The 144,179-nt window shown below is 43.5% G+C and overlaps 2 protein-coding genes across 2 annotated transcripts in view; one reads left to right on the top strand and one right to left on the bottom strand.

The window, feature by feature from the left end:
• LOC147431855 (uncharacterized) overlaps window positions 1–56,916 on the top strand; it is a 62,870-nt gene extending 5,954 nt beyond the window's left edge. Inside the window, exons 2-11 of the mRNA XM_086494327.1 lie at window positions 52,908–52,992; window positions 53,229–53,269; window positions 53,335–53,370; window positions 53,456–53,473; window positions 53,676–53,700; window positions 53,776–53,821; window positions 55,781–55,788; window positions 55,873–56,006; window positions 56,095–56,209; window positions 56,302–56,916. Coding sequence (XP_086350453.1) covers window positions 52,908–52,992; window positions 53,229–53,269; window positions 53,335–53,370; window positions 53,456–53,473; window positions 53,676–53,700; window positions 53,776–53,821; window positions 55,781–55,788; window positions 55,873–56,006; window positions 56,095–56,209; window positions 56,302–56,390 — 597 coding nt within the window. The 3' untranslated portion in view covers window positions 56,391–56,916. The remainder of the gene's footprint in view (window positions 1–52,907; window positions 52,993–53,228; window positions 53,270–53,334; window positions 53,371–53,455; window positions 53,474–53,675; window positions 53,701–53,775; window positions 53,822–55,780; window positions 55,789–55,872; window positions 56,007–56,094; window positions 56,210–56,301) is intronic.
• A 6,941-nt stretch (window positions 56,917–63,857) lies between these two features.
• On the bottom strand, window positions 63,858–120,345 carry LOC147431854 (putative methylesterase 11, chloroplastic). Its single transcript, XM_086494326.1, has 5 exons — window positions 119,825–120,345; window positions 65,154–65,387; window positions 64,904–65,047; window positions 64,688–64,822; window positions 63,858–64,501 (listed from the first exon to the last, which is right to left on the bottom strand). Exons 1-5 carry the CDS (start codon window positions 120,134–120,136, stop codon window positions 64,211–64,213), a joined length of 1,116 nt encoding a protein of 371 aa, XP_086350452.1. The 5' UTR covers window positions 120,137–120,345; the 3' UTR covers window positions 63,858–64,210.
• Window positions 120,346–144,179: the final 23,834 nt, after the last annotated feature.

The raw sequence follows: 144,179 nt of genomic DNA, 5'->3' as shown, positions 1-144,179 counted from the left end.
AAGCCTCACATTGATTCATACTCGCTTGGATTAGATGCAGACGCAAATCTCTTCTCGGAGTTACCCAACAGCTTCTCGGACAATACAGGCATCTTCTTTCGACGCTTCAGTGGTTGACCAGGAAGAACCACTCCAACAAAAGCCTTCGAAACTCAAATTTTCTCACCCAAAGCACGGTTTCTCAGAGACAACTACACGCAAAGTACCTTCGTGCGAGCAACAAAAGTCTCAGCATGAATATTCTTGGAAATGTCACAGTACTAAGCAACCAACTTCTTATTCGAATCATAAGCAACAAAAGCAACAATATGAAGCAAAGGATCACCAACGATATCAAGATGGGCTTACTTAGTGGCACACATATCCGACACTAGTCGAGTACTCGGTCGTGAATGCTGCGACGCTGGACAAGTTCCCTCTCGCGAGCCATGCCCTACATTTAAGTCTTTCTTGTCTGATGGTGGTAAAGTTGAAGATTTATTGATCCTTTCCTTGTGCAAGAGGATCCTTCAGAGGTCTAAGAGGCAACAACTCCCTCGACCTCCCCCTTGTCAATTGGAAGCCTTAATACCCGCTGAGAAAGCTGAAGATTCAGAAGATTCTAGTTTTTGTGTGACAACGGACAAGCACATAACCCCTTCTTTGGCCGTGATCCAGGCAGAAATGGTAGCCTCATCACCGCCCTTGCAGAATACAGTCTTTGTTTCTGAACAGATACCAAATGCAGTGGTGAATGATAATTCTTCAAACTTGAAGACTTCAGTCCTTGCCTTCAACGGTGCAAAGGATAAAGTAGATACAGACTCTTGCAGCACGACTTCAGTCGCTTCAAATGAATCCTTGGACACGAATTGTTCTAGTGATAAACCTTTACAAATGGATATACCTCCAAACACTACTCTGTCTCAGTCTACGACATCCCTTCAGGAGGATTTTACTGTTCCAGATAAACCAATGGAATACCTTATAGATTTTTAACCAGTGGTCATCACTCAAGAGAAAAATCAACTCAGTTTACCAATAGTACTTGAAGCAGATAAAGATTCAATCTTTTCTTGGACAAGCTCGAAGTTACAAATAACTTTGACAAAGGCACTTATCAAGTTGCAGATATGATCAGTTTTCAGTTTGGCAAAATAGTCATGGTCAATAACAGTGCCATGACATGGGACTTAACAGAAAGAGCTTTGGATGCAGAAGCACTACAACAATACATTTTCTTCTCTCAGAGTTTTCTTCAACTACCCTGGGTTTTATTTAAAGAGGGAGGGAATGTCACGATTGTGACTATGTTGCAATATTACATCTACTCCTAGTTGCAGAAACGCGAAGTGCCTTGCCAAGGAGGGTCCCTACGCTTGGATGGTCACGACCCTTTGCTCGAGACGTGCCTCTTCGTCAAAAGCTACACTCCTTCGACAACTGGTCACACCCCTTCGCTCTACGGGTGCGACTCTTCGCCCAATGGTTGCAGCTCTTCGCCGAAAGGATGTGTCTTTACGTCTAAAGTCACGTCTCTTCACCAGGAGACGTGTCTTTTCATTTGTGTCTCTTCGTCTCCTATATAAGAAGCCTATTGTACTCAGTTTTTGACAAGTCATCAATCAATCAAACACAGAGTCTTCTGAGTCTTTCTTTGAGTTCAGTTCAGTTTCTTAAGTCTTAATCATGAGTTTAAGTACTTAATAAAGGATTATTACATAGAATACTCACACAAGGTTCAGTTCAGTCAAGTCAGTCTAGAATAGGAAGTGATCTGGTACTTTTGTGAGTCTGTTCGCAGACCGTGCATGTCCAGACACTTAGTATAGATGCATATCCTCTGGTTGCACACAACATGATCATAAGCATTCCCATCAGAATCCTTCACGGGAATTTTTCAGTGCGTTTAGCCTATTTTTCCTATTTTGACATTTTTCACCTATTAATTTAAGCGACTTTTGTTGGAAAGTAGGTAGTATAAATTGAGTAAGTTTGTATATAAGCAAACCTAGGCTAGCACTAATTGGCAGAAGAGGCAGCAGGAGTACCATTGCTCAACAGGCAACTTCTCAGCAAGATCCCCTTGGTGGCGTTTTCCCTCCAAGCAAGAACCACACCTGCACCTTGTAACAAACTGCGGACGTGTCGAAACCCTAATTCTGTTGAAACCCTAATTTTTCTCAAAACCCTAATTCTATTGAAACCCTAACCCTAAAATCAAAAACCCTAATTTTGTCCGAAACCCTAACCCTAAAATCAAAAACTCTAACCCTAACCCTACCTTGATTTGTTCACGTGGCGAGCTGACACGTGGCCTGCTGTACGGACACCAACGCTATTTACGAAAAGCTGGCAGGTTTTGGCATTGCTTTTTGGACCAGGAGCTTTTGAGTTTGTAAGGCTTTTCACTGTAATTGCTTTTTAGGCCAAGGGCCTTCAATATGAGATTAGGGCTCATTCTCTGGCATGCTTCCTGGGAAAGGTGCAGAGTCTGGAGTACCGGCTTGTACTATGTTGATGCAATATAAAGAAATACCGAAAGGGACGCCAAGGATTGGGCCCAATACTCTCTGGGGTGGAATTCCGCCACTTCGTGTCGCGTGTTGTCTCTCTCTCTCTCTCTCTCTCTCTCTCACAGTTCAGTTGTTATTTGAAGTGCTTAAAGTTGTTCAGTTTGTTCTTTTCTATTGGCACGTGGTGCCCGTCTTCTGACAGTGGTATCAGAGCATCAGGCGTGTGCTTTTCTGAAAGCATACCGGTCCTACAAAAGAGCAAACAGAGCTATTGGAATTTTATTTGAGGTATTAGCCAACCCGGACTTATTAGCCACTCCCACCCTTACTTCATCGCGCATCGGGCGCGCTCTTGTCTTCACTTCTCATGTCTTACAGGGTATAAGCCATAAAGATCACTTACAAGAGAAGGATCCAAGATTTGTTTTGAGGCAATGCTTTTCTCAGAGGCATTGCCATGCAGATTTTGACAGCTACCAAGCAGCATACTCCAAGTACTTGGCAAGCTTTCAAGAATATTTTTGCGCGAAGTTGTATGGTTTTTGACATATTCCTTCGGAGTGCAACTTTTGGCAGAGTGGGTTATGCTTGCCATGGAAACCCTAGCAGATTATATCTTGAAATTTCTGGATATCTCTCAGTAGATGTCTCTTCTCGAGTTGATAACCTTGGAGGTTAGGTGTGATTGCTACCTCTTGGGACTACCATCGCCGCCAAAGAAACACTGTCTGTCGAAGAGTTGATGGACCATGCTGTGCTCGGCTACGACCTTATGGAATGAACCTAACCCTAATTTTGGTGCAGGCTTAAGGATGGAAAGTCAGTCGACTTTTCGAGCTCGACTAATGTTGAGATTGCTTTTTAAGTTTGAAATCTGTTTGAGAACTTGTTTGGTGATCCTGTTTGGAATTTGTTTGAAATGGATGCTATTTGTTTTGAACCTATTTTGGTGCCGATTTGAATTGTTTGAGTTTGGTTTGATACTGGTTTCAATGATTGGTGATTTTACTCCTCGGTGGAGAAGTGAGAAATACTGTTTTGGTATTGTTTGAACCTCAGAACGACGCAGTCCAATGCCTGGGGAGCGTTTCGTTGAATGTTTGAAAACCTCCGAACGACGCAGGCCGATGCCTGGGGAGCGTTTCGTTGTATGTTTGAAAACCTCCGAACGACGCAGGCCAATGCTTGGGGAGCGTTTGGTTGTATGCTTGTAAAATAATTGTTGTGACTCCCGGCCCGGACTTGCGGGAGGAGTATTAAGAAGTCTGAGCAGTGGTTACTCTCAACACCTCCAAACGACGCAAGCTGTGGTCTGGGGGCGTTTGGTTGTAAAAGGCCTCTATATCTCCTGGCCCGGACCTTTTTAGGTTATGCGGGAGGAGTGATGAGGGAGTCGTTGAATATCTCCCGGCCTGGACCTTGTTAGGTTATGCGGGAGGAGTGTTTATTGGCGGCTTTATGTTTCCATGTCTTGTAACATGCATATGTGAGCATTTGTGTTGCATTGTAATGTGCCAATTACTGAATATTCCTAATTGGATGAGATTGCCTCGGTATGTAATTTTAGTGCATCAAGACACCCATGGAAGATCAGTATGGTCTGGGTGTGATGGCTAATTTTACTACGCCGAAATATCAAGAGTTCCGATCTGGACGAAAGGAGAAGCTAACTCCTTGATCAAAACAACCGAAAGGAGAAGCTAACTCCTTGATCAAAAGAGTAGAAAGGAGAAGCTAACTCCTTAATTAAAAGAGCAAACTGATTGTCCCTCGGAATGTCCCTCAGAATGACCCTCAGAAATTTTTGAGCTAACTCAAGTTGTTTTGCAGATATGCTGTAATCATTGACGATTACTCTCTTTCAAGAAGGGAGATGTAACAAACTAATTCTGTTGAAACCCTAACCCTAAAAAATAAAAAACCCTAATTTTGCTCGAAATCCTAACACTAAAATCAAAAACCCTAATTTTGCCCGAAACCCTAACCCTAAAATCATAAACTCTAACCCTAACCCTACCTTGATTTGCTACGTGGCGAGCTGACACGTGGCCTGTTGTACGGACACCAACGCGATTTACGAAAAGCTGGCAGCTTTTGGCATTGCCTTTTGGACCAGGAGCTTTTGAGTTTTGAAGGCGTTTCATTGTAATTGCTTTTTAGGCCAAGGGCCTTTAAATATGAGGTTAGGGCTCATTCTCTGGCATGCTTCCTGGAGAAGGTGCAGAGTCTGGAGTACCGCCTTGTACTATGTTGATGCAATATAAAGAAATACCGAAAGGGGCGTTAAGGATTGGGCCCAATACTCTCTGGGGTGGAATTCCGCCACTTCGTGTCGCGTGTTGTCTCTCTCTCTCTCTCTCTCTCTCTCTCAGTTCAGTTGTTATTTGAAGTGCTTAAAGTTGTTCAGTCTGTTCTTTTCTATTGGCACGTGGTGTCCGTCTTGTGACACACCTAGCGTTTTTCATCAGCATAGCTTCCTCGCTACGACACCGGAGACGACGTAAAATCCTCCTCCGAAGGCCCCACTCTCGTCAGCGAGAGTGGTCTACTTGTTGATTGCACAAAGTGGTAAAATGACGATGCAATGGACTGATGCAACCTGGGACTATGCCGTTGACCAGGACGGTGACGACGACGACGACTTTAGGGCTGAAATCTGTAGTCTTCTAACTGCTGAACTTCGGGGCTATTTCGGTGGCTGAAAATCTCTGTTTTGGCTGCGTTTTCTAGGGCTGAAAATGGGGGATATTTGCAACCAACTAGGGCTGAATCTGCTGTTGTCCAATAGGGCTGAAAACGCTGACCATCTGATGCATTCACGGCTGAAAACCAAAAACGCTGCCTGCCTGCTAGCGTTAGTGAAAACGCTGAGGTCCTGGGGGTGATGGCGATCAAGGGATGGCTGAAAATGCCAGAATTGTGGAAGTGTTGAAGGTATGCAAAAACGCCAGGGCTTAGTGGGAAACCCAAAACGCTAGGGCTAGGTATTTGGTGCGGTCAAGTATTGCTAGAAACGCCAAACAATGGTGGGGGTTGGCAATGGCAAAACTGAAAACGCTAGGCTTGGGGAGGGAGGTCGCCAAGACTCGTGGGTGCTGAGGGTACTGCGGGTTCTTGCTGAGAAGATGCCTGTTGAGCATGTGCATGTGCTCCTGCTGCCTCTTCTGCCAGAAAGTGCTAACTTGGGTTGCTTATATATTTTCTTAGCAAAATTGCCCTACCTACTTTTGTTGGAAAGTCACTTGAAAATTATAAGTGAAAAATACCAAAAATAGGGAAAATAGGCTAAATGCATTGGAAAATTTTCCTATTTGATTCTAATGGATTCTGATCGGAATACCGATGATCATGCTGTGTGCAACCTGAGGATATGCATCTATACTAAGTGACTGGGCATGCACGGTCTACAAATAGACTCACAAAAGTGCCAGATCACTTCTAATCTAGACTGACTGGATTGATTGAACCCTGGTCATGCTGTAGCTTGTCCACGGACACAGGGTTGGATGTGTCACGTGACATCCCCTCCTTTTCAAAGTGAGGTACTGGTACCGAACTGTATGGCGTCGAGGGAGACCGCCAATAGTATCCGGAATCCTGGAAGGGACTCTTCGCCGGCCCACTCTGATGTGTGGGTCGTGCGGTACTTGAACTTCATAAAGGTCTGCAACGCTTGCTTCTTTGGGCCGCGCCGAAAGCGACACAAAGTCTTTTGTGGCTCCTTCAATGCTTCAACTTCGTTGAGAGTCGTGCTTCTTTCTTCTTCAAGATTCTCCATGGCTGAAAATTCCTGAAACCATTTCCAACACAAAACCATGAACATACCCATTCCATGTAAAGTGAAGGAAAAAAATCTTGTCTTCTCTAAAGACTATGTATGCAATGTAGATGAACATAGAGACGGAGTGACAACCCGTTCATCAAACACATGCAAACAATGAGATCGAATCTTTCTCTTATGATCTAGAGCAATCAACTGTTGCAATTCACAACGGAAATGCCCATGCTTGGTGCTCATACTGTCATGTGCTTGTTCGGAAACTGTGTCATGCCAAGGAAGAGACATGGAATGTGACTTCCTTACATACATACTTTTTAGATTTTCATGAACAATCCGCATACATTTGTACTCATCCATGAGAGAAACGTGCTCAACATACAATATGTCATGCCTAGGAAAAGGGATCACATAGCGATGTTGACGAAAATACAGGAAACGATCACGAATGAAACATTCGAACAATGCGTGCGTATCAATCCTGCGAACACATAATACTTCCCGTGAGGGTTCTTGAGACCTAGGCTCGAGAGCCAAGATCGCTTCTTCCTAAATGATCGAATCGTCCTGTGGGGGTTCTTTGGACCTCGACTCGAGAGCCAAGATCGATTCTTCGTGATTGATCGAATCTACAACGAGGTTAGCTTCGCTAGAAAAAGCATCAACTAACACATCATCCTTGTAAACAATCACATCTTCTTCATGCAAATCATCATGCTTATCTTTGTCAATCAAATCATCATGCTTATCATAATCATTCAAATCATCATGCTGCTCACAATCATGCAAATCCTGTGTGTCATGCTTTGGAGAAAAAGAGACTGTTAGAGTCTCCTTTTGCTGAATCCTTTCAATCTTCTCCTGCATATTATGAATGAGAGATGGAGAATGAGCAATGTCCTCTCCATGAATGACAATAGGAGAATCACTATCGGCATTGAGAGTTACAGTGTTAGCCAAAAAATTTATGAGAGCGTCATTATCACGAAACCATCGAATGCCCAAAATCATATTACATCCTGAGAGAGGAGAAACAACAAATCTTCTAGTGAAGGCAGTTTGTTGATTTGCAAACAACACATCAAGGCACTCCTCCGTGATGAGAGCGTCCATACCGGGACGAAAGCCAGAGACCTTGATAGGAGATCTCGGACTAACTTCGAGGCGGGCTCTCTCAACAAGAGAGGGACTGATCACATCATGCATACTACCTGGGTCAAACAATATGACAAAACGCTGCCCCGACGTACGACCATAACATTTAATGAGAGAATCATCAATGGGAGGGTCAGGAGAAACGTGGGGCACACTCGTGTTATCATTCATTGCATTGACAGAATAAGTGGGTTCTGTGGATTCTTTAGATTCATTCGATTCAAGCTTAGGACATGTTCGTTTTATGCGACCCTTAATGTGACAATGAAAACATCGACCTTCCTTAGAATAAGTGCTTTGCTCTTCCGACGTGATGTATCCTCCTACAATTCCTTGTGCTACCTTTTCATATGGAGTAAGCTTAGGTTTAGCAAGTGTGTTAGCCTTACCCTTATATTCATTGGAAGAATTCTTTTCTGAGAGGCTGTTGGAAGATTGGTTAGAAGAGTTACCATTCTTACCATTCTTACCGTTCTGAGAAGTCTGCGAGGTACTTGTGGAAGTTTTGTTCTCCTTAGGCTTTCCCTTGGTGTGCTTCATCTCCTGTGCGAGAGCAATCGCTACCGCCTTGTTGAGATCGATTGGATCGAGAACCTCGACATCGTACTTGGTATACTCGTCCAATCCAAAGAGAAAAGACTCTTTGCGCTCATCATCCGATTTGCGTAATTGAGTGCCTAGCTGCAAAAAACGATTAGAAAAAGAAATGACTGGCATACCATTTTTCTTAAGAGAGCGCCAATCGTCCTTCAATCGTGCAAGGTACTGAGGTGGCATAAACCGCGCCTTGAGCTTGTCTTGGAAATCAGCCCAATTGAAGGAAAGGGGCGTGAATCGTCGGCTTCCTCTAGGTGCGCGGCTAGCTGTGTCTCTTGCCATGCATGGTACCAATTGATGGCATCACCGGCAAGGTACATAGCTGCCGTCAAAACTTTGCTATTTCCTGTCTTCTTAGTTGTCGCAAAATAAGCTTTAAATTGATGCAATCAAGAATGAATAACCGTAGCATCCATCTTATCGTCATACTTACTGAAGGTCAACTTCTCTGTGACTGGATGGTTGGAATCCGCATCGTGGCTTGCGCCACTTGATGAACTCCCACGATCCTTGGGTGGTTTGGTCTTCGAGGCAAGTACCTGTCGAACCAATTCTTGAGTTCGTAGTTCTCTTTGAGTCTCTCGCTCGATCTCCAAGGCCGTGATTCGTGCTGCCTCTTCTGCCTTTCTTTGTTGTTTTCTTTCTTTGCGTGCGTCGCGCTCGCGTTCTAAAGCAAGGCGATTTGCTTCTTGTTTGTCTATCATGGCCATCATCTGCTTGACCATTGCCTCCATCGGGTTGGGTACACTTGGTGGCGTAGATGGCGAAGGGAGAGGGTCGAAAAAGTCAACTGGTGGGGAAAATTCTTCGTCGCCTCTCTCATGCTCATCACCTGTGTCACCAGCGTGTGACTACTATCTATCCTTTTTGTTGATTTCTTTCTTATTATCTATTTACTTTCACTTTTTGGAAACACCCCTCGGGAAATCTAACTGCCCTGCATTGCATAGCTAGTGTGGAACTGTCCAGAGGGAGTCCAGGCTTGAGGGCAAGAGAGCACTAAGGTTGGACAAAGACTATGGTTAGCCAAAGTGGGGTCATTGACTAGCCAAAGTGGAATCCTTTGCTACAGAGGCTTCATTTTAGTTCTGGATGTGGCCGCAGTGTACAAAGAGGGTCGGATGACCTAGACAGATACAATGGCAGCATCTCCTAAAATTTAGGGAACTGCTATTTTGGGACCTGAAAATGTGTTGACGTCATTACCTCCGGAATGACAAGGGGAACATTTTCTTACTCTGCCGTGAAGTCAACTGGGCAACCGGTTGAGATATTTTTAGACGGCAACCCCGAAATGGGAAAATGCTTATAAATGTGCCAAGTGGCACCTTCTGGTGCACTTGCCTCATGCAACAAGAGTTGGCGCTGAATTTAGGAGGGGGAGAGCCTCATTTTCAGTTTTGTCACAGGTTAAGAGCTATGGAGTGCTTGCTTTCCCTCTTATGCACAGTGCGGTGCCAGGAGTGATGCCCTACACGCTACGCACTACCCTCTCTCTCCCCTTTGGCAGTATGTTATGCCCCTCTAGTGGGCTCTTCATTTGACCAATGTACAGTTGTGTGGGTTCATGCGTGATTGCCGAGGCAAGAGCCTCTTGCACAGGTACTGGATTAGCTAGCGGCTAATCCCCCCGCAACTTGCTACGGATGCGATCGGCACGCGAAACGGAGCCCAAAACAGTAAATTACAGCCTGCTGTGTATTTTTGCAGGTTTAGGGTTTTGGCCCTAAACGGACCCTAATACCCCCAAGATGTTCGGGGACGTAAGGGGACCGTTGTACAGGTGATCTGGCACATTTTCGGGGCTGAAAACAGAGAATTCAGCGTGCTGCAGATTCTCGCCAGGTTTTGCAAAGTGCCCATATGCGCCGGGAAAGTCAGTCAATGTGTGGGAATACTGACTGTGAAGGGTTCTAGTACAGTTATGCTGCCGAAATCGGGTTGGAACAGTGGAAATTCAGCCGAGTTTGTGCGGGGCAGCTTGTAGGGATCCACAACGTTTATTCCCTCTTTTGAACAATAAAGAAATACCGGAAGGGGCGCCTAAGTTAGGGGCCAATCTGGTGTCGGTCTAATCATACAGGTGCAATCTAGGAGCATGCATCCCTTTCCCCTTTGTTGTGTCCTGAAAGTACAGGTAAAATAGACGACTAATAATGGGTGAAAGCTAAATCAAGGTTTAAAGTAAAGTCTACCGCCCTTTTTGGATTGAACAGGCCGGTTTCATGGTTCCATCGACGGGATTAAATCACTTTTTCCCATAGAAGTGAGCCTTGGTCAGATTGGGCTTGAAGACACAGGGGATCATAGACCAGACACTGGAAATAGCAATTATGGCTGACAGACCAGATGATGTGACTGAAGAGGTTTCCTCTTCACAGGGTCAACAGACACATGAAGTGGGTGAGTCCTCAAGACCACCACAGACGGATGATGATATATTCAGGACCCAGTTGACTACTGCTGTGGCTATGTTCACACAAGTAATGCAGAATCTTAGGTTTTTAGCCTTTTTGCAACCTCCTGTTCCGTCTCAGCAAGTTGGGTCACTGGATCATATTCAAAAGCATGTTAAGGCTCGAGCACAGGTGATTCATACTGCACAGTCAATGGAAACACCTGTACACTTGACGGAGAACATGCAGTCTCCACAACCTGTGCCTAAGGTGCAAGAACAGGTGGCTGAGATGCCAGTATTTCAAGCTGTACCAGTTCAGCCCGCCACTTTTCAGTAGCCTATAGCTGGTTCTAATGGACAGGGAAGCAACCTACAGGCTATGCAACAGGTCTTCCCACCACCTTCAGTACACCCTGGCTATTTTGGAGGTGGATCGGTATTCCAGAGCATGGCTGGTCATGCACCTGGAAATCAGTTTTACACGCCAGGAACAGTGTTCGGGGGTGCTCAAACGATGATGCCTAACCCCATGTATGGTGTCACGGGTATGCTACCAGGGTTTCAGAGCACTCAGGGCCAATTTGGGATGCCATAGGCAAATTTTGGTATGGCTGGAATTACAAATCAGCAGCTAGATATGGCATTTCCATGTCAAGTTAATAGCGGCCAGGGAACACAAATGAACCCTAACAGTGTTCCCATGTTTCAGTCACTTCCATATGACAATTTAACGCCGTTGGAGAGGCCAACTCCGTACAAAGAAGGTGGCAAAGGTGTGTCTTTCACGACCTTTACAGGGTTTGATGATAGGAAGAAGGCTCTCTCATTCCTCCAGCAGTTTGACAAGGCCTATGCAGGGGGAAACTTTACAGAGGCTTCAAAGGTCCGCAAGGCAGCCACTTTCTTGACAGGGAATGCGGGACAATGGTGGACAACTTTATTGCTTCAAGGGCAAGCTCCGTCCACATGGATTTACTTCAAGCAGATTTTTGCAGCAGCATGGTTATCTGATGATTTTGAAGCAGATGTCATGACAGAATGGCACCAGCCTAATGCTGCCACTTGCAAGAATCTGGATGACTACAATCGGAAGTTTTGGAAAGCTCTACTTCCAGTAACTTCCTATAGGTTTGTGCCATTGACAGAACAGATTGAAAAATACTGTTGTGGCCTACCTAAAGGATTGAGAAAGTACTGTACGAAGACCAAAGTCACTACTTTGACGCAGCTCATCGAGGTAGCAAACACTGACAATGGTTTGCTCAAGGGAGAAGATTGTGAATTTAACACTGGCGTCAAGGCAGGATCAGGCAAGAAAAATTCAGCGAAGAAGTATGTTTCCAAGGAGGTTCCTAAAGTGACTCAGGAGCTAGCCAACGCATGGAAAGGCAAAGCTTCGGCTGAATCAGAAAAGGGACTAGCAAAGAAATGGAAAAGACGTTTTCCTCGCAAGTCAGAAGAGCAAAAGAAGGTCCTGAGGACAGAGAACAAATGCTTTATATGTGAGCAGCCTGGCCACATTGCTTACAACTGTCCTATAAAGAAAAGGCCAGCTGATTCTGAAGACAAGGAGGACAGGAAAGGAAAGAAGCCCATGGCTGGTCTAGTGCCAGATATGGTGGGCGACAAGCCAAATTCAGATGTAAGTGAGCTTTGCAGAGCATGGGGAAAGGTCAGGGATCAAACAGTGCTTATCTTCTTTGATCCAGGTGCAAAAGCCAACTTCATTTTCCCAGAATTGGCTTCAAAGTTGGGAATTAGGCCTGAAGAGATGGGGTATACAGCAGAGGCAGGTTTGGTATGTCCTGGCCATACAGAGGCTGTGACGCCCATCATTGGAAAGTTGCGTCTACATATCCAGTCCTATGTAGATGATGAAGAATTTTACATCATGCCATTGGATGGATGTGATGTGTTGTTAGGTATTCCTTGGTTGTTTCGTGTACAGGGAATCATGGATGCCTACAACAAAAAGATCACTGTACAGAGCAGGGGAAAGACTCACATTCTGGATGTAAAGCTTAAAGGGGAGTCTATTCCTAGTGTATCAGCTTCTGCTATTACTTTTGTAATGAAAAAGCATCTTTCTGCGTACTTGGTTTTTGCACGTGAAGTGTCAGATTGTGATGAATCAAATTTATCTGTGCTAGATAAAGAAAGGTCAATGTTTTTACAACAGTATAGTGACTGCTTTCCTGATTCATTATCGTCTCAATTACCGCCAGAGAGACCCGAGGACCATGTGATAGATTTGGTGCCAGGCAGTAGCCCACCAAATAAGCCTCCGTACAGGGTTAGTGCGGCTCAGCAGAAAGAGATAATGGGCCAAGTACAGGAGCTGTTAGAAAAGGGGCTGATTCAGCCCAGTTCATCTCCATTCTGCTCTCCAGTGTTGTTGGTGCAGAAAAAGGATGGCTTATGGCGTATGTGCATCGACTACCGTGCACTGAACAAGAATACCATCAAGAATAGGTTCCCTATACCTAGAATTGATGATATTATGGACAAATTAGAAGGAGCAGCTATGTTTAGCAGGATAGATCTAAAGAGTGGGTACCATCAGATCCGCATTAGATCAGAGGATGTGCACAAGACTGCTTTTAGAACAACGTTTGGCCTTTACGAATTTTTAGTGATGCCCTTTGGTCTTACAAATGGTCCTGCTACGTTCAATAGGATGATGGACAAAATTTTCCGTCCACACCAACAGTTTGTTGGTACATTCTTTGATGACATGATAGTCTACTCAAAGAATGAAGAGGAGCATAGGCATCACTTGGCCATTGCGTTCAAAGAGTTACGCAGTCATAGGTTGCTCATCAATGCAAAGAAAAGTGAGTTTTTTATGGAAGAGATCCACTTTTTGGGACACATTGTCTCAAAGGATGGTGTCAGAATGGATCCTGCAAAAGTTGAAGCGATCAAGTCATGGCCAGATTTGAAGACGGTGCATGATGTCCGAAGTTTCTTGGGACTATGCTCCTATTACAGAAGGTTTATCCGAAATTTCGCTGAGATTGCTTCACCTTTACATGCTCTTCAAAAGAAGGCAGTCACCTTTAGATGGACACAGAAAGAGATTTCAGCTTTTAATCTCTTAAAGGAAAAGATGACTTTAGATCCAGTCATTGTATTGCCAGATCTTAGGAAGTCATTTGTGGTCGAGTGCGACGCCTGTGGTAGTAGCATTGGTGCAGTGCTAATGCAAGATGGCAGGGTAGTAGCCTATGAGAGCAGAATTTTGCAAGGGCTAGAGATGACCATGCAGGTCTATGAGAAAGAGTTACTGGCTGTGATTCATGCGCTCTTAAGTTGGAAACACTACCTGCTAGGTGCAGATTTCGTTGTCCAAACGGATCATCAGACCTTGCGATACTTCTTGACACAGACAAAGTTATCTGAGAAGCATATGCGATGGGCAAATATCTTGTCCATGTTCCATTTTCAGATTGTGCATGTGGAAGGCAAGAAGAACGTTGTGGCTGATGCCTTGTCAAGGAAGCCACAAATTTCAGCTGTGTCAATTCCTTATCATCATGAACTTGATGATATGAGAGAACAGTATGCAAATGATGAAGATTTTGCAAGGGTCTTCGAGCAGCTAATGGATGGACAACGTCATGAATACTATCTTCTTAAAGACAGGTTCATGATGATGCATGGCAGATTGTGTGTCACAAAGCCATTGCGACGCAAAGTTATGGAAGAGAGTCATGTCCCACCGTATGCAGGGCATCGTGGCATCGATGCTACAGTTAAAGCGGTTGAGACATTCTTCTATTGACCTACATTGAGAAGAGATGTGGATGCCTTTGTGCGAGAATGCCTAATATGCCAAAAGGTCAAGTTTGACAGGCAAAAGGCACCAGGGTTATTGCAACCACTACCTATTCCAGATAAACCATGGGAAAGTATTGCTATGGATTTTATCTTTGATCTTCCGAGAACGCAGAAACGATGGTATTTTGACAGACTCATTTTATTCCTGTCAGGAAGAAGATAAAGCCAGATCAAATGGCACGCTTGTTTATGAGCAATATTTTCAAGTATCATGGCATACCACAGTCGATTGTTAGCGACCGTGATCCACGCATGACAAGTTTGTTTTGGAGAGGCTTGTTTAAGAATATGGGCACAACGCTCAAATTCTCTTCGTCATTTCATCCTCAAATAGATGGGCAGTCAGAAGAGGCAAATTCTACTGTCCTAGATCTGCTGAAGTGTTATGTGTCAGAGCATAAAGGAAAGTGGGAGCAGTATTTGCCATTGGTGGAGTATGCATACAATAATACAGTGCATTCATCAACTGGCAAGGCACCTTTTGAGATAGTTGAAGGTGGCAAGAAAGTTCCTCCCATACTGCATACAAAGGACAAGATATTTGAAGCAGATAAGTATGTTCAGGACATGGATGAAATGTACAAGAAGGTCAAAGTGGCCTTAGAAAGGACTCAAGCAAAGCAAAAGAAAGCAGCTGATCGTCACCGTTGTGAAGTGGTATATTCACTTGGTGATTGGGTGCTTTTACGCTTTGAAAAGGCAAGGTTAAAGAAGATGAAGGGCAAGGAAAGACTGTTTCCAAAGCTCAGCATGCGTTACTATGGGCCTTTTCAAGTGTGCAACATAATCAGTGATGTTGCATATAGGCTGAAATTGCCTGACAGTTGGAAGATTCACAATGCGTTTTATGTGAGTCTTCTCAGACGCTATGTGGGTGATGTGCCAGAAGATATGCCAGCTGAAGATCAGCCGGAAGTCGAGGAACTTGACGAGATCTTGGTCCCGGAGCAGATTTTGGCACACAAAGAAAGGAAAGTGAAAGGCAAGGTTGGTATGCGTTACTTGGTAAAGTTCAGAAACTATCCACCAATGGATGCTAAGTGGATGGAAGAAGGTGAACTTGCAGAGTCACCAACTGTGTTATCACTTTACCTTGAAGCCTTCGATTTGCAACCTACCTTGACCCCTTGAGTTTCAAAGCTACATGGATTGTCAGTGTGACAATGGCTTCTGAAACAAATGATGTACATGGTATTTAAAGTGAGCTCAAATGAAATACCTGTTACATGAATGTTAGAGCTGTACAGATTGTCAGTTTGGCAATTGCTCTTATGGAATGTCCAAAAGTTTGGTTAGTGCTATAGAAGTGAGTATTTCTTGTCAGTTTGTCAAGGATACAATGATTGCTTCTATTAAAGAGTACATGGGTAACCGCATTCTTAAATTGTCGGTTTGGGTATGCTCGAAAGTGTTACGGGATCCAACGTGTACTATAAGATAGTGGCAAAATGTGCAGCTACCATTTTGTCATTGGAAAGTTAGTGACTCAAAGCAATGGCAGAGTGCGCAGCTACCACTATGTCATTGGGATAGGGTTCACACGCAGGCAATACATGAGTCGACGAGGTGTTGAATACATCAGGGTTGACAATGAGCATGTATGTGTCGTATATGTGTCGACAGGTGTTGAATACATCAGTGTTGACTATGAGCATGTACGACATAGATGCAAACGAGGACGTTTGAGATTTCAAGAGGGGGGTATGTCACCAGCGTGTGACTACTATCTATCCTTTTTGTTGATTTCTTTCTTATTATCTATTTACTTTCACTTTTTGGAAACACCCCTCGGGAAATCTAACTGCCCTGCATTGCATAGCTAGTGTGGAACTGTCCAGAGGGAGTCCAAGCCTGAGGGCAAGAGAGCACTAAGGTTGGACAAAGACTATGGTTAGCCAAAGTGGGGTCATTGACTAGCCAAAGTGGAATCCTTTGCTATAGAGGCTTCATTTTAGTTCTGGATGTGGCCGCAGTGTACAAAGAGGGTCGGATGACCTAGACAGATACAATGGCAGCATCTCCTAAAATTTAGGGAACTGCTATTTTGGGACCTGAAAATGTGTTGACGTCATTACCTCCGGAATGAGAAGGGGAACATTTTCTTACTCTGTCGTGAAGTCAACTGGGCAACCGGTTGGGATATTTTTAGACGGCAACCCCGAAATGGGAAAATGCTTATAAATGTGCCAAGTGGCACCTTCTGGTGCACTTGCCTCATGCAACAAGAGTTGGCGCTGAATTTAGGAGGGGGAGAGCCTCATTTTCAGTTTTGTCACAGGTTAAGAGCTATGGAGTGCTTGCTTTCCCTCTTATGCACAGTGCGGTGCCAGGAGTGATGCCCTACACGCTACGCACTGCCCTCTCTCTCCCCTTTGGCAGTATGTTATGCCCCTCTAGTGGGCTCTTCATTTGACCAATGTACAGTTGTGTGGGTTCATGCACGATTGCCGAGGCAAGAGCCTCTTGCATAGGTACTGGATTAGCTAGCGGCTAATCCCCCCGCAGGTACAAGTGAATTCGGAGAGGTTTCACGCCAGAAATCTCTTCCAATTCAAAGGGCAAGTAGCCCTACAGGTGCGGGAGCTCGAGGACTTGCTACGGATGCGACCGGCACGCGAAACGGAGCCCAAAACAGTAAATTACAGCCTGCTGTGTATTTTTGCAAGTTTAGGGTTTTGGCCCTAAACGGACCCTAATACCCCCAGGAGGTTCGGGGACGCAAGGGGACCGCTGTACAGGTGATCTGGCGCATTTTCGGGGCTGAAAACAGAGAATTCAATGTGCTGCAGATTCTCGCCAGGTTTTGCAAAGTGCCCGTATGCGTCGGGAAAGTCAGTCAATGTGTGGGAATACTGACTGTGAAGGGTTCTAGTACAGTTATGCTGCCGAAATCGGGTTGGAATAGTGGAAATTCAGCCGAGTTTGTGCGGGGCAGCTTGTAGGGATCCACAACGTTTATTCCCTCTTTTGAACAATAAAGAAATACCGGAAGGGGCGCCTAAGTTAGGGGCCAATCTGGTGTCGGTCTAATCATACAGGTGCAATCTAGGAGCCTGTATCCCTTTCCCCTTTGTTGTGTCCTGAAAGTACAGGTAAAATAGACGACTAATAATGGATGAAAGCTAAATCAAGGTTTAAAGTAAAGTCTACCGCCCTTTTTGGATTGAACAGGCCGGTTTCAACCTGTATGCGAAGTATCCATTCCGCTTCGGGTGACGACCATGCACTATGATCTTTGGTCCTTAAGTTTACGAGGGACTTGGGTTCTTGAGGGTCTTGAGGCTCTTGAGGTTTTCTGTCGCTTGCAAATCGCGTTTGAGAGGGATCTTCTCTTCACCCGAGTTCTACTCTTCTCCGCGGGTGCACCCCTTGGCGGCCTTGCGCTCACACCAAGGTTGCTTTTTCCCACCTCACGTCTATTGGCCGGCCGCTAAGTGCACGGTCCGCTCTCAATGAGTGAAAAGAGACACAACGAGAGGCCCTTCTTTCTTGGGATTCATGTCACTCTTCAACAAAACACGATTAGGAATCGACACGCCCAAGCGAACTTGGGTTCGTGCGACCTCAACAAGCAAAAAAAATTATTGTGGTTCTTTCCTTGATTGATACAGAACACTGCCAAAGCTCTGATACCAATGTTAGGTGCAGTGGTGTCACGTGACACATCCCAACCCAATGTGTCCATGGACAAGCTACACCACAGCAGGGTTCAGTCAGTCCAGATTAGCAGTGATCTGGCACTTTTGTGAGTCTATTCGTAGACCGTGCATGCCCAGTCACTTAGCATAGATGCATATCCTCCGGTTGTACACAACATGATCATCAGTATTCCCTTCAGAATCCAACAGATTCAGTCAGGGGAATTTTCCAGTGCATTTAGCCTATGTTCCTATTTTTGGTTATTTTCACTTATTATTTTTAAGTGACTTTCCAACAAAAGTAGGTAGGGCAATTTTGCTAAGTTAATATATAAGCAAACCTAAGTTAGCACTTTCTAGCAGAAGAGGCAGCAGGAGCTTTCCGCTCAACAGGCAACTTCTCAGCAGAACCTCTCAAGGACCCCTAGCGTTTTCTGTCCCAGCAGCATCCACTCACTTCCCTTGGCGTTTTCCGCATTGCAGACCATCGCCATCACACTCAGCACCCTAGCGTTAGCAGATTGTCGCCATCGCCAGCAGATCCATCAGATTGGATAGCCTTTTCACCATTCAACCCCATCAGCGTTTTTGGTCTCTGTCCCAGATTAGCATTGGCGTTTTTGCTCTATTGCTGCGATTTCAGCAGATCATCCTCGCATGCATCAGATACACCAGCGTTTTTGATTGCAGATGCTGATTCAGCCAGCGTTTTGACTTTCAGCCCTTAATCGCCGCAGGAACACATAGTTTTCAGCCTATGACACAGTAGCAGATCAGCCCCAAGATGGTTGTAGATGTTCCCCCATTTTCAGCCATAAAAACGCAGCCAAAACAGTCATTTTCAGCCACCGAAACAGTCCCGAAATTCAGCGATTAGAAGATCTTAGATTTCAGCCATCAAGTCGTTGTCGTCATCACCGTCGTGGTCATCGGCATAGTCCCATTGCATCAGTCCATTGCATACGCATTGTACACCTTTGTGCAATCAAGTAGACTACTCTCGCCGACAAGTGGGGCCTTCAGAGGAGGGTTTTACAACCTCTCGGTGTTGTATCTCTTCTCTCTCCTTCTCTTAGTCTCATTTACTTGCACGCACAATATCCACTCACTTTGTTCGTGATCATAGCATTCTCTATAAGACGGAAAGCTCTCTCTTTCCCTAAGAACTAAAAGGAACCTTGAGCAATAAAGATCACTAATCTTGACAAAAACAACATTCATTCCGCTGCACCTTACATTGGTATCAGAGCTTTGGAAGTGTTCTGCATTACTCAAGGAAAGAACCACAATAATTTTTTTTTCTTGTTGCGGTCGCACGAACCCAAGTTCGCTTGGGCGTGGCGATTCCTAATCGTGTTTTGTTGAAGAGTGACAGGAATCCCAAGAAAGAAGGGCTTGTTTAGCCTCCCCTTGTGTCTCTTTTCACTCATTGAGAGGGGACCGTGCACTTAGCGGCCGGCCAATCGAGGTGAGGTGGGAAAAAGCAACCTTGGTGTGAGCGCAAGGCCGCCAAGGGGTGCGCCCGCAGAAAAGGGTAGAACTCGGGTGAAGAGAAGATCCTTCTGCAACGCGGTTTGCAAGCGAAAGAAAACCTCAAGAACCTTAAGAACCCCAAGAACCCAAGTTCCTCGTGAACTTCAGAACCCAAGACCCTCAAGAAGTCCAGTTCCTCGTGAACTTAAGAACCCAGACCACAAGAACCCACAAGCACCCATGACTTCAGAATTATCATCACTCGAAGCGGAATGGATACTTCGCTTGGAAGTGATGAGCATGAGAGAGACGAAGAAGAATTTTCCCTACCATAAGGTTTTTCTGACCCTTCCCCATCTACGACACTGATTGCATTAACTCCAATGGAGGAGTTGGAGTTGTTGTTTATGGAACAGAATTTACAACGCAAAGCAAGAAATGCAGCAAGAATGGCAGCCATAGCGCGTGAGCGTGAGCAAGCACGCTTGGAAGCCAAAGAATGACAAGCCAAATTGGATCGTGAATTCAAAGAAAGAAAAGCAGAAATGGAACGCAGACACGCAGAGAACCAAGCATGACAAGCAGAATTTTATCGCGAGAACAAAGCACGACTGCAAGAGATGTTGCGACTCTTTTCTTAAGTTCAGGCACCGATGCCAGAGATTCGGGAAAAGGAGACTCTCTCAGTCTCTTCTTCTCCAAAGCATGAAACACAGGATTTGCATGATTGTATGAAGCATGATAAATTGAAGGATAATGATTTGCATGATGATTTGAATGCCAATGATAAGCATGATGATTTGGATGCCAATGATTTGCATGATGATTTGGATGAAAAAGACGAGCATGATGAATTGCATGAAGATGATGTGATTGTTCACAAGGATGATGTGTTAGTGGATGTTTTTTTTAGCGAAGCTAACCTCGTTGTAGATTCGATCAATCACGAAGATCTGATCTTGGCTTTCGAGTCGAGGTCCAAAGAACCCCCACAGGACGATTCGATCATTCAGGACGAATCGATCTTGGCTCTCGAGCCTTGGTCCAAAGAGCCCTCACAGGAAGTATTGTGTGTTCGCATGATTGATACACACGTATTATTCGAGTGTTTCATTCGTGAAGGTTTCCTGTATTTTAGTCAACATCGTTATGTGATCCCTTTTCCTAGGCATGACATATTGTATGTTGAGCACGTTTCTATCATGGATGAGCACGAATGTATGCGGATTGTTCATGAAAAGCTGAAAAGTTTGTATGTAAGGAAGTCACATTCCACGTCTCTTCCTTGACATGACACAGTTTCCGAAAGAGCACATGATAGTATGAGCACCAAGCATGGGTATTTCCATTGTGATTTGCCACAGTTGATTGATTTCGATCAAACAGAAAAGATTCGATCGCATTGTTTGCATGTGTTTGATGAACGGGTTGTCACTCCGTCTCTATGTTCATCTACATTGCATACACAGCCTTTAGAGAAGACAAGATTTTTTTCCTTCACTTTACATGGAATGGGTATGTTCATGGTTTTGTGTTGGAGATGGTTTCAGGAATTTTCAGCCATGGAGATTCTTGAAGACGAAAGAAGCACGACTCTAGACGAAGTTGAAACATCAAAGGAGCCAGAGAAAACTTTGAGTCGCTTTCGGCGCGGCCCAAAGAAGCAAGCGTTGCAGACCTTTATGAAGTTCAAGTACCGCACGACCCACATATCAGAGTGGGCCAGCGAAGAGTCCCTTCCAGGATTCCGGATGCTGTTGGCGATCTCCCTCGACGCCATACAGTTCGGTACCAGTACCTTACTTTGAAAAGGAGGGGATGTCACGTGACACATCCCAACCCTATGTGTCCACGGACAAGCTACACCACAACAGGGTTCAGTCAGTCCAGTCAGTCTAGATTAGCAGTGATCTGGCACTTTTGTGAGTCTATTCGTAGATTGTGCATGCCCAGTCACTTAGCATAGATGCATATCCTCCAGTTGCACACAACATGATCATCAGTATTCCCTTCAGAATCCAACAGATTCAGTCAGGGGAATTTTCCAGTGCATTTAGCCTATGTTCCTATTTTTGGTTATTTTCACTTATTATTTTTAAGCGACTTTCCAACAAAAGTAGGTAGGGCAATTTTGTTAAGTTAATATAAAAGCAAACCCAAGTTAGCACTTTCTAGCAAAAGAGGCAGCAGGAGCTTCTCGCTCAACAGGCAACTTCTCAGCAGTACCCCTCAAGGACCCCTAGCGTTTTCTGTCCTAGCAGCATCCACTCACTTCCTCATTGCAGACCATCGCCATCGCACTCAACACCCTAGCGTTAGCAGATTGTCGCCATCGCCAGCAGATCCATCAGAGTGGATAGCGTTTTCACCATTCAGCCCCATCAGCGTTTTTGGTCCCTGTCCCAGATTAGCATTGGCGTTTTTGCTCTGCTGCTGCGATTTCAGCAGATCATCCTCGCATGCATCAGATACACCAGCGTTTTTGATTGCAGATGCTGATTCAGCCAGCGTTTTGACTTTCATCCCTTAACCGCCGCAAGAACACACAGTTTTCAGCCTATGACACAGTAGCAGATCAGCCCCAAGATGGTTGCAGATGTTCCCCCATTTTCAGCCATAAAAACGCAGCCAAAACAGTCATTTTCAGCCACCGAAACAGTCCCGAAATTCAGCGATTAGAAGATCTTAGATTTCAGCCATCAAGTCGTTGTCGTCATCACCGTCGTGGTCATCGGCATAGTCCCATTGCATCAGTCCATTGCATACACATTGTACACCTTTGTGCAATCAAGTAGACCACTCTCGCCGACGAGTGGGGCCTTCGGAGGAGGGTTTTACAACCTCTCGGTGTCGTATCTCCTCTCTCTTCTTCTCTTAGTCTCATTCACTTGCACGCACAATATCCACTCAGTTTGTTCGTGATCATAGGATTCTCTATAAGACGGAAAACTCTCTCTTTCCCTAAGAACTAAAAGGAACCTTGAGCAATAAAGATCACTTGTCACGAGGACGTGGCAGTTATTAACCATGTCACAGAGATGTGGCAACTGCTAACCTTGGTTGTTGGTTTCTTTCCAATGGGGTTTATTTTATTTGTTTTGAGACCCTCTTTTTGAAGTAGCAAACGGTCGGACATTGTATGGCCAATGTGAACGGTAGATTCACCCGCAGACGGGAAGTGGTCGGCACTGGAATTCGTATGGTAAGAGGATGTCTAGGCTCAGAGCAAGATCATATAGGTCCCCCCGTCGCACTTAGCAAGTTGGTGGATACTAGGAAGTGAACTCAATTAAGGCGTAAAGTCAAGGTGGGACTATCAACAGAAAGTATCCGACAGTTGGGCCACATTGCACTTTTGGATGCGGTCCCAATGAGGATAGATGGTCAGAAGACCAGTGGGAGCCCAACGGAGCATCTCCTAAAATTTAGGGAACTGCTATTTTGGGCCGTGAAATGTGTTCGCGTCATTACCTCCGGTATGACTGGGGGAACACTTTATAACTCTGCCGCGAAGTCAACTGACGCGTCGGTTGGGATATTTTTAAGCGGCGAACCCGAAACGGGAAAATGCTTGAAAATGCACCAAGTGTCACATTTTGGTGAACTTTCCTCTTGCAGAAAAATGGGCGCTGATTTTTATGCTGGGAGAGGCCTCATTTCAGCTTTTGTCAGAGGTTAAGAGCTATGGAGTGCTTTCTTTCCCTCTCATGTACAGTGTGGTGCTAGGAGTGATGCCCTGCACACTACACACTGCTCTCTCTCTCCCCTACGTGCAGTTATGTGATGCCCCACAAGAGGGCTACTCATTTGACTGATGTACAGTTGTGTGGGTTCATGCTTTTGTGCTGAGGCAAGAGCCTCCTTGAGCAGGAACAGGGGTAGCTAACTGCTGCTCCAAAGCATGCACTGGTGAGGGTCATAACCTCACCGTACAGGTGCAAAATCAGCGCTGTGTATGCGCTGTAAATTCACTGTTTTTCAGCCGTACGGACGCCAGGATCATTGGGAATCGTGTCCCTCTGGCAAAGGACAGTTAGGGGACTGTTTGGGGCTGAAAACAGGGCAAAACCAGAAAATACAGCGTGCTGAATTTACTGTTTTTGGACAGGAATCAGAGGGTATACGACAGTGCAAGCGAGTTCCAGCAGGGGAATTGGTTTCGCGCAAGTTTTGGGGCTGTTATGCTACCGAAATTTGGCCAAATCAAATGGTATCTAGGTGGATACACGTGAAGGATTCCCAGGACCTTACCTTGTAATTTACCCTCCTAAAGAATAAAGAAATACCGAAAGGGGCGCCAATTTTGGGGCCTACAGGTTGTCGGCGTCTGCTCGGAGCATTCTAGCTTTCGACCTGTGTGTGTATTCAAGTGTTAACTCCCGTCGCAGGTTCTCTTTGCAAAGTGCTCTGTGTGTGTGTATAAAGTATAGAATTTCGGGTGAAAGCCAACGCCTACCGCCCTACGGGCCGGTTTCATGGTTCCATTGCCGGGATATCAATCACTTTTTCTTCAAAGAGTGAGTCTGGATTGTTTAGGGTAAAGACACACAGTGCAAGAACACGGGGATTACACTATGGCAGACAAGGGGAAGGGAATTATGGAAGAGGGTTCCTCTCGAAAGGACAGGCAGGAGATTCCTATGGTTTTTGAGATTGGCGAGAGCTCACGGCCACGTCAATCTGTACCTCCTGTCAACGTGAATGTCCCTCCAGTAGTACAGGGCTTTATGACAGGGCAACTTGAGGATGATGCGTTTAAGACTCAGTTAGTTGCCGCGGTGAATGTCTTTTCGCAGCTGGTGCAGAATCCGAGGTTTATGGAATTCTTGCAAGCGCCACCAGTGCAACATCAAGATAGGCAAACCTACGCCGCGTACGGAGCTTGTTGAAGCTCAAGCCCAGGTACTTCATGAGGCGCAAGAGGAAAGGGAACACTTGCATGTTGCGGAGTCGGGGGCTCCAAAGCAGGTTCCTCCCGTGCTTGAACAGGTGGCTAGAACGCCTATTCCACAGGTTATGCCAGTTCAGCCCGCCACCTTTCAGAGCCAGCACGCTGTCTTGAATGGACAGGGAGCTGGATACTAGGCTATGCATTCAGTTTTTCCACCATCCTGGGTATTTCGGGGGTGGATCAATGTTCCAAAGTATGGCTGGTTATGCGTCTGGAAGTCAGCCGTACATGCCAGGAACAGTGTTCTGGGGTATGCAAGGCATCATGCCAAACCCCATGTATGGTACTATCGGCATGCAGCAAGGTTTCCACGGCAACCAGGTCCAGTTTGGGGTGCCACAGGGTCATTTTGGCATGGCTGGTTTTTCTGGACAGCAGCCAGATATCGCACCTCTGACGCAAAATGTGAATGGCCAACACGTGCCGATCATGCCTAGTACAGTGCCCATGTTGCAGACCATCCCGTATGACAACTTGGGGGCACTAGAGAAGCCGAAGGCTTACAAAGAAGATGGTGCAGCGGTAAAGTTCAGTACCTTCAGTGGTTTCGAGGACAAGAGCAAGGCACTTACTTTCCTCCAGCAGTTTGATACAGCTTATGCGGGAGGGAATTTTACAGAGGCCTCGAAGGTCAGGAAAGCTGCCACTTTCTTAAAGGACAATGCGCTTACATGGTGGACGACATTGTTAATGCAAGGACAGGCACCCGCCACTTGGGTTTACTTCAAGCAAATGTTTGCATCTGCTTGGCTATCAAATGAATTTGAAGCCGATGTCTGACAGATTGGCACCAGCTTACGGCAGCTTCGTGCAAGAGCTTGCTGGAGTACAATAGGAGGTTTTGTAAAGCGTTACTCTCAGTGACCTCCTACAGATTTGTGCCACTGACAGAGCAGATAGAGAAGTATTGTTGTGGGCTGCCTAATGGGCTTCGCGATTACTGTACAAAGAACAGAGTGGCTACCCTTACTCAGCTTATGGAAGTTGCGAACACTGGTCTTGCCTTGTTGAAAGGAGAGGACAGTGGATTTCCGAGCAGTGACAAAGGAGGGCAGCAAAAGAAAAATTCAGCGAAGAAGCCCTTTGTGAAAACGGCTCCTGATGCGTCACAGGGGTCAGAACAGGCCACCAAAGACAAGGATTCAGCTGGGACTTCTGGAGCGCAGGCAAAGAAACAGAAAAGGAAGCCTTTTGTGCGCAAGTCGCTCGAGGAAAAGAAGGTCCTAATGGCTGAGAACAAATGCTTTATATGCGAGCAGCCTGGTCATATTTCTATAAATTGTCCACAAAGGAAAAGGCCAGCTGACTCAGAGGATAAAGAAGACCAGAAAGGCAAGAAGCCTAAACCCACGGCAGGTTTAGTGCCAGACATGGTGGGTGACAGGCCCAGCACAGATGCCAATGAGTTATGCAGGGCATGGGGTAAAGTTAGGGATCAGACGGCACTCATCTTCTTTGATCCAGTTGCCAAAGCCAACTTTATCTCACCAGAGTTAGCTATGAAGCTGGGCATCAGAGCTGAAGAGATGGGGTACACCGCAGAGGCAGGGTTGGCATGTCCTGGCTACTCAGAGTGTGTTACTCCCATCATTGGAAAACTGCGTCTGCATATTCAGTCGTATGTGGACACTGAAGAGTTTTACATCATGCCGCTGGAAGGTTGTGACGCCTTGTTGGGGATCCCGTGGATGTTCCGAGTGCATGGAGTCTTGGATGCCTACAACAAAAAGATCACTGTACAGCATAGGGGCAAAACTCACATCTTGGATGTTAAGCTTAAAGGAGAGTCAGTCCCTATTGTATCTGCTTCTGCTATCACTTCTGTAATAAAGAATCATCTTTCTGTGTACTTGATTTTTGCACGTGATGTCTCAGACAGTGATCAGTCAAATTTATCTGTGTTAGATAAAGAAAGGTCAGCATTTTTGCAAAAGTTTAGTGACTGTTTTTCTGATTCATTACCGTCGCAATTGCCGCCAGAGAGACCTGAGGACCATCGGATAGATTTGGTGCCAGGGTGTAGCCCACCAAATAGACCTCCCTACAGGGTTAGTGCGGCGCAGCAGAAAGAGATTATGGGCCAGGTTGAGGAGTTATTAGAGAAGGGGCTGATTCAGCCTAGTTCTTCACCCTTTTGCTCCCCAGTGCTCCTAGTGCAGAAGAAGGATGGCTCATGGCGCATGTGTATTGATTACCGTGCGTTGAATAAGAATACCATCAAGAATAGGTTTCCTATTCCTCGCATTGATGATATTCTCGATCGTTTAGAGGGTGCTGCAATTTTCAGCAGGATAGACCTGAAGAGTGGGTACCATCAGATTCATATAAGCCCAGAGGATGTGCACAAGACTGCGTTTAGAACGACATTTGGTCTTTATGAGTTTCTAGTGATGCCGTTTGGGCTAACAAATGCTCCTGCCACGTTCAACAGAATGATGGACCGGATTTTCCGCTCGCATCAACAGTTTGTTGGAACATTCTTCGATGACTTGATTGTGTATTCGAAGAATGAAGAGGAGCATAGGCGTCACTTGACCATTGTGTTCGAAGAGCTGCGCAGTCACAGGTTACTTGTCAATCCTAAGAAAAGTGAATTCTTCCTTGAAGAGATCCACTTTCTGGGCCACATAATCTCAAAGGATGGTGTTAGAATGGATCCCGCAAAGGTCGAAGCTATCAAGACATGGCCAGACTTGAAGACTGTGCACGATGTCAGGAGCTTCTTGGGATTGTGTTCCTACTATAGAAGGTTTATCAGAAATTTTGCAGAGATAGCATCGCCTCTTCACGCATTGCAAAAGAAAGAGGTCACTTTCAGATGGACCCAAAAAGAGATTTCAGCTTTTAGTCTCTTAAAGGAAAAGTTGACTTCAGATCCAGTTATTGTTTTGCCAGATCTCAGGAAGTCATTTGTGGTCCAGTGTGACGCGTGTGGCAGTAGCATCGGAGCAGTGCTAATGCAAGATGGACGGGTAGTAGCCTATGAAAGCCGAATTTTGCAAGGGCCAGAGAGGACTATGCAAGTCTATGAGAAAGAGCTCTTGGCCGTGATTCATGCGCTTTCTAGCTGGAAGCACTACCTCTTAGGTGCTGATTTTGTTGTCCAAACTGATCATCAGACCTTGCGATACTTCTTGACACAGTCAAAGTTATCCGAAAAGCATATGCGATGGGCAAACATTCTTTCCATGTTTCACTTCCAGATTATGCATGTGGAAGGCAAGAAGAATGTTGTGGCTGATGCGTTATCAAGAAAGCCACAAATTTCAGCTGTGTCAATTCCTTATCATCATGAGTTAGATGACATGAAGGAACAGTATACTGCTGATGAAGATTTTGCAAGGGTCTTTGAACAGTTACAAGAGGGGCAACATCACGAGCACTACCTCCTCAGAGATGGTTTTATGAGGATGCATGGCAGACTTTGTGTCACTAGGCCACTGCGACATAAGGTCATGGAAGAGAGTCATGTCCCACCGTATGCAGGGCATCGTGGCATTGATGCGACAGTTAAAGCGGTAGAGACGTTCTTCTATTGGCCTACCTTGAGGAGAGATGTGGATGCCTTTGTGCGAGCATGCATAGTTTGCCAAAAGGTCAAATTTGACAGGCAAAAGGCACCAGGGTTGTTACAACCACTGCCGATTCCGGATAAGCCATGGGAAAGCATTGCTATGGACTTTATCTTTGATCTTCCAAGGACGCCAACAGGGAATGATGGTATATGGACCATTATCTGCAGATTCAGCAAGCAAGCCCATTTTATCCCTGTCAGAAAGAAGATAAAATCTGATCAGATGGCATGCTTGTTCATGTACAATGTGTTTAAGTACCATGGTATGCCACAATCGATTATCAGTGATCGTGATCCTCGTATGACCAGTTTGTTCTGGAGAGGATTGTTTGAGAACATGGGTACTACGCTCAAGTTCTCGTCTTCGTTTCATCCACAAACTGATGGACAGTCAGAAGAGGCTAATTCTACTGTCTTAGATCTGCTGAAATGCTATGTGTCAGATAATAAGGGCAAGTGGGAACAGTATTTGCCTATGCTTGAGTATGCGTACAATAATACGGTGCATTCGTCTACTGGCAAAGCACCTTTTGAGATTGTTGAAGGCGGCAAAAAGGTTCCTCCCATTTTGCACACAAAGGACAAGATCTTTGAGGCAGATCGATATGTTGAGAACATGGATGAGATGTATAAGAAGATTAAAGTTGCCTTGGAGAAGACTCGGGCAAAACAGAAAAAGGCTGCTGATCGTCACCGTCGTGAATTGTTGTTATCACCTGGTGATTGGGTTCTGCTAAGGTTCGAAAAGGCAAGGTTAAAGAAGATGAAGGGCAAGGAACTGCTGTTTCCTAAGCTCAGCATGCGTTACTATGGGCCTTTTCAAGTGCTTGACAAGATCAGCGATGTGGCTTACAGGCTGAAACTGCCTGATGCGTGGAAGATTCATAATGCGTTTCACGTGAGTCTTCTAAGACCCTTCGTGGGTGATGTGCCAGAAGATATGCCAGTTGAGGATCAGCCAGAAGTTGAGGAACTTGATGAGATCCTGGTACCTGAGCAAGTTTTGGCACATAAGGATAGAAAAGTTAAAGGACAAGTTGCAAGACGCTATTTGGTGAAGTTCAAGAACTATCCGCCTATGGATGCAAAGTGGATGGAAGAGCATGAACTGTCAGAGTCACCAAATGTATTGCAGCTTTACCTTGAAGCCTTTGGGTTACAACCTACTTATGCCCCAACCCAACGTGTGCAAAGGAGGGGTAATGATAGAGCTAGTACATCAAATGTACATATGAATTCAGTGCCATAGATGGAAATGGCAAAAGTATGAAGGCCTCATTAAGTCATTTGTATCTATGTATGTTACGACCTTTCTTGCGGATACATGCGATGATAAAAGAGTGTTAATAGCACAAGATCATCAGTGGCGTGTATTTATGGTATGCAATCGAGGACGTTTGCAATTTCAAGAGGGGGGTATGTCACGAGGACGTGGCAGTTATTAACCATGTCACAGAGATGTGGCAACTGCTAACCTTGGTTGTTGGTTTCTTTCCAATGGGGTTTATTTTATTTGTTTTGAGACCTCTTTTTGAAGTAGCAAAGGGTCGGACATTGTATGGCCAATGTGAACGGTAGATTCACCCGCAGACGGGAAGTGGTCGGCATTGGAATTCGTATGGTAAAAGGATGTCTAGGCTCAGAGCAAGATCATATAGGTCCCCCCGTCGCACTTAGCAAGTTGGTGGATACTAGGAAGTGAACTCAATTAAGGCGTAAAGTCAAGGTGGGACAACCAACAGAAAGTATCCGACAGTTGGGCCACATTGCACTTTTGGATGCGGTCCCAATGAGGATAGATGGTCAGAAGACCAGTGGGAGCCCAACGGAAACATCTCCTAAAATTTAGGGAACTGCTATTTTGGGCCGTGAAATGTGTTCGCGTCATTACCTCCGGTATGACTAGGGGAACACTTTATAACTCTGCCGCGAAGTCAACTGACGCGTCGGTTGGGATATTTTTAAGCGGCGAACCCGAAACGGGAAAATGCTTGAAAATGCGCCAAGTGTCACATTTTGGTGAACTTTCCTCTTGCAGAAAAATGGGCGCTGATTTTTATGCTGGGAGAGGCCTCATTTCAGCTTTTGTCAGAGGTTAAGAGCTATGGAGTGCTTTCTTTCCCTCTCATGTACAGTGTGGTGCTAGGAGTGATGCCCTGCACACTACACACTGCTCTCTCTCTCCCCTACGTGCAGTTATGTGATGCCCCACAAGAGGGCTACTCATTTGACTGATGTACAGTTGTGTGGGTTCATACTTTTGTGCTGAGGCAAGAGCCTCCTTGAGCAGGAACAGGGGTAGCTAACTGCTGCTCCAAAGCAGGCACTGGTGAGGGTCATAACCTCACCGTACAGGTGCAAAATCAGCGCTGTGTATGCGCTGTAAATTCACTGTTTTTCAGCCGTACGGACGCCAGGATCATTGGGAATCGTGCCCCACTGGCAAAGGACAGTTAGGGGACTGTTTGGGGCTGAAAACAGGGCAAAATCCAATAAATACAGCGTGCTGAATTTACTGTTTTTGGACAGGAATCAGAGGGTATACGACAGTGCAAGCGAGTTCCAGCAGGGGAATTGGTTTCGCGCAAGTTTTGGGGCTGTTATGTTGCCGAAATTTGGCCAAATCAAATGGTATCTAGGTGGATACACGTGAAGGATTCCCAGGACCTTACCTTGTAACTTACCCTCCTAAAGAATAAAGAAATACCGAAAGGGGCGCCAATTTTGGGGCCTACAGGTTGTCGGCGTCTGCTCGGAGCATTCTAGCTTCCGACCCGTGTGTGTATTCAAGTGTTAACTCCCGTCGCAGGTTCTCTTTGCAAAGTGCTCTGTGTGTGTGTATAAAGTATAGAATTTCGGGTGAAAGCCAACGCCTACCGCCCTACGGGCCGGTTTCAATCACTAATCTTGACAAAAACAACATTCATTCCGCTGCACCTTACATTGGTATCAGAGCTTTGGAAGTGTTCTGCATTACTCAAGGAAAGAACCACAATAATTTTTTTTTCTTGTTGCGGTCGCACGAACCCAAGTTCGCTTGGGCGTGGCGATTCCTAATCATGTTTTGTTGAAGAGTGACAGGAATCCCAAGAAAGAAGGGCTTGTTTAGCCTCCCCTTGTGTCTCTTTTCACTCATTGAGAGGGGACCGTGCACTTAGCGGCCGGCCAATCGAGGTGAGGTAGGAAAAAGCAACCTTGGTGTGAGCGCAAGGCCGCCAAGGGGTGCGCCCGCAGAAAAGGGTAGAACTCGGGTGAAGAGAAGATCCTTCTGCAACGCGGTTTGCAAGCGAAAGAAAACCTCAAGAACCCAAGACCCCCAAGAACCCAAGTTCCTCGTGAACTTCAGAACCCAAGACCCTCAAGAAGTCCAGTTCCTCGTGAACTTAAGAACCCAGACCACAAGAACCCACAAGCACCCATGACTTCAGAATTATCATCACTCGAAGCGGAATGGATACTTCGCTTGGAAGTGATGAGCATGAGAGAGACGAAGAAGAATTTTCCCTACCATAAGGTTTTTCTGACCCTTCCCCATCTACGACACTGATTGCATTAACTCCAATGGAGGAGTTGGAGTTGTTGTTTATGGAACAGAATTTACAACGCAAAGCAAGAAATGCAGCAAGAATGGCAGCCATAGCGCGTGAGCGTGAGCAAGCACGCTTGGAAGCCAAAGAATGACAAGCCAAATTGGATCGTGAATTCAAAGAAAGAAAAGCAGAAATGGAACGCAGACACGCAGAGAACCAAGCATGACAAGCAGAATTTTATCGCGAGAACAAAGCACGACTGCAAGAGATGTTGCGACTCTTTTCTTAAGTTCAGGCACCGATGCCAGAGATTCGGGAAAAGGAGACTCTCTCAGTCTCTTCTTCTCCAAAGCATGAAACACAGGATTTGCATGATTGTATGAAGCATGATAAATTGAAGGATAATGATTTGCATGATGATTTGAATGCCAATGATAAGCATGATGATTTGGATGCCAATGATTTGCATGATGATTTGGATGAAAAAGACGAGCATGATGAATTGCATGAAGATGATGTGATTGTTCACAAGGATGATGTGTTAGTGGATGTTTTTTTTAGCGAAGCTAACCTCGTTGTAGATTCGATCAATCACGAAGATCTGATCTTGGCTTTCGAGTCGAGGTCCAAAGAACCCCCACAGGACGATTCGATCATTCAGGACGAATCGATCTTGGCTCTCGAGCCTTGGTCCAAAGAGCCCTCACAGGAAGTATTGTGTGTTCGCATGATTGATACACACGTATTATTCGAGTGTTTCATTCGTGAAGGTTTCCTGTATTTTAGTCAACATCGTTATGTGATCCCTTTTCCTAGGCATGACATATTGTATGTTGAGCACGTTTCTATCATGGATGAGCACGAATGTATGCGGATTGTTCATGAAAAGCTGAAAAGTTTGTATGTAAGGAAGTCACATTCCACGTCTCTTCCTTGACATGACACAGTTTCCGAAAGAGCACATGATAGTATGAGCACCAAGCATGGGTATTTCCATTGTGATTTGCCACAGTTGATTGATTTCGATCAAACAGAAAAGATTCGATCGCATTGTTTGCATGTGTTTGATGAACGGGTTGTCACTCCGTCTCTATGTTCATCTACATTGCATACACAGCCTTTAGAGAAGACAAGATTTTTTTCCTTCACTTTACATGGAATGGGTATGTTCATGGTTTTGTGTTGGAGATGGTTTCAGGAATTTTCAGCCATGGAGATTCTTGAAGACGAAAGAAGCACGACTCTAGACGAAGTTGAAACATCAAAGGAGCCAGAGAAAACTTTGAGTCGCTTTCGGCGCGGCCCAAAGAAGCAAGCGTTGCAGACCTTTATGAAGTTCAAGTACCGCACGACCCACATATCAGAGTGGGCCAGCGAAGAGTCCCTTCCAGGATTCCGGATGCTGTTGGCGATCTCCCTCGACGCCATACAGTTCGGTACCAGTACCTTACTTTGAAAAGGAGGGGATGTCACGTGACACATCCCAACCCTATGTGTCCACGGACAAGCTACACCACAACAGGGTTCAGTCAGTCCAGTCAGTCTAGATTAGCAGTGATCTGGCACTTTTGTGAGTCTATTCGTAGACTGTGCATGCCCAGTCACTTAGCATAGATGCATATCCTCCAGTTGCACACAACATGATCATCAGTATTCCCTTCAGAATCCAACAGATTCAGTCAGGGGAATTTTCCAGTGCATTTAGCCTATGTTCCTATTTTTGGTTATTTTCACTTATTATTTTTAAGCGACTTTCCAACAAAAGTAGGTAGGGCAATTTTGTTAAGTTAATATAAAAGCAAACCCAAGTTAGCACTTTCTAGCAAAAGAGGCAGCAGGAGCTTCTCGCTCAACAGGCAACTTCTCAGCAGTACCCCTCAAGGACCCCTAGCGTTTTCTGTCCTAGCAGCATCCACTCACTTCCTCATTGCAGACCATCGCCATCACACTCAACACCCTAGCGTTAGCAGATTGTCGCCATCGCCAGCAGATCCATCAGAGTGGATAGCGTTTTCACCATTCAGCCCCATCAGCGTTTTTGGTCCCTGTCCCAGATTAGCATTGGCGTTTTTGCTCTGCTGCTGCGATTTCAGCAGATCATCCTCGCATGCATCAGATACACCAGCGTTTTTGATTGCAGATGCTGATTCAGCCAGCGTTTTGACTTTCATCCCTTAACCGCCGCAAGAACACACAGTTTTCAGCCTATGACACAGTAGCAGATCAGCCCCAAGATGGTTGCAGATGTTCCCCCATTTTCAGCCATAAAAACGCAGCCAAAACAGTCATTTTCAGCCACCGAAACAGTCCCGAAATTCAGCGATTAGAAGATCTTAGATTTCAGCCATCAAGTCGTTGTCGTCATCACCGTCGTGGTCATCGGCATAGTCCCATTGCATCAGTCCATTGCATACACATTGTACACCTTTGTGCAATCAAGTAGACCACTCTCGCCGACGAGTGGGGCCTTCGGAGGAGGGTTTTACAACCTCTCGGTGTCGTATCTCCTCTCTCTTCTTCTCTTAGTCTCATTCACTTGCACGCACAATATCCACTCAGTTTGTTCGTGATCATAGGATTCTCTATAAGACGGAAAACTCTCTCTTTCCCTAAGAACTAAAAGGAACCTTGAGCAATAAAGATCACTTGTCACGAGGACGTGGCAGTTATTAACCATGTCACAGAGATGTGGCAACTGCTAACCTTGGTTGTTGGTTTCTTTCCAATGGGGTTTATTTTATTTGTTTTGAGACCCTCTTTTTGAAGTAGCAAACGGTCGGACATTGTATGGCCAATGTGAACGGTAGATTCACCCGCAGACGGGAAGTGGTCGGCACTGGAATTCGTATGGTAAGAGGATGTCTAGGCTCAGAGCAAGATCATATAGGTCCCCCCGTCGCACTTAGCAAGTTGGTGGATACTAGGAAGTGAACTCAATTAAGGCGTAAAGTCAAGGTGGGACTACCAACAGAAAGTATCCGACAGTTGGGCCACATTGCACTTTTGGATGCGGTCCCAATGAGGATAGATGGTCAGAAGACCAGTGGGAGCCCAACGGAAACATCTCCTAAAATTTAGGGAACTGCTATTTTGGGCCGTGAAATGTGTTCGCGTCATTACCTCCGGTATGACTGGGGGAACACTTTATAACTCTGCCGCGAAGTCAACTGACGCGTCGGTTGGGATATTTTTAAGCGGCGAACCCGAAACGGGAAAATGCTTGAAAATGCGCCAAGTGTCACATTTTGGTGAACTTTCCTCTTGCAGAAAAATGGGCGCTGATTTTTATGCTGGGAGAGGCCTCATTTCAGCTTTTGTCAGAGGTTAAGAGCTATGGAGTGCTTTCTTTCCCTCTCATGTACAGTGTGGTGCTAGGAGTGATGCCCTGCACACTACACACTGCTCTCTCTCTCCCCTACGTGCAGTTATGTGATGCCCCACAAGAGGGCTACTCATTTGACTGATGTACAGTTGTGTGGGTTCATACTTTTGTGCTGAGGCAAGAGCCTCCTTGAGCAGGAACAGGGGTAGCTAACTGCTGCTCCAAAGCATGCACTGGTGAGGGTCATAACCTCACCGTACAGGTGCAAAATCAGCGCTGTGTATGCGCTGTAAATTCACTGTTTTTCAGCCGTACGGACGCCAAGATCATTGGGAATCGTGTCCCACTGGCAAAGGACAGTTAGGGGACTGTTTGGGGCTGAAAACAGGGCAAAAACCAGAAAATACAGCGTGCTGAATTTACTGTTTTTGGACAGGAATCAGAGGGTATACGACAGTGCAAGCGAGTTCCAGCAGGGGAATTGGTTTCGCGCAAGTTTTGGGGCTGTTATGCTACCGAAATTTGGCCAAATCAAATGGTATCTAGGTGGATACACGTGAAGGATTCCCAGGACCTTACCTTGTAATTTACCCTCCTAAAGAATAAAGAAATACCGAAAGGGGCGCCAATTTTGGGGCCTACAGGTTGTCGGCGTCTGCTCGGAGCATTCTAGCTTCCGACCCGTGTGTGTATTCAAGTGTTAACTCCCGTCGCAGGTTCTCTTTGCAAAGTGCTCTGTGTGTGTGTATAAAGTATAGAATTTCGGGTGAAAGCCAACGCCTACCGCCCTACGGGCCGGTTTCATGGTTCCATTGCCGGGATATCAATCACTTTTTCTTCAAAGAGTGAGTCTGGATTGTTTAGGGTAAAGACACACAGTGCAAGAACACGGGGATTACACTATGGCAGACAAGGGGAAGGGAATTATGGAAGAGGGTTCCTCTCGAAAGGACAGGCAGGAGATTCCTATGGTTTTTGAGATTGGCGAGAGCTCACGGCCACGTCAATCTGTACCTCCTGTCAACGTGAATGTCCCTCCAGTAGTACAGGGCTTTATGACAGGGCAACTTGAGGATGATGCGTTTAAGACTCAGTTAGTTGCCGCGGTGAATGTCTTTTCGCAGCTGGTGTAGAATCCGAGGTTTATGGAATTCTTGCAAGCGCCACCAGTGCAACATCAAGATAGGCAAACCTACGCCGCGTACGGAGCTTGTTGAAGCTCAAGCCCAGGTACTTCATGAGGCGCAAGAGGAAAGGGAACACTTGCATGTTGCGGAGTCGGGGGCTCCAAAGCAGGTTCCTCCCGTGCTTGAACAGGTGGCTAGAACGCCTATTCCACAGGTTATGCCAGTTCAGCCCGCCACCTTTCAGAGCCAGCACGCTGTCTTGAATGGACAGGGAGCTGGATACTAGGCTATGCATTCAGTTTTTCCACCATCCTGGGTATTTCGGGGGTGGATCAGTGTTCCAAAGTATGGCTGGTTATGCGTCTGGAAGTCAGCCGTACATGCCAGGAACAGTGTTCTGGGGTATGCAAGGCATCATGCCAAACCCATGTATGGTACTATCGGCATGCAGCAAGGTTTCCACGGCAACCAGGTCCAGTTTGGGGTGCCACAGGGTCATTTTGGCATGGCTGGTTTTTCTGGACAGCAGCCAGATATCGCACCTCTGACGCAAAATGTGAATGGCCAACACGTGCCGATCATGCCTAGTACAGTGCCCATGTTGCAGACCATCCCGTATGACAACTTGGGGGCACTAGAGAAGCCGAAGGCTTACAAAGAAGATGGTGCAGCGGTAAAGTTCAGTACCTTCAGTGGTTTCGAGGACAAGAGCAAGGCACTTACTTTCCTCCAGCAGTTTGATACAGCTTATGCGGGAGGGAATTTTACAGAGGCCTCGAAGGTCAGGAAAGCTGCCACTTTCTTAAAGGACAATGCGCTTACATGGTGGACGACATTGTTAATGCAAGGACAGGCACCCGCCACTTGGGTTTACTTCAAGCAAATGTTTGCATCTGCTTGGCTATCAAATGAATTTGAAGCCGATGTCTGACAGATTGGCACCAGCTTACGGCAGCTTCGTGCAAGAGCTTGCTGAGTACAATAGGAGGTTTTGTAAAGCGTTACTCTCAGTGACCTCCTACAGATTTGTGCCACTGACAGAGCAGATAGAGAAGTATTGTTGTGGGCTGCCTAATGGGCTTCGCGATTACTGTACAAAGAACAGAGTGGCTACCCTTACTCAGCTTATGGAAGTTGCGAACACTGGTCTTGCCTTGTTGAAAGGAGAGGACAGTGGATTTCCGAGCAGTGACAAAGGAGGGCAGCAAAAGAAAAATTCAGCGAAGAAGCCCTTTGTGAAAACGGCTCCTGATGCGTCACAGGGGTCAGAACAGGCCACCAAAGACAAGGATTCAGCTGGGACTTCTGGAGCGCAGGCAAAGAAACAGAAAAGGAAGCCTTTTGTGCGCAAGTCGCTCGAGGAAAAGAAGGTCCTAATGGCTGAGAACAAATGCTTTATATGCGAGCAGCCTGGTCATATTTCTATAAATTGTCCACAAAGGAAAAGGCCAGCTGACTCAGAGGATAAAGAAGACCAGAAAGGCAAGAAGCCTAAACCCACGGCAGGTTTAGTGCCAGACATGGTGGGTGACAGGCCCAGCACAGATGCCAATGAGTTATGCAGGGCATGGGGTAAAGTTAGGGATCAGACGGCACTCATCTTCTTTGATCCAGTTGCCAAAGCCAACTTTATCTCACCAGAGTTAGCTATGAAGCTGGGCATCAGAGCTGAAGAGATGGGGTACACCGCAGAGGCAGGGTTGGCATGTCCTGGCTACTCAGAGTGTGTTACTCCCATCATTGGAAAACTGCGTCTGCATATTCAGTCGTATGTGGACACTGAAGAGTTTTACATCATGCCGCTGGAAGGTTGTGACGCCTTGTTGGGGATCCCGTGGATGTTCCGAGTGCATGGAGTCTTGGATGCCTACAACAAAAAGATCACTGTACAGCATAGGGGCAAAACTCACATCTTGGATGTTAAGCTTAAAGGAGAGTCAGTCCTATTGTATCTGCTTCTGCTATCACTTCTGTAATAAAGAATCATCTTTCTGTGTACTTGATTTTTGCACGTGATGTCTCAGACAGTGATCAGTCAAATTTATCTGTGTTAGATAAAGAAAGGTCAGCATTTTTGCAAAAGTTTAGTGACTGTTTTTCTGATTCATTACCGTCGCAATTGCCGCCAGAGAGACCTGAGGACCATCGGATAGATTTGGTGCCAGGGTGTAGCCCACCAAATAGACCTCCCTACAGGGTTAGTGCGGCGCAGCAGAAAGAGATTATGGGCCAGGTTGAGGAGTTATTAGAGAAGGGGCTGATTCAGCCTAGTTCTTCACCCTTTTGCTCCCCAGTGCTCCTAGTGCAGAAGAAGGATGGCTCATGGCGCATGTGTATTGATTACCGTGCGTTGAATAAGAATACCATCAAGAATAGGTTTCCTATTCCTCGCATTGATGATATTCTCGATCGTTTAGAGGGTGCTGCAATTTTCAGCAGGATAGACCTGAAGAGTGGGTACCATCAGATTCATATAAGCCCAGAGGATGTGCACAAGACTGCGTTTAGAACGACATTTGGTCTTTATGAGTTTCTAGTGATGCCGTTTGGGCTAACAAATGCTCCTGCCACGTTCAACAGAATGATGGACCGGATTTTCCGCTCGCATCAACAGTTTGTTGGAACATTCTTCGATGACTTGATTGTGTATTCGAAGAATGAAGAGGAGCATAGGCGTCACTTGACCATTGTGTTCGAAGAGCTGCGCAGTCACAGGTTACTTGTCAATCCTAAGAAAAGTGAATTCTTCCTTGAAGAGATCCACTTTCTGGGCCACATAATCTCAAAGGATGGTGTTAGAATGGATCCCGCAAAGGTCGAAGCTATCAAGACATGGCCAGACTTGAAGACTGTGCACGATGTCAGGAGCTTCTTGGGATTGTGTTCCTACTATAGAAGGTTTATCAGAAATTTTGCAGAGATAGCATCGCCTCTTCACGCATTGCAAAAGAAAGAGGTCACTTTCAGATGGACCCAAAAAGAGATTTCAGCTTTTAGTCTCTTAAAGGAAAAGTTGACTTCAGATCCAGTTATTGTTTTGCCAGATCTCAGGAAGTCATTTGTGGTCCAGTGTGACGCGTGTGGCAGTAGCATCGGAGCAGTGCTAATGCAAGATGGACGGGTAGTAGCCTATGAAAGCCGAATTTTGCAAGGGCCAGAGAGGACTATGCAAGTCTATGAGAAAGAGCTCTTGGCCGTGATTCATGCGCTTTCTAGCTGGAAGCACTACCTCTTAGGTGCTGATTTTGTTGTCCAAACTGATCATCAGACCTTGCGATACTTCTTGACACAGTCAAAGTTATCCGAAAAGCATATGCGATGGGCAAACATTCTTTCCATGTTTCACTTCCAGATTATGCATGTGGAAGGCAAGAAGAATGTTGTGGCTGATGCGTTATCAAGAAAGCCACAAATTTCAGCTGTGTCAATTCCTTATCATCATGAGTTAGATGACATGAAGGAACAGTATACTGCTGATGAAGATTTTGCAAGGGTCTTTGAACAGTTACAAGAGGGGCAACATCACGAGCACTACCTCCTCAGAGATGGTTTTATGAGGATGCATGGCAGACTTTGTGTCACTAGGCCACTGCGACATAAGGTCATGGAAGAGAGTCATGTCCCACCGTATGCAGGGCATCGTGGCATTGATGCGACAGTTAAAGCGGTAGAGACGTTCTTCTATTGGCCTACCTTGAGGAGAGATGTGGATGCCTTTGTGCGAGCATGCATAGTTTGCCAAAAGGTCAAATTTGACAGGCAAAAGGCACCAGGGTTGTTACAACCACTGCCGATTCCGGATAAGCCATGGGAAAGCATTGCTATGGACTTTATCTTTGATCTTCCAAGGACGCCAACAGGGAATGATGGTATATGGACCATTATCTGCAGATTCAGCAAGCAAGCCCATTTTATCCCTGTCAGAAAGAAGATAAAATCTGATCAGATGGCATGCTTGTTCATGTACAATGTGTTTAAGTACCATGGTATGCCACAATCGATTATCAGTGATCGTGATCCTCGTATGACCAGTTTGTTCTGGAGAGGATTGTTTGAGAACATGGGTACTACGCTCAAGTTCTCGTCTTCGTTTCATCCACAAACTGATGGACAGTCAGAAGAGGCTAATTCTACTGTCTTAGATCTGCTGAAATGCTATGTGTCAGATAATAAGGGCAAGTGGGAACAGTATTTGCCTATGCTTGAGTATGCGTACAATAATACGGTGCATTCGTCTACTGGCAAAGCACCTTTTGAGATTGTTGAAGGCGGCAAAAAGGTTCCTCCCATTTTGCACACAAAGGACAAGATCTTTGAGGCAGATCGATATGTTGAGAACATGGATGAGATGTATAAGAAGATTAAAGTTGCCTTGGAGAAGACTCGGGCAAAACAGAAAAAGGCTGCTGATCGTCACCGTCGTGAATTGTTGTTATCACTGGTGATTGGGTTCTGCTAAGGTTCGAAAAGGCAAGGTTAAAGAAGATGAAGGGCAAGGAACTGCTGTTTCCTAAGCTCAGCATGCGTTACTATGGGCCTTTTCAAGTGCTTGACAAGATCAGCGATGTGGCTTACAGGCTGAAACTGCCTGATGCGTGGAAGATTCATAATGCGTTTCACGTGAGTCTTCTAAGACCCTTCGTGGGTGATGTGCCAGAAGATATGCCAGTTGAGGATCAGCCAGAAGTTGAGGAACTTGATGAGATCCTGGTACCTGAGCAAGTTTTGGCACATAAGGATAGAAAAGTTAAAGGACAAGTTGCAAGACGCTATTTGGTGAAGTTCAAGAACTATCCGCCTATGGATGCAAAGTGGATGGAAGAGCATGAACTGTCAGAGTCACCAAATGTATTGCAGCTTTACCTTGAAGCCTTTGGGTTACAACCTACTTATGCCCCAACCCAACGTGTGCAAAGGAGGGGTAATGATAGAGCTAGTACATCAAATGTACATATGAATTCAGTGCCATAGATGGAAATGGCAAAAGTATGAAGGCCTCATTAAGTCATTTGTATCTATGTATGTTACGACCTTTCTTGCGGATACATGCGATGATAAAGAGTGTTAATAGCACAAGATCATCAGTGGCGTGTATTTATGGTATGCAATCGAGGACGTTTGCAATTTCAAGAGGGGGGTATGTCACGAGGACGTGGCAGTTATTAACCATGTCACAGAGATGTGGCAACTGCTAACCTTGGTTGTTGGTTTCTTTCCAATGGGGTTTATTTTATTTGTTTTGAGACCTCTTTTTGAAGTAGCAAAGGGTCGGACATTGTATGGCCAATGTGAACGGTAGATTCACCCGCAGACGGGAAGTGGTCGGCATTGGAATTCGTATGGTAAAAGGATGTCTAGGCTCAGAGCAAGATCATATAGGTCCCCCGTCGCACTTAGCAAGTTGGTGGATACTAGGAAGTGAACTCAATTAAGGCGTAAAGTCAAGGTGGGACTACCAACAGAAAGTATCCGACAGTTGGGCCACATTGCACTTTTGGATGCGGTCCCAATGAGGATAGATGGTCAGAAGACCAGTGGGAGCCCAACGGAAACATCTCCTAAAATTTAGGGAACTGCTATTTTGGGCCGTGAAATGTGTTCGCGTCATTACCTCCGGTATGACTAGGGGAACACTTTATAACTCTGCCGCGAAGTCAACTGACGCGTCGGTTGGGATATTTTTAAGCGGCGAACCCGAAACGGGAAAATGCTTGAAAATGCGCCAAGTGTCACATTTTGGTGAACTTTCCTCTTGCAGAAAAATGGGCGCTGATTTTTATGCTGGGAGAGGCCTCATTTCAGCTTTTGTCAGAGGTTAAGAGCTATGGAGTGCTTTCTTTCCCTCTCATGTACAGTGTGGTGCTAGGAGTGATGCCCTGCACACTACACACTGCTCTCTCTCTCCCCTACGTGCAGTTATGTGATGCCCCACAAGAGGGCTACTCATTTGACTGATGTACAGTTGTGTGGGTTCATACTTTTGTGCTGAGGCAAGAGCCTCCTTGAGCAGGAACAGGGGTAGCTAACTGCTGCTCCAAAGCAGGCACTGGTGAGGGTCATAACCTCACCGTACAGGTGCAAAATCAGCGCTGTGTATGCGCTGTAAATTCACTGTTTTTCAGCCGTACGGACGCCAGGATCATTGGGAATCGTGCCCCACTGGCAAAGGACAGTTAGGGGACTGTTTGGGGCTGAAAACAGGGCAAAATCCAATAAATACAGCGTGCTGAATTTACTGTTTTTGGACAGGAATCAGAGGGTATACGACAGTGCAAGCGAGTTCCAGCAGGGGAATTGGTTTCGCTCAAGTTTTGGGGCTGTTATGTTGCCGAAATTTGGCCAAATCAAATGGTATCTAGGTGGATACACGTGAAGGATTCCCAGGACCTTACCTTGTAACTTACCCTCCTAAAGAATAAAGAAATACCGAAAGGGGCGCCAATTTTGGGGCCTACAGGTTGTCGGCGTCTGCTCGGAGCATTCTAGCTTCCGACCCGTGTGTGTATTCAAGTGTTAACTCCCGTCGCAGGTTCTCTTTGCAAAGTGCTCTGTGTGTGTGTATAAAGTATAGAATTTCGGGTGAAAGCCAACGCCTACCGCCCTACGGGCCGGTTTCAATCACTAATCTTGACAAAAACAACATTCATTCCGTTGCACCAATGTAATCATCATGCAAATCATTGGCATCCAAATCATCATGCTTATCATTGGCATTCAAATCATCATGCAAATCATTATCCTTCAATTTATCATGCTTCATACAATCATGCAAATCCTGTGTTTCATGCTTTGGAGAAGAAGAGACTGAGAGAGTCTCCTTTTCCCGAATCTCTGGCATCGGTGCCTGAACTTAAGAAAAGAGTCGCAACATCTCTTGCAGTCGTGCTTTGTTCTCGCGATAAAATTCTGCTTGTCATGCTTGGTTCTCTGCGTGTCTGCGTTCCATTTCTGCTTTTCTTTCTTTGAATTCACGATCCAATTTGGCTTGTCATTCTTTGGCTTCCAAGCGTGCTTGCTCACGCTCACGCGCTATGGCTGCCATTCTTGCTGCATTTCTTGCTTTGCGTTGTAAATTCTGTTCCATAAACAACAACTCCAACTCCTCCATTGGAGTTAATGCAATCAGTGTCGTAGATGGGGAAGGGTCAGAAAAACCTTATGGTAGGGAAAATTCTTCTTCGTCTCTCTCATGCTCATCACTTCCAAGCGAAGTATCCATTCCGCTTCGAGTGATGATAATTCTGAAGTCATGGGTGCTTGTGGGTTCTTGTGGTCTGGGTTCTTAAGTTCACGAGGAACTGGACTTCTTGAGGGTCTTGGGTTCTGAAGTTCACGAGGAACTTGGGTTCTTGGGGGTCTTGGGTTCTTGAGGTTCTTAAGGTTCTTGAGGTTTTCTTTCGCTTGCAAACCGCGTTGCAGAAGGATCTTCTCTTCACCCGAGTTCTACCCTTTTCTGCGGGCGCACCCCTTGGCGGCCTTGCGCTCACACCAAGGTTGCTTTTTCCCACCTCACCTCGATTGGCCGGCCGCTAAGTGCACGGTCCCCTCTCAATGAGTGAAAAGAGACACAAGGGGAGGCTAAACAAGCCCTTCTTTCTTGGGATTCCTGTCACTCTTCAACAAAACACGATTAGGAATCGCCACGCCCAAGCGAACTTGGGTTCGTGCGACCGCAACAAGAAAAAAAAATTATTGTGGTTCTTTCCTTGAGTAATGCAGAACACTTCCAAAGCTCTGATGTATATAACACTTTTTTGTCTCAGTTCTTTACTTCTAGTAATTGTTTGTCCTTCTATATTTTGGTAGCAAAGAGAAATAAAATAGAGTCAAGCATACAATCACCAATATTAAAATTAAAACTTTTAATTGTTTGGAAGTCATGAAATTGTGGGAACTCTATTTTAGTTTCTTGTATTGTTATATTTGTGCAACTAGAAGTCGATATAGTTTGATATAGGATTAAGAGTTCAAAATGTCCAGTATATGCAGCTCGATCATCATACAGTATATGTAAAGTTTCATTAGACTTAGATGAGTAAGTAATATTTTTTCTTTTACTTTAGACCATAATATGATACTTTTCTTAAATAAATGAGCAAATCAATAAATGCAGAAGTGATCTCCCAATAAACCTCCAGTCAAAGCTGGTAGTCGATTTAAAGAGTGGACATTGTGTAAAGACAATAAATATCGAGCGCTAAAAAAGTCTTTAAACATGTAAGAGCCTTATATTCATGATTGTGTAAATAATAAATGAAGTTGTCGATGGTAATCTTATGAAACATACTAGAAGAAGTGGTTTTGTGCAATAAATAACTAACGGCGTTAAACAAACAATCACCATGTACATATATATAACTAGACATTGTAATCCTATTTCAAGATATGTGTAGTTTGTGCTTGACAAGTTGTTAGGAATATTTTATTTTGGTTTATAAGCTACAGGAGGTCCCTACTGTTTTTAATAAGTATGTGTACAATGTGTACATATAAAACGGGTGTATACTAGAAGGAAGAACTAAGTTCATCTACAATTACAGCTTTCTAGGGAATTAGAATATTCAAAATTGTTTATATCAAGAGAATTGTCATTTTGCAACAAAAGCATTCAGAGTTTATATGATCGTGGAAGTAAGTACCTGAGTTTATATTTTCAGTGAGTGTGCGATAAACTCCTGCAGACGGGGACATTAAAAAAATGAGAAAAGTGAAAAGAAGCAAGTACATTTTTGTTGAATTTATTAATAATGATATGTACTTGTGACGATTCACCAATTTTAGCTTTCTTAAAAGAGCCTCCTTCATAATCAACAATGGCCTTGGATACGTGCGGTAATTACTTTTTTGTAGAGACGAGCATGATGAATTGCATGAAGATGATGTGATTGTTCACAAGGATGATGTGTTAGTGGATGTTTTTTTTAGCGAAGCTAACCTCGTTGTAGATTCGATCAATCACGAAGATCTGATCTTGGCTTTCGAGTCGAGGTCCAAAGAACCCCCACAGGACGATTCGATCATTCAGGACGAATCGATCTTGGCTCTCGAGCCTTGGTCCAAAGAGCCCTCACAGGAAGTATTGTGTGTTCGCATGATTGATACACACGTATTATTCGAGTGTTTCATTCGTGAAGGTTTCCTGTATTTTAGTCAACATCGTTATGTGATCCCTTTTCCTAGGCATGACATATTGTATGTTGAGCACGTTTCTATCATGGATGAGCACGAATGTATGCGGATTGTTCATGAAAAGCTGAAAAGTTTGTATGTAAGGAAGTCACATTCCACGTCTCTTCCTTGACATGACACAGTTTCCGAAAGAGCACATGATAGTATGAGCACCAAGCATGGGTATTTCCATTGTGATTTGCCACAGTTGATGATTTCGATCAAACAGAAAAGATTCGATCGCATTGTTTGCATGTGTTTGATGAACGGTTGTCACTCCGTCTCTATGTTCATCTACATTGCATACACAGCCTTTAGAGAAGACAATATTTTTTTCCTTCACTTTTCATGGAATGGGTATGTTCATGGTTTTGTGTTGGAGATGGTTTCAGGAATTTTCAGCCATGGAGATTCTTGAAGACGAAAGAAGCACGACTCTAGACGAAGTTGAAACATCAAAGGAGCCAGAGAAAACTTTGAGTCGCTTTCGGCGCGGCCCAAAGAAGCAAGCGTTGCAGACTTTATGAAGTTCAAGTACCGCACGACCCACATATCAGAGTGGGCCAGCGAAGAGTCCCTTCCAGGATTCCAGATGCTGTTGGCGATCTCCCTCGACGCCATACAGTTCGGTACCAGTACCTTACTTTGAAAAGGAGGGGATGTCACGTGACACATCCCAACCCTATGTGTCCACGGACAAGCTACACCACAACAGGGTTCAGTCAGTCCAGTCAGTCTAGATTAGCAGTGATCTGGCACTTTTGTGAGTCTATTCGTAGATTGTGCATGCCCAGTCACTTAGCATAGATGCATATCCTCCAGTTGCACACAACATGATCATCAGTATTCCCTTCAGAATCCAACAGATTCAGTCAGGGGAATTTTCCAGTGCATTTAGCCTATGTTCCTATTTTTGGTTATTTTCACTTATTATTTTTAAGCGACTTTCAACAAAAGTAGGTAGGGCAATTTTGTTAAGTTAATATAAAAGCAACCCAAGTTAGCACTTTCTAGCAAAAGAGGCAGCAGGAGCTTCTCGCTCAACAGGCAACTTCTCAGCAATACCCCTCAAGGACCCCTAGCGTTTTCTGTCCCAGCAGCATCCACTCACTTCCTCATTGCAGACCATCGCCATCACATCAACACCCTAGCGTTAGCAGATTGTCGCCATCGCCAGCAGATCCATCAGAGTGGATAGCGTTTTCACCATTCAGCCCCACCAGCGTTTTTGGTCCCTGTCCCAGATTAGCATTGGCGTTTTTGCTCTGCTGCTGCGATTTCAGCAGATCATCCTCGCATGCATCAGATACACCAGCGTTTTTGATTGCAGATGCTGATTCAGCCAGCGTTTTGACTTTCATCCCTTAACCGCCGCAAGAACACACAGTTTTCAGCCTATGACACAGTAGCAGATCAGCCCCAAGATGGTTGCAGATGTTCCCCCATTTTCAGCCATAAAAACGCAGCCAAAACAGTCATTTTCAGCCACGGAAACAGTCCCGAAATTCAGCGATTAGAAGATCTTAGATTTCAGCGATCAAGTCGTTGTCGTCATCACCGTCGTCGTCATCGGCATAGTCCCATTGCATCAGTCCATTGCATACACATTGTACACCTTTGTGCAATCAAGTAGACCACTCTTGCCGACGAGTGGGGCCTTCGGAGGAGGGTTGTACAACCTCTCGGTGTCGTATCTCCTCTCTCTTCTTCTCTCAGTCTCATTCACTTGCACGCACAATATCCACTCAGTTTGTTCGTGATCATAGCATTCTCTATAAGACGGAAAACTCTCTCTTTCCCTAAGAACTAAAAGGAACCTTGAGCAATAAAGATCACTAATCTTGAGAAAAACAACATTCATTCCGTTGCATCTTACAAGCGGAATGATTGTTTGGGCTTTGCTCAAGATGAGTGCTCGGAACTGTGCTCAAGGTTCCTTTTGTTCTTATGGAAGGGAGAGCCTTCCGTTCTTAATGGAAAGTGCTATGATCACAAACAAAGTGAATGGACACTGTGCGTGCAAGTGTATGAGACTGAGAGATAGATAGAGAAGAGAATAATACGACACCAGAGATGTTGTAAAACCCTCCTCCGAAGGCCCCACTCTCGTCGGCGAGAGTGGTCTACTTGTTGATTGCACAAAGTGGTACAATGACGATGCAATGGACTGATGCAACCTGGGACTATGCCGGTGACGACGACGGTGATGACGACGACAACTTTAGGGCTGAAATGTGTAGTCTTCTAACTGCTGAATTTCGGGGCTGTTTCGGTGGCTGAAAATCTCTGTTTTGGCTGCGTTTTCTAGGGCTGAAAATGGGGGATATCTGCAACCAACTAGGGCTGAATCTGTTGTTGTTCAAAAGGGCTGAAAACGCTGACCATCTGATGCATTCACGGCTGAAAACCAAAAATGCTGCCTGCCTACTAGCGTTAGTGAAAACGCTGAGGTTCTAGCGGTGATGGTGATCAAGGGATGGCTGAAAACGCCAGAACTGTGGAAGTGTTGAAGGTATGCAAAAACGCCAGGGCTTAGTGGAAAACCCAAATCTTGTGCTTGTAAAAGGATTCTCCCTAATAAAGGATTCTCTTTAAGGGGGAAAACAAGCCAATCTTCTGGTCCCAAGTACTGTGTCGAACTTCTCCCTCAACTCTGTTTAGTTGAAAGATTGTTTATTTTCATCTTGTTGATTATTCGTATGCGGTCCCGTTTGTGATAGGCTTCCTAGTCTTTCACTTTGTCCCAAGCTCGACAAAGTTCTATACTTTCATCTATCAGGCTTGGGTCGGTTCTCATGCAATCCGGTACCATTCTTGCTTTCATCTTGCCTTTTCTGCCACATTCCTCTGCTGCTCTAGAACTCTCTGGCCTATCTTTAGTGTGTCCTTGTTGTGCCTTTTTGGGGCACTCTACGGAGATATTATGCCCTTGTTTCCCGCAACCAAAACACTTCCCCTCTTTTAGATAGTTAGCCCTTTCTCTAAGAGTCTATCGGGGTCGTGTATCTTTCTTTTCTTGGGGATTCTTTTTCTTTCTATTTTCATTGTTCGAATCTGTCTGGTCCTCTGAGTCAAGATTTCATCAGTGGGGTAAGTCAAATTCTCCTCACTGGAGTCGAAAGAGCTAGAAGACCTGTCAGAAGAAGAACTGGGTAGTCCTTCAAAACACACACGCTTCTTCTACTTTCTTGTAGATGCAAATGAAGATTGCCACTGAGTATGCACTTCAGTCATGGACCGCTGAGTCAAAAATTTTGCAAACTGGGAATCTTTAGCAAACTGAAGCATCTGCTTTGTGCACTCGTCAACCTGTTGTCGACGTTGAATCTCCAAAAGTTCATATTGTGTAGGCCGAGGTGGTCCGTACTCATCTTTGTTAAGTCGTTTGAATTTTCTGCGTTGCCTCCTCTTGCCTCAGCGGTTGAAGAAGAGGTTGATTGGTTCTTTTTGGAACCCATAAGTGTCCCGAGAAAAGGGATCTGGTTTCCCTGCAGAAGAGAAATCTGTCGTGCTCTGTTACCACTTTAACAAACTTGGACAACCCAAGTCAAGATTTTGTCGCAATACAGCAGAGATTCACTTCAAAATACTTCACAAATTTTAAGAGAGTCAATACGGCTGGCGTAGTTCCGTGCCAAGAGATATTAGGCCCCAAAGACTGGCACCCCTTTCGGTATTTCTTTTTTATTAATCTTTGAGCAAAAGTACAACTGCCCGCCGGTGCTCGCTCTCAAACACTGCGTCCAAAGATGCTCTGAGAAGTGAGCCCCTTGGGTCACTTATAAAGGTTACAAGGGATGCTAAAAGCAGAGCCCCGAAAGCATTGAGCTCAAAAGCAACTTCTCTCAAAAGCTGCCAGCCAAAAACAATCAGCGCTGTTTGCGGAAATCCGTACAACCAGCCAGCGTAAAACGCAGAAAACTCGTACAATGCCATGTCAGCCAGTCAGTGCATTTTCTGGCAGTCCGTACAACAGCCACGTCAGCATGCTCTTCGCTTGATTTTTAATTCCTAGGTGTCCTTAGGTCCCTCGACAAAGGTCTATAAGTTGGAACAACTTCTTAAAGTATTGGATCATGCCACATCATCAGTTTGTGATAGGTTGAAATTGCCCATTACTTAAGAAGATTCATAATGCATTTTATGTGAGTCTTCTAAGACCTTTTGTGGGTGATGTGCCAGAAGATATGCCATAGGAAGATCAGCCAGAAGTTGATGAACTTGATGAGATCTTAGTACGTGAGCAGATTTTGGCACATAAAGAAAGAAAAGTTAAGGGACAAGTTGCAAGACGTTATTTGGTGAAGTTCAAGAACTATCCACCTACGGATGCAAAGTGGATGAAAGAACATGAACTGTCAGAGTCACCAAATGTGTTGCAGCTTCGATCTCATGAAGTCAGTTGTATCTATGTGTTATGAACTTTCTTGCAGGTACATGCGATGATAAAAGCGTGCTAACAACACACGATCATCAATGGCATGTATATATGGCATGCAATCGAGGACGTTTGCGAATTCAAGAGGGGGTATGTCATGAGGATGTGGCAACTACTAACCGGTTTCTTTCCAATGATTTTTATTTAATTTTTGGGACCCTCTTTTTGAAGTCACAAATGGCCGGACATTGCATGGTCAGTGTGAAACGGCTGACGGTCGAGAGTTTCATCCACAACTGGGAAGGGTAGGTCGCCACAAGATGGTTGGGCCGTTAGGCATTGGAATCCGAGCAGCAAAAGGGTGTCTACGCTTGGTTCAAAACTTCAAAGTCATTAGGCCCCCTCACTACACTTATAAGTCGGTGGGTACTAGGAATTAACTCAAAAGAGGCTAAGTGGACACATGGCAGCTCTACAGTGTGTGTGTATGTGAGTAGTTGGTGCAGGTGATGAAGCTTTAATGGAAAGCTTGCTTTCTCCCTTGCACTATGTAGCACGATGATTCTTCTCTCGTGCATCTCTCTCCCCTTTTGAATATAGAAACGTGATGCCCTGCTCTAGGGCTTTTCATCTGTATGTACAGTTGTGTGGGTTCATGCACGATTGCCGAGGCAAGAGCCTCAGGTGAATTCGGAGAGATTTCAGGCGAGATATCTCGTTCGATTCAAAGGGCAAGTAGCCCTACAGGTGTAGGAGCTCAAGGACTTGCTACGGATGCGACCGGCTCGTGAAACGGAGCCCAAAACAGGGAAATACAGCCTACTGTGTATTTTTGCAGGTTTAGGGTTTCGACCCTAAATGGTCCCTAATACCCCCAGGAGGTCCTGGGGACGCGAGGGGACCGTTGATCAAGTGATCTGGCGCATTTTCAGGGCAAAAAACAGAGAATTCAGCGTGCTGCAGATTCTCGCCAGGTTTTGCAAAGTGTGCGTATGCATTGGGAAAGTCACTTTTTGCGTGGGGATATTGTTTGTGAAGCGTCCTAGTATTGTTAAGCTGCCGAAATTGGGCCAGAACAGGTCATTTTCAGCCCAGATTATGCTAGGAAGCTTGGAAATCACAAGTTTATTCCCTCTTTGAATACAAAAAAGAATACCAAAAGGGGCGCCAATCTTTGGGGCCAATAGGTGTTGGCGTTTGCTTGGTAGCGCTCTAGCTTCCATTCAAGAATTGATGGGTCATGCGAAACGGGGTTTTGCCATACATTCAGGCAATCTGACTTAACCCCACCGATGAGATCTTGACTCAGAGAACCCAACAGACTTCTAATAATGAAAGTAGAAAGAAAAAGAGTTCCCAAGAAAAGAAAGACAAGGATTCACGACCACGGCTCACTCTTCGAGAGAGGGCCAACTACGTCAAAGAGGGGAAGTGTTTTGGATGCGGGGAACATGGGCATGTCTCCGTGAAGTGCCCTAAAAAGGCGCATCAAGAACATAATGAAGACAGGCTAGAGAGTTCGAGAGCAGCCGAGGAACGTGGAAGAAAAGGCAAGATGAAAGCAGGATTGGTTCCAGATTGCATGGGTACTGAGTCAAGCACGATTTATGAAAGTACAAAACTTTGCCGAACTTGGGGCAAAGTAAAAGATCAAGAAGCCCTGATTTTCTATGATGGAGGAGCCAAGGCCAACTTCATTTCACAGAATTGTCGCGCGGCTCGAGATTACACCGACCGGATGGGACGATTGGTTCCAGATTGCATGGGTACTGAGTCAAGCACGATTTATGAAAGTACAAAACTTTGCCGAACTTGGGGCAAAGTAAAAGATCAAGAAGCCCTGATTTTCTATGATGGAGGAGCCAAGGCCAACTTCATTTCACCAGAATTGTCGGCGCGGCTCGAGATTACACCCGACCGGATGGGACCACAAACAGAGGAAGTTCTAGCGGCACCCGGACGGGATGTGGGCCATTACACTTGACATTGGCAAAACTTCGGTTGCATTGTCAGGGGTATTTGGGGCACGATGACTTCTAATAATGCCCTTGGAAGGTTGTGATGTCCTCCTGAGAGTCCCTTGGTACCGTAAGAAGAACGCCGTGGTCGATTATCGAGCGAAGCAAGAGACATTGACTAATGAAAAGGGCCGAAAAATTGTACTTGATGTGAATGTTGCTTATAGGCTGAAATTGCTTGACACATGAAAGATTCATTATGCGTTTCACGTGAGTCTTCTAAGATCTTTCGTGGGTGATGTGCCAGAAGATGTGCCACAGGAGGATCAACCAGAAGATGTTCGCCAGGTTTTGCTAGGTGTCCATATGCGTTGGGAAAGTCACTTTTTGTGTGGGGATATTGTCTGTGAAGCGTCCTAGTACGGTTATGTTGTCGAAATCGGGCCAGAACAGGTCATTTTCAGCCTAGATTATGTGGGGCAGCTTGTAGGAAATCACAGGTTTTATTCCCTCTTTGAATACAATAAAGAAATACCGAAAGGGGCGCCAGTCTTTGAGGCCAATGGGTGTCGGCGTCTGCTTGGTAGCGCTCTAGCTTCCAAGCTGTGTGTGTTTGAAGTATTAATTCCCGTTACTGGTTTTTATTTGCAAAGTTTCTCTGTGTCCTAAAGTCTAAAGTAAAGTTTCGGGTGAAAGCCTACGTCTACCGCCCTACGGGCCGGTTTCAGTCCCCTATTGTTTTTAGGTCGTGGTTGTCTTGCGTGAGTCAAATGGAGTCCTTATACAAGGATCCCCTTGCCCCCCTTGTATCATACGTTGCAGCACAATTGATATGCCAGCGTGTTTGGGATACGCACCTATTCCTAGGTCTTGAAGGATTAGATCCTCAGTCCAATGCATTTTTTATGTGCGTGCTGCAAACAAACTATTGATATGGCAAAAACGTGATGATGTGACACATCTTTGTGAGGTGGCAAATTTTCAAGGTCCCCTATTCTTTTTAGGTCGTGGTTGTCTTGCGTGAGTCGAACGGAGAGGGGGAGTCCTTATACAAGGATCCCCTTGCCCCCCTTGTATCATACATTTCAACACAGTTGACATGCCAGCGTTTTTGGGCCATCACCTTCCATTGCAAGAGAATTTATTTACAAGAAAACTTGTCTTTTTTAAGAGAAGCCTATGTTGATCAGAGCAAGCAAAGGGTCCAGTTGTTACCTTCATTTATACAAGCACGCATGGTTCAAAACCATTTGTGTTGATATGTTTTGCAAGTGTTGGCACTGGGCCTGGTTGTTATTCTTGTCACACTCCTAGAACTTAGTAAGCTAATCCTAAGGACGTAAAATAACATGATTACCAAGTGGGATATGTAAAATGTGTATGAGCAAGTTTCTTCTTTTTGATTATCACGTAAATTTCTTTTTGGTGCTTGCTCACATGTTTCCTAGTATCTCCAAGTGATTTTCATGATTTAATCATTGCCCGCAACAGTGTGATTGGTTTTTTTAAAAATGTTATGTAACAGGCAGCTGCAAATCGAGCGAAAGGAAATCGGGTGGATATATCGAAGGCAGAGCTAGCTCAGAAAAGTGTTTATTGTCGATTATCAGGTGGAACATGCAATTTGAATCCCTTTGAAGCCTGGAAGTCTTCGTATTACTTGATTTTATCTAGTCCTTTGATGCTGCGAACATGACATTGGATTTTGAGTTCAATTCCCTAAATCTGCCAATTGATAGCAGCTAATGTTGACAGCATTTCAGTCCGTTTCCAATCACAAATTGCTTGTGGCACAGCACAATTTTCAAGGTTTAAACAGCTTGCTAATTCTTTAAAATTGGAACAGGTAGAGATATGGATGTGATGGAAATGACTGCTTATGGGGATGTGCATCATGAGCCGGGAGGGTGCAACATACAGTGACTTATATTATGCTGCCCACTCTTGTGCAGTGTTACAAGGTCATCAGTGTTAGTGACATATTCAAGGTCAGATGTTTATTCAGGCCGTGAGCATTCTCCAACCAGCCAGCTTCAATGGAGCTTCCCTTCAAAAGTTTGTTGATTCTTGCAGGATTTTTCAATTCAGAATGTGTAACTTAATCTGTAATTTATTGAGATCTCATTGAGACATATTCAAGGTCTGATGTTTATTCAGGCCGTGAGCATTCTCCAACCAGCGAGCTTCAATGGAGCTTCACTTCAAAAGTTTATTGATTCTTGCAGGATGTTTCAGTTCAAAACGTGTGTAATTCATTGAGATTTCAAACTTTTGGACAAATTTGGAACGCAAGGCTCTGAAAGGTGCCAAATTATCAGGTTTGAAAAACTTGATGAATATTTGATTATGTCCTTGGTTACTTCGTTAGCGTAGCAGCCGCTTTTGATTTCTAGGCCTCTCAAGCATCCACGTGGCGGCTCCCTTTCTCACTAAAATAGAGTCTACGCGAGAAAGGCTACGCTTTTCAGAGCAATATATAGCGTGGGGTGTTTGGTAGCAGACTAGAGCAAAATGTTGGCGCTCTCTCTCTCTCTCTCTCAAGCTTGAAGCGAGGACGCAAAGAGTGTTGATTGTAGGATACGCCCAACATGGCTGGGGTGAGGATTAACAATGAGATTTTTGGTCAAGGGCTGTTGGTGAAGGATGTCGTACTTGGCAGCGCTTTGGTCAATATGTATGCAACATGTGGTGCTCTCACGAAAGCAAAGTTCTCGCTGGGCATTCTCTCCGGGAACGTCATCATCTCAAACGTGTTGATTGTAGGATATGCCCAGCATGGTTGTGGAAAGGAATTTTACCCTGATGTGAAGGAAAGGTCTTTCTCCATATGCAATCACCTATGCTTGCACCTTGAAGGTTTGTGGCCTTATGGAAGACTTTCACATGGGTAAGAGAATTCACTAGTCATGGGTTGTTGGTCTAAGTTGTCATACTTGACGGTGCTTTGATCGATATGTATGCCAAATGTGGTGTCCTCCGTCTCTTGCAAAGATGTCGTACTTGGCAGCGCTTTGGTCAATATGTATGCAAAATGTGGTGTCCTCCATCTCTTGCAGCGTGTTAGAAAGGAAAGTTCTCACTGGGCATTCTCTCCAGGAACGTCATCATCTCAAATGCATTGATTGCAGGATATGCCCAACATGGTTGTGGCAAGGAATTTTACCCAGATGTGAAGGGAAGGTCTTTCTCCATATAGAGTCACCTATGCTTGCACCTTGAAGGTTTGTGGCCTTATGGAAGACTTTCACATGGGTAAGAGAATTCACTACTCAGGGACTGTTGGACTAAGTTGTCATACTTGACGGTGCTTTGATCAATATGTATGCCAAATGTGGTGTCCTCCATCTCTTGCAGCGTGTTAGAGTGTAGGAGATGCCCAACATGGCTGATGCAAGGAAGCTCCAGGCTGTTTAAACCGGATGCATATGCCCAACATCGTTGTGCCAAGGTAGCTCTAGGCTGTTTCAACCGGATGCAAACGAAAGGCTTTTCTCCAAATGCATTCACCTATGCTTGCTTCTCACGGCCAATGGCCTCATGCGAGCTGTTGACATGGGTGAGAGAATTAACGAGAAGATAGCTGGTTCGGCGCTGTTGGTGAAGAATGTCATGCTTAGCAGTGCTTTGGTCAAACGTGTTGGTTGCTAGATATGTTCAATATGCCTGTCGCAACAAAGGTCTTGACTGTTTTAACGAAACGTCTTTCTTGAATTGCATTCACCTATGCTTGCACCTTGATGGCATGTGGCCTTATGGAGACTTTCACATGGGTATGAGAATTCACGATGAGATTTCTAGTCAGGGGCTGTTACAATACGATGCCATGAAGTGGAGATGCGCAGTGCATTGATTGCAAGATACGCCCAACATGGCTGTGACGAGGAAGCTCTGGGTTGGTTTACAGGCAGGCTTGACAGAGCGTTGATTGCAGGATACGACCAGCATGGCTGTGGCGAGAAAGTTGTGGACTGATTCAAAGGAAGGCCTCTCTCCAAACACTTCTGCTTGGCAATTCTTTCGCTGATATATATGCTAAATGTGGTGCCCTTACCAAAACATAAAATGTTTGTATGTTGAAGTGTGTGGATTATAGGATATGCTCAACATGGATGTGGCAAGGTGGCTCTGGGATTCGTTTTTCAGATGCAAAGTGAGGGATTCTCTCCAGAAAAAGGCTCTTGGACTGCTCTTATAGCACAACTTTGTTGTTTTGGAAAGCTCTGGGCTGCTTTATCTAAATGCTGATTGAGGGGTTCTCACCAAACGAATCTCCTAGAGTGCTCTTATTGGAGGATATGCCAAGCAAGGGCTAGCGGAGGAAGTTGTTTTTGTTTGATGCAACACAAAGGGCACCTTCTCAACCACAATCACTTTTCTTAGTGTGGTTAATGCATGTAGTGGCTCAGGTTTGCAGCATCGTTGATCCACGTGTCTCTGCATTTCAAACGGCACCTCTTTATTTTTAATGAGCGTCACTTTTTTTATCACAGCTTGTCACTTTCAGATTTATATAGCAAATCTCCACAGCTTTTTCACTTTAGCCATCTCTTGCACGCAATCTACTCCAGCATCTCCATTAGCAATCTACTCCAGCATCTCCATCAATGGTTACTTGGTGCAACAGGTTGGTAGTCTCTCTCTCTCTCTCTCTCTCTCTCTCTCTCTCCACTTCAGTTTCACGATTGGCATATCATGATGCTTTGTTTCTATAGACATGGGTGAGTGAGGAGATTGCTAGTCAAGGACTGTTGAAGAAAGATCTCGTTTTTGGCAGTGCTTTGCCGGATATGTATGCCAAAGGTGATGCCCTTACAGAAGTGGACGAGAGTGAGTATATATTATGTTTACATTGATTGTGAAGCTACATATTCTCCCTAGATGCAATTACCTATGCTTACACTTTAATCACCTACTTACAGTGATGATATCCTCTTGTAGGAGTAGAGACAACATGAGAGGTCAAAGGCAAGTAATGTGTATCGACGAGGGATATCAAAATGTCCGGTGAGTAAGCTCCGCCACATTTTTTCAGTTGAACACTAGAACGCAACGAACAAATACACTAAAATTTGCATGCTGTCGTAGGAATGGCACGTTCCCTCGTATTATATAAAATTGGGGAGGATTGTGCAAACTCCTTCGTGCAAAGAAATTTGCATGTTTTCTTTTTTTTATAACATAAAAATGGGCCAATACATAATAAAAGTTAATATGTTTAAATATTATTAAAAATGTTAAAACTTCAAAAATGTTGACCACTTTATGGTTTTTTGCGAGGTCCGTATTGTATACACGACATTATCATTGCTATGTACCAGAGATAGCACATTGACAATAAGTGCAAGCGCTCTCTCTCTCTCTCCAATTCCTATAATCTTGTTCTCTCTCTCTCTCCTTTACTCTCCTCTAAGCAATAAATATGTCAGACAAAACTAGAAGTATTAATCTATTTCGTACTGTTATCTTTGTAAGTGCTCCTATGTACTAAACATTACAATGCAGCTAACGAAGCACTCTAGTTTTCTTGAAGGCTAGCCACCATGTTACGTTTTTAGATGACGTTTGGTTATGTCTCCAAATTGTTCTGATGAAAAACCTGCGATTTTGACATGTCCCTTTTGTCATTGTTAATTGGGCCTACCTTAAGCAATATTGTTGTCATATAGCTCTTCTACTCGTTTAGTTTAGTGTGAAAAATATTTGAAGCAGATAATAAGTAGGTGATACATGCTTGGAACATAGTTTCAATGAGAGGATCAATAAGGAGGTGACACATGCTTGAAGCATAGTTTCAATGAGAGGATCCATCTGGATGCTAACCTTTGTGCTACGTTCATTAGTAGATCATGTGTGCATCATAATTTAGCTGTGAATTGAAGTATTGTTGAGAAAAGTGTGCATACTATTGCGAAATCGTTGAGTGTATACTGGTATTTGAACTAAATTGCTCTTCATAGCTCCTACAATGTTTTCATATGCGATAATGGAGTTGCAGATTCTCTTGAAAATGAAAACCATTTGTGCTTTTGCCTTGGAGCCCTTGTTTGAAGGATGAAATGCCTCTAATGGATGGTCATTGTGTTTGAAAGTTAATGTACTCATAAAATCTTTGCTCAAGAGAAAATGAGGATTGATAGGAAGATAATTAACTTCAGTCAGATTGAAATTGGTTTTTTCAGCTTGTAGGTGGTTGTGAGTTGAATGTGCTGCTGGTTGAAACTTTAGGAGCTAACGAACCCTAAAGAGCTTGCAATTCTCTATTTTGGATCGTTTTGAGTGAAGCAAATAGTATTATGGGTGTGTAAGGAGCTCTTACATGCAATGGGACACTTTCCCCTTGATTTGGACAAGTTTTTGTGCGAGAAAACTCTCATATTTCGCAATCTATCCACGATGGAGGATTAGCAATTAGCTAATCTGGTTCCTATTCAGAAGGCTCTTGCCTTGGCAAATGCGCATAGAACCCCCAAGATTGGACATGGTCATTTGAGGAGTCCAACTAGTGAGGCATGCGAGCGGAATCATCATGCTACATGAGAAGGGAGAAGGCAAGCTTTCCATTAAAAGGTATAAACTTAAAAATCCACTAACAAAAGTGAAAATCAGCCTCTATTCATATTTCGATGCCTCCAAGTTGGGATAGAGCTTATGGAGTGTGCTGACGAGCAGGTTGCTCTCTTGTGATTCAGTTTCCTAACCCCTCCCAACTTATAAGATGACACGGACTTCAGACAGTGCGTAAATTCCTTTTAGGCACGTACATGCTTTCATACTCATCAAAATTCATTGCTAACTTATCCGCTCAGCCATCGATTGATTGACCTTGATTCTTGATGTGGGAAACCCGTTTGGCTGCAACTGTTTCACACTGGCCGTGCAATGTTGACTTACACCTTTTCCAGAGTTTTGTGAAAAACAAGTAAAATAAAATAAAATAAAATAATATATTACATATTTAGAAAAGGCAACAAGAAAAACTGCAAGCGACGTTGCTTGCATACCAATAATACATGCTGATATCTCTTGATATCACGTATACTCTATGATGGGAATCAAAGATATACATACTTCCGAAAATGTAGTGTTGGATGATTAACAATCCGACCAACGTGGTACCACACAACTTTTGCACCCATTTGTATGAAAAGAGTAGATAACAATTGCTTAACTACTCCTTTGAGCATAATGAACCATGCTCTTACATTGCTCCAAAGAGCTACATCAAGTCATTATGGGTTCAATTTGAAAGGCTTCAAGGTATAGTTGCAATAAGTGAGATGAATCAAGCAATTCAAATTCTTCCATCCATTTGGTCGCGTCTTGCAACCTTTCCTCTAACCTTCCTTTCCTTATGTTCCAAGATTTGTTAAGGAACAAGAATCTCATCCAATTCTTTCACTTCCAGTTGTTCCTCATCAAGCATATTTCTGGCACATCACCAACAAAGGGCCTTCGAAGGCTGCCATGAATCCATATCTTGAACATACTAGTTTGCCTCAAATATCGTCTTTAGTTTACAAAATGGGTGGGACTTTCTTTCCTCCTTTCACTATCTGAAATGATGCCTTGTATGTTCATATACGCACAATGTTATTGTAAGCATACTCAACCAATGGTAGATAGTGTTTCCAAGTTGCCTTGTGCTCTGACACATAGCAGTTGAGTAAACCTAAGACACTAGAATTTTCCTTTTCTAATTGTCCATCAGTTTGTGGATGAAACAAAGATGAGAGCTTTAGCATTCTGCCCATGTTCTCTGACAATGCCTTTCATAAAAGACCCGTCAAACGTGGATTCGGTCACTAACAATTGATTACAATTGATTGAGGCATCCCGTGATACTTAAAAGAAATTGCTCATAAATATCTCAACCATATGTTTTTGGTTTGTCTGCTTGTTGATAGGAATGAAATGCACCTGCTTACTAAACCTACAAATGATAGTCCGAATCTCATCATTACATGTTTGTAATTTTGGAAGATAAAGGTAAAGTCTATGTACTTCCTCATGGCCTATCAAGAATCAACAATGGTAGTTGCAACAATGTTGGTTGCTTTTGCCTTTCATGTTTGACTTTCTCGCATACTCGGTATGATCTTACAAATGTGTCAACATCTTGGTGTAAGACTGGCAGTAAAAGAATGCCTCAACCACTTTCACTATTGCATGAATTCCACAATGCCCAGCATATGGTGAAGCATGACTTTCTGTTAAAACCTTTGGCCATAACTGTTTAATATCGCATAACTTTCCGTGCATCATGAGAAAGTTTCTCTTAAGCGTATAGCATTCATGATGCTTCCCATCAACAAGTTGATCATAAATTCTTGCAAAATATGAATCTTTAGCATATTGTGTCTTCATTTCATGTAGTTTACAATGGCACAGAATTGACATTAATGAAATTTGGGGCTTTTGCGACAACGCATCAGCCACCATGTTCTTTTTTCCTTCCACATACATAATCTGAAAATAGGATATTGACAAGTTGTTTGCCCATCACATCTATTTATCAGACAACTTGGCTTGTGTGAGAGTATCGATCTAGTTGGACGAAAAAATCAACCCCCAATAGATAGTGTTTCAAACTAGTGAGAGGGTGACTTACTGCCAACAATTCTCTCTTACAAACTTGTAAATTCTTTTTGGCCTTCAAGAGAATTTGGCTCTCATACCACTACTCAACCATTTCGCATTACCACCAAGGCTGTGCCCACATGCATCACATTGAACCACTAAAGGTTTTGCAAGATCTCACAAAATGATTACCGAATTTGAAGTCAACTTTTCTTTCAATTGTTTGAAAGCTAGAATGCCATTGGTTGTCCACTTGAAAGTAACTCCCTTCTATTGTAGTGCATGTAGTAGAGAAGTAATCTCAGCAAAATTTCGGATAAACCTCCTTAATAGGAACATAAGCCTAGAAGGGTTCCCCATCCTTTACAACAATGTGCCCAAGACAATGACTATCTTCTAGAAAGAATTCACTCTTCTTTGCATTAATGAGTAGCTTATTCGTGCGTAGTTCATTGAAAGCTGTGGTTAAATGATCTCTATGCTCCTCTTTAGACTTTGAATAGAGAATCATGTCATCAAAGAATGTATTCACAAAGTTTGTATGTGGTCTCAAAATTTTGTCCATCATTTTATTGGACGTGGTGAGACTGAACGACATGAAAAGATACTCATAAAGACAAAATGTTGTCCTAAAAACACTCTTATGGACATCTTTTGGCCTAATGCGTATCTGATGATACCCACTCTATCTTGCTAAACAACGATGCGCCCTCAAGTAGATCAATAATGTCATTTATCCTCGGCATGGGGAACCTTATCTATCATCGGCATGTGGAACCTTTTCTTGATGGTATTCTAAGTCAAATCTTGGTAGTCAATGCACATGCGCCATGAACCATCCTCCTCCTACACTAGGAGTACAAGCGAACAAAAAGGGGATGAATTAGGTTGAATTAGCCTCTTCTCCAAAAGCTCATTGACCTGACTCATAATCTCTTTCTGTTGGGCTACACTAACCCTATACGGTGTTCTGCCTGCTGGACTACAACGTGGCACAAGATCTATGCAATGATCCTCAGGTCTCAGGAGGTAACTCCCTAGCAAAGAGTCCAAAAAAACATCATTGAAACCACTAAAAAAAGTTACCATATCTTTATCTAAGGGAGACAAATTAGATACTTCATGTACTTCTTTTGCAAAGATCAAGTACGCATGCCCAACTTTGATGCCAATTGGGGTGATGAGAAATTTGTACAGGCTCCTAGATTAAAGAAAATCAATACTGTTTGGTCCCTAACTTTGCCTCAAGCTTTGGTTGATCACTAACCAAACATGTGACAAGTCCTGCATTTTGGGCTTTGGCATCTTTCTTTTATGCTCTGACTTGTCATGCTTATCCTATGACTTCCTTTGTGGACATTCATTTGCAAAATGCCCCTCTTGTTTACAATCTTTCCTTTCTTCAAAAGATTTGTTAGAAAAATGCATATTTTGATCTTGTCCTCTCCCAAAAGAAGGCATAAATTGCTTCTTAGATGTGTCACCTACATCAGTGGGAAGCACAGAAGGCTTTGTCGTAACATTGCCCTTAGACTTAAAACTGTTTGTCGTGGGACTCTCTCGGAGTCTCTCTTGTTGCTCTTTACTCCATGAAAATTCCTTTCAGCAGGTTACTAGCCATTGTCGCATTCTCAATCGTTCGTGGAACATTCATGATAGTATTCTTTGTGCAATAGTCCACAACTCTGTTCTGACAACATCAAAAACGTGTAGGAACTTGGACAATCCACAGCTCTGTTCTGACAACGACAAAAACGTATACGAGCTTGGACAATCCACAGCTCTGTTTTGACAACGGCACAAATGTGTAGGAGCTTAATGGCAATAGTGCAGCCCGAAATTGCTTATTGTAACCTTCAAGGTTCTTACAGTTTGCCGCATTGAAGTCATGCCATGCTGTCATCACATCAAAAGTGTTTGTAAGCCACACAGATGTGAACAATTGCTTGCATTGGACTTGACTCAACAGTGAGGTCCACCATTGAAGTGTATTTCCTTTTAAGAAAGTGGAAGCCTTGCGTATCTTCGGAGACTCTGTGAAGTTTCCTCCAACATAAACTACATCAAACTGTTGTGTAAAGGTCAAAGCTTTGAATTGGTTCTCTGTGCCCTTGAAAGTTTCAAACTTCATTGCCTACCCACCTTCCTTGTAATCCTTAGGTTGGCTCAAAGGAATCACCAAACACATTTCCAGGCATATAACCTTGCAAGCCTATGGAAGATCCAATCATAGCTTGAAACACTGAACCACCCCGAAAATAGCCAGAATATGACCATTCAAAAATTGTTCATGTCCAAGTAAAGATGCTTGCTTTGAATCAATGGACACTACCGGTTGCTCAATCTCTAGGGCTTTCCCTTGAGCATCAAGAGACCCCTTGTGCATGGGAAATCTCCCTTTCGTGCAACAGCTAAAACATGCCCCTGTGTCAAAACATGTAAACCTTGTGTAGGAGCCTGTAAGAACTCTTGTACCCTTGGGTTCTTGACCAATTGTTGAAAATCTCCATACAACTAAGTAATTGAGCTTTAGACGTGTACTTTTCTTGAAGAGTTGAAGGAATTTTCTCTGTCGCATGTGAAGAAGATCCTTCTTCAATTATCTCGTCTCTCTTCTCTGCCATAATGATATGCTCTGTGTTGCTTTCACCCACAACAATACGTTGCACTTTTTGAAGAAAAAACAACTATCCCATTGATGGAACCGTATAGTAGACTAGTACACAATAAAGGGCTAGTACACAATAGGGGGTAGTACTAATTCAATTACTAGCTAAGTTACATTGAGGATTGAGAAGAAGAGAGAACACAAATGTGTCCGGCAAACTAGAATGTCATTCCGCACAAGAAGACCGACACCTTGTTGGCCCCGAAAACTGACATCCCTTTTGGTGGGAGTTTGGTCAACACTAAGACCAAACTCCCACCAAGCTATCCAAGCTTGTCAAGGGCTGAAATTGTAGATTTTTGACCTAATTTTAGCAAAATAACGGCATCTCTCTCTCCCTTACACATACAATAATGCCCCCCCCACTAGTTGGACGACTCATATGACTATGTAGAGCCTTGTGGGTTTTATGCGCGTCTACCAAGGCAAGAGCCTTTTGAACACGAACCGGGTTAGTTAATCGCCAATTCCTTGTAGGTATGCACAGTTCCATAATGACAGATTGCAAAACAGGAGATTACTGCTATTTCTCCAAATACACTAGCAAGCAGAAGTTAATGAAAGTGAGAAATTGAATCATCTCTGGCAGCTCAGTTATTTCATGCCTACACTTGCCCTTTTTCTTGCATCCTGCGAGTTGAAGATTTGCATTTATTAATGGCCAACTTGTCTGCTCATTGTCTTTTAATAACTGTTGATGGTCACAGAATGTCCATTCACTGAACTATCTGAAAGCGCAGTCATAAATCCTACCAAAAAGTGACATTACAAAAGAAGAGTGAATACAGGATGAGCATACTCTTATCTTTAAGTATTTTCAACTGCATAATATCCATCTCGATTTGTCTTAACCGCTTAGCATAAGCAGCTGATGTTTCACATCCAACTACTAATCATCAATTGAGCGACACTGGAAAAGAAAACAAATGCTAGTTAGGACTTAAAAAAGAAACTACTGCAGATGAACAAAGGCTTTTAGTAAAAATACCTTGTTTAACTGCCTATGAAAAGGTCACATTATAGCAAGATGTTATCCAGGAGTTAAAACACCCATGATCAGGCAACCTGGGCTTCTTGCCTTATTCATCTCCTCTTTAACATTGTACAAGCTCTACTCAATATATATCATCAATGGTGATCATAGCACACAATTCACACCTATGTGCCATACGTGTGATTAGTTGCGTCTAAATTGATTGACTGACATTACTAAAACCTGTTACATAGGGATGCCTCAAAACAATCAACTGAAATAAAGAAATCGCCAAGTAGAAAATGTTTTGTTTTACATGTAATGTCAAATAACTGCCAAAGTTGGCAGAGTATACCTTACATTAACAGTGTTGCCTTTAGGGTAATTTACTTTGCAAGTCTCTTGATTCAAATCTCAGCCTGAATTCGATCACTGCCAACATGAAAAGTTGAAAAATGATGGAACAGGAATGTCAGAAATAATAGAAATGTAGGACATGTTTTGCGGCACAGATTTGTAGCCCTCTGTCATATAACATTTTAAAAGGGGTGGTCCGGAGCATAAGACTATTGCACATTTCTTTGGCCAAATGCCATAAATGACTCAAGAATCATTGTACCTCCTTTATGGCATCAATCTTCGCTATTTCCAGTAAGAGCTTATAAAGTGCTTGTGGTTTGGAAAAGAATGGAGCATGGTCACCCCCTTTCATTCTAAAAACCTGGGTTGGAGGATTAAGTTCAACCAACTTCTCCTGCATTGCAGAAGTCAATGCGTGGTCCTCACCAGTCATGATGTAGTAACGGGGTATCCGACCATAATTTTCAGAAGTGATGGAGATTCTTTCCATTAAAGGACCAAAGGGAACAGGCCTTAAAGAAACAGTTGCCAAAGCCACGTCCTGTTAAAAAACAAAACCCTGTCAGTGGGATGTCTAAGCGTTAATGGGTGTGTTTAAGTGAATCCTGAAATCTACAAGTGGTAGCCTGGATCGGGACAGTGAAGACGGTGAGTATCCATTTACAGCATGTCACAGGGACTTCACAAACTTTGAGAGACTTGGTAAAAAATAGCAGCTTAATCAAACCTTAGCAGGAGTTTGATTGAAAAATAATTCCTTCACATGAGCTTTATCAAATTCAATGGAAGTAGGTGATTGTGTGTTTTTGTCAGTATAGTTGAAAATTTGAACTTTACGCAGCAACTCATCTGGGCCTGCAACCTGCAACCAGCCACACACACTGCTATTAATCAAGAGACTGATGCAAAAAGACTAATAGGGGGAGCAAAGCATTGGTATTACCTCAGGCGCAAACACATCAAATGCCCTCTGACCATTGTTGATCATCGTGGCACTGATAAATATAGCTTGCGCTATATATTTTTGGAAAGACTCCATTGCATATGATATACACACACCCCCAACATCATGGCCCACCAAGATGACCTGCACATGCATTCTATCTCAGTATCGTGTAAACTGAATCTTGCACAAAGTTCGAAGTTGCAAAATCAAACCATAAAATTCACTAACTATGACAAAGCTTTAACACCTTCTCTGTCTCGGGAAGCTTATCAAAGAAACTAGTAAGGGGCCTTGCATACATCTCTATACTAGGTATGCAGTTAGGATCTGTAGAGTCGATTCCCGAGCCAGCCAGATCAATGGCACTAGTAACAAAACCTGTGTCTTCAAGCAAGGCAATGATTTTATACCAGCACCAAGCTCCAAATCCTCCACCGTGAACCAGAAGGAAGTGTCTTGTTTTTGCATTAGGGAAGGCTTCCTGGAGATTGAAGAAAGAAAAAGATTATAACCGGATACCTCCTCAAAACAAAGTTCAGCTACTACCCAGAGTGACACTACAAAAAATTATTTATCAAGCTTGCTTTCTACTAAACAGAAAGATGGGGCACAATGAGGATGAGATGCTAGCTGCTTAACAATGAAAAACGGAGTATTCTGGCCTGTAATTGCTCAGTGTGGGCTAGATGTATGTAGGGATCCCTGAATAATGATGTACATGTTGTGTTCATAATACCTTTGATACAAAAAAAGAAATTCTTGAAACAAGTCAGCTAAAAGTAGCAGGTCAAGAGGGGCCGAGGAATGTAGATATGAATTGTCTCTCTCAGGGTCCTAGGGGAGGACCTTCATGTGGTGTGCATTGGCCGCTTAAGGTTTACAAAACCACAGGTGCTCTACTTCACCAGATGTCTGCTCTTATGTCACCTGTGATGTGCTGCCTGCAACGGTTTCTTTCCTTACATTTTGTTTGTTATTCTTACGTAGGTAATTTTCCTGGCTTCTGTTTGTTTAGCTGCTTGCTTGTATGCGCCTTATTTCTTTTGTGTGTGATGCTTGTCCTTGTAGATCTGCATGTGCTTGGGGTGAGTGCGCTCTGCATGACTGCGCATGTATGTTTGCATGTTCTGCTTGTTTAGTGCTTGTTCTTTTTTTGTTTCTTCTCTTGTTTGATGAGTGATTTAGGTTTGGAATCGGTTTGGTGGGTGTGGGCTGGTGGGTGGGTTGGCCAGTTTCAACCTTGGCTTACATATCTACCCACTCTAGGTACCCTCTTTATTTTTATTTTTATGTTCCCTCAACATTGTACTAGAGTTTTGCACACATGGATGTAACTTTTTGGCCTCATAGGTCATTTTGGCCTTTTGAAGACATTAATATAACATTTCATTTCAGAGTTCTTGGCAGCTCTAATACAACTAAATGATCCCTAGACGATGGTTTGCGTCATCCAGAGGCTTTATATAACAACATTGAAACCAACATCAAAACCAAAATCAAGCAATCCCAATCGACACCAAGTCAGGTTCAAAACAAATAAATTCTATTTCAAATGAATTGTAAATAGTATTCTCAAACAAAGTTCAAAAGTTTCTAAATAACGTAAAATCATTCTGGGTTTGTCTCAGTCAATCGAACTCTAAGTACGATTGGCTTTCCATTATGCACTAGAGTTATGGTACGGTTCTAGATCTAGATGGTACCATCGTTCTTCTCGTGCCAAGGCATGCCCAAAAGAGCGTCGCAATGCCCTAACTTCATGATGTGAAAATTTGCCTTACCACGGTACCCTTGGATGGTAACTTGAAGAGCACCAATGAGTGGTACAACTTTTTGAGTGAGTCCTGTGGCTAACTCGGCCTCAAGTTCTCCAACAAACTGATCATATTCAAAGTCCATTCGCTTGGGGAACTTTGGATGGATGGAATTCTTGGTGGCTCCTAGATTGAAGAAGATAAGTGCCTTGAAACCACCGATCTTTCCATATGCTCTACACAATTTTTTGGAACCATCGGGTACAAAGATTCCTAAAATATTTGGAGCAAGGCCTACTGAAGTTTAGGCTTTCTTAGCAAGAGGTTGTTCTGGAGTCTTATCTCCTTTATTGGGATATACATAAGGGGTGTGTCCCGTTTGAAAGCATTCAAAACATCAACCTTCTTGCTATAGAGTTTCTCCTTGGCGAAGTGTCAAACAAGGTCTTGTGGGTTGGGTTGAATTGTCACAAGAATCCCGAGAATTTGTACATTGCTGTCCAAGATTCTGGGTGTTTGTTGGTTGATCTTCTATAGCAAACTCCAATCTTCCTTTCATAAGTTTGTAACTAACCACAGCATGGTCCATAAGCTCTTGCATAGTAGAAACTTGTTTGGACAAACAATATTCCTGTAGTCGAAATGGCAGTCTAATGGCATAGCATTCACATTGGTCCTCCAAGGGTATCAGCTTGAAGAAAGACACCGGAAGGTAAACATCGAGGAACCTTTGGTTGTAGTCTTCCATGGTTTCAATGGCAAGAATTTTCAGGTTACCTCGTTCTACCAGAAGCTGCACTTCAAATAGGGATGTCATGTAACGGGACCCGGCACCACGTGCCAATGGAAACGAATAGACTGAACAACTTTAAGCACTTCAAATAACACTCAATTGAAAAAGATACACGACACACGAGACAGGGAGTGACGAAGTTCCACCCCAAGAGAGCACTTGTCCCAAACCTTAGCGCCCCTTTCGGTATTTCTTTATATTGCTTTAACTCAACACAAGCCAATACTTTGTCCTTTGCACTCCCACAAGAAGACGTGCCAAAGACTGAGCCCATGGCACATATTTAAAGGCCCTTGGCCTTGAAAAGCAGTTACATGAAAAGCTTCAAGTTCTAAAAGCATGTGCCTCCCAAAAGCAGCCAGCATAAATTCTGAAAATCCGTACAATCTGCCATGTAAGCAGTCGGTGTGAATTGTAGCAGTCCGTACAATGCCATGTCAGCGCAAATTGCAGGGCATCTGTAGAGCTGCCACATCGTCATCTTTTTACGCAGACTTTGAGTGTGTATGTGTGTCGGCTTTACTTCTAGTGACTCGGGCCCCCATCGGATGGAGTCCCGTAAGTTGGTAAAACTTTAATGAGTTTGCCCCACTCGTCGAGAATCTGTAAGTTGGTGAGAACTTCCGTTGCTTCTCATTCTTCTAGGGTTTAGGCCCCTCGGACAGGATGTGCAAATGGCTCCGTTCTTCAATGGCTTGACACATCATCAGTTTGTGACATTTCCCCCTTCTTGAAAAAAAGTAATCGTCCGCGGTTACCGTATATCTGCAAAACAACTCAAGTTAGCTCAAAATTTTCCAAGGGTCATTCCGAGGGACATTCCGAGAAACAATCAGTTTTCTCATTCCGAATCGGAGCTCTTGATATCCTAGGTCATTGGCTTCCCAAAAAAATCTCATCCAATAAGGAGTATATCCTCATTTCCAAATCAGAGCTCTTGATATTCTGACGTAGCAAATCTAGCCATCACACCTAGCAACGCTGATCTGTAACGGGTGTCTTGATGCACTAAAATTACGTACCCATGCAAACTCACCCAATTAGGAATATATTCAGTGGTTGGCACATCACATATGCATGTTTAAGACACAACAAATAGCGCCGCTAAGCACTTTCCCGAGACAGACAGTCTACGGTATGAAGCTACTCAACGACTACCTCATCACTCCCCCCGCAAATAACCTAAAAAGGTCCAGGGCATAAGCTCAGAGGACTGATACAACCAAACGCTCTCCAACATGCATTGCTTGGAGGTTTCAAGCATACAACCAAACGCTCCCCAGACATCCCGTCTGCGTCATTCGGAGGTTTTCCAGCGTACAACAAAACACTCCCTAGACATGGAAATGTTTGCGTCGTTCCGAGGTTCAAACAATACCAAAACATTTCTCACTACTCTACCCGGGAGTAAATCACCAATCATTGAAACCAGTATTAAAACCAGAGTCAAAATACTTCAAATCGGCACCAAGACAGGTTTAAAACAAATACCATCCATTTCAAACAATATTTCAAACAATTTCCCAAACAGATCCTCAGACAAACTTCAATCTCAAAAAGCAATCTCGACATCAGTCGAGCTCGAAAACATGATTGGCTTTCCGTCCTGAAACCTGCACCAAAAATTAAGATTAGGTTTGTTCCAAAAATTTGTAGCCGACCGCAACATGGTCCATAAGCTCTTGAATCGTTGACCATGACACTGTTTCTGTAGCGGTGATGGTAGTCCCAAGACATAGCAATCACACTGGACCTCCAAGGTTATCAGCTCCGGAAGAGACACCTATTGAAAGATGTCCAAAGATTGCAAGTTGTAATCTGCTAGGGTTTTTGATTTCAAAATACCCCACTTTGCCAAAAGCTGCACTCCGAAGGAAGATGTCTGAAGGCATGTAACTTCGGGCAAAAATTTTCTTGAAACCTTGCCAAGTCCTTGGAGTGTGCGGTTTGGTAGCTATAGACATCCACCACTTCATGACGCTGCCTCTGAGAAAAACAATGGCTTATGTCCCATAAGACAGAGTGATGAAGACAGGAGCACGCCCGATGCGCGATGGACTAGAGTGGGAGTAGCTAATAAGTTCGGGGTTGGGACACAGATTATTTGATAAGATTTCCTGTAAAACTTGGAAGCGCCATCCTGGTCCGGGGTCAGGACATGAAGATTATTTGATAAGATTTCCTGTAGAACTTGGAAGCGCCCTCTTGCTCTGTTTGCTCTTTGGTAGGACTGGTATGCTTTCAAAAAAGCACATGCCTAAAGCTCTGATACCACTGTAACAGGAACAAGCACCCGTGCCAATGGAAAAGAGCAGACTGAACAACTTTAAGCGCTTCAAATAACACTGAATTGAAAGAGATGCACGACACATGAGACGGGGAGTGGCGGAGTACCACCCCAAGAAATCATTGGCCCCAAACTCTAGCGCCCCATGGCACATACTTAAAGGCCCTTAGCCTCGAAAAGTATTTATATGAAAAGCTTCCAAGTTCTAAAAGCATTTGGCCTCCCAAAAGCAGCCATCGTAAATTCTGAATCTACCACATTAGCAGTCAGCGCGAACTGCGGCAGTCCGTACAGTGCCACATCAGCAGGTCAACGCAAATTGCAGGGCATTCGTATGTTTGCCACATCATCATCTTTTCACGCAGACTTTGAGTGTGTATGTGTACTGGCTTTACTTCTAGCACTGTAACAAGAAACGGGGGGAACACAGCCCAAACGTTCTGAAACGGCGTTCCAAACGAGTCTCGTTCCCGAAATGGAGATGGGAACGGAACCCTGTTCCAGAACGGGATGTAACCAGAACGGTGTTCCGGAATGGGCGGAACATGAGGTGGAACGGCGAAACGCGGGGCGGAACGGGCAAAAGTAGGCATTTGGGAAAAAAAAGTGGGCTTTTGAGGGTAGATTAAGGGCTGTTCGGGGAACATATTTGGTGCAGTTTGAGGGCAGGTTAGGAGGTAGATTTGGGGACAGTTTTGGGGTTGTTTAGGAGTTTATTTGAGACTAAGCTGAATGGAGGTAATTCAATCCTTACTTTAGGTGGACCGTTCTAGCCCCGGTCCCGTTCCGGCCCCCCCTCCTCCTCCCCGTTCCCGTCCCGTTCCAGACCCTCCCGTTCCCGTTCCCGTTCCCGTTCCGGGTAACTGTGACTTCTAGTGACTTGGGCCTCGATCGAACGGGGTTCCATACGTTGGTAAAACTTTAATGAGTTTGCCCCACTTGTCGAGGATCTGTAAGTTGGTGAGAACTTATGCTGCTTCTCATTCTTCTAAGGTTTAGGCCCCTTGGTCGGGATCTCCAGGCTGGCTCCGTTCTTTCATTGGCTTGATACGGTAGTAGTTTGTGACATGTCATGTGGCTCCGGGAAAAAATATTCTTGAAAGCTAGCCAAGTCCTTGGAGCGTGCGGCTTGGTAGCTATAGAACCCCACCATTGCATAGCCTTATCTTTGAGAAAACGGGCGGCTCTAGAGATCTTTGATTCTTCTGTAAAGTTTCCCAGAGCATAGATATTGTCAAGCTGTGCAGGAACTGTAAAGCTTTCTTTCTGTCTTTCACACCTGAAAAGGTGAAAAAATTTACTGCAATCCTCCATCCTTGAAATCCTTTGGCTAATGCTGTGCAAATCAAAGATGTGGATAGTACGGGTAGGCATACTGGCTTTAACCATTATACCCACCGTGGCGGTAAGGGAGATGGTGGCAACGGCGGCCACAAAGGCAATTTGCACTGGATGGTTGCACCATGTTTTAGAAAACTCCCCCGATCGGAGTCGAAGACTGAGGAGGTTGTCGAGAGGAGGCCCTTGTGCGTTTTGGTGCCGGAGGAGGAGAAACAACCTAAGGCAATACAGATGGCAACATGTAGTTCAGAAACTGTTGAAAGCTCTGCAGAATCAGGAGGTTCTGCTGGGGTTATGTTGCGGAGTTTGTCGAGGAGGAACTGCAAGTACTCTATCGAATTCCAAAGCGCCATCTTGCTTTGCTTGTTCTTGTAGTGACCGGTATGCTTTCAAAAAAGTAGACGCCTAAAGCTCTCGTGTGAGGTCCCCACCCCGTCGTATCAAACAACGGATCTGATGGTAAACCTGGTGGCCACTAGATCTATAGCGGAAGCAAACAAAATGGTTCAGGGTTCAACTAGCGGACGATCTCTCATCACAAAGTGAGTCGAGTTCGAGCCTACTAGCAACGAAATCTAGCTCCACCTCGCAGGGGAAGCGTACTTAACTATCTAGCGATCCTAAGACCCACCTTCCAAGAGGAGAGAAACCCCGAGTGCCTTTTTCCCCATGTTTCAAAGGCACGTACTCTCGAGGATTCGCCGCTCTAGGGGCAATGAGTAATACCAATATCGAGTAAGCACTATGGGGACAGAGAGTTCCCGACCAATCGGGACCACCCATCTCGTAGGCATTGGCAACCCGAGCCAAGCCCTCACTTTCCACCCCCACACTCACACTTTCTCGTGTGACCTAATTACTACCACAAAGGTTGTTCAACATAGATATTCCTTGTTTAATTCCGAATCACATGGTTCGTTAAAACAGCCCTTCAACCAGTATTGCAAACAACACCAAGACAGAATTCTAGTAAAAGTTCTACTCAAACTTATTCATTAAAATTCCAATGTTCTGGAGGTACAACATCCCCCCTCCAGCGAGAGTTTACTTCTCCCATTGTCGCCTAGTTGCCCACACAACTAGGTATGTCCACCGCATAGAAAGCACGACATGGACATTCTCACCGCTTAACCAGCAGTCGTGGATTCAAGAGCCCTTAACCAGGAACTCTATCCCTGTGATCAGGAGGGGGTTCATGACTAATTCAACATTGGAAATAGAATGAACATGCCGAGCTAAATTTTCCCTAGCAAACATTCTTTCCTATTGCAAACAGCATTTCCATCAATCATTTCCTTCCTACTTTAGAACTTAATGTACAATGCTTTCAATGCCAAGGTTTCCGTCGGATTTCTCCAACATGTTTGGGGATATGAGCATTCCTAACTAGCGTATGCAATGTTAGTTTAAACAACTTGAATAAAAATATGATCTACCTCTTCCCCTTCTTCATCGATGGCCCGTGAGATGGCCGGTATTTGTTCCTCCATGGGAGCCTTCCCCTTCCCGTTGACATTGCTCGTTTCTGCCTCGCGATCGTGGGCACCACCGAAGCGAGTCCTCTTAACCGGGGCCATTTCTCACTACTTTAAATGATTAGCTTGGAGAAAGAGCTAAGGTTCGCAAGCATCATAACAGTCCAATGGGTAGATTAGTGACATTAATTAATCCCTCCTATATGATAGATCTAGATTTTTCATAAAGCAATCATTAAGGATGGCACATAATCCTATGGGAACCGGCTCTAAAGATAATTACCCGGCTTACATGATTAAGAATAATAGGATTTCACTAATGGAATTACCAGAGAGATGAATTAAGCACGATTAATCTCTTTCCTAGCAATTAGAGGGTGCAGAGTCACCGCATGCATAGATGTGAGAAAAACCATCTCTTAGAGACTTAATGACAGATTAATCTTACCTTAATTATATCTTAATGCATAACAGAGATGAATCTAAATCAGCTACAATATTAATGCATGATAGAAAGAGTGGTTCTCATCAATCTACACAATTACTAGCTTACCGATTAATTACTATACTGCCTAGAGAGAGAAAATTCTGGAAATTATTCTCTAATCATTAATTGAGAGTGATAAATGGCTGATAATTCAGCTATGGGATGATGATTACATAATAGAATATGGTTAATGAGAATTTAGAGAGTAATTATAGAGAATTACGACTAGGAATAAGCATAATAGACGAGAAATTTAGGCAGTAATGAAAAGGATTTACAGAAAGCATTAATTAAACCGTGGTTACCGTGATTAAGGGCTGATAATCCTCTCGATTCTCTGATCTAATCGAGCTTCTTGAGGCGAGAATTCGACAACACCTCCCTCCTTGCTTTTCCTTCAAAAGGTGTGTGTTCCGGTAGCACCTTCCCAGAGTGTGTGTAGGAGTGTGTGTGTGCTCTGTGTGTGTGAGCATATATGTGTGTGTGTGTGTGTGTGTGTGTGTGTGCAGGTCTTTAAATAGGCCTCCTCAAGCTGAAAATCGATCTGGGTTGCTAAATGCATCTGGGAGCTTCTCCCGTTAAGCATGGCAAGTCCAGTTCTCTGCCCACCAAGTGTCAAGTTGGCTTGGTTAACTGGTTCTGAGACTGAGTTGCAGGCTTGGCAGCTTTCCCAAGACTCCCACAAAGCAAGAGGGCGCCCCCTAGCTGCTAAAGCTGATCTGGAGTGGCCTGGGACCTGTTCCCACACAGTCTCGGGCCCCCGGTACCTCCTCAGACAATTCTTAGGAAAATTGGTTCTACGCTAAAACGGGTCATACGAGTTGGATTTTGATGCCGAAAATTGCTATACGAAGCTCTAACTAAGACGTAGCCCGAGTACCTACCATATTTAGCAGCTCCCGGGGTCCGAAAATGCATTTTTTTCAAATTCGGGGTACAGGTGCAGATTTTCAAGACGGTCAAAACTAGACAGGTCGGGTGACCAAAAACTTACTATATTTGAAAAATTTTCACAAAAATTATTTTAATTCACATTTCGAAGCTTTATGACATTTTAAATATCATGGCACTGACAGAATTCGGAAAACTGCTAAAAATAGTAACTTTTTTCCATTATGATCATTTCATGGTACAAGGGTGCTCTTTTTGGTTGGGGTCAGAGACCTTACATCTCGTACCACTGTAACGACAGGGCACCACGTGCCAACTGAAAAGAACAGACTCGAACAGACTTGAACCAACGCGAGAAACACGGCGTGGCAGAGTTCCACTCTCCGACTGCACTCGGTTCAAAACCCTTGCACCCCTTTGAATATTCTTTATATTGCTTCCACAAGGTGCAAGTGTTGGGTGCTTTGCTTTGCTTTCTGTAACAAGGAATGCCAAAGAGAGTGCCCACAATACATATTTAAAGGCTCTTAGCCTCCCTAAAAGCAATTGCTTGAAAAGCTACTTCTCCAAAAGCATCTCGTCTAAAAACCTAGCGCCCATCAGGTTGGCCGTAAAACATGCTGCCATGTCATCAGTTTCAACCAATTACGGGTGTCACCAGCCAGTGGCAATTCCATTTCTGTTCATTTTCTCTTTCTTTGGGGAATTTCGTTTGTTTTACCTCTTGGAAACACCCCTCTGGAAATCTAACTACCCTGCATTGCATTGCATAGCCAGTGTGGAACTGTTCAGAGAGAGTCCAGGCCTGAGGGCTAAAGAGCACTAAGGTTGGACAAGGACTATGGTTAGCCAAAGTGGGGTCATTGGCAAGCCAAAGCGGAATCCTTTGCTACATAGGCTACATTTCAGTTCTCGGTGTGGCTGCAGTGTACAAAGAGGGTCGGATGACCTAGAAGAATGTAATGGCAAAAACTCCTAAATTTTAGGGACTGCTATTTTTGGACGGCAAAATGTCTTCGCGTCACTACGTGCAGTTTGACATGGGGATCATTTTGTTACTCTGTGGCCAAGTCAATAGAGGCTGTAGGTGAGATATTTTTAGACCCGAGGGTCTAAAGCGGGAAAAATGCACAAATGAGTGGTACTTGGCACTCTGAGGCCAGTTTACTACTTAAAGAGAAGGCAAAAACGTGATTTTCAGCTGTGAGCTCGTTTTTGAGTGCTGTCACAGGTGGGAGAGCTTCAATGGAGTGCTGGCTTACCCTCTATGTACAGTGAGGTGCAGGATGTCATGACCTGCGCACCTCTCACTGCTCTCTCTCCCCTACTCTTTATGGTTATGCCCCTCTAGTGGGCTTTTCATTTGACCAATGTACAATTATGTGGGTTCATGTGCGATTGCCGAGGCAAGAGCCTCTTGCACAGGTATTGGATTAGCTAGCCGCTAATCCCCCGTAGGTACACATGAATTCGGAGAGGTTTCACGTGCGAAATCTCGCCCGATTCAAAGGGCAAGTAGCCCTACAGGTGCGGGAGCTCGAGGACTTGCTACGGATGCGACCGGCACGCGAAACGGAGCCCGAAACAGTGAATTACAGCCTGCTGTATATTTTTGCAGGTTTAGGGTTTCGGCCCTTAACGGACCCTAATACCCCCAAGAGGTGCGGGGACGCAAGGGGACCGCTGTACAGGTGATCTGGCGCATTTTCGGGGCAGAAAACAGAGAATTCAGCGTGCTGCCGATTCTCGCCAGGTTTTGCAAAGTGTCCGTATGCGTCGGGAAAGTCATCCAATGCATGGGAATACTGACTGTGAAGGATCCTAGTACAGTTATGCTGCTGAAATCAGGCCAGAACAGTTGAAATTCAGCCAAGGTTGTGCGGGGCAGCTTGTAGGGAACCGCAGCGTTTATTCCCTCTTTTAAAGAATAAAGAAATACCGAAAGGGGCGCCTATTTAGGGGCCAATCTGGTGTCTGACTCGCATACAGATGCATTCTAGCATCTGTATCCCATTCCCCTCTCTTGTGTCATTATAGCACAGGTAGAATAGACGACTAATAATGGGTGAAAGCTAAATCAAGGTTTGAAGTAAAGTCTACCTCCCTTTTTGAAGTTAATAGGCCGGTTACATGGTTCCATCGACGGGATTAAATCACTTTTTCCTCAAAAAGTGAGCCTTGGTCAGTTTGGGTTAAAGACACAGAGAGAGTTTGGGATGACCTTGAAAACACAGAGAGTTTGAAAGTAGATCGAGTGGATTTACAGGTGAGAAAGGCTACGAGTCTTTCTTTGGATTTACAGGTGAGAAAGTCTACGAGAGTCTTTCTTTGGATACAGGTGAGAAAGGCTACGAGTCTTTCTTTGGATACAGGATGGATGGCAACAAGGAAGAGGGTTCCTCTTCAGAGGATAGACAGCCTATTCCAACTGCACATGAAATTGGCGAGAGTTCAGGCCAAGCAGAGAAAGCTTTGCAGGTTGTTACTGCTGTGACCATGTTCAAGCAATTGATGGAGAATCCAAGATTTATGGAGTTCATACAATCTTCATCAATAGCACATCAAGTTCAAGGCAGTTTTGGCATGCCAGGAACAGTGTTTAGGGGTATGCAAGGCATGGTGCCCAACCCCATGTATGCAAACATTGGTTTGCACCCAGGATTTCAGGGCACACAAGGTCAGTTTGGGGTGTCACAAGGCAACTTGGGTATGGCTGGTTTTTCAATCCCATCAGTGAATATGACACCTGGATATCAACATGTTATTGGCAAGGGAGTACAGATGGCTCCCACAAATGTACCCATTATGCAAACTGTCTCTTTTGACAATTTGGAGTCAATGGATAAGCTAAAGCCATACAAAGAAGATGATCAGTGAGTCCATTGATACATTCAATGGCTTTGATGAGAGGACAAAGGTTTTCTCTTTCCTCGAACAGTTTGACAAAGCATTTGTTGGAAGGAGCATTTAAAGTCAGGAAAGCTGCCATTTTTCTGGAAAAAAAATGCAAGTCAGTGGTGGAATACACTGTTGTTACAAGGACAGACTCCTTCCACTTGGAATGATTTCATACAGGTACCGAATTAGCTAAAGACTAATTCAAAACAGGTACACGATGATTTAACAAGATTTCTTGCGAGAAATCTCGTGTAAATCAAAGGGCAAGTAGGCCTACAGATGCAAAAGATCAAAGGCTACGAATTGGTGCGATTGGCACGCAAAACAGAGCCCGAAAGAAGAAAATACAGCTTGCTGTATTTTTCTGCAGATTTAGGGTTTTGATGCTATTTGATGCCTTTTTGTCCCAAGAGCTTCGGGGAAGCTAGAGGACAGTAATACAAGTGATCTGGAGCATTTTAGGAGCTAAAAACAGAGAATTCAGTGTGCTGAATTTCCAGGACAGGTTTGCAAAAGTGCTCTATTATGCGTGGATAATCACTTGGATATGTGGATTTTTGGTTGTGAAGGTTTCTACTACGGTTATGCTGCCAAAATTGGATCAAAAAGAGAATTCTCAGCCCAATGAAAGTGACAGCATAAGGGTAGATCACAGGTTAATCTCCAAAGATCAAGATGAAGAGCAGAGAAAGATTGTTTTCAATGCTCAGTATGCAAATCAGTGATATGCATAAAGGCTGAAATTGGCTGAGAGTTGGAAGATTCACAATACGTTTCACGTGAGTCTTCTCAGACCCTATGTGAGTGATGTGACAGAAGATATGCCAGCTGAAGATCAGCCGGAAGTCGAGGAACTTGACCAGATCTTGGTCCCGGAATAGATTTTGGCACATAAAGGAAGAAAAAAAAAAGCAAGGTTGCAAGGTGCTGTTTGGTAAAGTTCAAAAGCTATTCACCTCTGGATGTCAAGTGGATGGAAAAAAGTGAACTTGCAGAGTCACTAAAAGTATGGGAACTTAAATCCTTGGTTTCCAACCTACCTTGACCCCTTGAGATTCAGAGGTACATGGATTGCCGGTGTGACAATGGCTTCTGAAAGAAATGATGTACATGTTACTTACAGTGAGCTCAAATGAAGTGCATGTTACATGAATGTTAGAGCTGTACAGATTGTCAGTTTGGCAATTGCTCTTATGGAATGTCCAAAAGTTTGTTTAGTGCTATAGAAGTGAGCATTTCTTGTCAGTTTGTCAAGGGTACAACAATTATTTCTATTGAAGAGTACATGTGTAACTGCATTCTTAAACTGTCGGTTTGGGTATGCTCGAAAGGTTAGTGGATCCAACGTGTACTAAAAGACAGTGGCGAAATGTGACGCTTCCATTTTGTCATTGGAAAGTTATGGACTCAAAGCAATGGCAGAGTGTGACGCTTCCACTATGTCATTGGGACAGGGCTCACACGAAGGCAATACATGTGTCAACGAGGTGTTGACAAAGAGCATGTATATGTCGTGCATGTGTCGATAGGTGTTGAATACACCCGAGTGTTGACTGTAAGCATGTACGACATAGGGGCAAACGAGGACGTTTGAGATTTCAAGAGGGGGGTATGTCACCAGCCAGTGGCAATTCCATTTCTGTTTATTTTCTCTTTCTTTGGGGAATTTCGTTTGTTTTACCTTTTGGAAACACCCCTCTGGAAATCTAACTGCCCTGCATTGCATAGCCAGTGTGGAACTGTTCAGAGAGAGTCCAGGCCTGAGGGCTAAAGAGCACTAAGGTTGGACAAGGACTATGGTTAGTCAAAGTGGGGTCATTGGCAAGCCAAAGCGGAATCCTTTGCTACATAGGCTACATTTCAGTTCTAGGTGTGGCTGCAGTGTACAAAGAGGGTCAGATGACCTAGAAGAATGTAATGGCAGAAACTCCTAAATTTTAGGGACTGCTATTTTTGGACGGCAAAATGTCTGAGGGCTAAAGAGCACTAAGGTTGGACAAGGACTATGGTTAGTCAAAGTGGGGTCATTGGCAAGCCAAAGCGGAATCCTTTGCTACATAGGCTACATTTCAGTTCTAGGTGTGGCTGCAGTGTACAAAGAGGGTCAGATGACCTAGAAGAATGTAATGGCAGAAACTCCTAAATTTTAGGGACTGCTATTTTTGGACGGCAAAATGTCTTCGCGTCATTACGTGCAGTTTGACATGGGGATCATTTTGTTACTTTGTGGCCAAGTCAACAGAGGCTGTAGGTGAGATATTTTTAGACCCGAGGGTCTAAAGCGGGAAAAATGCACAAATGAGTGATACTTGGCACTCTGAGGCCAGTTTACTACTTAAAGAGAAGGCAAAAACATGATTTTCAGCTTTGAGCTCGTTTTTGAGTGCTGTCACAGGTGGGAGAGCTTCAATGGAGTGCTGGCTTACCCTCTATGTACAGTGAGGTGCAGGATGTCATGACCTACGCACCTCTCACTGCTCTCTCTCTCCCCTACTCTTTATGGTTATGCCCCTCTAGTGGGCTTTTCATTTGACCAATGTACAATTATGTGGGTTCATGCGCGATTGCCGAGGCAAGAGCCTCTTGCACAGGTACTGGATTAGCTAGCGGCTAATCCCCCGCAGGTACACGTGAATTTGGAGAGGTTTCACGTGCGAAATCTCGTCCGATTCAAAGGGCAAGTAGCCCTACAGGTGCGGGAGCTCGAGGACTTGCTACGGATGCGACCGGCACGCGAAACGGAGCCCGAAACAGTGAATTACAGCCTGCTGTATATTTTTGCACGTTTAGGGTTTCGGCCCTAAACGGACCCTAATACCCCCAGGAGGTTCGGGGACGCCAGGGGACCGCTGTACAGGTGATCTTGCGCATTTTCGGGGCAGAAATCAGAGAATTCAGCGTGCTGCAGATTCTCGCCAGGTTTTGCAAAGTGTCCGTATGCGTCGGGAAAGTCATCCAATGCGTGGGAATACTGACTGTGAAGGGTCCTAGTACACTTATGCTGCCGAAATCAGGCCTGAACAGTTGAAATTCAGCCAAGGTTGTGCGGGGCAGCTGGTAGGGAACCACAGCGTTTATTCCCTCTTTTAAAGAATAAAGAAATACCGAAAGGGGCGCCTATTTAGGGGCCAATCTGGTGTCTGACTCGCATACAGATGCATTCTAGCATCTGTATCCCATTCCCCTCTCTTGTGTCATTATAGCACAGGTAGAATAGACGACTAATAATGGGTGAAAGCTAAATCAAGGTTTGAAGTAAAGTCTACCGCCCTTTTTGAAGTTAACAAGCCGGTTACAACGGGATGGGCTGTTGCGTCATCACCCTTTACGCAATTTAGTTGTCCTGCTCTTTTTAGGGTTTATGCCCCTCGGCCACCTCCTTCAAATTTGGTAGGGTTGGGATTTTTAATTCTAACCTCTTTAGTCTTCACGTCGTCTGCCGTCTTCTGTAAGTTGGTTAGGGGTTAGGATTCTGAAGTCCTAACCCCCTTCGTCTTCAGCTAGTGCCACGTCACCAACTTTGTGACAACCATCCATAGAAGTCCTTGGTTGTGGTAGACTACCTTGTGGGTCTCAAAACGAAACTCCAGTACCTAGTGGCCAATGATTCTTGTCATATCTTCAAAATCCATAGTTTCGGCATAAGTCCCTAAATAGACAAGACCCATTTGCTTATCGGAAAAGTAAATGCTTGAGCTCTGATACCACTATAATTGAAAGGGCACCAAGTGCCAACAAAAATTAACAACTAGAACAGACTTTAACATAATTGGATACACTTCACACACTTGAACTGAAAGAAAACTTAACACACAAGACGAGACACGAGGTTGCGGAGTTCTAGTCCCTGATGCAATGGCCCCTCAACTAGACATCCCTTGTGGTATTTCTTTATTATTGATCTTCTCAAATACAGTTGTAAGGAGGAGCCACTCGTCTAAGCACTGAGTGAAAAGTAACTCCACCAAGGAATTCAACCCTTGGCCTCTTGCTTTCGATGGCTAAAAACTCCAAAATCATCTACTTAAAGCTAGCACCCTCACAAAGTCCACTTTGAAAAACTCATGTCAAAAAGCTTCTGCGTACAAATTGCCATGACATAGCCCAAATGACTCCTGAATCCCGCCGCAAGTTGCAATGCAAATTTGTCGCATTTTGCAGGTGGCTATGGCCAAGTCTCGATCCCACCTTCCAGAGTTGCTCGACCTTCGCTCTTCATCCCCTCTTCTGGTTTGATGCCAGCGTGCCACATTACCAAATTGTGATGGCGCAAATCAAGGCCCCATCTGCTCAGACTTGGGCGTCGGGCTTTTAGCATCAGTTGAGCTCTACTCCATCCTCTCAAATCGGGTATAGTAGTACCACATCACCATTTTGTGACAAGATGCATGTGCACCTAGTAACTCTAGCCTTGGTATACGTAGTCCCATCTGAACCTCCAAAAGGAAGTCGTTGATGAGTCAACGCAGTCTAGACAAACTTTGTGAATGTACTATCCGGCACGAAGCTGACTTGTTAGATTTACACCACTCTGCTGCTTCACAGGTCTAGGGCATACTTGTACGACTAGTATGTCTCCGAGCGGCCTTTTTGACGCACAAAACAAAGCTGAAAAGCATGGCAAAAAGCAGAAGAAAGGCACTGACTTCCCGGGCTAAATGCTCGAACTTGGTGGTCCACACTTCTATTAAGCAAGACTGCGCCAGTTAAATGGCTGAAATTCAAGAGGCTTTTTATTTCTTCTTGGTTGACTCGAGAGTATGAACGGGATATTCGAACTACTCGGAACCATCTTCGGATGACCAAGAAAGATACAATGGATGCTTATTGCGAGAGATTCTGGAGCTCTTTTCTACCCACCTCTTCATTTAAGAAGATCTCGTTCAAGGAGCAAATTGAGCGATCTACCTTGGGTCTTCCTACAAAGATCCGAGATCACTGCTTGGAAAAGAAGTCAGCTTCTATTCAGGAGTTGATGAGTCATGCGAAACGGGGTTTTGCCATTCACTCTGGCAGTCTGACTTACCCCACCGATGAGATCGTGACACAAAGAGCTGAACAGACTTCGGCAAATGAAAGTAGAAAGAGAGAGAGAAACTAAGAAAAGAAAGATGCACGACCCAAGCTTACTCCTCAGGAGCGAGCTCACTTCATCAGGGAGGGGAAGTGCTTTGGATGCGAAGAAACTGGACATATCTCTGCAAAGTGCCCTAAAAAGGCACAGAAAGAACAAAACGACAAGGACGACGAAAGGCCTGAGAGCTCGAGAGCAGCTGAAGGAACCTGGAAGAAAAGGCAAGATGAAAACAGGACTGGTTCCAGACTGCGTGGGTATCGATCCCAACACAGTGGACGAGAGTCAAGAACTTTGCCGAGCTTGGGCAAAGTGAAAGACCAAGAAGCCCTGATCTTCTTTAAAGAGGAGCCAAGGCCAACTTCATTTCATCGGAACTCGCGGCACGGCTCAAGATCACTCCCGATCGGATGGGACCACTTGCAAAGGCAGTTCTAGCGGCACCCAACAGGGACGTAGCCATTACACCTGTCATAGGCAAACTTCGGTTGCATTGTCAGGGGTATTTGGGGCACGAGGATTTTTACATAATGCCTTTGGAAGGTTGTGATGTTCTCTTAAGAATTCCTTGGTACCATAAGAACAACGCCATGGTCGACTATCACGCGAGGAAAGCGACATTTACTACAGAGAAGGGCAGAACAATTGTACTTGATATTAAACTTAAGGGCGAGTCTGTCCCTATGGTATCGGCTTCGGCCATTTCAAAGTTAATGAAATCCAGCCTGTTTGTTTACTCAATCTTTATGAATGAGTTGAGTCATGCGGATAGGACTAATATGTCTAAACTTGATAAAGAACGCAAAGATTTTCTCCACTCTCATGCCGATTGCCTCTCAGAGGGCCTGCCAGGCGAGTTACCACCTGCTCATCCTGAAGATCATACATTGATCTCATACCTGGAAGCACGCCTACTGAACCGGCCACCTTACCGTGTGAGCCGAGCACAGAATGAAGAGATTATGAACCAAGTGAAAGACCTCTTGGAAAAGGGTCTTGTCCAGCCTAGTACTTCACCGTATTGCTCTCCAGTGTTGTTGGTTTTGAAGAAAGACGGATCTTGGAGAATGTGCATCGATTATAGAGCTCTCAACAAAATCACCATCAAGAACAGATTTCCGATTCCTAGGATCGATGATATACTCGACAGATTACAAGGATCCTCGGGTTTTAACAGGATTGATTTGAAGAGTGGATATCATCAGATCAGAATCGCGCAGGGAGACGTCTACAAGATAGCTTGTCGGATGACTTTTGGGTTATTTGAGTTTTTGGTGATGCCTTTTGGCTTAACCAATGCTCCAGCGACGTTTAACCAGATGATCGACATGATCTTTCGAGAGTACAGGCTATTTGTTAGCACTTTCTTTGACAATATCATTGTTTTCTCCAAGAATGAGGCAGAACATAGAGATCATCTGCTTCAAGTCTTTCAGGCATTACGAGATCACAAGTTAGTGATTAATGCGAAGAAAAATGAATTTTTCCTACCAGAGATACACTTTTTGAGACACATTAAGTCAGCAGCAGAAGTGCAAATGGATCCGGCCAAGAAAGAGACTATCCGTGATTGGCCCAATTTGAAGAATGTCTATGAAGTTAGAAGCTTCTTGGGACTGTGTTCGTACTACAGGCGATTCATTTGAAAGTTTGCAGAGGTCGCTTCTCCTTTGCATATCTTGACACAGAAAGGAGTCCCTTTCTCGTGGGGACCCACAGAGGTGACCGCCTTTCAGACATTGAAAGAGAAATTGACTACGGGACCAATTTTGACTTTGCCGGACTTGCAAAAGTCATTTGAAGTATATTGTGATGCTTGTGGTCGTAGTCTGGGTGCGGTCTTAATGCAAGAAGGCCATGTCATTGCTTACGAGAGCCGATTGTTCTCAAGGCCAGAAATGACAGCACACATTTATGAGAAAGACCTTTGGCGGTTATCCATGCTCTTACTCAGTGGCGGCACTACCTACTCGGAGCAGATTTTACTGTCTTTACAGACCATCAGAGTTTGCGCTACTTCTTGTAACAGAAGCAGCTATGGGAAAAGCACATGCGGTGGGCGAACATCTTGTCACAGTTTCACTTCCAGATTGTCCATGTTCAGGGACAGAAGAATGTGGTGGTAGATGCTTTGTCTCGGAAGCCGTTGTTGATTCTAGCTATTTCCACGATACATCATAAGAGCTTCGAGGATACGGTCGTCCAGTATGCGACGGATACAGATTTTGCAGACGTTTTCACACGAATACGGGATGGGGAGACAATAGCAGGATATTCCATTCGGGATGGCTACTTGATGAGCAAAACCATGCTATGCGTTACACAGCCGTTGAGGGAAAAGGTTATGACTGAATGCCACTGTCCACTTTTTAGGGGTCACCACGGCATTGGTACCACCATGAAAGGGGTAGAGAGAGACTTCTTTTGGCCGATACTCAAGAAGGATGTGGAAGAGTTTGTGTGCAGATGCTTGATATGCCAGAAGGTCAAGTTTGACAGGCATAAAGCACAGGGATTGTTACAGCCTTTGCCCATACCCACCCGCCCCTGGGAAAGTATTGCAATGGATTTCATTTTTGATCTCCCGAGAACACAAAGTGGTCACGATGGTACCTGGATTGTTATTGACAGATTCAACGAATACGCTCATTTCATTCCAGTGAAGAAAAAAGTGAAGCGGGACCACTTAGCGAGATTGTTTGTGGCCCAGATTTTTAGATTACATGGCATGCCTGAGACGATTGTCTCCAACAGGGACCTAAGATTTACGATTTTGTTTTGGAAGGTAATTTGGGAGAACATTGGCACGCGGTTGCTGTTCTCGTCATCTTTCCACCCGCAGACTGACAAGCAATCTGAAATCCAATTCAGTGGTTTTAGATTTATCGAAGTCTTATATCTCGAATTAGAAAACTCAATGGGAAAAGTATCTACCATTGGTGGAATTTGCCTACAATAATACGATACACTCTTTGACGGGGAAGGCGCCATTTGAGATTGTTCAAGGTGCTGCGAAGGTTCCACCTTTCATAAGCACGAAAGATAAGATTTTTGAGAATAAACGCGCGACTTAGATACGGCTTTTGCCAAGGTCCGCGAGGCTTTGCAGAAATCTCAAGAACGACAGAAAAAGGCAGCGGATCGCCATTGTCGCGATTTGAAATTGAAGGAGGATGATTAGGTGCTCTTACGTTTTGAGAACGCACGCCTGAGAAAGAAAAAGGGAAAGGAGAGGCTTTTTCCAAAGCTTAGTATGAGATACTAAGGACCTTTCCATGTCTTCGAAAAGATCAATGATGTCTCCTTCTGATTGAAACTGCCCAAGGTTGCATCTGTACGTACGTACGGATCCGTACAGTACGGTACGGATCATCCGTACGGTACGGTTCCGTACGTACGGATAGATAGTGTACGGTTTTTTTTTTGTTCCCTTTCACAAATTTTATTTTATTTTTATTTTTGGTTTTTTTAGGGGCATCTTAACATTGGGCAATGGACTAAAGTTTATTGTATTATATAGTGTATTCCCATTTTTCAGTCTTTTTGATGGTAGAGTCTAGACTGGTCACTATAGTATGATGTATCCATCTTTGTATAAGGATTGATAATCAGTCCTCAATCTTGACTCTTGATGTTTTATGTATTTTGATTCCGGTATCATAATATGTTGAAGTTTTAAGTTTTAACTTTTCGCAATCGTGACTCATGTTTAGTGCTATTGAAATTTGACTAAGTGGTGTATTCTCAGAGTTAAGTACGGATAACATTTGAAGCAGTATCTAATGGATGTTTGAAGTAGTATCTATGTCTATACTCTATGTAGTTCCTAGTATGTATAGGCTGAAAAAGGCTAAAGTCACTATTCTTTTTGTTGTTACAAATGTTACGTATTGGTCACGTACCTTAAAGGCCGATCCGTACAGAAGTACGTACCTTACGTACTGATTACGTACCGTACACTCCATACCTTTTGTAACCGGCCTGTTCAATCCAAAAAGGGCGGTAGACTTTACTTCAAACCTTGATTTAGCTTTCATCCATTATTAGTCGTCTATTATACCTGCGCTATAGTGACACAAGAGAGGGGAATGGGATACAGATGCTAGAATGCACTTGTATGAGAAGACCGACACCAGATTGGCCCCTAACTTGGGCGCCCCTTCCGGTATTTCTTTATTCTTTAAAAGAGGGAATAAATGCTGTGGATCCCTACAAGCTGCCCCGCACAAACTTGGCTGAATTTTGACTGTTCCGGCCTGATTTCGGCAGCATAACTGTACTAGGACCCTTCACAAACAGTATTCCCACGCATTGACTGACTTTCCCGACGCATACAGGCGCTTTGCAAAACCTGGCGAGAATCTGCAGCACGCTGAATTCTCTGTTTCCAGCCCTGAAAATGCGCCAGATCACCTGTACAGCGGTCCCCTTGCGTCCCGAACCTCCTGGGGGTATTAGGGTCCGTTTAGGGCCAAAACCCTAAACCTGCAAAAATACACAGCAGGCTGTAATTCACTGTTTCGGGCTCCGTTTCACGTGCCGGTCGCATCCGTAGCAAGTCCTCGAGCTCCCGCACCTGTAGGGCTACTTGCTCTTTGAATCGGACGAGATTTCTCGCGTGAAACCTCTCCGAATTCACCTGTACCTGTGGGGGGATTAGCCGCTAGCTAATCCAGTACCTGTGCAAGAGGCTCTTGCCTCGGCAATCGCGCATGAACCCACACAACTGTACATTGGTCAAATGAAGAGCCCACTAGAGGGGCATAACATACTGCCAAAGGGGAGAGAGAGGGCAGTGCGTAGTGTGCAGGGCATCACTCCTGGCACCGCACTGTACATAGGAGGGAAAGCAAGCACTCCATAGCTCTTAACCTGTGACAAAAGCTGCAAATGAGCCTCTCCCAGCTTAAAATTCAGCGCCAACTCTCTCTTGCATTAGAAACTGCACCAGAATGTGCCACTTGGCACATTTACAAGCATTTTCCCGTTTCGGGGTTGCCGCCTAAAAATCTCCCAACCGGTTGCCCAGTTGACTTTACGGCAGAGTAAGAAAATGTTCCCCTTGTCATTCCAGAGGTAATGATGCCAACACATTTTCAGGTCCCAAAATAGCAGTTCCCTAAATTTTAGGAGATGCTGCCATTGTATCTTTCTAGGTCATCCGACCCTCTTTGTACACTGCGGCCACATCCAGAACTGAAATGTAGCCTCTGTAGCAAAGGATTCCACTTTGGCTAGTCAATGATCCCACTTGGCTAACCATAGTCCTTGTCCAACCTTAGTGCTCTCTTGCCCTCAGGCCTGGACTCCCTCTAGACAATTCCACACTAGCTGTGCAATGCAAGGCAGTTAGATTTCCCGAGGGGTGTTTCCAAAAAGTGAAAGTAAATAAATAATAAGAAAGAAATCAACAAAAAGGATAGATAGTAGTCACACGCTGGTGACATACCCCCTCTTGAAATCTCAAACGTCCTCGTTTGCATCTATGTCGTACATGCTTACTGTCAACATTGATGTATTCAACACCTGTCGACACATATACGACACATACATGCTCATTGTCAACCCTGGTGTATTCAACACCTCGTCGACTCATGTATTGCCTGCGTGTGAACCCTGTCCCAATGACATAGTGGTAGCTTCGCACTCTGCCATTGCTTTGAGTCACTAACTTTCCAATGACAAAATGGTAGCTGCACATTTTGCCACTGTCTAATAGTACACGTTGGATCCCGTAACACTTTCGAGCATACCCAAACCGACAGTTTAAGAATGCAGTTACACATGTACTCTTTAATAGAAGCAATTCCTGTACCCTTGACAAACTGACAAGAAATAGTCACTTCTATAGCACTAACCAAACTTTTGGACATTCCATAAGAGCAATTGCCAAACTGACAATCTGTACAGCTCTAACATTCATGTAACAGGTATTTCATTTGAGCTCACTTTAAATACCATGTACATCATTTGTTTCAGAAGCCATTGTCACACTGACAATCCATGTAGCTTTGAAACTCAAGGGGTCAAGGTAGGTTGCAAATCGAAGGCTTCAAGGTAAAGTGATAACACAGTTGGTGACTCTGCAAGTTCACCTTCTTCCATCCACTTAGCATCCATTGGTGGATAGTTTCTGAACTTTACCAAGTAACGCCTAGAAACCTTGCCTTTCACTTTCCTTTCTTTGTGTGCCAAAATCTGTTCAGGGACCAAGATCTCGTCAAGTTCCTCGACTTCCGGCTGATCTTCAGCTTGCATATCTTCTGGCACATCACCCACATAGGGTCTGAGAAGACTCACATGAAACGCATTGTGAATCTTCCAACTGTCAGGCAATTTCAGCCTATATGCAACATCACTGATTATGTCGCACACTTGAAAAGGCCCATAGTCTGAGCTTTGGAAACAGTCTTTCCTTGCCCTTCATCTTCTTTAACCTTGCCTTTTCAAAGCGTAAAAGCACCCAATCACCAAGTGAATATACCACTTCACGACGGTGACGATCAGCTGCTTTCTTTTGCTTTGCCTGAGTCCTTTCTAAGGCCACTTTGACCTTCTTGTACATTTCATCCATGTCCTGAACATACTTATCTGCTTCAAATATCTTGTCCTTTGTATGCAGTATGGGAGGAACTTTCTTGCCACCTTCAACTATCTCAAAGGGTGCCTTGCCAGTTGATGAATGCACTGTATTATTGTATGCATACTCCACCAATGGCAAATACTGCTCCCACTTTCCTTTATGCTCTGACACATAGCACTTCAGCAGATCTAGGACAGTAGAATTTGCCTCTTCTGACTGCCCATCTGTTTGAGGATGAAATGACGAAGATAATTTGAGCGTGGTGCCCATATTCTCAAACAAACCTCTCCAAAACAAACTTGTCATGCGTGGATCACGGTCGCTAACAATCGACTGTGGCATGCCATGATACTTGAAAATATTGCTCATAAACAAGCGTGCCATCTGATCTGGCTTTATCTTCTTCCTAACAGGAATAAAATGAGCCTGTTTGCTGAATCTGCAAATAATGGTCCAAATACCATCATTTCCTGTCTGCGTTCTCGGAAGATCAAAGATAAAATCCATAGCAATGCTTTCCCATGGTTTATTTGGAATAGGTAGTGGTTGTAATAACCCTGGTGCCTTTTGCCTGTCAAACTTGACCTTTTGGCATATTAGGCATTCTCGCACAAAGGCATCCACATCTCTTCTCAATGTAGGCCAGTAGAAGAATGTCTCAACCGCTTTAATTGTAGCATCGATACCACGATGCCCTGCATACGGTGGGACATGACTCTCTTCCATAACTTTGTGTCGCAATGGCTTTGTGACACACAATCTGCCATGCATCATCATGAGCCCATCTTTGAGAAGATAGTGTTCATGACGTTGTCCATCCATTAGTTGCTCGAAGACCCTTGCAAAATCTTCATCATTTGCATACTGTTCTCTCATATCATCAAGTTCATGATGATAAGGAATCGACACAGCTTAAATTTGTGGCTTCCTTGACAAGGCATCAGCCACAACATTCTTCTTGCCTTCCACATGCACAATCTGAAAATGGAACATGGACAAGATATTTGCCCATCGCATATGCTTCTCAGATAACTTTGTCTGTGTCAAGAAGTATCGCAAGGTCTGATGATCCGTTTGAACAACGAAATCTGCACCTAGCAGGTAGTGTTTCCAACTTAAGAGCGCATGAATCACAGCCAGTAACTCTTTCTCATAGACCTGCATGGTCATCTCTGGCCCTTGCAAAATTCTGCTCTCATAGGCTACTACCCTGCCATCTTGCATTAGCACTGCACCAATGCTACTACCGCAAGCATCACACTGGACCACAAATGACTTCCTAAGATCTGGCAACACAATGACTGGATCTGAAGTCATCTTTTCCTTTAAGAGATTAAAAGCTGAAATCTCTTTCTGTGTCCATCTAAAAGTGACTGCCTTCTTTTGAAGAGCATGTAAAGGTGAAGCAATCTCAGCGAAATTTCGGATAAACCTTCTGTAATAGGAGCATAGTCCCAAAAAGCTTCGGACATCATGCACCGTCTTCAAATTTGGCCATGACTTGATCGCTTCAACTTTTGCAGGATCCATTCTGACACCATCCTTTGAGACAATGTGTCCCAAAAAGTGAATCTCTTCCAGAAAAAACTCACTTTTCTTTGCATTGATGAGCAACCTATGACTGCGTAGCTCTTTAAACACAATGGCCGAGTGATGCCTATGCTCCTCTTCATTCTTTGAATAGACTATCATGTCATCAAAGAATGTGCCAACAAACTGCTGGTGTGGACGGAAAATTCTGTCCATCATCCTATTGAACGTAGCAGGAGCATTTGTGAGACCAAAGGGCATCACTAAAAATTCGTAAAGACCAAACGTCGTTCTAAAAGCAATCTTGTGCACATCCTCTGATCTAATGCAGATCTGATGGTACCCACTCTTTAGATCTATCCTGCTAAACATAGCTGCTCCTTCTAATTTGTCCATAATATCATCAATTCTAGGTATAGGGAACCTATTCTTGATGGTATTCTTGTTCAGTGCACGGTAGTCGATGCACATACGCCATGAGCCATCCTTTTTCTGCACCAATAACACTGGAGAACAGAATGGAGATGAACTGGGTTGAATCAGCCCCTTTTCTAACAACTCCTGTACTTGGCCCATTATCTCTTTCTGTTGAGCCGCACTAACCCTGTACGGAGGCTTATTTGGTGGGCTACTGCCTGGCACCAAATCTATCGCATGGTCCTCGGGTCTCTCTGGCGGTAATTGAGACGGTAATGAATCGGAAAAACAGTCACTATACTGTTGTAAAAACATTGACCTTTCTTTATCTAGCACAGATAAATTTGATTCATCACAATCTGACACTTCTCGTGCAAAAACCAAGTACGCAGAAAGATGCTTTTTCATTACAGAAGTAATAGCAGAAGCTGATACAGTAGGAATAGACTCCCCTTTAAGCTGTACATCCAGAATATGAGTCTTTCCCCTGCTCTGTACAGTGATCTTTTTGTTGTAGGCATCCATGATTCCCTGTACACGAAACAACCAAGGAATACCTAACAACACATCACATCCGTCCAGTGGCATGATGTAAAATTCTTCAGCATCTACATAGGACTGGATATGTAGGCGCAATTTTCCAATGATAGGTGTCACAGCCTCTGTATGGCCAGGACATGCCAAACCTGCCTCTGCTGTATACCCCATCTCTTCAGGTCTGATTCCCAACTTTGAAGCCAATTCTGGGGAAATGAAGTTGGCTTTGGCACCTGGATCAAAGAAGATAAGCACTGTTTGATCCCTGACCTTTCCCCATGCTCTGCAAAGCTCGCTTGCATCTGAATTTGGCTTGTCGCCCACCATATCTGGCACTAGACCAGCCATGGGCTTCTTTCCTTTCTTGTCTTCCTTGTCATCAGAATCAGCTGACCTTTTCTTTGTAGGACAGTTGTAAGCAATTTGGCGAGGCTGCTCACATATAAAGCATTTGTTTTCTGTCCTCAGGACCTTCTTTTGCTCTTCTGACTTGCGAGGAAAACGTCTTTTCCATTTCTTCGCTGGTCCCTTTTCTGATTCAGCCGAAGCTTTGCCTTTCCCTGCGTTTGCTGACTCCCGAGTCCCTTTAGGAGCCTCATTGGGAACGTGCTTCTTGGCTGAATTTTTCTTGCCTGATCCTGCCTTGACGCCAGTGTTAAATTCACAATCTTCTCCCTTGAGCAAACCATTGCCAGTGTTTGCTACCTCGATGAGCTGCGTCAAAGTAGTGACTTTTGTCTTCGTGCAGTATTTTCTCAATCCTTTGGGTAGGCCACAACAGTATTTTTCAATCTGTTCTGTCAATGGCACAAACCTATAGGAAGTTACTGGAAGTAGAGCTTTCCAAAACTTCCGATTGTAATCATCCAGATTTCTGCAAGTGGTAGCATTTAGCTGGTGCCATTCTGGCATGACATCTGCTTCAAAGTCATCAGATAACCATGCTGCTGCAAAAATCTGCTTGAAGTAAATCCATGTGGACGGAGCTTGCCCTTGAAGCAATAAAGTTGTCCACCATTGTCCCGCATTCCCTGTCAAGAAAGTGGCTGCCTTGCGGACCTTTGAAGCCTCTGTAAGTTTCCCCCTGCATAGGCCTTGTCAAACTGCTGGAGGAATGAGAGAGCCTTCTTCCTGTTATCAAACCCTGTAAAGGTCGTGAATGTCACACCTTTGCCACCTTCTTTGTACGGAGTTGGCCTCTCCAACGGCGTTAAATTGTCATATGGAAGTGACTGAAACATGGGAACACTATTAGGGTTCATCTGTGTTCCTTGGCCGCTATTAACTTGACCTGGAAATGCCATATTTGGCTGCTGATTTGTAATTCCAGCCATACCAAAATTTGCCTGTGGCATCCCGAATTGGCCCTGAGCGCTCTGAAACCCTGATAGCATGCCTGTGACACCATACATGGGGTTAGGCATCATCGTTTGAGCACCCCCGAACACTGTTCCTGGCGTGTAAAACTGATTTCCAGGTGCATGACCAGCCATGCTATGGAATACCGATCCACCTCCAAAATAGCCAAGGTGTATTGAAGGTGGTGGGAAGATCTGTTGCATAGCTTGTAGGTTGCTTCCCTGCCCATTAGAACCAGCTATAGGCTGCTGAAAGGTGGCGGGCTGAACTGGTACAGCCTAAAAGACTGGCATCTCAGCCACCTGTTCTTGCACCTTAGGCATAGGTTGTGGAGACTGCATGTTCTCCGTCAAGTGTACAGGTGTTTCCATTGACTGTGCAGTATGAATCACCTGCTCGAGCCTTAACAGGCTTTTGAATATGATCCAGTGACCCAACTTGCTGAGACAGAATAGGAGGTTGCACAAAGGCTAAAAACCTCGGGTTCTGCATTACTTGTGTGAACATAGCCACAGCAGTAGCCAACTGGGTCCTGAATATATCATCATCTGTCTGTGGTGGTCTTGAGGACTCACCCACTTCATGTGTCTGTTGACCCTGTGAAGAGGAAACCTCTTCAGTCACATCATCTGGTCTGTCAGCCATAATTGCAATTCCCTGTGTCTGGTCTATGATCCCCTGTGTCTTCAAGCCCAAAACTGACCAAGGCTCACTTCTATGGGAAAAAGTGATTTAATCCCGTCGATGGAACCATGAAACCGGCCTGTTCAATCCAAAAAGGGCGGTAGACTTTACTTCAAACCTTGATTTAGCTTTCACCCATTATTAGTCGTCTATTATACCTGCGCTATAGTGACACAAGAGAGGGGAATGGGATACAGATGCTAGAATGCACCTGTATGAGAAGACCGACACCAGATTGGCCCCTAACTTAGGCGCCCCTTTCGGTATTTCTTTATTCTTTAAAAGAGGGAAGAAATGCTGTGGATCCCTACAAGCTGCCCCGCACAAACTTAGCTGAATTTTGACTGTTCCGGCCTGATTTCGGCAGCATAACTATACTAGGACCCTTCACAAACAGTATTCCCACGCATTGACTGACTTTCCCGACGCATACGGGCGCTTTGCAAAACCTGGCGAGAATCTGCAGCACGCTGAATTCTCTGTTTTCAGCCCTGAAAATGCGCCAGATCACCTGTACAGCGGTCCCCTTGCGTCCCCGAACCTCCTGGGGGTATTAGGGTCCGTTTAGGGCCAAAACCCTAAACCTGCAAAAATACACAGCAGGCTGTAATTCACTGTTTCGGGCTCCGTTTCGCGTGCCGGTCGCATCCGTAGCAAGTCCTCGAGCTCCCGCACCTGTAGGGCTACTTGCCCTTTGAATCGGACGAGATTTCTGGCGTGAAACCTCTCCGAATTCACCTGTACCTGCGGGGGGATTAGCCGCTAGCTAATCCAGTACCTGTGCAAGAGGCTCTTGCCTCGGCAATCGCGCATGAACCCACACAACTGTACATTGGTCAAATGAAGAGCCCACTAGAGGGGCATAACATACTGCCAAAGGGGAGAGAGAGGGCAGTGCGTAGCGTGCAAGGCATCACTCCTGGCACCGCACTGTACATAGGAGGGAAAGCAAGCACTCCATAGCTCTTAACCTGTGACAAAAGCTGCAAATGAGCCTCTCCCAGCTTAAAATTCAGCGCCAACTCTCTCTTGCATTAGAAACTGCACCAGAATGTGCCACTTGGCACATTTACAAGCATTTTCCCGTTTCGGGGTTGCCGCCTAAAAATCTCCCAACCGGTTGCCCAGTTGACTTTACGGCAGAGTAAGAAAATGTTCCCCTTGTCATTCCGGAGGTAATGACGCCAACACATTTTCAGGTCCCAAAATAGCAGTTCCCTAAATTTTAGGAGATGCTGCCATTGTATCTTTCTAGGTCATCCTACCCTCTTTGTACACTGCGGCCACATCCAGAACTGAAATGTAGCCTCTGTAGCAAAGGATTCCACTTTGGCTAGTCAATGACCCCACTTGGCTAACCATAGTCCTTGTCCAACCTTAGTGCTCTCTTGCCCTCAGGCCTGGACTCCCTCTGGACAGTTCCACACTAGCTATGCAATGCAGGGCAGTTAGATTTCCCGAGGGGTGTTTCCAAAAAGTGAAAGTAAATAAATAATAAGAAAGAAATCAACAAAAAGGATAGATAGTAGTCACACGCTGGTGACACCTTTCAACCTTGAAACTGCCTGACACTTGGAGGATTCACTTCATGTGAGTCTCTTGAAACCTTTTAAAGATGATGTGCCTTGATGATGGGGAGCCCGATGAGCAACCCGAAGTGGAGGAAAACGAGGAGATCCTTGTTCTTGAGCAGATTTTGGCACATAAGGACACAAAGAATAAGGGTAAAGTAAGAAGGCCGTTCTTGGTTAAATTCAAGAACTAACTTTACCTCGAAGCTTTTGGTTTAGCATAGTCTACTCCAAATGGAACCCAGAATTCAGTTTGGCCGCAAATCTGGTGCAGTAGGATGCACAAGAGGGGAGTTACTCTGTTCCTTTGTCAACAGATGCCTTGATTTTTAGAATACTAGAGTCACTGATGTCTCTTTGAGCTTCAGGGATACTGAGAGCTGACAATATTCTGCTGTATGACTTTATCAAATGAAATTCCAGAATATGAAACTGATTTGTTCTTGACTTGTTTTTATGTGCAGGAACTGATAGACGAAATGACTGCAGCATATTGGTCTAAATGATCTGGAATAGACATGGTTGCCATAGGGGTTAGTCAATCGGACATCTATGAGGTCCCGACTGGATCTAGATGCGATTGCTAGCTACATTGCCGATAAATCACGGTCTAAGATCCGAATGAATGTTGAATGTCATGTGATGTCCCGTGATGTCGTGTGATGTGACTGTCGATTGGTACATGTGCTAGATGTGTGTTCCTAGTACATAGGTACTAATAATCAATGTCTGCTAAGACGGTTTATGGCCTGTGTCTGTTTTGCAAGCGTAATCGAGGGCGATTACAATGCTTTCAAGAGGGGGATATGTCACAAAGTGATGACATGGCTGCCCGCTCTGCAGGAAACCCTAACCCTAAAATAAAAAACCCTAATTTTGTTGAAACCCTATCCCTAAATTCAAAAACCCTAATTTTGCTGAAACCCTAACCCTGAAATGTTGACTGGTTGGCTGCAGCGTAAAACGCGGAAAGGCTGCCACGTGGAAAGCAATACGGAATTCCGTGATTTGCGGTGCATATTGCAACAGATTTGGACAGCTTTGGGCCTTGCTTTTCTACGCAAATTGCAAGAGAGAGAGACACCCAGCTTTTGCTTTATTTTATTAAAGCCTAAGAGAGAGAGAGCCTCTCTGCTTTATTTCTATTAAGCAAGAGACAGAGAGAGAGAGAGAGAGAAGTCTTCTGCTTTATTTTCAAGAAGCTTTTGATTTTCAGCTTATGGAGCTCTGCTTTTGGCATCACTTGTACCTTTAAATATGTGAGCATGCCTCTCACAACTCAGAGCATCTAGACGCAGAGTCTTGATTGTGAGAGCTTGCCCGCACTCTTGTACTATGAACTCGGATGAATACAAAAAGAAATACCGAAAGGGGCGCCAGTCTTTGGGGCCAATATCTCTAGGCACGGAACTCCGTCAAGCCAGTGTCGAATAAATTGTGAGCTGTGAATTGTTTTGAAGTGGTTATTTGGTGCTGTCGTGGTAGATTCTTGACTTGGAGTGTCCAAGTCTGTTACAATTGAAGATTCAGAAAAAATGCAGAAGTTTGAAGTTAGGTTGCATGATGACTTGCAAAAGGCTATGAAGCTCTATCCACGAAGCAATTTACAAATACTTATGGTATTAGCTCGCATAGCTAACGCTTTGCACCCGAAAGGTACTCCCAGAACCAAGCTGGAACAAATGTAACAGACTTGGACACTCCAAGTCAAGAATCGATCACGACAGCACCAAATAACCACTTCAAAATACTTCACAGTTCACAATAGATTTGCACTGGCCCGGCGGAGTTCTGTGCCTAGAGATATTGGCCCCAAAGACTGGCGCCCCTTTCGGTATTTCTTTATGTATTAATCAGTTCAAAGTACAAGATTGGATCGGGTCTCACTCTCAGACTCTGCGTCCAGATGCTCTGCAGAGTGGGAGCCCGACTCACATATTTAATTTACAAGGGATGCCAAAAGCAAAGCCCCAAAAGCTTCAAATCAAAAGCAAAATCTCTCTCTCACAAGCTCTCTTGAGCTTTTGTCCAAAAATAAAGCAATGAGTTCTCTCTCTATCTCCTTGCAATTTGCGTAGAGAAAAGCAGCTGGCTGCCATAGAATGCGCCGCAGAAAGCGGGTTCAGCCGTACGGTGCCACGTTATCAAGTCCACGCAATTTCCGGGATTCAACCTGCTGCCCTTTTAGGGTTAGGGTTAGGGTTAGGGTTTTTGGCAGATTTTAGGGTTAGGGTTTCCAGAATTAGGGTTTTCAGCAGCAGTCACGGTTAGGATTTCCCGCATGCTCTCGGGCAGACACATCATCACTTTCAGACTCTGCGTCCAGATGCTCTGCAGAGTGGGAGCCCGACTCACATATTTAATTGACAAGGGATGCCAAAAGCAGAGCCCCAAAGCTTCAAATCAAAAGCAAAATCTCTCTCTCACAAGCTCTCTTGAGCTTTTGTCCAAAAATAAAGCAATGAGTTCTTTCTCTATCTCCTTGCAATTTGCGTAGAGAAAAGCAACTGGCTGCCTAGAATGCGCCGCAAAAAGCAGGTTCAGCCGTACGGTGCCACATCATCAAGTCCTTGCAAATTCCGTGATTCAGCCTGCTGCCCTATTAGGGTTAGGGTTAGGGTTTCTGCTGTTTTTAGGGTTTTTGGTAGATTTAAGGGTTTGCAAGTTTTAGGGTTAGGGTTTTCAGTAGCAGTCAGAGTTAGGGTTTCCCGCGTGCTCTCGGGCAGACACGTGATCACTTTGTGACATACCCCCTCTTGAAAGCATTGTAATCGCCCTCGATTACGCTTGCAAAACAGACACAGGCCATAAACCGTCTTGGCAGACACTGATTGTTAGTACCTATGTACTAGGAACACACATCTAGCACATGTACCAATCAACAGTCACATCACATGACATCCAACATTCATTCGGACCTTACACCATGATTTATCGGCAATGTAGCTAGCAATCGTATCTAGATCCAATTGGGACCTCATCGATGTCTGATTGACTAACCCCTATTGCAACCATGTCTATTCGAGATAAATCAGACCAAAATGCTGCACTCATTTTATCTATCAGTTCTTGCACTTAAAAGAAGTCAAGAACAAATCACTATCATAATCAGGAATTCCATTTCATAAAGTCATACAGTAGAATACTGTCAGCTTTCAATATCCTTGAAGCTCGAAGAGACATCAGTGACTCTAGTATCTAAATCAAGGCATCTGTTGACAAAGGAGCGCATCCAACTTCACCAGATCTCCGGCCAAGCTGAATTCTGGGTTCCATTTGGAATAGACTATGCTAAACCAAAAGCCTCGAGGTAAAGTTTCACAATCTGAGGAGTATCTGCTACATCCTCCTCCTCCATCCACTTCGCATCAAATGCAGGATAGTTCTTGAACTTAACCGAGAACCCCCTTCGGACTTTACCTTTATTCTTCGTATCCTTATGTGCCAAAATCTGTTCAGGGACAAGGATCTCCTCATTTTCTTCCACTTCGGGTTGCTCATCAGGCTCCCCATCATCAGACACGTCACCTTTAAAAGGTTTCAAGAGACTCACATGAAATGCATTGTAAATCCTCCAAGTATCAAGCAGTTTCAATCGGAAGGAGACATCATTTATCTTTTCAGAGATCTGGAAAGGTCCGTAGTATCACATACTAAGCTTTGGAAAAAGCCTCTCCTTTCCCTTTTTCTTTCTCAAGCGTGCCTTCTCAAAACGTAAGAGCACCCAATCATCCTCCTTCAATTTCAAGTCGCAACGATGGCGATCCGCTGCCTTTTTCTCTCGTTCTTGAGATTTCTGCAAAGTCTCGCGAACCTTGGCAAAAGCCGTATCTACGTATCGCGTATATTCATTTGCTTCAAAAATCTTATCTTTCGTGCTTAGGAAGGGTGGAACCTTCGCAGCACCTTCAACAATCTCAAATGTTCTCCTAAATTGCCTTCCTCATCGAAGAGTGTATCGTGTTATTGTAGGCAAATTCCACCAAAGGTAAGTACTTTTCCCATTGAGTCTTCTTATCCGAGATATAAGACTTCAAGAAATTTAAAACCACTGAATTGGCAATCTCAGATTGTCCATCAGTCTGCGGGTGGAACGATGACGAGAACTGCAATCGCGTGCCAATGTTCTCCCAAATTGCCTTCCAAAAACAAACTTGTAAATCTGGGGTCTCTGTCGAAGACAATCGTCTCAGACATGCCATGTAATCTGAAGATCTGGGCCACAAACAGTCTCGCTAAGTGATCCGGCTTGACTATTTTCTTCACTGGAATGAAATGAGCCTGCTTGCTAAATATGTCAATAACAGTCCACATACCATCGTGACCACTCTGTGTTCTCGGGAGATCAAAAATGAAATCCATTGCAATACTTTCCCAGGGGTGGGTGGGTATGGGTAAAGGTTGTAACATTCCCTATGCTTTATGCCAGTCAAACTTGACCTTCTGGCATACCAAGCAACTGCGCACAAACTCTTCCCCATCCTTCTTGAGTCTCGGCCAATAGAAGTATCTCTCTACCCCTAGCAATGCCGCGGTGACCCGTAAAAGGTGGATAGTGGCATTCACTCATAACCTTTTCCCTCAACGGCTGTGTAACGCACAACATGGTTTTTCTCATCAAGTAGCCATCCCGAATGGAATATCCCGCTACTGTCTCCCCATTCCGTATCCGTGTGAAAACGTCTGCAAAATTTGTATCTGTGGCATACTGGTCGACCATATCCTCGAAGCTCCTATGATGTATCACGGAAATAGCGAGAACCAACGACTTCCTAGACAAAGCATCTGCCACCACATTCTTCTGTCCCTGAACATGGACAATCTGGAAGTGAAACTATGACAAGATGTTCGCCCACCGCATCTGCTCTTCCGAAAGCTGCTTCTGCGACAAGTAGCAGCACAAACTCTGATGGTCTGTAAAGACAGTAAAATCCGCTCGGAGTAGGTAATGCCGCCACTGAGTAAGAGCATGGATAACTGCCAAAAGCTCTTTCTCATAAATCTGTGCTGTCATCTCCGGCTTTGAGAACAATCAGATCTAGTAAGCAATGACATGGCCTTCTTGCATTAAGACCGCACCCAGACTACGACCACAAGCATCACAATATACTTCAAATGACTTTTGCAAGTCCAGCAAAGTCAAAACTAGTCCTGTAGTCAATTTCTCTTTCGATGTCTAAAAGGCAAGTCACCTCTGTGGATACCCACGGGAAAGGGACTCCTTTCTGTGTCGATATGCAAAGGGGAAGCAACCTCTGCAAACTTTCGAATGAACCACCTGTAGTACGAACACAGTCCCAAGAAGCTTTTAACTTCATGGACATTCTTCAAATCGGGCCAATCACGTATAGTCTCTATCTTGGCCGGCGGATCCATTTGCATTCCTGCTGCTGCTGAGACAATGTGTCCCAAAAAGTGTATCTCTGGTAGGAAAAATTCACTTTTCTTTGCATTAACCACTAACTTGTGATCTCGTAATGCCTGAAAGACCTGAAGCAGATGATCTCTGTGTTCTGCCTCATTCTTGGAGAAAACAATGATATCGTCAAAGAAAGTGCTAACAAATAGCTTGTATTGTCGAAAAATCCAGTCCATCATCCGGTTAAATGTCGTAGGAGCATTGGTTAAGCCAAAAGGCATCACCAAAAACTCAAATAACCCAAAAGTCATCCGAAAAGTTGTCTTGTAGACGTCTCTCGGTGCGATTCTGATCTGATGATATCCACTCTTCAAATCAATCCTGCTAAGCACGAGGATCCCTGTAATCTATCGAGTACATCATCGATCCTAGCAATCGGAAATCTGTTCTTGATGGTGATTTTGTTGAGAGCTCTATAATCGATACACATTCTCCAAGATCCGTCTTTCTTCAAAACCAACAACATTGGAGAGCAATACGGTGAAGTACTAGGCTGGACAAGACCCTTTTCCAAGAGGTCTTTCACTTGGTTCATAATCTCTTCATTCTATGCTCGGCTCACACGGTAAGGTGGCCGGTTCGGTGGTGTGCTTCCAGGTATCAGATCGATGGTATGATCTTGAGGACGAGCAGGTGATAACTTGCCTGGTACACCCTATAAACAGACTTGAACACTCCAAGTCAAGAATCAACCGCGACAGCACCAAATAACCACTTCAAAACAATTCACAGATCACAATAGATTTGCACTGGCCCGGCGGAGTTCCGTGCCTAGAGATATTGGCCCCAAAGACTGGTGCCCCTTTCGATATTTCTTTTTATATTAATCAGATCAAAGTACAAGAGTGTGGCTAGGGTTTCACTCTCAGACTCTGCGTCCAAATGCTCTGAGAAGTGAAGCCCTCTCCACATATTTAAAGGTACAAGGGATGCCCAAAAGCAAAGCCCCAAAAGCTTTCCAGTTAAAAGCATAAGAGCTCAAAAGCTCTTCTCTCTCAAGCTCTTCTCTTTTTTTATTTAAAAAAAAGCATTCTCTTCCTTTCTCTTGCGTGGAGTAAAAAGCAAGATGCACCTCGCTCATCATTATTAAAAAATAAAAATAAAAATTAAAAAAATTATATATATATATATATATATAGCCTCCGTGATTTTCGGAAATTAGGGTTTTTTTGGCAGAAATTAGGGTTTGCAGGAATTTTAGGGTTTCTGGCAAAAATTAGGGTTTCTGCTATCCGCCACGTCATCACTTTGTGACATACCCCCCTCTTGAAAGCATTGTAATCAACCACGATTACGCCTGCAAAACCGACAAAAGCTATAAACCGTCTTAGCAGACACTGACTGTTAGTACCTACGTACTAGGAACACACATCTAGCACATGTACAAAATCGACAGTCACATCACACGACATCATAGGACATCGCCAGATATCACAGGATATCACATGACATTCAACATTCATTCGGATCTTAGACCATGATTTATCGGCAATGTAGCTAGCAATCACATCTAGGTCCAATCGGGACCTCATCGATGTCCGATTGACTAACCCCTATTGCAACCATGTCTATTCGAGATCAATCAGACCAAAATGCTGCAGTCATTTCGGCTATCAGTTCCTGCACTCACAAGAAGTCAAGAACAAATCAGTATCATTATCAGGAACTCCATTTCATAAAGTCATCCAGCAGAATACTGTCAGCTCTCAGTATCCCTGAAGCTCAAAGAGACATCAGTGACTTTAGTATCAAAATCAAGGCATCTGTTGACAAAGGAGCGGAGTGACTCCCCTCTTGTGCATCCCACTGCACCAGATCTCCGGCCAAGCTGAATTCTGGGTTCCGTTTGGAGTAGACTATGCTAAACCAAAACATCAAGGTAAAGTTTCACAATCTGAGGAGTATCTGCTAGGTCCTCCTCCTCCATCCACTTCGCATCAAATGCAGGAAAGTTCTTGAACCTAACCAAGAACCGCCTTCGGACTTTACCTTTCTTTGTATCGTTATGTGCCAAAATCTATTCAGGAACAAGGATCTCCTCGTTTTCTTCCACTTCGGGTTGCTCATCAGGCTCCCCATCATCAGGCACATCACCCTTAACAGGTTTCAAGAGACTCACATGCAATGCATTGTGAATCCTCCAAGTATCTGGCAGTTTTAATCGGAAGGAGACATCATTTATCTTGTCAGTGATCTGGAAAGGTCCGTAGTATCGCATACTAAGCTTTGGAAAAAGCCTCTCCTTTTCCTTTTTCTTTCGTAGGCGTGCCTTCTCAAAACGTAAGAGCACCCAATCATCCTCCTTCAATTTCAAGTCACGACGATGGCGATCCGCTGCCTTTTTCTATCGTTCTTGAGACTCCTGCAAAGTCTCGCAAACCTTGGCAAAAGCCGTATCCAAATCTTGCGAATATTCATCCGCTTCAAATATCTAACCTTTCGAGCTCACGAAGGATAGAACCTTCACAACACTTTCAACAATCTCACATGGCGTCTTCCCCGTCGAAGAGTGTATCGTGTTATTGTAGGCAAATTCCACCAAAGGTAAGGTCTTTTCCCATTGAGTCTTCTGATCTGAGATACAAGACTTCAATAAATCTAAAATCACTGAATTGGCAATCTCCAATTGCCCGTCAGTCTGCAAGTGGAATGATGACGAGAACTCCAACTGTGTGCCAATGTTCTCCCAAATTGCTTTCCAAAACAAACTCATAAATCTGGGGTCTTTGTCGGAGACAATCGTCTCAGACGTGCCATGTAATCGAAAATCATCGTGATCATTCTGTGTTCTCGGGAGATCAAAAATGAAATCCATTTCAATATTTTCCTAGGGATGGGTGGGTATGGGTAAAGGCTTTAACAATCCCTGTGCCTTATGCCTGTCAAAATTGACCTTCTGGCATACTGCGCACAAACTCTTCCACATCCTTTTTGAGTCTCGGCCCAAAAGAAGTATCTCTCTACCCCCTTCATGGTGGTAGCAATGCCGCGGTGACCCGTAAAAGGTGGACAGTGGCATTCAGTCATAACCTTTGCCCTCAACGGTTGTGTAACGCACAACATAGTCTTTTTTTCATCAAATAGCCTTCCCGAAGGGAGTATCCACCTATTGTCTCCCCATCCCGTATCCGTGTGAAAATATCTGCAAAATCTGTATCTGTGGCATACTGATCGACCATATCCTTGAAGCGCCTATGATGTATCCAGGAAATAGCCAGAACCAACGGTTTCCGAGACAAAGCATCTACCACCACATTCTTTTGTCCCTGCACATGGACAATCTGGAAGTGGAACTGTGACAAGATGTTCGCCCACCGCATCTGCTTTTCCGAAAGCTGCTTCTGTAACAAGAAGTAGCGCAAACTCTGATGGTCTGTGAAGACAGTAAAATCCGCTCCGAGTAGGTAATGCCACCACTGAGTAAGAGCATGGATAACCGCCAAAAGCTCTCTCTCATAAATCTGTGTTGTCATCTCCGGCCTAGAGAACAAACGGCTCTCATAAGCTATGACATGGCCTTCTTGCATCAAGACCGCACCCAGACTACGACCACAAGCATCACAATATACTTCAAATGACTTCTGAAAGTCCGGCAAAGTCAAATCTGGTCCTGTAGTCAATTTCTCTTTCAATGTCTGAAAGGCAGTCGATACTCCTTTCTGTGTCAAGATATGCAAAGGGGAAGCAACCTCTGCAAACTTTCGTATGAACCGCCTGTAGTATGAACAGAGTCCCAAGAAGCTTCTAACTTCATCGACATTCCTCAAATCGGGCCAATCACGGATAGTCTCTATCTTGGCCGGGTCCATTTGCACTCGTGCTGCTGCTGACACAATGTGTCCCAAAAAGTGTATCTCTGCTAGGAAAAGTTCACTTTTCTTTGCATTAATCACTAACGTGTGATCTCGTAATGCTTGAAAGACTGCCTCATTCTTGGAGAAATGCCAACAAATAGCTTGTACTCTCGAAAAATCCTGTCCATCATCCGGTTAAATGTCGCAAGAGCATTGATTAAGCCAAAAGGCATCACCCAAAACTCAAATAACCCAAAAGTCGTCCAAAAAGCTGTCTTGTAGACATCTCCTGGCGCTATCCTGATCTAATGATATCCACTCTTCAAGTCAATCCTGCTAAAGCGCGAGGATCCCTGCAACCTATCGAGTATATCATCGATCCTAGGAATCGGAAATCTGTTCTTGATGGTGATTTCGTTGAGAGTGCTATAATCGATGCACATTCTCCAAGATCCGTCTTTCTTCAAAACCAACATTCTTGGAGAAATGCCAACAAATAGCCTGTACTCTCGAAAAATCCTGTCCATCATCCTGTTAAATGTCGCAGGAGCATTGATTAAGCCAAAAGGCATCACCCAAAACTCAAATAACCCAAAAGTCGTCCAAAAAGCTGTCTTGTAGACATCTCCTGGCGCTATCCTGATCTAATGATATCCACTCTTCAAGTCAATCCTGCTAAAGCACGAGGATCCCTTTAACCTATCGAGTATATCATCGATCCTAGGAATCGGAAATCTGTTCTTGATGGTGATTTCGTTGAGAGTGCTATAATCGATGCACATTCTCCAAGATCCGTCTTTCTTCAAAACCAACAACACTGGAGAGCAATACGGTGAAGTACTAGGCTGGACAAGACCCTTTTCCAAGAGGTCTTTCACTGGGTTCATCATCTTTTCATTCTGTACTCGGCTCACACGGTACGGTGGCCGATTTGGTGGCATGCTTCCAGGTATCAGATCAATGGTTTGGTCTTCAGGCCCTCTGAAAAGCAATCGGCATGAGTGTGGAGAAAAATCTTGGCGTTGTTTGATCAGGTCAAAACATATTCAACCTTTATCCATCATTCAGTTCTCTCCCAAAAGAATGAGTAAGAAACTGAAGTTCATCAAGTACAATCTCTAAGCCCTTCATTTATCAAAGTCGCTTTCTCGGCCCGGTAGTCAACCACGGCGTAGTTCTTGTGGTGCCAAGGGATCCTGAGTAGAACGTCACTCACGTGCCCTGAACACCCCTGTCATTGCAAACGAAGTTTGCCAATGCTCAGTGTAATGGCAACATCCCATCCCGGTGCCAGTCGAACTACCTCCGCCTGTGGCCTCAGTCTATCGGGCGTAATTCCAAATCGAGCCACCAATTCCAAGTGAAAAGAAGTTGTCCTTGGCTCCTTCAAAAGAGCTTCCTGATCCTTCACTTTGCCCCAAAAGCGGCAAGGTTTGTACTTTCATTCATTAGATTCGGTGCAGGTCCCACGCCATGTGGTACCAGTTCTGCTTTTCTATCTGCCTTTTTTGCCACGTTCCTCAACTGCTCTCGAACTCTCAGGCCTGTCGTCGTTCTTATCATTCTGTTCTTTCTGTGCCTTTTTAGGGCACTTCGCGGAGATATGTCCATGTTCCCCGCATCCAAAGCACTTCCCCTCTCTAATGAAGCGAGCTTTCTCCTGAGGAGTAAGCTTGGGTTGTGCATCCTTCTTCTCTGGCTTGCTCTTTTTCCTTCTACTTTCATTCCCAGAAGTCTGTTCGGCTCGTTGTGTCATGGCCTCATCTGTGGGGTAGGTCAGAGTGCCAGAATGAATGGCAAAGCCCCGCTTCGCACGACTCTTCAACTCCTGAATAGAAGCTGACTTCTGTTCCAAGCAATGATCTCGGATCTCTGTAGGTAGACCCAAGGTAAACCGCTCAATGTATTCTCTGAACGAGATCTTCTTGAATGAAGAGGCGGGTAGAAAAGAGCTCCAGAATCTTTCACAATAAGCATTGATTGTATCCTTCTTGGTCATCCGAAGATGGTTCCAAGTAGCTCGTATATCTCGTTCATATTCTTGCGTCAACCAAGAAGAAATAAAAAGCTTCTTAAATTTCAGCCATTTAGCTGACGCAATCTTGTTGAAAAGAAGCGTGGACCACCAAATACGAGCATTCCCCTTAAAGTAAGAGGTAGCTCTCCGAATCTTGGAGTGCTCTGAATAGCGTCCTCCCGCGAAAACGATGTCAAACTGCTGTATAAAAGACAAAGCCTTCGAAGCATCTGAGTATCCTGAAAAAGTATCAAACTTGATCGAGTGGCCACCTTCCTTAAACTCTCGGACTTTCTTGCTTTTATCTTCAAGAAAGTCATATTGGTTAGCTTTGTAAAAGTTCTTCTTGTTCGCATAAAAGTTTCCGTCATCGGAATCTGAGTCCTCAGTAGAACTGTCAGTCTCTGGACGAGATTTAGTCTTCTTTGCCTTTTTCTTGCCCTTTCCGAAGCTTTGTTTTTTGCTTCGCTTTTTACCTTTTCTGTCTTCTTCGCTTGAATCTGAAGAGCTAGAAGAACTGTCAGAAGACGAAGAAGAACTGGGTAAGCCTTCAAACTTGACACGCTTCTTCTAATTCTTTGCCTTGTCAAATGTCGACCGACGACCCAAATATCCCGGGAAGTCAGTGCCTTTCTTCTGCTTTTTGCCGTGCTTGTTGTCTGTCTTTTGCACGTCGAAAAGCTGAGCAATCCGTGCATCAACCACGTTCTCCAGTTCCTTCTCCGTATATTTCTTCGAGGCAGAAGGTTTCTTGAGAGCAGGTTTCGGGAGTGGTGTCGTGGTTCTCTATCACTCCGTCTGTACCTCTTCCAAGGAGGTCTGGTTCATATATTTTGCCATCTTTGGGTCCTTGGCAAAATTGAGCATCATCTTTGTTGCATCGCCAATCAATTGACAACGCTCCATCTCTTGCTGCTCCGCCTGAGTAGGCCTAGGCGGGCCATACTCCGTGCCGAAATCTTCGTTGTGATCCCTGCCCGCATCTCCAGATGCAGAGAGAGTCGATTGATCATTGCCTAAAGCCATAGGTGCCGCGGAAAAAAAATTGGGGATCGGATTTCCCGTAGAAGAGAAATCGGCCGTGCTCTGATACCACTGTAACAGACACTCCAAGTCAAGAATCAACCGCGACAGCACCAAATAACCACTTCAAAACAATTCACAGACCACAATAGATTTGCACTGGCCTGGCGGAGTTCCGTGCCTAGAGATATTGGCCCCAAAGACTGGCGCCCCTTTCGGTATTTCTTTTTATATTAATCAGATTAAAGTACAAGAGTGTGGCTAGGGTTTCACTCTCAGACTCTGCGTCCAGATGCTCTGAGAAGTGAAGCCCTCTCCACATATTTAAAGGTACAAGGGATGCCCAAAAGCAGAGCCCCAAAAGCTTTCCAGTTAAAAGCATAAGAGCTCAAAAGCTCTTCTCTCTCAAGCTCTTCTCTTTTTTTATTAAAAAAAAAAAGCATTCTCTTCCTTTCTCTTGCGTAGAGTAAAAAGCAAGATTCGCGTCGCTCATCATTATTAAAATTTTAAAAAAATTAAAAAAAAATAGCCTCCACGATTTCCAGAAATTAGGGTTTCTGGCAAAAATTAGGGTTTCTGCTATCCACCACATCATCACTTTGTGACAGGCCCTCTGAGAAGCAATCGGCATGAGAGTGGAGAAAAGTTTGGCGTTCTTTATCAAGTTTAGACATATTTGTCCTATCCTTATCGCTGAATTCTTTCATAAAGATCAAGTAAACAAACAGACTGGATTTCATTAATTTAGAAATGGCCGAAGCCGATACAATAGGGACAAACTCGCCCTTCAGTTTAATATCAAGTACAATGGTTCTGCCCTTCTCTATAGTCAATGTCGCTTTCCTCACCCGATAATTGACCACGGCGTTGTTCTTGTGGTACCAAGGAATCCCTAAGAGAACATCACAACCTTCCAAAGGCATTATGAAAAAGTCCTCATGCCCCAAATACCCCTGACAATGCAACCGAAGTTTGCCAATGACAGGTGTAATGGCTACGTTCCTGCCGGGTGCCACTAGAACTGCCTCCGCAAGTGGTCCCATCCGATCGGGAGTGATCTCGAGCCGCGCCACCAATTCGGGTGAAATGAAGTTGGCCTTGGCTCCTCCATCAAAGAAGATCAGGGCCTCTTGGTCTTTCACTTTGCCCCAAGCTCGGCAAAGTTCTGTACTCTCGTCCAGGGTGTTGGGATCGATACCCACAAAATTTGGAACCAATCCTGTTTTCATCTTTCCTTTTCTTCCACATTCCTCAGCTGCTCTCGAACTCTTAGGCCTGTCGTCGTCTTTGTCATTTTGTTCTTTCTGTGCCTTTTTAGGGCACTTCACGGAGGTATGTCTATTTTCCACGCATCCAAAGCACTTCCCCTCCCTGATGAAGCGAGCTCTCTCTTGAGGAGTAAGCTTGGGTCGTGCAGCCTTCTTTTCTGGGTTGCTCTTTCTCTTTCTACTTTCATTCGCTGAAGTTTGTTCGGCTCGTTGTGTCATGATCTCAACGGTAGGGTAGGTCAAACTGCCAGAGTGAATGGCAAAGCCCCGTTTCGCAGGACTCACCAACTCCTAAATAGAAGTTGACTTTTGTTCCAAGCAGTGATCTCGGATCTCTGTAGGTAGATCCAAGGTAAACCGCTCAATCTGTTCTCTGAACGAGATCTACTTGAATGAAGAGGCGGGTAGAAAAGAGCTCCAGAATCTCTCGCAATAAGCGTCCACTGTATGTCTCTTGGTCATCCGAAGATGGTTCTAAGCAGCTCGTATATCACGTTCATACTCTTGCGTCAGCCAAGAAGAAATAAAAAGCTTCTTAAATTTCAGCCATTTAACTGGCGCAGTCTTGTTTAAAAGAAGCGTGGACCACCAAGTTCGAGCGTTCGTCTATAAGTAAGAGGCAGCTCTCCGAATCTTGGAGTGCTCTAAGTAGCATCCTCCCGCAAAAGTGATGTCAAACTGCTGTATAAAAGACAGCCTTCGAAGCATCTTTGTATCCTGAAAAAGTGTCAAATTTGATCGACTGTCCACCTTCCTTAAACTCTCGAACTTTCTTGCTTTTATCTTCCAGAAAGTCATACTTGGTTGGCTTTATAAAAATTCTTCTTGTTCGCATAAAAGTTGCCGTCATCAGAGTCTGAACTGTCTGTAGACGAGTCCTCTGTAGAACTGTCACTCACTGGGCGAGATTTAGACTTCTTTGCCTTTTTCTTGCCCTTTCCGAAGCGTTGTTTCTGGCTTCGCTTTTTGCCTTTTGTCTTCTTCGCTCGAATCTGAAGAGCTAGAAGAACTGTCAGAAGAAGAAGAAGAAGAACTGGGTACTCCTTCAAATCGAACACGCTTCTTCTGTTTCTTTGCCTTATCAAATGTCGACTGACGACCCAAATAACCCGGGAAGTCAGTGCCTTTCTTCTGCTTTTTGCCGTGCTTTTTAGCTTTGTTCTGCGGGTCAAAAAGCTGAGCAATCTGTGCATCAACCACCTCTTCTAATTCCTTCTCTGAATATTACTTGTGAGCAGAAGGTTTCTTGAGAGCGGGTTTCGAGGGTGGTATTGTGGTTTTCTGCCACTGCTCGTGCACTTCCTGAAAAGAAGTCTCGCTCATATATTTTGCCAATTTCGGGTCCTTCGCAAAACTGAGCATCATCTTTGTTGCATCGCCGATCAATTGACGACGCTTCATCTCTCGTTGCTCCACCAGAGTAGGCCGAGGCGGGCCATACTCTCTGCCAGAATCTTCGTTGTGATCCCTGCCCACATCTCCGGATGCAGAGGGAGTCGACTGATCCTTGCGTAAAGCCATAGGTGCCGCGGAAAAAAAATTCAGATCGGATTTCCCGTAGAAGAGAAATCGGCCGTACTCTGATACCACTGTAACAAACTTGGACACTCCAAGTCAAGAATCAATCACAACAGCACCAAATAACCACTTCAAAACAGTTCACAGTTCACAATAAATTTGCACTGGCCCGGCGGAGTTCTGTGCCTAGAGATATTGGCCCCAAAGACGGGCACCCCTTTCGGTATTTCTTTATGTATTAATCAGTTCAAAGTACAAGACTGGATCGGGTCTCACTCTCAAACTCTACGTCCAGATGCTCTGCAGAGTGGGAGCCCGACTCACATATTTAATTTACAAGGGATGCCAAAAGCAGAGCCCCAAAAGCTTCAAATCAAAAGCAAAATCTCTCTCTCACAAGCTCTCTTGAGCTTTTGTCCAAAAATAAAGCAATGAGTTCTCTCTCTATCTCCTTGCAATTTGCGTAGAGAAAAGCAGCTGGCTGCCGTAGAATGCGCCGCAAAAAGCGGGTTCAGCCGTATGGTGCCACGTCATCAAGTCCCCGCAATTTCCGGGATTCAGCCTGCTGCCCTTTTAGGGTTAGGGTTAGGGTTAGGGTTTCTGCTGTTTTTAGGGTTTTTGGCAGATTTTAGGGTTTGCAGGTTTTAGGGTTAGGGTCCATAATTAGGGTTTTCAGCAACAGTCAAGGTTAGGGTTTCCCGCATGCTCTCGGGCAAACACGTCATCACTTTGTGACAACAAAGCACTTATCATGCCAAGCAGAAAGCTCTTAACAATCAGCCCACTTCTACTTCTTCTTCTCAAAAGAAGAAAAGAACTGCCTCAGTTGCAAAAGCAAAACCTAATCAGCCCAAGAGAGGGAAATCTCTCTCCCCTACAGGATTGAGAACCTATATGAGTGAAGGGAGATGTTTCAAGTGTGGAGAAATTGGACACATGAAGGGTGATTGTCCCACACTTGCAACTAGAACCCCACAGCCCCCTTCTTCGAATGCAATACCAGATGTGCAGGGTAATACCACAAAGGATGGTAAAGAAAGATCCCTTCTAAAAGCATGGGGCAGCATTAACAACCAACGGGCACTTGTATTGTTTGATCCAGGAAGTACGGATAACTTCATCTCTATGCAACTTGCTCAAGACCTCAATTTACAGCCCAACCGCCTTGGTGTCTCTATCCAAGCATCATCTGCTTTTAAAAATCAAAACTATAGTTCTACTCCTATTATAGAGAAGCTGAATTTAAAGATAGACAACTACAAAGATCAAGAATCTTTCTTATTAGCTTCACTTAGGGATGTGATGTAATCGTGGGAATGCCTTGTCACTACAAGATGCATCCCATCCCTGATTATGTTCAAAAAACCCTATCCTTTGATTATAAAGGAAAGCATTATGTTTTAACTACGGATGCAAGTTATTGGCGTATTCCCATCGCCAACCACATTGCAATTAAAAAAGAAACAAAAAAGTGTGTTTTAGCGTACTTAATTTTTGCAAGAGAGAGATGTCTTCTTCACAACTTTCTCCTTCTTTAGAGCAAGATAGAAATAAGTTGCAAGAAAGTTTTGAAGATTGTTTTGCGGATGAACTTCCAAATGAACTTCCACTCTCTCGACCTAAGGATCATACAATTGATTTAATCCCATGGATCCTGACAAGATTCAAGCAATCGTAGAATTGCCTATGCCAACTACAATATATGATGTTCAAAGTTTTATTGGCATTTGTTCCTATTATCTGCGTTTCATTCAAGCCTTTGCTACCATAGGCGGTCCTCTCCATGATTTGACTAAGAAGCGGATTCCATTCCATTGGGTTCTGGACAAAAACAAGCTTTTGGAAGTTTAACTATTTACTCAGTCACGGACCTATCCTCATTGTCCCTGATCTTCACAAACCTTTCGAGGTATATTGCGATGCATCTGGAGATTGTGTAGGAGCAGTTTTAAACCAAGAGGATCACGCCGTAGCTTATGAAAGCCGATGCCTTAAAGATATAAAATTGCATGCTTCCATTTATGAGAAAGAGCTAATGGCAATAATTCATGCTCTTTCTATATGGAAACGTTATCTTTAAGGAGCTGATTTTGTAATTAAGACAGATCATCAGAGTCTTCGTTACTTTCTCACACAGATAAAGTTATCAGCAAAACAGATGAGATCGGCCAACTTTCTTTCTATATTTCATTTTTAGATTTTACATACTTCTAAAACAAGAATGTCGTTGCATATGCCCTCTCTAGACGTCCTAAGGTCACTGCCTTGACAACTATTTATCACGAGAAACTAGAATCTCTTAGTGAGATGTACCCTCAAGATGCAAATTTTGCTACGATCCGGGCACTCAAGGCTATCTTATTTTAAGAAAGATAATACATTATGTCACGAGGACGTGGCAACTGCTAATCTTAGTTGTTGGTTTCTTTCCGATGATTGTTGTTTAATTTTTGAGACCCCCTTTTTGAAGTTGCAAATGGCCGTACATTGTATCGCCAGTGTGAAACGGTAATTTCACCGCAGCAGGGAAGTTGGTCAACAGTGGAATTTGAGTAGTAAAAGGGTGTCTAGGCTCAGTTCAACGTCATTTAGGTCCCTTCGCCGCACTTAATATGGTGGATACTAGGAAACTAACTTAAATGAGGCACAGTGCCAAGGTGGGGTCACCCAGAGAAAATCACCTAAGTATATTGCATTTTTAGATGTGGTCCTAGTGGTGAAAGATGGTCGGATGACCAGTGAGAGTAACGGAAGCATCTCCTAAAATTTAGGAAACTGCTATTTTGGGCCACGAAATTTGTTCACGTCATTAGCTTCAGAATGACAAGGGGAACATTTTATTACTCTGTCACTAAGTCAATTGATGCACCTGTTGAAAGATTTTTAAGCGGGAAGCCCAATGCGGGGAAATTGTATGCATGAGTGCCAAGTCGCATTTTTTGCCCAATTTACAAAAAATGTGAAGGGGGGGCGAGTAGAAATCAGCAAGGGAGCGCATTCTTTCATTTCCTGTCACACCGGTTAAGAGCTATTGTGTACAAGCTTTCCCTCCCATGTACAGTGAAGTGCAAGAAGGGATCTCCTACACACTCTACACTTCTCTCTCTCTCCTCTACGTGCAATAACGTGATGCCCGACAAGAGGGCTCTACATTTGACCTACGTACAATTGTGTGGTCTTATGCTTATGTGCCGAGGCAAGAACCTCTTTGAGCAGAAACAGGAGTAGCTAACTGCTACTCCAAAAGCAAGCACCGGTGAGGGTGATAACCTCACCTTACAGGTGCATTTTCAACGCTGGTTATGTGCTCTTTTGTATTGTTTTGCAGTCGTATGGATGTCAAAAGCATTGGGAACAGTGCCCCATTGTTAGAGTGCCCCACTATTAGAGGACAGTTCCGGGACTGCTTAGGGCTGAAAACATGGTAAAAACCAGTAAATACAGCAAGCTGTAATTGCTGTTTTTGGGCTGAAGACAGAGGGTTTATGTCTTTGGAAGCGAGGTCTAGAAGGGGATTTGTTCAGGGCGAGTTTTGGGGCCGTCATGCTGCCGAAATTTTGCAACAACAGGTGTGGTCTAGTTGGATACAGGTGAAGATCCCGAGGACTCTAGTTTTATAACTTTGCCCTCTAAAGGAATAAAGAAATACCGAAAGGGGAACGTCTACTCGGAGAATTCTAGCTTCCGAGCTGTGTGTGCTTTGAAGTGTTAATTCCCGTTACAGGTTCCTTCTGCAAGGTTTCTCTGTGTGTTAAAACTTAAAGTAAAGTTTCGGGTGAAAGCCAAAGTCTACCGCCCTACGGGCCTGTTTCACATTATATTATCAACAAGCTATATGCATAGCTCAACCCTTACGACACACGATCTGGGCCGAACTCCAAGCAGGACACTCAAGGCCACCTTATTCTATTAAAGATAATACATTATATCACCAACAAGCTATATGCATAGCTTAACCCTTACGACAAAAGGTGATAGCACAAGCACATGATTCTCCCTATGCAGGCCATTGAGGGATTTTTGCAACTACTAATGCTGTAGAAAGGTTTTTCTTTTGGCCAACACTCGGGGCGGACATTGAAAAATATGTTCGTGAGTGTTTAGTATGTCAAACAATGAAATATGACAGAGAAAAAGTTTATAGCAAGCTTCAACCACTCCCTGTGCCTAACATGCCATGGGAAAGTATTGCCATGGATTTTATTACGGACCTTCCTAAATCAAAGAACGGAAATGATGCAATCTAGACTATTATTATAGGCAGATTCAATAAGCAAGCACATTTCCTTCCAGTAAGAAAACAATCAAAGCTGACCACATGGCTAGAGTATTTCTAGCTCAGATTTTTAAACATCATGGAATGCCAAAAACTATTGCCAGCGATAGAGATCCTCGCATGACTAGTTTTTTTTAGCAAGCACTATTTGAGAATTTGGGGACTAAGCTTGATTTTTCATCAGCTTATCATCCATAGCCGGATGGTCAAAGCGAAATCGCTAATGCCACTGTTTTAAACCTTCTCAAATGCTATGTTTCAAAAACAATCTAAATGCAAACAGTACTTACCATTAGATGAGTTTGCATATAATAATACCATACATTCCTCAACTGGTAAAGCTCCCTTTGAAATTATCTATGGGAAGCCACCTTTATTGCCTATTTTAGTTACCAAAGAAAACATCATTGCCGCAGACAAATTTGTGCGTGATATTGATACCGCTTATCAACAAGTAAAACAAGCGATTCTTCGCTCTGAAGAGAAGCATAAGAGAAAAGCAGACAAGCACAAAAGAAATCTCAATCTTGAAAAAGGAGAATATGTCCTGCTTAAATTTGAGAAAGCTAGATTGAAAAAGCAGGTCGGAAAAGGAAAAGTCGTTAAACTTTCCCATAGATTTTACGGCCCTTTCAAAATCACAAATAAAGTCAATAATATGACGTTTAGATTGGATTTGCCTTCTCATTCGCACATCCATAATGCTTTTCATGTAAGTCTTCTCCGACCATATGTTGGTTCTCCTCCCGTGGCTCAAATACAAAAAGATCCTCCAAAAGTTGATGAAATTGAGAAAATCCTTCAGCCAGAACACCCTCATAGAGACAACTAAAGTCCAGGATGCAAAGTGGATGACTGAGTCAAATCTCAAGGATTACCCAAACATCTTGCACAGTTATGTTGACGCTCTACAATTGAGGTCAATTGTTTAGAATCAAGAGGAATGTAACAATGTTAGTCTTTATTTATTTACTAAGAAATATTTATTTTGTAAATAATAAAATATTTACCAAAAATAATTATCTAATTAGTTGTATGCACGTCAGAATAGAACCAGTAGTTCTAGGGCCTTACGTGTGCCTAAATGCGGGCTAGAACACCTCAAGGAGACCCTAGCAAAAAATATCATGAAGCCTTAGTGATTGGAAAATCGGGCCTTCAAAAGGGTAAGACAAAAGCCTCAGACTTTAGGCTTATAAAAATTACGCGCGTCAGTGCGAGCACAAGAATGAGATGGGGTCCTTAGAACAGTAATCCTAAGGCCTTCATTACTTTTAATAAGGCCTTGGATAAGCAAGTTAAATTAACTTTAACTGTTTGTGCTCGGGCAAGTGGTCAGACAAGTGTGAACAGGTAACGCAAGAGTAGTGCCACTGCGGCATTGTGTCGAGAACCTTTGATGTTCTCATGGGAAGAATTAATGTTAACATTTGTGAATTAGTTACACATTGTTAAAGTGACTTGGGAACTTTTAAAATTTAAAAGTTGAAGAGTCCTGTAAAAAAATAGCCACTTTTGTGGCTTTAAGAGGCTTTCCTTAAAAATAAATTTAACAACTATTTAGATGTCTAAACAAAAACCCTTTCAGGGAAATACGCCCAAGACATAGTATGAATTGATAAAAAATGTTAAGAGAATAAATCAAGGATTGAAGTTGTTTTTGCATGGTCATCTCTAAGGACTAATTTGGTAAAATGCATATAATTTTACTAAATGGACTCAATGGTAGACCCATTTGTTTTTGAAAAGACCAAACTTCTTTGAAAATCCCTCAATAAGTATGTAATGAGCCTATCGCACTCCTATGTTGTTGGCATAAAGACTAACAACATTTACTACTCGCCCAAGTTAAGTAGTAAATTACAATTTTATGCAAAAAAAAGGCTCTTTATAAAAAAGTTGAAAAAAAAATTATTTTTAGCATTTTTAGCTCAAATATGACTCTCAGAGTCTTAAACACATCCAAATAAGATGCTCAAGAAGTTTCATGAAGTTTTACGTCATATGTAAAAGTTATGCTTAAACTACAAGAATCTAGTGGCTCTAGCCACTTTTGTGGCCCATTACAAGACTAGTGTTAAATTAAAGTTTTAAAAGTAAGTGTGCCACTTGGCACACTTATTGATGCAATCTCTCTCTCACTCTCCCTCATCTTCTAGCGCCCCTTTCTCTCCCTCTAGTCTATTTAAGAGCAGCACCCCTCCCTCTTTAGGAGTTGACAATGCTCCTACCCCTCCTAATGTGAGCGTGCCCTACGCGGTGGAGCTCTCCATTAGAGCTTGAGAGCAACCCCTTGTGACATATGTGGTAGCTCTGAGCTCCCATTGTCTAGAACAAGGGTTCTCACAGCCATAGACACATGTTTTGTCTCGAGAAGTTGCGACAAACCCTCTCTTCCTAGAGCGTAGTGGATGTAATTTCTCTGTTTTCAGCCCCTTATCATCTCAGTTAGGGCGGTTTTCAGCAAAGCACTCATAGAATTTCAGTCTTCTCTACTTATCCTACGCATGCACAAAGTTAAGGCCTTCGTTTCGGCATTAGAATGCTCACACGTAAGAATTTCATGTTGTGTGCAGAAAATTATAGCAAGCGTATGTGTGCATTCTGCGTGTTTCTCTCTTGTGTTCCTTGCAGGAATGATTAAGTATGAAGGGAATCAGTTAGCGGAAAATACACTCTCCTCTATGAGAGCTTCCAAGAAGGTTTTTTGGAAGGTAGACTCTTGTTTAAGAGAGCTTCCAAGGATATTCTGGAAGATAAACTCTTTTAATTAAGAACTTCCAAAAAGTCTCTCAGAAGAGGAGAAATCCTCTTAGTAGATAGAGAGTGGGTACACTTTCTCAGTCAATAGCAAGAATAGAACAAGAAAGAATTGAGGACGGGTGTTTTCCTTGTTCCTGTGCTTGTAAAAATTCTCCCTTAGTAATAAAGATATTCTCTTTATGGGGGGGGGGGCAGCCCATCTTCTGGTCCCAATGATGTGTCAAACTTTCTCTCAGCTTTGAGTTCTCTTGAATTTATAATATTCATTTAAATGTTAGTTTACGCTTTTGTCTTTGTGACATAAATACTCTTGATCAAGTAAACAAGCTCTCCCCCCTCAGGAAGGGAAAAACTACGTCCTCTAATTTATGCTACAATTGAAAGTCCCACTACAAGTGAACGAAATCCTTGTTCATCCTATCCCTCTTAGCAATCCATGTGGAAACCGAGGCATGATGGGCAAACTAAGATCTCATCTGCTGTAATATGTACATACAAAAGCTCCTACCTAACCCGTGTCTCTCTCAATGAAATAGGCATCTTGTGGAAACTCCTAGTTTGATCTATCATGCAGCCCGAGGTTGTATGATACTCTCGCTCCTAGCACTGCCAAAGCAGAAGGCATGTACCATGCATCCATTACCGCAATCGCAAACATAAATCTATCCCATGCATCCTAATTCCTGCTCAACTAGTGAGATACACGCAAGATGTAGAAAAGTAACACCCTAAAAAGTCCTATAAGGCTCTATATTGTTGAAGTCAAAACCCAACAATCTAGGTATACATAAGAGGCAATACATCCACATTCTATTGCCAAAACACATAGCGCGCTCGAGCACGGGACTAGAAATTTCTTTGTGTAGAAACAATGGGTAAAAGCAAGGCCCTGTTGCGGAGTAGGTTGTTGTCGATGGAAAGCATGGAGGCGTGAGACAGGTTGCGATAGACCCTGGTCCTTAAGAGGGAAGGAATGCTTGTTAAGCCAAAGCATTGTGTCTTCTGTTACGGACGAGGAAAAGTAGGACACTCCCATGCCATGTGTCCAAACTGATGACACCGGAAACAATGATCAAGGCGACCAATCCCTATAATCCCAATGCCTGTCCATCCAAGGAGTTTGGAAACCCGGGAGAACTTGAGACATAGACTTGGACACGCATGGTGCCTGAGTCATGAGAGAAGTACTTGGGGAATATGTTGATATGTGTGTACCTATAAAATGGAGTGCACTTGTAAGAGCACACAGCCTTGGTGAGCCTCCACTTCACTATGATGTTTCTTGGAATTCACTTAATCCATAGTAAACCTAGGGAGTTAGGATAGAGAAGCTCTTGGACTCTCCCCTTATGCAAGACGTTGACATTGGTGAGAGAATTCACAATGAGAGAGTTAGCAATTGTTAGAGAAAGATGTCATGCTTGGCAATGCTTTGGTAAATGTGTATACCAAATGTAATACCATCACGAAAGCACAAAAAATTCCAAGCTTCTATATTTGTGAACTAAGTTGACAAGTGATTGCGAGCCTTTGTCAAATAAGGCAGTACACGTTCTTCATGGGCATCCTCTCTAGGAGGATGTCATCTCTTGGAGCACTTTGATTGCAGACATGCCCAACATGGCCTGGGAAATTTGTGCGACTTGCGTGACTTCCATGTGGCCGGCCGCCGCCCTCAAACTGTGCATGGGCAACACACATGATAACGCATTACCCATCTCTTACTCCTTCACCTACCCCCCTCTAAATCTTCAATTCAGGTACTTCTTTTCATGCTTCGCCTTACCCACGATGAACATTGATCTCTTCTTTCTCATGACAAAGAAGAGTAGAGAGGCAGGGCTCTGTAGCCAAAAATGTCAGTTCCTTTGCAAAGCAAAACCGACACAGAATTGTTTTCGGGCAAAAAGATTTTGACACTTTATAAGAGTAGAAGGGAGGGATGGCTGCATTTTTCAAAAGTGTTGAGGTGCTTGATAGATGCAAGACCGTTTCAATTTGTAGGAAACCTACCCGTCATCCGATCACCATGGTGAACTAGGAGTGAAAAACCGACACAGAATTGTTTTCGGGCAAAAAGATTTTGACACTTTATAAGAGTAGAAGGGAGGGATGGCTGCATTTTTCAAAAGTGTTGAGGTGGTTGATAGATGCAAGACCGTTTCAATTTGTAGGAAACCTACCCGTCGTCCAATCACCATGGTGAACTAGGAGTGAATTAGTGGTGGTCTAAACTCAGAATGAACTCGGGGCATGAACTACGATAGTGTACGTCTAGCGTGCCGACATGGTTACCGATGCGGGATAGGGCGATAGGGCATTCGTGTGGCAATCAAGAGGTCCCGGGTTTGACCCGCACCCCGCGAGGCTAGTGGACTAGGGGGTGAACCCAGTGCGCCGTCTTCACCCCTAGTTCACTCCTAGTTTACCCTACTTCACCGTGGCGATCGGACGGCAGAGATCAAAGCCACACGCCTTCCCTCTATCTGGGCCTGTGTTGCAGGAAACGCCACCCCTAGCTGTTGGAAACACGTTTTTTGAGTTTCTGGCAGGGGTGAATGATTCTAGCAGTCCTGAACGCCTTCTTGGCCAAAATTGAACTCTGAGAATCAAAGAGGAAAAAACATTTACAGAGACTAGAATACTTTCTGTGCACAACACATAGAGAACCCTAAACTTCCAGAACTTTACGGAGTTCTCCTCTCAGTACGATCGCAAGCGAAGGAAGCTTCCATGTGTACCCCCGCATGGTTGGCTACTCTCAATTGAGTGTATCTCCACTGTTTTTTTCTCTGGTTGGTTGCTCTCGATTGAGTGTCCCCCACCGTTTCCTGGTCCTGCAGATTACCATTTCATGTTCTAGTATACAAGTTGACGTTTCTAGTTTGGAAATGTTTCGTGCAACATAATTTTGGGCCCTTGATCCCCCTGGGCCGACCCGACGCCATATAAGATGAGGCTAGTCTCTCTCTCTCTCTCTCTCTCTCTCTCTCTCTCTCTCTCTCTCTCTCTCTATATATATTATGCATCTTCCAATTCGCTACTAGTTGTAACTTGTAATCTATCTGTGTGAATTATTATAATAAATAGTGTGGCATGTGTGTGGGCGCTTGTGTGTGTGTGTGAGAGAGAGAGAGAGAGAGAGAGAGAGAGAGAGACCTGGTTATGGAGGAGCTGATGAGGTTGCAAGATAGGGTCGGTGACATGGGGGCCTCTGGCACTGGAGCTTCGAGGAAGATTGTGCTTGGGGGTGGTGCTACTCTTGTGGTTCCGGACAGAAGCTGACCGCTCAAAGCGAAGCTGCTGCTGCAGAAGTGCCATGGCCAGTGCCTGCTGCTGCAGGAGTTCCTCCTCTGCCTTTGCTTGCCTGCTGGATTTAGACCTGGGAAATTTGTACGACTTGCTCGACTTCCATGTGGCCGCCCTCGACCTGTGCATGGGCGGCAACACACATGATAGCGCATTACCCATCTCTTACCCTTTCACCCACCCCACTAAATCTTCAATTAGAGCTTTCCTGCTTCGGCTTACCCACGGTGGGCATTGATCTCTTTTTCTCGTCACAAAGCAGAGGAGAGAAGCAGGGCTCTGCTGCGCAGCTGAACACAAAATATGTTCTGCTGCCAAAGATGTCAGTTCCTTTGCAAAGCAAAACCGAGGCAGAAGATATGGAACTGTTTTCGAGCAAAAAGAATATTGGCACTTTATAAGAGCAAAAGGACCCATGTTACATTTGTCAAAAGTGTTGGGGTGGTTGGATGACTGTTTCCGTTTGAACCTTCCCGCACGAGTCAAAAGGTCGTTGCAGTCAAAGCCCCCCCCCCCCTTCATGACTAAATGGCACAGGGTCTTTAATGAGACCTCGTCGTGGGATCCCAACATGTCTGGTGCGTTTGGTTGAAATAGATGTGATTCCATATCAATTTGAAGGTAAGCTCTGGATCTCAACATAAAAACTAAACTCACAATTTCGAGTTTAGTTTTTGTGGATCCCACCATGAAAACTAAACTCGAGATCTTGAGTTTAGTTTTTACCCACAGACGGACGAGATCGCCTTTGATTTTGCACAAGAGCCCTTGATCCCATGGTTTGGACCATGTGGCACTTAACGGTAAGGGGTCCCCTCCCCCCTGTTTTCACCCAAGCTTTGGGTCGATGCATGTTGCAACATCGTCAGTTCATTGGATCTTGGGTCCTTCCAGATACATTACAAGATGGTCGTGTGTCCAACTAAAGGTCACAGTGTCCAATTAATACATGCAACAAGACCAATCCACATGTCCTCTTCTACGGTTCCACCTCCCATTATCCAGATACAAAGATTTGGTTAAGGCACGGTTCAGAGAGTGCAGAATTTGAGCATGCCCCCTCAAAAACAAAGCTACTCCATCACTAGGGGAAGTGTGGGAGCTTGGACAACGAGCGAGGCTTATATGCCTAACTCTCCAAGTAGCATCTCCAACCATGCTACCTCACATGCTGTCATTGCAGCACCCCTATACTCAACAAAGCAATCATGGGATGCTCCTTGTTGCTCCAAGTGAAAACAAAAATATGTTGGTAGATCGTTGATAAGATAGACTACCAGCCTAACCTTCATCTATGTAAACCATAGAGGTAGCTACACCTTCGTGATAGCTTCATAAAAGAGCATATAATATAATGTAGCACTCTCACAGTGTAATGTGCACCTCACCACATTCAAGTGTGGCATTTTAGGAAGCTACATAACTGGCTCTCAAGCCCAACTATGTAATTTACATTTGGTCGTGAGATTGTCAAGTAGATCAAGGTACCCACAATCTTCTTATACATAGTGCCATTCTTGAGTACATCACCCACATAAGGTCACACCTTCAAGGGCATAGAAATATGTTTATAATTTTTGATACCATACTTTGATAGGAAATTCAATGCGTATTGCCTTCGTAATGGACATATGCCCTAATAATTCAAGGACAAAGAAATAGGTTTATAATTTTTGATACCATACTTTCATAGGAAATTCAATGCATATTGCCTTCGTAATGGCCATTCGCCCTTTTTCATGCGTATAATTTTTGTGCCTGAGAAAGTGCATAGCTCTTCCAAATCCTTCATGTAAATTTTTTGCTTTAAGAGGCCTTTCACATGCTCAACTTTAGTCTCATGATTGTCACCACTCACGATTGTCACCAACAATCAAATCATCCACATAGATGAATTGATCATAGTACATGTGTTTTTCTCGCGCAGATACACAATGAGTGCTCCGCATCAACCATACAAAAAATGATAGTAATCAAATGCATTGTAATCTTCTCATGCCAAGCTCTAGGATCCCATGAACTACTTCCTCAGTCTACATACATACTCAAGATATCTGACATCCTCATATCTCTATGTTTGCTCCATATACACCTCTTCTTGTAAATCACCAAGCAAGAGCATATTCTTCACATTTATTTGATGCAAAACCCAACCTTTTGGTGCAACCATGGCAGTAATAATACACACAATAGCCATCTTGGCCACAAGCCTAAAAGTCTCCTCATAATCGATGTAATATGCCTATGCATAACCATCTCACTTTGTATTTACTCGACAAGTCTTTTGCATTACGTTATGCATTGTAAATCCATTTACACCCAATTATATTTTTTCCTTTTGGCAATGGAACCAAACCCATGTGTCATTAGCATCAAGGGTAGCCATCTCCTCATCCATAGCTTGACCCCACTTTGGATCTCCAATAACGTCCTCAAAACAAGTAGGCTCTACATCTTACACAATCTTTTCCATATATGCACAATGGCAAGCGACATAATTATATGTTCACCGACCACCAGAGTTTACGATGCTTCTTGTCTCAGAAACAACTTTTAGACAAACAAATGTGGTGGGCAAATATTTGTCTCAATTTCACTTCAGATTGTCCAAGTTCAGGGACATAAAAACTTGGTGGTGGACGCATTGTCTCCCAAGCCACTGATTTCGGGCTATTTCGACGGTTCACCATCAAAGTCAATCGTTGCATATGATTCCTTACCCTCCCATATCTTTGTGGTCTAGGATAACTACCAGGTGCCCTATTTCTTGCCTACATCCTTCTTTGCACCCACACCCACAGTTATACCAAATTCCTCATCAAGACTTTGATTCAAGCCACTTGAATCTCCATATTTACGACTTGCACTCAAATTTGAATGCTTGGGACATCGTCAACATTTTCTTCCCCTTTTCTTAATATATTTGAAGGAATTACACAACTTACTCTCTCATGCAGCCTACCACTCCATGGATTCTCAGAATAACTTGAACTAGGTGACCCTTGCGGTCCACTCAAAATTTGTGACTACACACCTACATTTCTACATCCACATTCTGCTTTACATCAGGCCCAAAATCATATTTTGCATCAACATACTGGCTCTTCAAATCATCAAAAACAACATTCTTGCTCCACCTTTACTTGATGTGTGATAGGGTTGTAACACTTAGATTCTTTCAGCTAAAGGGAGCATAACCTTTGACTCTTATGCTCATCTATACCCACATGAGAGACACAACTTAGATATACTCAACTTTGCTAGGATGAACAATACCTAAAATAGCTAAGACATTTAGACCATAGAGAGTATTACTTAAACCTTTGGGACTAATGCCGTACACCTTTATTGGCTAAGAAATTTAGACCATAGAGAGTGTTACTTAAAACCTTTGGGACTAACGTCTCACACATTTATTGGCACTACCTAGTTGAGTCCTCAAAAAGAGGGTTGTTGAAGCGCCAAAATGGCAGTAGAGGTTTCTTTTTCCATATTTGTTTAATCAACTTGGCTTCCATCACCTTTGTGGTAGTTTTGTTCTTTTTCAAAGTAGATGACTCCACTTCTTTCTCGACTCTCTAAATACATTGATGCATTGAAGTGTTTGGCTTTGTTGGTAGAGTTTGATTGTGTTTTTTGAGATGTTATTGGTGGTTAAGGTTAGGTAATCAAACAAGTATACTAGTAGCCCTTGTGATATCCTTGTGCTTGAATTAACTTCATTAGGATCATCTATTGGTGTTTTTTCGTAATATTATGCCCATCGTGCTACCCCTAACTAGAAGGTCCACGTCCATATTTGTCATCACTTGAGACTTTCGTATTATGCCTATCGTGCTACCCCTAACTCGAAGGTCCACATCCATATTTGTCATCAATTTGGTACCCAAATTTGACTAATCTTCTATTCTTGGTGCAATTGGGATGTTGTGAGAGACCCAAAGTGTAAGGCTTCTACCAAATATCGTGTTAATCAAGTAGGCTTCCATATCAACTCAATGTCAATCTGGTACAGAGACCACACTGAGGTTTAAACGTATCTTTACTCACCATATGTAGAATGGGCATGGAGCTTAAACACTATATCACCATGATAGAGTGTTTGAGGATGAAATGAGAACCAACAAACAAGGGAACACATACATGGATCAAAAGGGGATTATATATGAGAAGATAGAAAACCCGAACAATGTAGACATTTTGGAACAAGTTGTAGAACAAGGGGTTTTGGTAGAGGATATCATTGAACAACCTCCTCCTTTGGGATGGGTATGTCTTGGCAAACTCAGAACTCATGCAAAGAATCAAGACAGACAATGTGAACATAGGGGTATACTATTGAGAGAATTGAGACTCAATTGAATTGCTATGGACTACAAATTCTAAATCCAATACACTCCAAGAAAGTAAGATAGTCAATTTCTTTAAATAGGAGAAGCCTCCTATGTTGTCGCACTACATTTTTTGAGATAAGTACAACAAGAACTTCCATATTATGTTCAAGGTAGACACTATAAGGAATATTTTGTGAGACGTTTGTTGGAATTAGGTTTGCAAGAAAGCACACACAGCTTGGAGAAGACAAAGGAAGCTCAAGGCACACAACAGAGAGTGTATTACTTAGTGTGCAATGGAAAGATGGATAGCCCTACAGTGATGAGCATATAGACAATGCACGGGGGGAAAAAACCTCCCGAAGAGGGAAAAAATGTCCCGGCGGTCCTAGTGTGTTCACACACATCACTACCACATGTATAGTTAACAAATCCCACCCTGGGAGTGATGCGGTGAACGAGGGCTGGCACAAAGAGTAAAGGGAAGTGCCATGACCTGAGGACAGGATCAGTCCACAAAGAGGAGCAAGCCCAAAGCTTTGCGGAAAGCTTCAAACTTCTTGCAGGACAATTTGTGAAAAGATCTGCAAGATTGTCCTGTGCTAGCACATAAGCCAAGATGATCTCTCCTGCTAAGAGCCTCTCCCTGACATAGTGGTAATGCACCTCAATGTGCTTTGTGCCAGCATGAAAAACTGGGTTCCTCACAACTGCCAATGCGCTTTGATTGTCAGTGTAGATGATGTTGGCAATGTCTTGTCCAACACCCAAATAAGCCATAAGGCGTCTAAGCCATGCACACTCAACCGTAGCTGTGAAGACGGGTCCAGTACTCAGCCTCACAACTGGAAGTGGCCATAGTAGGTTGCTTCTTGCTCAACCATGAAATACATGAATTGCCAAGCATGAAACAAAAACCACTTGTGGACACTCGTATGTCATAACAACCAGGCCAATCTGAGTCCGAAAAAGCATGTGAATCTGGTGGCAATGATCCCCCCTTGGGATAAAACATCCAAGATGCAAAGTGCCACTCAAGTAGCAAAAAATCCTTTTGACTGCCTGCAAATGCTTAGACCTTGGGCTATGCATAAATCTGTTGACCTGTGAGATTGCAAACTGAATATCCGGCCTTCTGTTGCATACATAAATGAGGCAGCCAACAATAGTTTGGTAAAGAGTGACATCAACAGGATCATCAACATCATGTAGACTCAACTTCAAACATGTTTCCATGGGAGTGGCAATAGGTTTGCAATCCTCAAGTCCAAACTTACATAGCAATGTCTCTATGTAACTTTTCTGACACAAGGCAATGCCACCATCACACTACTTAAATTGTATACCCAAGTAATGATGGAACAACCCCAAATCTTTCATCTTGAAAGTAGCATTCAAATCAGCCTTAAATTCATCAATATGTCTCTCATTTGGTCCAGTGATCAACAAATCATCCATAAAGAACCACAATGAGAAGTGCATCACCCTCATGCTTTACATACAATGTGCTTTCTGTTCAACTATTATGAAAGCCTTGTTTGACCAAATGAGTGTCATCCTTCTCATACCAAGCACGAGGAGATTGCTTCAACCCATACAAAGCTTTGTTACATTTGCACACCTTATCCTCTTGTCCTTTCTTGACAAAAGCGCGAGGCTGCGTTACATAAACTTCCTCAAATATGTCACCGTTCAAGAAAGTAGTAACAATGTCTGATTGATGTACATCCCAACCAAAATGAGTTTCCAATGCACATAGAAAACTCAGAGTAGTCATACGACAAGTGGGAGCAAAAGTATCTTCATAATCTATGCCTTTTTGTTGTGCATAACCCTTTGCAACAAGTCGAGCCTTATAGCGATCAATCTCACCATCCAACTTGTGTTTCAACTTGTAAACCCACTTCATACCAATGGCCTTTTTGCAAGGAGGAAAATCATATAAAGTCCATGTGTCATTTTCTATAAGTGCATCATATTCTGATAACATGGCAGCCATCCAATTTTCTAGATTCTGTGCTTCATCAAAAGACAGAGCTTCCTCAACAACATATAAGCTAGACACAGCCAAAGCATAACAATCTAATGCATAAGACGCATGGTGCGAACCTGAACGAGTATGAATAGACAAAGGTGCATCCAATTTACTATCACGCAATGTATGCACCAGCCATTTTGGCATACTTCTAGCCTGCTGATCTGTAACATTTTCAGAAACCCCCATAGGCTGTACATTTGCCTCATTGGAATCTACATTCAAGATTCCACCACTGAAAAGAGGCAACAAAGTGTCATAAATGTCCTTTGAGCTTACATTATTGTCTCTAGCACATGACATCAAGGGCTAAACAGAATCTTCCACAAACAAAATTCTCGTGAAACCAGAATACGCTTTGTTTGTGGATGATACAACCTGTAACCTTTGCTTTCAGCATTTATAACCAACAAAAAATACATTTGACAGCCTTATCATTCAATTTTTTGCATTGTGTTTGTGGAACCAAATCATATGCCAAACAGCCAAAAACACGCACGTGCTCAGTAGAAGGCTTTTTATCATGCCATGCTTCATATGAAGTAATAGACTGCAAAGCTTTTGTAGGACACTTTTTTAGTACATAAGTGGCACACATGATGGCCTCAAGTCAAAAAGAATGCGGCAAAGCTTTACTTTTGACCATACATCGTGCCATTTCTATAAGTGACCTGTTTTTCCTCTCATCAACACCATTTTGCTAAGGCGTATAAGGCGTTGTACATTGGTGCTTTATCCCATGATTAGCCAGAAATGCATTAAATTCATGAGACATATACTCCCCCCCTCGATCGGAACGGAGGGTGTCCATAGTACATTTCGAGACATTTTCAGCCATAGCTAGAAATTTTTTGAAGCACATAAATACTTCGGACTTTGCTTTAAGCAGAAACCCATGCATGCCTCGAGTAATCATCAATGAAAGTCACGAAGTAAAGGTAATTTCCCAAGAATGGAGTTTTCATGGGCCCAAAAACATCACTACGCACAAGCTGCAACCTACATGTGGCCCTAACTGAACCATCCTTTGGAAACTTAGAAGGTTGCATCTTACCCAAAATATAGCCTTCACAAACTAGCAAAATTCAGATGACCAAAACGAGCATGCAAAATTTTTGCATCTAAGATAGACTTTGAATTCGAAACTGCATTTGCAGAATTCCGCCCACAGTTGTCATACAAAGTGAGCTTATACAACCCATGGCATAAAATGCTAGATGCAACAATTTCATCACCGAAACTGAGATCATGTACTATACATCTGTCATCCACAAATTTGACTACAAGACCAAGTCTAGCAAGTGCAGATACGGACAAAAGATTCTTCTTAATCCTAGGTACATAAAGTGCATCAAAAAGTGTAAAAGAACTACCATTTGCAACAGTAAACACAATCTTTTCAACGTCATGAACCGGATAAGAGGCATTGTTGGCACAAGTAACTGAATTTCCATGAGTGATAGAGTGAAGAGAGGTGAACAAATCATGATGTGAGGTAATGTGCTTTGTAGCACCATTGCCAAAATACCACACATGTGAATCTACAGCAACTGATATGCATGCATCCAGAACGACAGGATTATAGGTTCACTCTACACTAAAAGTCCATTCTGCATCAACATCAGCAGCATAGTCTCTTTTCACAGAAGACTCAACAATAACTGCATTTGTAGTGGAATCAGCATTTGCAGTGGAACCACCCTCTTTCTTCTTAGCCTCTTTGTGTTAAGTATGGAGCCTGATTTACCCTTGTAATTTTCTATGGTAAAAGCGTACATTTGTAAGCCCCCCATTATGAGGAGAAGCCATCGTGCGTAAAGGAAAATCACTCGTCGGAAACCAAAATTTTCACAGCCAAAAATCAAGGGCAACTTTAGGGGCCTCGGGGGCGGAAGCCCCCTGAGACTTTTTTTTCCCTCGCTGGAATATTCCTTTTCGCCAGAATAGTATGGTCGGACGGCGACCGGAAAGTGGTCAGAAGTCAATGGCCGGTGGCCAGTGGCCGAATTCAATGGCCGGTGGCCGAATTCAAAAGCGGACTTGTCTTCTCAAGGACGGCCACACATGGGCGGATTGAAGGGTCCGATTTGGACTTATCTACACAAGGGCGGCTACACATGGATGCCTCTCATGAGAGAGGGCAGCCCTTTTGGCCTATAAAAGGAGGCCATTTCTACACACATTTCATATATTGTGAAGTTGATGCAACAAGGTGAGTGTGAGGTGGTGAGAGTGAAGCAAGGCGGGAGCTCCATTAAGGGTATAATCCTTTTGTAAACTACTTCTTGTTTTGAAGTACTAAAGCCATTGAGTGGCTGCTTTCCCGTGGACGTAGCCCACATTGGGTGAACCACGTATATCGTGTGTACTCTCTTCTCTCTCTCTCTCTCTCTCGCTACTCTATAATCTCGTGTATGTAAATCTGTCTCTCTCCACTAAGTAATCTACTCAATTATCTATTTAGCTACGTCTTATTTCCTAACAACTGGTATCAGAGCAAGGTTTGCTCGTAGCTAAATTATCTCAAGGAAAGGATTCCTTGAATTGAGTGGGAGTTATGGCAGAGGAAGGGAAGCTCAAGATTGAGAAGTTCAACGGCAAAAACTACCAACATTGGAAGATGCAGATTGAAGACTATCTCTACCAGAAGGACCTCTATTTGCCACTAGGCGGTTTTGCAAAGAAGCCCGCAACAATGGCAGATGAAGCATGGATTGTCCTTGATCGAAAGGCACTGGGAACAATCCGGTTAAGCTTGGTGTCAACGGTGGCCTTCAATGTTTCGGAGATGAAGACCACGGAGGACTTGATGAAGTCACTTGACGACTTCTACGAGAAACCATCGGCATCCAATAAGGTATTTCTTATGAGGCGCTTGTTCAATCTAAAGATGACAGAGAATGGTTCAGTTGCAGAACACCTAAATGACTTTAACACAAACATAAGTCAACTTCGATCGGTGAAAATCAATTTCGATGACGAAGTGCGAGCTCTCCTTATACTATCATCTCTACTGGATAGTTGGGACAGCCTTGTGATGGCTGTAAGTAATTCTATTTCTGGCTCAAATACTCTTAAGTTTGATGATGTTGTGGGTGTTCTCCTAAGCGAGGAAATACGAAGGAGAAGCACAGGAGAATCATCAAGTGCTGCATTGTCAGTGGAAACAAGAGGAAGGCCTAAGGAGAGGTTCAAAAACCAAAAGGGTCGTGATCGCTCAAGACGGAGCAAGTCACGCACAAAGTCAGTTCTTGAATGTTGGAACTGCGGCAAGAAGGGCCACGTCAAGAAGGATTGCTGGTCCAAGAAGAAGAAGGAGACAGAGTCTCAAGACAACAAGCCAACATCAGAGGCCAATGTGGCAGGTAAAGTGGAGCAAGATGCTCTAATTATCTCATTAGACAATGTGTCTAATTCCTGGATAGTAGATTCCAGGGCTTCCTTCCATGCGACACCACACAAGCAACATTTCCAAGACTACACCAAAGGTAATTTTGGGTATGTATACTTGGGAGATGATGAAGCTTGTGAGATTGTCGGCAAAGGTACAATTTTTGTCAAAACTGCTAACGGAAATGAATGGAAGCTTAAAGATGTTAGACATGTTCCTTCTCTTCGGAAAAATTTGATCTCTACAGGACAATTGGACGATGAAGGTCACAACATTGCATTCGGAAACAAACGGTGGAAGATCTCAAAGGGATCTTTGGTGGTTGCCAAAGGAGAAAAGGTCGGTACACTTTACTTGTGTATTGTTAGCACGCAACCTTCAGCTTGTGCAACAACTACAGAAGTTGATAGTGCGGTGTGGCACTACCGGCTTGGGCATATGAGTGCCAAAGGAATGCAAATCCTTCAAACAAATAAGCTTCTACCAGGTTTGAAAGAAGTGGACGTAGAGTTCTGTGAAGATTGTGTTTATGGTAAACAAAAGAGGGTAAAATTTCAAAAATCAAGAAATGAAAGAAAAAATAAAAAACTTGAGTTGGTTCATTCTGATGTTTGGGGTCCTGCAAGTACACCATCACTTGGTGGCTCATTGTACTATGTAACATTCATAGACGATGGCGACTAGAAAAACATGGGTTTATGTCATGAAGAATAAATCCGATGTATTTTCCATATTTCAAAGGTGGAAAGCCTTTGTGGAGAATGAAACAGGTACCATGGTTAAATGCCTTAGATCCGACAATGGAGGTGAATATTGTAGCCAAGCTTTTGAAAGCTTTTGTGCTAGCAATGGCATTCGGAGGCAAAGGACAACCCCAAGGACACCTCAACAAAATGGTATTTTGGAAAGGATGAACATGACAATCATGGAGCGAGCACGAAGCATGCGGCTACATGCAGGCCTACCGCTTGAGCTTTGGGCGGAAGCTGTAAGTACGTCTGTGTACTTAATCAATCGGTCACCCTCAACGGCATTGGATGGGGGAGTTCTAGAAGAGGCATGGACAGGTAAACCGGTGAATTATGCATTTCTCAAAGTGTTTGTGTGTGAGGCTTTCATGCACATAGATAGAAGCCTAAGATCAAAGCTAGATGCAAAGTCTAAAAAGTGTTTCTTCATTGGCTATGGAGAAGGTGACTTTGGGTATCGCCTATGGAATCTTGAAGATGGTAAAATCTTAAGGAGTAGGGATGTAATTTTTAATGAACAAAATATGTACAAAGATTACTTGGAAAGAAAACAAACAAAAGAAACAAGTGATGAGTACATGGAACTTGAGGACGGTGAAGACTCAAGGACTGCAAGCGGTGACAATGTGCAACAACGTCAACCAAATGAGGAGCCTCAACCTATTCCACAAAGATCTACAAGAGCAAGTAGACCTGCAGAAAGGTTTGTTCCTTCCTTCAACCATCTCTTGATCTCAGATTCTGGAGAGCCAGAATCATACGAAGAAGCTATGCAACATGAATCCAAAGAAGAATGGACGAAGAGCATGCAAGTGGAGATGGACTCACTATATCGCAACCAAACATGGGAATTGGTTGAGTTGCCTAAAGGTAAGTGCGCACTTCAAAACAAATGGGTGTACAAGCTGAAGGAAGAAGAAGGTGGGAAGAAAAGGTACAAGTCTAGGCTTGTGGTAAAAGGGTTTTCTCAAAAGAAAGGTATTGACTTCAATGAAATATTTTCTCCTGTTGTAAAAATGAACTTAATTAGGCTTGTCTTAAGCCTTGTGGCTGCTCATGATCTAAATCTCGAGCAAATGGATGTAAATATGGCATTTCCTCACGGTGACTTAGAGGAGGAAATCTACATGCTTCAACCAAAGGGGTATGAAGTAAAAGGTAAGGAGAAAATGGTTTGCAGATTAAAGAAGAGCTTGTATGGTTTAAAGCAAGCATCAAGACAATGGTACTTGAAGTTTGATCAATGGATGTTGGATCATGGATTCACAAGATGCAACTCGGATCACTGCGTCTACATGAAGAATTTGGGAGATGGGAAATTCATTATCCTAATGTTGTATGTTGATGACATGTTGATTGCAAGTGCTAACATGCAGGACATCAAAGACTTAAAAAAGGAGCTGTCTAAATCTTTTTCAATGAAAGATTTAGGTGCTGCAAAGAGGATACTTGGTATGAAAATATCAAGGGACAGGACGAAGAAGACAATAAAGCTATCTCAAAAAGATTACATCAAGAAGGTACTAGAAAGGTTTGTAATGAAAAATGCAAAACCAATTTCTACACCTTTGGCTGGTCATTTTAATTTAACGAAGGATATGTGTCCAAAGACACAAGAGGAGATAGCCTATATGTCTAAAGTTCCATATGCTGCAGCGGTAGGTTCTCTAATGTATGCTATGGTCTGGACAAGGCCAGACATTGCACATGCAGTGGGAGTTGTGAGTAGGTTCATGGACAACCTAGGTAAAGAGCATTGGCAAGCTGTGAAGTGGATACTTACGTATCTAAAAGGGACAACAACAAATGCTTTGTATTTTGGAGGAACTGATATTTTTCTAGAAGGGTATGCTGATGCAGATATGGCAGGTGACAAAGATACTCGAAGGAGCACTACTAGCTATGTGTTCATGGTTGGAGGCACAGCAGTAAGCTGGGCTTCAAAGCTGCAGAAAGTGGTTTCACTTTCTACCACAGAAGCAGAGTATGTAGCAATGACGGAGGCAAGCAAAGAAATTCTGTGGCTTCACAGATTCTTAGAAGAGCTTGGATTCAAACAAAACAATTGTGTCTTGTACAATGATAGCCAAAGTGCTATCCATCTTGCGAAGAACTCAGCCTTTCATTCAAGGACAAAGCACATTGAGGTGAGATATCACTTCATACGCACTCTTTTGGAAGAGGGACAACTAAAGCTAGGAAAGGTGCATACAAGTGAAAATCCTGCAGACATGTTTACAAAGGTGGTCAACAAGGAGAAGTTGAGCTTTTGCTCATCTTCAATCGGCATTCAAGGATAAGAAGCCAGGATGGAAAGCAGTCACAGGTTTGGTTTGGAGATCAGTCTCCAAGTGGGAGATTGTTAAGTATGGAGCTTGATTTACCCTTGTAATTTTCTATGGTAAAAGCGCACATTTGTAAGGCCCCCATTATGAGGAGAAGCCATTGTGCGTAAAGGAAAATCACTCGCCGGAAACCAAAATTTTCACGGCATAAAATTAGGGGCAACTTTAGGGGCCTCGGGGGCGAAAGCCCCCTAGACTTTTTTGTTTCTCGCTGGAATATTCCTTTTTGCCGGAATATTATGGTCGGACGGCGGTCGGAAGTCAATGGCCGGTGGCCGGTGGCCGAATTCAAAAGCGGACTTGTCTTCTCAAGGGCGGCCACACATGGGCGGATTGAAGGGTCCGATTTGGACTTATCTACACAAGGGCGGCTACACATGGCTGCCTCTCATGAGAGAAGGCAACCCTTTTGGCCTATAAAAGGAGGCCATTTCTACACACATTTCATATAGTGTGAAGTTGATGCAACAAGGTGAGTGTGAGGTGGTGAGAGTGAAGCAAGGCGGGAGCTCCATTAAGGGTATAATCCTTTTGTAAACTACTTCTTGTTTTGAAGTACTAAAGCCATTGAGTGGCTGCTTTCCCGTGGACGTAGCCCACATTGGGTGAACCACGTATATCGTGTGTACTCTCTCTCTCTCTCTCTACTCTATAATCTCGTGTATGTAAATCTGTCTCTCTCCATTAAGTAATCTACTCAATTATCTATTTAGCTACGTCTTATTTCCTAACACTTTGGCCTTCAACTTATGACACTGCTTGATCAAGTGATCATTAGCTTTACAATAATGGCAACGCATCTTCTTTTTGCCCTTATCGCAAGAATTTCCAAACAAATAACTGCCAACAAAAGCATTAGGAACAGTTGATTTTCCATGCGCAGAAGAACCATAAGAAGAGGCTGCATTGTTGTTACCACCCTTTCTTTGAGCATCAATAAAAGTCTGTTCAACAACATGCTGTCTAGTCCTTTTTTTTTTTTTGAAAGTGACTCTTACAACAACAATGTGCACAATGCATCAAACTTGACAACTTCAGAATCTCCTTGGGTCATGAGTCTCCAAGTACTAGCAAAAGTCTGGTAAGAGTCTAGCAAGGCATCAAGAACAATATGCACAAGGAAATTGTTTAAAATGACTTCACCTGCAAAAATAAGTTTCTCATTGATATCCTTGACACCAATAAAGAAAGTGTCCATATCATCTTCCTCATGCATAATTGTCGACTCCATCTCTTTACGTTGTCGTGCTGTGACACGTACATAGTGGGAACGAATGCTACAAGGTCTACCTTGTGACTTTTTAGATACATAAGTATATTTTCTATAATGTACATATGCCTATCTAAGTATAATAATAAGCTTTCTATCTCATTCTATTATTTATCTCAAGGGTAACATATTCTTACTTTATCGTCAAAAAGTACTATGGAGAAAAGCATCAATAGCTCCGTCCCTTTAACTAGGGGCAAAAAACATTGGTTCTCTGTCTTTCTACTATCTCATTATTATCTCACACCCTAGCTAGATCCTATAGAGTAACTTTCAATATATATATATATATTCTATGTATTTTTCATAATTTTCTTATATTTCTTTTTAGTAGCTACTAGGAAGGAATCAAATCATAGTGGGACACTAGCTTGCATGATTCTCAAAGATACACCTATTTTAATGCATTATTGCAAGCATGACTACAAAACTTTATCAAGGAGCAATGTCATGCTTTTATATTGCATGAAGTGTCCATCGGAATCAAATGAAAGTTTAGGCTAAGGGGACCACAAGAAGACTTTTTTTACCAAAACTGTACTCTATTTTGATGATTTTTAAACAGAAGGTCGCAATCCGAATTGAAAAAAGTATATAAAATGGGAGTCGTAGCTTATGAGCTGAATTTCTTGACCCTATTTTTACTTTTTTATTTGGATCCACGTTTGAGGAGATTTGATCAAAATACTGGACCCCAATCTTCCCACATCATGCAGGGACAACCCATTTCAAACTTTTCCAGTTTCTATGGGGTCTTCTCTTCTTGTGTAAACCCTTGGGGGTTTCCTTCACCTATAAAAGGGGATCTCTTCTTCCTTGAAAATCATTCAAGCCATTCATGAGATGGATTCATGAGGGAGTGAGAGTAGTGATGCCTAATTGTACTTAGCCATAAACATAAACCTAAGCCTACACTTACTCCTAGAGGAAGACTAACCAATCTCGTAAGCTATCCTTGGAAGATAAGCTCTAATCAAAGAAGGACTTGAACTTGGTGCATCAATAAAAGCTTGAAGTCTTCCCTCTTCTTCTCTCTCCATAAAAAATGGTGAATAACCCCCGAAGGGTTTGTCAAGTAAAATGTGTGTTCTACTTTGGTATTTTGTTGATTTCTTGTTGTTTTCTTTTTCATCTCTAATACAGCATATTTCTAATTTCATCTCCCTCTCTAACCAAACTTATCTCTTTCACTCTTAGAAATTCATTATCTTTACAAATTCTAGGTTCTCCTTGCTACAGGTATATCTCTCCTTGAAGTATCCTTATTGCCTACGGGCAAGAATAGGGCTTGGAAGGAAAACTTCTCTTCTCTTCACTTCTCTCATATCTACATTTTTCATATACTAGAGTTATCCTAAATGAATAATCCACATGATGTGAATTTCTATCGCTTCCACTCTGTGCGATCTATTGCAACTAACGTATGGATTAGCCGTAAAATACACTTCCAACAACGTATATTGTTTCTCTTTGGTCCCGAAAGGCTCAATGAAATACTTCTTTCACCGGATCCCATCATACTACCCCTTATAGACTATAACTTTTCTTTTGACGTAAGTGTAGTTATCTTGCTATGAACCAAAAGGATTTGTACACACAATTAGTCCCAATCACTAGACAAAACACATATATTATGGTAAGCTCAAAACTACAATTTCAAAGAGCAATTCATAGGCTATTTGGTCCACAAAGATTGAATGCCATTAACTCATCTATTAACCCTTTCATATTATCCATGATACGATACCATGGCCTTGATGTTTTTATCTTTGTGTTATTTTGATATTGTGCCATCAAAGAAGCCCACTCTTTCTCTCTTTCTTTGTGTGTGTGAGTGCAAGAGAGAAAGAGTGGGCTTCTTTAATGGCACTTCCTTCCAAACCCTAAATTTCATGACACTCTATGATTTAACTCCTTCATATAGTTCTTTTGGAGTTCTCTCACAAACTATCATAGCCAAAATCCCAGTGCTTTCCTGGCAAGACCGCAAATTTCTCAACATATTTTTGGTGAACCCGACATGAATTGCCAGGGTGAGAGTTTTTGGGTAACCATGGGTAATCATGTTGAGCATCATGGTATGCATTTTGACCCAGCAACAATGCAAATATTTCAAGCATTCACAATGTTCATGCAACAATAACATGCCACCGCAAGAAGAGAGATTTCAACAACCATGGCCATACAAGCAATCATCAATAGAATGGATAAATTCAATGGAAAAGATATAACCAAGTACTTACGCGAGTATGTGAAGGAGATGGAGTTGCATCGCGTGTCAGAAGGTGAGATGATTCAAAGCTTTGAGCTAGTTGTTGCTCCAAAAATTAGAGAACATGTTAGGGGAATTAAAGATGGGCATGGGAGAAACTCGGAAGAACTCAAAGTAGCTTTAAAGGAGGAATATTTCATGGAGGACTCTAAGAGAGTGACCAAAAGGACATTCTTAGAATGGGTAGTCGAGCCAAAGCAAGGACTATCAATAACAGAGCTACTTAGGGAATTTGAGCGACACTATGCACAACTCACCAAGACAGAAAGGGCCACACTAGATGCAAAGAAGACATATCTTTTCTTACAAGCTGCAGGTAAAGAGTTTCAAGAAAATTTGGAGATTCTTCTTGAAAGATAAAGATGCTCAGCAAGGACTAAAGACCGACTGGAATGAAGTTGAAGGTGTTGTCTCACTGCTTGCCAAACGACAAAGAAGAAGGGACAAGATGGTAGTAAACACTACAAGTCCTTTCACCTCAACTTCTGATAAAATGGTAAAGCCTACTTTTATAGCTCCTAAGTTTGATGAGTCTATGCTAGATGAGCTTGTGAAGGGAATGCATGACTTGAAGGTGAAGCTTGCAAAGCTTGAAGAAAAAGGCCAACCATCAGGGCGACTTTCCTAGGCAAAGACAACACCCCAAAGAAGGTTTTGTTGATAGATATATTTGGTGTGATAGTATAGACCATGTATGAAGGGATTGTGATAGTTTTAGTGATGCTTTGACAAAAGATGTTGTCTTTTTTAAGGATGATAAAATCCACTTAAGAGAGACAGGTCTACCCTTGAGAACTAACTTTGGAAAGGGGGGAATGAAAACCTTAGTTGAAGATATGGCAACTAACCATGCCACCTCTTCAGTTGAGGCATCTACTTATGGAGTAAAAATTGAGTATCTTAGTGATGAAGAGGTGACTGATCATCATGGTCGGAATTAGCTAAAAAAGGAAAGCTTACAAAAGAGATTCTACATGAAGCAGGTGATTGCATACGTCTAAAAACAGGGTGGAGTGATCCAGTGGATTCAATGTCTATCCGTGCCTACATTACAAACTGTCAAAGCCATGAAGCCATTGTAGAAGACAAGCGTAGGGGCGTGAAAATGGTGATGAAGGGCCTTCAAAAAGAGCTACAAGAAGTGGAGGGAGGAATGATGCAGCACCTTTGGGAGCACCACCAACACAAGAGGCACCTTCACCAGAAGTGACCATGGAGGAATCTACAACAGGAAATTTAAAAAAACCAACAAAAGGTAAGCCAAAAGGACCAACTTACAAACTACAATCTGACATTGAGCTTGCTACAGACTTGAAGAAAGTTCTAGAGGAGAGGATTTTGAATAGCAAGGTTGATTTTACTTTGGGTGAGGTGCTTGGCATAGCCAAGAGTGAACTCCAGGAAGAAATTATCGACATCATCAAGAGAAAGAAGCAAACACTTGGAGAGTCTATTCACCCACAAACTGAAGGTGATACTCTGAAGACACAAGGAGTACAGGTGCGTGCTAAAGAAGGTGACGAAGCTATGGTGGAATGCTACTAGTCTTCTTCGAATGTAAGGCAAGTGAAATTTGATGATGATGGGGAAGAATCTCAAAGTATTCCTAGGAGTCACTATTCTAGAAGCCATTGGGCACGGGCTACTACAGAGACATTGATCAAGGTAGGTGATCTTGAAGAACCATTTGTTGCCTTAATCGACCATGGTTCTGAAATAAATATAATGTCAAAAAGTCTTCACAACAAATGTAAATGGCCAATGGACACAGAACATGGTTCGATGGTCAGAGTGGCAAACAATTCATCAGGTGAATTTTGTATGCAGCATGTCCAAGTGTAAAGATAACAATAGGTGATGTAAAGGTTGAACAAAACTTCTTTATACAGGAACATCTTCATATCATCTTATCCTTGGACAACCCTACATTGTGGGATTTCGAATGGAAACAAAGGTAATGGATGATGGTTCAGCTTATGCCAGGATACGAAGCAAAGATGGTAAACATGCTGTTTAATTTCTCACAGTTTGTGTAAACCATGAAAGAAATTGTGACAACTTGAAAGATCATCCTCTTCCAAAGGTGAGCAAAGAGTTTCATGATCATAGGGAAATGTTGGGTTTTGGCCAAGTACCAATTGTAAAGCGGGATTGCAGTGGTACATAAAGAAAAAGGGTCTCGCTTGATAAAAAATAGGTGAAACCTTCTCAACAGGCTCCTTGGTAACAAGGAATGGATCGGTATGTTTTACAAAACATTGAAGAGTTGAAGAGATGTGAGAATAAATATATACATAATGTACAAATAGGCATGAAAGAGAGTGGGTTGCTAGAGCGTACTGAAAATGTTTTGAGTTTGTGTGAGCAAGTTTCTTTTGTAGATACTATGGGTGAGCTTGATGCTATAATGGAGTCTAGTTTGCATCTTGAAACTGAAGTTGTGGAAGTATGCTCTATGGAAATGTATCAAGTCATTAAGCCTTTAAAGAAAACTAATGTTTCAAGCAAACAACTGGCCCAGAAGTCCATGTTGAAACTAAATACAAGAGTGTAGCAAAGAAGGTGAAACCAGTAGCTTCACCCTGACCACCTAACAACAAGGGAAAAGATTGAGCAAGTTGCTTTCCAACCAAGTTTGAGAAATCCTAAAAAGATTGGGCACACCTTCATAAAGGAGTCTTTTCAAGAGTTACAGATTGGTTGCGAGGAGTTTCTAACACATGAGGAGACAAAGTGCTTCAAAGAAATGCTTGCAAAGCATGGTAAGGCTTTTGCATTTGAGCCACATGAGATAGGATGTGTTGATCCTTCTATTGTAGCTCCCATGGTAATTTTTACAATACCTTATGTGCCTTGGAATCTGCAGCTCATTTGCCTAAGTTAGTAGAACTATTGAATGAAAAGATCAAAATGGGGATTTTGGGGCCTTCTTGTGCTCCATACTCAAATAGGTGGTTCACAATTCCAAAGAAGGGTGGTGCTCTACGCTTTATCCAAGACATGAAACCAGTGAACAAGGTGACAATTAGAAATGTAGGTACAGGACCAATCGTAGATGAGTTTGCAGAGGCGTTTGCAGGGAGGGCAATCTACTCAATGGGGGATCTCTACTCGGGGTATGATCAATTTCAACTTGCAATTGAAAGCAAAAACTTGACAACCATGAGGACACCTTTGGGTTTGATAAGGATGTGTACCTTGCCACAGGGAGCAACCAACTCGGTTGCACATATGATGAATGGGATGAATAAGGTCTTACGTGACTTTATTCCTCAAATCACAATGCCTTTCATTGATGATTTTTCTATCAAAGGATGTGAAGAAAGTGAGAAAGATGAAGCTTTGGATCTCAAAGGATGTTGCAGGTTTGTGGTAAATCACATAAATGATTATGATAAAATTTTGTCTAGGTTGGAAGAAGTGAATCTTACGTTGTCAGGGAAAAAGTCTATGTTTGGTGTCAATGAAGTGCTCATTGTGGGGCACATGTGCGGACCATATGGTAGGAAACCTTGTTCAACAAAGGTAGATGCCATCCCAAGAATGAAAGAAACATGCACTAGCATCACTGAGGTTAGAAGGTTTCTAGGAGCATGTGTCTTTTATGTTATTTGGATTCCACATTATGCATATGTAGCTGATCCTCTTTATCAATTTCTTAGAAACAATCAAAAGTTTAAATAGACAGAAGCACATGTAAAAGCCATGAAAAAGCTAAAGGAGTTGCTCCAGTCAGCACCAACTTTGAGAAAGGTAGACTATGAGTGTCAAAGGTCAGTAATTATGACAGTAGACACTAGTCCTACAGGAATTGGATGGGCAATAGGGCAAGATGACAAAGAAGGACACATGTATGTGGTGAGATTTGGAGCAAAGGTACTAAGTGCTCGCTAAAGAAACTATCCAAATATAAAGGGAGAGTATGGGGTATGGTTATAGCCTTAAAAAATGGGAAAGAGTACCTAATTGGTGCATGTGTGGTTGTACAAACAGATTGTCTACCACTTCTTGGGATGATTACAAGCTGCTCAATGCCAGACATAGCTATGTTGCGGTGGATTGCCTACATTAAGTCATCTAATCCCGAGTTTAAGCACATTGTAGGTAAAGAAAATACAGTGGCAGATATGCTATCAAGGGCAAGGTATGAAGCTGAGTCACAAATGATTGATGAGGGAGATGATGTGGGCACACAATTATATTCTATCTCTCATGTCAAAGGTAACAATGTATGCATGACTAATCCACTTGAATTGTTCTTGAAAGAGCTTTATGAAGGTGATTGGCTTCTTATTGGAAGCTACTTGAGTACTCTAGCAAAACAAGACAATTGGTCTAAACAAGAATTCAAGAGGATACACAGAAAAGCATATGGCTACTTTTTGAGGGATGGCTACTTGTGGAAGCATCCTAAACAAAAGGGTGCTACACCACAAAGGGTTATATGTAAAAAAGAGACTCAAGTAAAGCTCATGCAAGAGTTTCATGAGAGTCTATGGACTAGACACAGGGGTGTGTGGGCAACCTTCTCTAAATTGAAAGAAAATACTGGTGGAAGGGTATGTATAAAGATGTATCTCAATTTGTAGAGTCGTGTGTAACTTGTCAAATGTATTGAAATATTCGACATCGTGATGGATTGCACCCTACATATCAAAGCTTTGGCCAAGGCTTGCGAAGGAAGAGTTGGTGAGTGGCTAAAACTATTGCCATATGCTTTATGGGCTGATCGTACAACACATAGCTCAATAACTGGTTATATGCCTATGGAGTTGATGTATGGTCAAAAACCAGTGATGTCGATTGAAGATACAATTCCCACATGAAATGTACTACCTTGGCAAGAGGGGCTTAGTAGGGAAGAGCTCCTTGCATTGCGTATAAGGCAACTAGAGAGAAGACCTAGAGACATTGAGGCTGCAAAAGAACGACTCAAAAATGCAAGGTTGAAAAACAAGGACTACTTTGATAAGCGACATTGGCTCAGGAGCAAAGCAATTGACAAAGGTGACTGGGCTTTAGTGTATGATAGTAGCCTTTATAACCAGTACACAGTCATGCGCAAGTTCTCAAAAAGATGGTTTGGATCGTATGTTGTAAAGCATGTGCATGAAAATGCTACTTACAAATTATCTGAACTAGATAATACAGAAGTAAAGATTCCCATTGTAGGAAAAAGGATCAAAATGTTTAAGAGAAGAGGAGACAGTGATCAAGAAGATGTTGATGAAGAGGAGGAAGTACAAAACACAGGTGAAGATCAAAGTGAAGATGAAGCGTTGAAAGCTATCAATGAAGATGAAATCATGGAAGATCTAAAAGAGGATTGATCTTGCAAAGATCAAATGTGGCATATACCAGAGGATGTGCAGGTTTAGAGGGGGTGGATGTCATGCTGTGACACGTACATAGTGGCAAAGAATGCTACAAGATCTATCTTGTGACTTTTTAGATACATAAGGCTTTCTATCTCATCTTATTGTTTATCTGAAGGGTAACATATTCTTACTTTATCGTCAAAAAGTACTATGGGGAAAAACGTCAATAGCTCTGCCTCTTTAACTAGGGACAAAAAGCATTGGCTCTTTCTTTCTACTATCTCATTATTATCTCACACCCTAGCTAGATCCTATATCTAGGGTAGCTTTATATATATATATATATATATATATATAAATATATATTCTATGTAATTTTCTTATATTTCTTTTTAATAGCTACTAGGAAGGAATCAAATCCTAGTGGGACACTAACTTGCATGATTCTCAAGATACACTTATTTTAATGCATTATTGCAAGCATGATTATACAAAACTTTGTCAAGGAGCATTGTCATACTTTCATATTCATGAGGTGTCCATTGGAATCAAACAAAAGTCTAGGCTAAGGGAACCACAAGAAGACTTTTGCTGCAAAAAATGTACCCTATTTTGATGATTTTTTAACACAAGGTTCCAGGGTTCCCTTAACCTATATATTCTATGTATTTTTCATATTTTTCTTATACTGGACCCCAGTCTGCCCACATCATGCAGGGACAGCCCATTTCAAACTTTTCCAGTTTTTGTGGGCTTTTCTATTCTTGTGTAAACCCTTGGAAGTTTCCTTCACCTATAAACGGGGATCTCTTCTTCCTTGAAAACCATTCATCCCATTCATGAGATGGATTCATGAGGGAGTGACAGTACTAATGCCTAATTGTACTTAGCCATAAATATAAGCCTAAGCCTACACTTACTCTCAGAGGAAGACTAACCAATTTTGTAAGCTATCCTTGGAAGATAAGCTCTAATCAAAGAAGGATTTGAACTTGGTGCATCAATCAAGGCTTGAAGTCTTTCCTCTTCTTCTCTTTCCATAAAAAATGGTGAATAACTCCCGAAGGGTTTGTCAAGTAAGATGTGTTCTACTTTGATATTTTGTTGATTTCTTGTTGTTTTCTTTTTCATCTCTAATCCAACATATATCTCTAATTTCATCTACCTCTCTAACCAAACCTATCTCTCTCACTCTTAAAAATTCATTCTCTCTACAAATTCTAGGTTCTCTTTGCTACAGGTACATCTCTTCTCGAAGTATCCTTATTGCCTACTATAGGCAAGAATAGGGCTTGGGAGGGAAACTTCTCTTCTCTTCACTTCTCTCATATCTACATTTTGCACATACATGATGTGAATTTCTATTGCTTCCACTCTGTGCGATCTATTGCAACTAACGTATGAATTAGGCGTAAAATACACTTCCAACAACGTATAGCGTTTCTTTGGCCCAGAAAGGCTCAATGAAATACTTCTTTCATCGGATCCCATTATACTATCCCTTATAGACTATAACTTTTCTTTTGACATAAGTGTAGTTATCTTGCTATGAACCAAGAGGATTTGTACACACAATTAGTCCCAATCACTAGACAAAACATATATATTATGGTAAGCTCAAAACTCAATTCCAAAGAACAATTCGTAGCCTGTTTGGTCCGCAAAGATTGAATGCCATTAACTCATCTATTAACCCTTTCATATGACCCATGATACGATATGACCATAGCCTTGATGTTTTCATCTTTGTGTTGTTTTGATATTCTCTTTCGTGTTCTTTCTTTGTGTGTGTGAGTGCAAGAGAGAAAGAGTGGGGCTTCTTTGATTGCACTTCCTTCCAAACGCTACACTTTAACTCATCTATTAATCCTTTCATATGACCCATGATACGATATGACCATAGCAATCCAACCTAGAAATATCCAACTGACCCTTTCATCTATTAACCCATAATCTTTTTAATCTATTCCCTATTGACCCCAACACACCCTTTTGTAACATGAGGGCACCCCCACCAAAGATATTTTTATGTGATAGTCACCATATGAGCATACCATGTCATGGAATGGATGTTAGAACTATGACCGCACTACCCCTGGAAGTTGTTCATGAATGTATGTTTATCAAAGTTAATGAGAAGAAATTTGGACTTTTTTGTTTGTTGATGTGTAAGGGCACTCTAGGTCTACCATATTTTAGATTGTTTGATAAGTTAAATAAGATTTGTAGTCATTTAAAGTGTAATTTTGTTTTTGTTTGGTAAGATTGTACATGAGAGCACATGATAAAGTACAAGAGATCTTGACAGAATAAACCTCGATGCCACACCTCTCTTTGAACCCTTTGATTTCTATCGTTGTGGGAAGTCCAAAGGAAGCCTATTTTCAAATTTTTAGCAATAACTTTTTTAAAAAGGAAATTTTGGTTATTTTAAAGTTTGTACACAGTTTAGGAGTTCATTTGATTATTTTCCTTTAGTTTCAAATTTTGA

Source organism: Adiantum capillus-veneris, chromosome 21, assembly GCF_014529385.1.
Source record: "Adiantum capillus-veneris isolate H3 chromosome 21, ASM1452938v2, whole genome shotgun sequence".
Taxonomy (NCBI): Eukaryota; Viridiplantae; Streptophyta; class Polypodiopsida; order Polypodiales; family Pteridaceae; genus Adiantum; species Adiantum capillus-veneris.
Note: the sequence above shows the minus strand (reverse complement) of the source record. Positions and strands in the feature narration are given on the sequence as shown.

Excerpts from the sequence above, each read along its gene's own strand:
- LOC147431854 (XM_086494326.1), bottom strand. The coding sequence starts at position 120,136 with ATGGGTAATGCGCTATCATGTGTGTTGCCGCCCATGCACAGGTCGAGG. Across the intron at positions 65,388-119,824 it reads ATCAGCTCCTCCATAACCAG|GAAGCCTTCCCTAATGCAAA; the intron begins GTCTCTCTCTCT and ends TTCAATCTCCAG. Across the intron at positions 65,048-65,153 it reads AGCTTCCCGAGACAGAGAAG|GTCATCTTGGTGGGCCATGA; the intron begins GTGTTAAAGCTT and ends ATGCATGTGCAG.